At 35.2% G+C, this 141,783-nt stretch overlaps 14 protein-coding genes, 1 long non-coding RNA gene and 2 pseudogenes across 26 annotated transcripts; 6 read left to right on the top strand and 11 right to left on the bottom strand.

Annotated features, from left to right (window-relative positions):
* Window positions 1-1,027: 1,027 nt before the first annotated feature.
* On the top strand, window positions 1,028-4,643 carry LOC125586288. Of its 4 annotated transcripts, none has more exons than XM_048756221.1 (4): window positions 1,028-2,856; window positions 2,933-3,504; window positions 3,586-4,225; window positions 4,313-4,643. In XM_048756221.1, the coding sequence occupies exons 1-4, from the start codon at window positions 2,484-2,486 to the stop codon at window positions 4,402-4,404; spliced, it is 1,677 nt and encodes a 558-aa protein (XP_048612178.1). In that variant the 5' UTR covers window positions 1,028-2,483; the 3' UTR covers window positions 4,405-4,643. The 4 variants fall into 4 exon arrangements, with proteins under 4 accessions (XP_048612178.1, XP_048612176.1, XP_048612177.1 ...); XM_048756220.1 differs by having other exon boundaries at window positions 1,038-2,856; window positions 4,307-4,643; XM_048756222.1 differs by having other exon boundaries at window positions 1,044-1,797; window positions 2,683-2,856; window positions 3,586-4,643.
* Window positions 4,644-21,611: 16,968 nt separating this feature from the next.
* LOC106376474 (probable lysophospholipase BODYGUARD 2) lies at window positions 21,612-25,461 on the bottom strand. The gene is made up of 4 exons (XM_013816564.3): window positions 24,603-25,461; window positions 23,706-24,040; window positions 22,889-23,088; window positions 21,612-22,090 (listed from the first exon to the last, which is right to left on the bottom strand). The coding sequence occupies exons 1-4, from the start codon at window positions 25,159-25,161 to the stop codon at window positions 21,757-21,759; spliced, it is 1,428 nt and encodes a 475-aa protein (XP_013672018.2). The 5' UTR covers window positions 25,162-25,461; the 3' UTR covers window positions 21,612-21,756.
* Window positions 25,462-31,860: 6,399 nt separating this feature from the next.
* On the top strand, window positions 31,861-33,970 carry LOC125586120 (annotated as a pseudogene).
* A 5,626-nt stretch (window positions 33,971-39,596) lies between these two features.
* Window positions 39,597-42,602, bottom strand: LOC106376473 (DNA primase small subunit-like). Of its 2 annotated transcripts, none has more exons than XM_048756218.1 (15): window positions 42,379-42,602; window positions 42,228-42,278; window positions 41,963-42,138; window positions 41,802-41,879; window positions 41,587-41,698; window positions 41,331-41,415; window positions 41,191-41,242; window positions 41,046-41,107; window positions 40,847-40,962; window positions 40,629-40,750; window positions 40,420-40,546; window positions 40,262-40,335; window positions 40,122-40,176; window positions 39,960-40,039; window positions 39,597-39,833 (listed from the first exon to the last, which is right to left on the bottom strand). In XM_048756218.1, exons 1-15 carry the CDS (start codon window positions 42,491-42,493, stop codon window positions 39,771-39,773), a joined length of 1,368 nt encoding a protein of 455 aa, XP_048612175.1. In that variant the 5' UTR covers window positions 42,494-42,602; the 3' UTR covers window positions 39,597-39,770. The 2 variants fall into 2 exon arrangements, with proteins under 2 accessions (XP_048612175.1, XP_013672017.2); XM_013816563.3 differs by having other exon boundaries at window positions 42,376-42,597.
* Window positions 42,603-43,822: 1,220 nt separating this feature from the next.
* On the bottom strand, window positions 43,823-50,631 carry LOC106442768 (isoleucine--tRNA ligase, cytoplasmic). Its single transcript, XM_048756216.1, has 24 exons — window positions 50,036-50,631; window positions 49,383-49,955; window positions 48,977-49,090; window positions 48,750-48,847; window positions 48,429-48,507; window positions 48,160-48,318; window positions 47,966-48,055; window positions 47,742-47,875; window positions 47,332-47,491; window positions 47,119-47,202; window positions 46,815-47,024; window positions 46,586-46,711; window positions 46,359-46,496; window positions 46,178-46,281; window positions 46,013-46,076; window positions 45,651-45,739; window positions 45,426-45,567; window positions 45,278-45,341; window positions 45,094-45,161; window positions 44,821-44,943; window positions 44,597-44,662; window positions 44,386-44,497; window positions 44,208-44,299; window positions 43,823-44,120 (listed from the first exon to the last, which is right to left on the bottom strand). Exons 1-24 carry the CDS (start codon window positions 50,567-50,569, stop codon window positions 44,016-44,018), a joined length of 3,528 nt encoding a protein of 1,175 aa, XP_048612173.1. The 5' UTR covers window positions 50,570-50,631; the 3' UTR covers window positions 43,823-44,015.
* Window positions 50,632-52,363: 1,732 nt separating this feature from the next.
* LOC106440927 (probable GABA transporter 2) lies at window positions 52,364-54,951 on the bottom strand. The gene is made up of 7 exons (XM_013882705.3): window positions 54,676-54,951; window positions 54,370-54,600; window positions 53,791-53,888; window positions 53,510-53,696; window positions 53,279-53,409; window positions 52,960-53,196; window positions 52,364-52,853 (listed from the first exon to the last, which is right to left on the bottom strand). The coding sequence occupies exons 1-7, from the start codon at window positions 54,758-54,760 to the stop codon at window positions 52,464-52,466; spliced, it is 1,359 nt and encodes a 452-aa protein (XP_013738159.2). The 5' UTR covers window positions 54,761-54,951; the 3' UTR covers window positions 52,364-52,463.
* A 4,764-nt stretch (window positions 54,952-59,715) lies between these two features.
* LOC125586119 lies at window positions 59,716-60,432 on the bottom strand. The gene has a single exon (XM_048755933.1). It carries the CDS (start codon window positions 60,430-60,432, stop codon window positions 59,716-59,718), a length of 717 nt encoding a protein of 238 aa, XP_048611890.1.
* Window positions 60,433-60,478: 46 nt separating this feature from the next.
* On the bottom strand, window positions 60,479-67,108 carry LOC106440928 (COP1-interactive protein 1). Of its 7 annotated transcripts, none has more exons than XM_048756214.1 (6): window positions 66,838-67,040; window positions 66,514-66,575; window positions 66,328-66,388; window positions 65,339-65,554; window positions 60,843-65,242; window positions 60,479-60,760 (listed from the first exon to the last, which is right to left on the bottom strand). In XM_048756214.1, exons 4-5 carry the CDS (start codon window positions 65,430-65,432, stop codon window positions 60,870-60,872), a joined length of 4,467 nt encoding a protein of 1,488 aa, XP_048612171.1. In that variant the 5' UTR covers window positions 65,433-65,554; window positions 66,328-66,388; window positions 66,514-66,575; window positions 66,838-67,040; the 3' UTR covers window positions 60,479-60,760; window positions 60,843-60,869. The 7 variants fall into 7 exon arrangements, with proteins under 7 accessions (XP_048612171.1, XP_048612172.1, XP_048612170.1 ...); XM_048756215.1 differs by having other exon boundaries at window positions 65,339-65,550; XM_048756213.1 differs by lacking the exon at window positions 66,514-66,575 and having other exon boundaries at window positions 65,339-65,550; window positions 66,838-67,105.
* Window positions 67,109-70,209: 3,101 nt separating this feature from the next.
* LOC125586287 lies at window positions 70,210-71,461 on the top strand. The gene is made up of 2 exons (XM_048756211.1): window positions 70,210-70,329; window positions 70,579-71,461. Exon 2 carries the CDS (start codon window positions 70,602-70,604, stop codon window positions 71,190-71,192), a length of 591 nt encoding a protein of 196 aa, XP_048612168.1. The 5' UTR covers window positions 70,210-70,329; window positions 70,579-70,601; the 3' UTR covers window positions 71,193-71,461.
* Window positions 71,462-74,604: 3,143 nt separating this feature from the next.
* On the top strand, window positions 74,605-85,200 carry LOC106365115 (putative glucose-6-phosphate 1-epimerase). The gene is made up of 7 exons (XM_048755932.1): window positions 74,605-74,751; window positions 82,021-82,131; window positions 82,220-82,294; window positions 82,380-82,436; window positions 82,520-82,683; window positions 82,766-82,867; window positions 85,122-85,200. The coding sequence occupies exons 1-7, from the start codon at window positions 74,605-74,607 to the stop codon at window positions 85,183-85,185; spliced, it is 720 nt and encodes a 239-aa protein (XP_048611889.1). The 3' UTR covers window positions 85,186-85,200.
* A 4,287-nt stretch (window positions 85,201-89,487) lies between these two features.
* LOC106440929 (crooked neck-like protein 1) lies at window positions 89,488-92,860 on the bottom strand. Its single transcript, XM_048756210.1, has 7 exons — window positions 91,646-92,860; window positions 91,042-91,107; window positions 90,790-90,934; window positions 90,470-90,688; window positions 90,160-90,373; window positions 89,880-90,075; window positions 89,488-89,781 (listed from the first exon to the last, which is right to left on the bottom strand). Exons 1-7 carry the CDS (start codon window positions 92,800-92,802, stop codon window positions 89,658-89,660), a joined length of 2,121 nt encoding a protein of 706 aa, XP_048612167.1. The 5' UTR covers window positions 92,803-92,860; the 3' UTR covers window positions 89,488-89,657.
* Window positions 92,861-96,895: 4,035 nt separating this feature from the next.
* Window positions 96,896-98,442, bottom strand: LOC106444660 (annotated as a pseudogene).
* A 4,948-nt stretch (window positions 98,443-103,390) lies between these two features.
* Window positions 103,391-107,871, bottom strand: LOC125586286. The gene is made up of 2 exons (XR_007322795.1): window positions 104,077-107,871; window positions 103,391-103,689 (listed from the first exon to the last, which is right to left on the bottom strand). It is a non-coding gene; the product is annotated as an uncharacterized LOC125586286 (long non-coding RNA).
* Window positions 107,872-113,525: 5,654 nt separating this feature from the next.
* Window positions 113,526-116,037, bottom strand: LOC106440930 (CMP-sialic acid transporter 1). The gene is made up of 8 exons (XM_013882711.3): window positions 115,841-116,037; window positions 115,126-115,212; window positions 114,816-115,036; window positions 114,656-114,734; window positions 114,387-114,556; window positions 114,089-114,275; window positions 113,924-114,001; window positions 113,526-113,825 (listed from the first exon to the last, which is right to left on the bottom strand). Exons 1-8 carry the CDS (start codon window positions 115,895-115,897, stop codon window positions 113,682-113,684), a joined length of 1,023 nt encoding a protein of 340 aa, XP_013738165.1. The 5' UTR covers window positions 115,898-116,037; the 3' UTR covers window positions 113,526-113,681.
* Window positions 116,038-120,637: 4,600 nt separating this feature from the next.
* Window positions 120,638-125,067, bottom strand: LOC106440931 (disease resistance protein RML1A-like). Its single transcript, XM_013882712.3, has 4 exons — window positions 124,402-125,067; window positions 122,502-123,609; window positions 122,092-122,415; window positions 120,638-122,000 (listed from the first exon to the last, which is right to left on the bottom strand). Exons 1-4 carry the CDS (start codon window positions 124,866-124,868, stop codon window positions 120,717-120,719), a joined length of 3,183 nt encoding a protein of 1,060 aa, XP_013738166.1. The 5' UTR covers window positions 124,869-125,067; the 3' UTR covers window positions 120,638-120,716.
* Window positions 125,068-125,256: 189 nt separating this feature from the next.
* On the top strand, window positions 125,257-128,274 carry LOC106446316 (mitogen-activated protein kinase kinase kinase 13-like). 2 transcript variants are annotated; one of them, XM_048756209.1, is made up of 3 exons: window positions 125,257-125,449; window positions 125,522-127,770; window positions 127,864-128,274. In XM_048756209.1, the coding sequence occupies exons 2-3, from the start codon at window positions 125,835-125,837 to the stop codon at window positions 128,061-128,063; spliced, it is 2,136 nt and encodes a 711-aa protein (XP_048612166.1). In that variant the 5' UTR covers window positions 125,257-125,449; window positions 125,522-125,834; the 3' UTR covers window positions 128,064-128,274. The 2 variants fall into 2 exon arrangements, with proteins under 2 accessions (XP_048612166.1, XP_013743467.2); XM_013888013.3 differs by lacking the exon at window positions 125,257-125,449 and having other exon boundaries at window positions 125,484-127,770.
* A 10,520-nt stretch (window positions 128,275-138,794) lies between these two features.
* On the top strand, window positions 138,795-140,082 carry LOC106442773. Its single transcript, XM_013884419.2, has one exon. It carries the CDS (start codon window positions 138,795-138,797, stop codon window positions 139,944-139,946), a length of 1,152 nt encoding a protein of 383 aa, XP_013739873.1. The 3' UTR covers window positions 139,947-140,082.
* Window positions 140,083-141,783: the final 1,701 nt, after the last annotated feature.

Genomic DNA, 141,783 nt, shown 5'->3' with positions numbered 1-141,783 from the left:
TAACTAGTATAACTAGTATACTAGGATAACTAGGGTAACTTTGGTTTAACCCTTGGAAGTTACTCGGGTAACTAGTATTACTACGCCATGTACGGCTTCTTCATCATACTCAACTCCTCATGTCTTTCTCTTCCCATATATTGATCTCATCTCAACACTCCCCCTCAAGCTTAGCTTTGTGAAAGTCTAAGCTTGGATAGCCATGAGATCTTCCTCATTAAAAACCTCACCAAGGAAAAACCATTGGGGCAAAACATTGATGAGAGAAAAAGAGTAAAGACCTCATGACTTAGGGGATCAGCTCATTCTCTTCCCAAGATCTATGAGTCTCAATCTGATGTGGATGGACTTCATAGTCTTTTGTCTTGCTGCCTTGGTGAACACATCTGCCAACTAATCTTCACTTTTTGTATAACATGGCAAGATCACTCCCAAGACTATCATCTGCCTTACCTTGTGGCAATCTACTTCAATGTGCTTTGTCCTCTCATGAAACACTGAGTTTGTAGCAATGTGAATAGCCGCCTGATTGTCACAATGCATAGTCATTGGTGTTGCTTGCTCAATCTCCAAGTGCCTAAGAATCCCTTTGATCCATACCAACTCGTTGGTAAGCTTTAGCATAGCTCTATACTCAGCTTCAGCACTAGAGCATGATACAACCTTCTGCTTCTTACTCTTCCAAGTAACCATGTTTCCTCCAATGAAAGTGCAGTAGCCTGTTGTAGACCTTTTGTCTGCTCTATCACCTACCCAATCAGCATCACAATAACCCACAACTTCAGTGCTTTTATTGCAGCCCATCCATATACCAAGTCCTTGAGTTCCATTCAGGTACATGAGAACCCTCTCCACCATGCGCCAGTGATGCTCTTTTGGAGCTTGCATATGCTGGCTCACTTGATTCACAGCAAAACAAATGTCTGGCCTAGTGATGGTCAAGTATATCAGCTTCCCCACAAGCTTCCTATACAGCTTTGGATCATGGAACAACTTGATGTCTTCAATCTCCCCCTCACGTGTGTGAGAGACAAGGTTTCACTTCTTAGATTTAGGTTAGGTCAAGAGAGATGAATGAGAATCGTGGGCTGAATCCCGTAAATAAACTTGAAGAATGAATATGATTTTATTGATGAGTTGAAAGATGATGAATACAAAGGAATGTATCTTGAGATGATTGCTAAAGAATACGTAATGCTTTTAATCTAGTACAAAAGTTGATATATGGAAAAGAGATCCACTTTGTCTTTTATCTTCTCCATCTTTATATAGTCTAGGTTTCGTTGGCAACCCTTCAACTATTCTCCTAGATATTTGGCTTCAATTACGGAGCTCGCTTTAGGCTCCTCTTGACCGAGTCTCTTAAGGTGTTAGCTCACTTTCTGTCGTGACCTCTGCTATGATGTCTCCCAGGTCCAGTCGTCAGCTCGGCTTTCAGCTCCCTTTGTTATGATGGGCTTATCGCAACCCACATGCTAGCTCACGCTTATCGGTACCTCACCTGAGGGTCATATTCGGGTCCAACAGTTGCCCCCAGCTTCCGAATAAAATCCTTTGTCTCGGAAGCTAGAATCTAGCTATCGATCTTATCTTTTCGTTAAGATAATGATTAGTTCTTATCCTATTTAGATTCAGCTTACTCGATCTAACGGTCTTTATTACGTTTGGCAGAATCTATGGTTCAGATGGAGAGGGTTTGAAATGACTTTTCCGAATCTCGAGAGGTGATGGGATATAAAGCGGTGAACATTAACTGCTAGCCTTCCACTTTCTCCACGCCTCCGTTCGGTTTTCAAGGTAACTTCTCTCTCTTTATTTTACTGCGATTTTTTTTATCTTCCTCGTTACTTTTCTCTGCAAATTCTCTCCCAAACCTTGCAATCGATTTTCTCCTTAACCTTCCCATACTATGGATCATCCGAAAGAAGGTTCCGGGGAATCCGGGATGCCTCCCTCTGCTTCTGGAGCTAAACTACTGAAAGTTAAGCAAGAAATCGGAGCCAAGATGAGGAAGGGGAAAAAGACAGCCAGGGAGGCAATCGCGACCAGAGTTTCTAAACGGAAGAAGAAAGACGATTCTAGTGGGAGCAGTCCTCACTCGCCTTCGTTGCTGAAAAATCAAGACGTGGTTAACCTCATGGTTCAAGCTCTCGCCCAAAAGGAGCTTGGCCGTGCCTGTAATTCTGACGAAACCCCCGAGACCGCTCCGGAGGGTTGGTTCTGTTGCCATGAGAAGTACATCTCCAAGTCTCACTTGAGATTTCCTCTTCCGACCCTACTGCTTGATCTACTAGATCATTATCAGTTAGCCCTTTCCCAACTCTGTCCCTCGGTTATCCGGGTGATAAACGGCTTTATCACTAGGTCCAAAGAGGAGGGGGTTAGCGTCGGTCTTACCGAACTTATGAGCCTCTTTTCCCTGAAGGAAAGCGCCTCTAAGGAGGGTGGTACCGGGACCTACTACCTCCCTAGTCGTCCCAATCATGTTATCTTCAGATTCTCTAGTAGTGATGATGACTGGAGGAAGAAGTATTTTTACGTTAAAGTTGATCCTTCGACGGTTCCTGTGGGTCGGAACCTTAGGGTCACTTGGACTAATCCATCTGGTTAGGAATTCTAGGGATATTTTTTTTGTTTTATTCATTTATGGCCGAGTAACCTTTTGCTCTGATTTACTTGCAGAAATCGAAGATCCCCCGAAGCTCTCTACCAAGCTCACCAGGGCTCTATACCGCAAGTTGCAACAGAGTCCCTGTACCTGGGTGGCCTACACCACTTCTCGAATAAGTGCAGCCAGATTCCCAGATACCTACAACGCCTCTTTCCAAGATCCCATTCCTGCTGAGAACCTTGAGAGTGAGTTCTTGTCAGAACCTTTTCAATGATTTTATCGCTTTGAAGTTTTTAAACTTAAGGATTTCCATTGTTCCAGTTTCGGCAGGCGATTCGGTTGTATCGATCTCAACTGGTGCTAGTGCTTCGGGAACTGAAAAGTCTCAGCCAGGTGACATGACTCTGCGACCGTCATTCCGTTCTAGGGGTAACCCCTCTAAAGCTGCCAGTGCTTCTCGTGGAAGCGACAGGAACCAAGGAGGATCGTTCCTTATCTCAATGAAGGAAGTTTTGGACGACGGAGGATCCAAACCTGTTGTCGAGACTACTCCAACTGAGGTTGTAGCTCAGGATGCTGCTCCTCTCCCTGAGGTCCAGGTGCCGGAGGCTGACTACCAGGCTCCGAAGGGTACCTCTGAGATCGAGCCGTCGAGACACAAGAGGCCCAGGATCGATCAGGGCGGAGCTTCCATCCGTTCTTCTTCCTCGTCCTCTAGAGGAGGGACTGTTGGGTGGAGCTTTACCCATTCGAAGCCTGGGTCGATCCTGGATGACTCTTGGGGCCTAGCTGCGATAATGAGGCACCTGAAGAGCGTGGGATGTCCCCTTCCAGCGCTCAAGGACCTGACTAACCGAGATGAGTATCTCGATATTGCCCACTGTATGGGTCAGGTACGTGATCTCTATCTGTTATTTGTTTACATTCTTTGGAGACGATGATATATATATATATTTTCTTTGGATTTATTGCAGTTGGCTGGGGCTGTTAACAGGGCCCAGCTCAGGTTTGAGAATGCTCTGTGTGCTGCCCCCAATGCTGGTGAACTTGCTGAGGTTACCGAGATGGTTAAGGCAGCCAAAACCGATCTTGACCAAGCCCGGGTTCGAATTTCTGAACTCGAAGCCGAAGTGACGAGGCTAGGCTCGAAGGCCGATGCTCAGCAAGGAGAGATCGAGAGTCAAAAGCTCGATATCCAGGTGAAGAGCAGGAGGATCAATGATTTAGAGGCTGCTCGAAAGATAGCTGAGCATCAAGTACGTGAGCTCATTGCCTCATCCCGGGATAGCCAGAAGAACAAGGAAGCTGAAGTCAAGCTGGCTGTCAGGGAAGGGAAGAAAGAAGTCGCCGAAGCTTACGGCAAGATCCTGGTCTGTGTTAAGGAGAAGTTTGCTAGGAAGAAAGATGAGGTCGACGCTTTGGTGTACGCTCAGGAGCTCCAAGCTAATGCCGACCTCTTGAAGGATATGCTGAACAACAAGATCCAAAGCGTTGAAGAGGAGTACAACCAATTGGTGGCCTTATTACCAGAAGCGACAACTGCGTATGAGAAGGCTCAAGTCTCTGACTTCTCGGTCAGCAAGCTTCCTCTTCCCCAGATCTCGGAGAGTTCAGGTACTTTCGAGATTAACATGTTTAATCCATCCTTTTCTGGGGAGTATGGCTCTAATTTGGGTTTGATGGCTCCTGACTTAGCTCCAGTCGAGGCAGCAATAGGAGGTGACGGCAATGTGGTCGATGAGGGAGTTCCTGCCGGTGCTGGTGATCCGATTCAGGAAGAGAAGGAAGATTGAGAGCTACGGCTCTTTTAACTTTATGTTTTGTGTTTTTAAGACTTCGGCCTAAGGGCTTTGTTTCGTTATGTTTTGTGACTTAGTGCCTGAGGAGGCCTTTAAACCTTAACGCTTGCTGGATTTCAATAGCCTGGGGAGGTTTTTAAACCCTTTCTTATGTTTAAATCGTGGCTATTATTTCTGTTTTAAGTTTTTGAACTTAACCTCGTTTCATTTAATCATAGTGATTGCGAATCTCAGATGAGTTGTGTGCCGTCATCGTTGAGTCGGATTAGGACCTTTAGTCTTTATTTATGATAAGCATTTAGCTTAATGGATATTCGGTCGTGATAACCTTAAAGAGAAGTTCTTGATTTTAGCTCGGGGACCTGAGTCCGATTCGAAAGGTTCTGGGACCTGGTTGTTCAGGTTCGTAGGAACCTGGATTTAGATTCATAGGGACCTGAGTTAATTCGAAGGACTTCGAGGCCTTTGAAGTTTAACGGATGGAATTGAGGAATTTCAGGATTTTCCTGATTCTTTAGGATTTTAAGACCTTTCGATTTTGATAAGGGTTTCAAGACCTTTTGGTTTTGATTAGGATTTTAGGACCTTGCTGATTGTTAAGGATTTTAAGACCTTAGTTTATGTTAAGGATTTTAGGACCTGATTGTTAAGGATTTTAAGACCTTGGTTTATGTTAAGGATTTTAAGACCTTTGGGTGTATTAAGGATTTTAAGACCTTTGGGTGTATTAAGGATTTTAAGACCTTTGGGTGTATTAAGGATTTTAAGACCTTAGGTTCAGGTTTTTAGGGACCTGAATGTATTCGAGATTGTTGAGCTTAGGTCCCGATTTAGGGGGACCTAAATTTTCTTGGAGGGTTTTAAGACCTTTGATGTTTATGAAACTGAATCAATCGTTTTATTAATATCAGATATCAGAGAATACATGATTCAGATTATTTACACAGTAACTATTTTTAGGCTAAGTGTTCTTGGTAACACCTGCCCCTTTGGCTTAGGTGAGGAGGTTGGTGAGAAGAGGTTGGGGCTGCACTCATGACGGAGTTGCCTACGTACCCAGTCAAGGGATCAAGCCAAACGTAGTTCAGGGGTTTTAGGTACCTAATGATAGTATCTTTTGAGGTTCGTGGCATTCCACGATCGGATTTCAGGTACCCCGGTTCGTACCTTCTGGAGTTTGTAAACTCCGGGTCGTACTATGTGGATAATTCGGTAGGGTCCTTCCCAGTTGGTTCCTAACTTTCCAGCTCCCGGTTCCTTTGTTCCTTCGAACACTTTCCTAAGCACTAGGTCCCCTACGGCGAACTGTCGGGGCCTTACTTTGGAATTGTAGTGTCGTGCCATTGCTTGCTGATAATTTTGAATGCGAAGCAAGGCTTGGTCTCGTCTTTCCTCGATCAGGTCGAGGCTATCCATCAGGAGCTGGTTATTAGCTGCGGGATTTGAGGTGCAGAGCTCCCGTCTGAGGCTACCTGCGGTGGTTTCTGCTGGGACGACAGCTTCCATCCCGTAAGCTAAGGAGAAGGGAGTTTCCTCTGTAGCTTTTCGTGGGGTGGTTCGGCAGGCCCATAGTACTTCGGGTAGTTTTTCCGACCAAAGCTCCTTTTGGGCTCCTAGGCGTTTCTTGAGGTTTGCTAAAACTGATTTGTTGGCAGCCTCCGCCTGTCCGTTCCCTTGAGGTCGCCGAGGTGATGAGAAGGTGAGGCGGATGTTCCATTTATCGCAGAAACTTTTGAAGTCGTGGGATATGAACTGTCCTCCATTGTCGGTTACGATTTCGTATGGGACGCCATGCCTGCATACGATGTTTTTCCAAACAAATCCTTCGACCTCGAATCTGTTTATTTGTTGGAAAGCTTCAGCTTCAATCCATTTCGTGAAGTAGTCGGTTAGGACCAGGAGGTTTAGTAACTTCTTTCCTTTCCCTGAAGGTACTAATGGACCTATAATGTCCATAGACCACCTCATGAATGGGTAGGGAGCTGATATGTTAGACAGCTTTTCCGCTGGTTGGTGTATGATCGGTGCATGCCTTTGGCATTTGTCGCACGATGAGGAGTAGACCTCACAATCTGCGATAATGGTAGGCCAGAAGTAGCCTTGTCTTTTTATTCGGATGGCTAAGGCTCTGCCTCCGGAATGGTTTCCACAGGAACCGTCGTGCATTTCCTTCATGAGTTTCATAGCTACTAGGCCGTGAACGCATTTTAGGTAAGGTCCGGAGACACTTCGTTTGTGGAGGGCTGACTCGATTATACAGTATCTTGCTGCTAAGGCTTTGAGTTTTCGAGCCTCCCACTTGTTGGGTGGAATTTTTCCCTCTAGGATGTAATCCATGATCGGTATTCTCCAGTCTTCTCTCCCTACAACTTTGTTGTGAAGAGAGGAGGGAGATTCCTGTTCGGGACCTGGTGCCGTGGTGCCCCCGGAGATATTCGTTGGAGTAGGTTCTGGGTTCTGAGGAATATCTCCAATTTCCTCGTTATCCCCTGTGGTTTGTGTAGCGTTCCTAGATGCGTTTTTAAGAGCGGTGCGGCTTCTTGTTTGGACTTTATAGACAAGTGGCTCCGAGGTCTGGATGGTGCCTCCGGAGGTACTCGTAGAGTTAGGCTCTAGGGAGTCTGAACTTCGGTGAGTACCTTCACTTTTGTCGTTGTTTTCCGGGTTCTGGGTTGCTTTCCTGGAGGTGTGCTTTCTAAAGCTGCGTGTTCTAGTTTTCGGGAACCAGAATGTCGTGAAAACTTGGGTAGCTACCGTCGGGAGGCTGTTATCCTCTATTTTTTCCTTTGGTTTGCTATCCATCTCAGCCTTGGTAGCTATGTCGATACTTGGCTTCTCGATTCCTTCCACGGGTATAATTCGTTTTACGAGAGGGTCGGATGTGGAAGCTAATGCGGCGAGCGCGTCTGCTGAGGAGTTCTCCCCTCGTGGGATCCTCGTTAGCTCGAACTTGTCAAACTGCTTTGTGAGGTTTAGGACGACCTCGAGGTATGCCCCCATTCTTTCGTCCCTTGTTTCGTATTCCCCGTGAAACTGGCTAGCTACCAGCTGCGAGTCGCTGTAGGCGTTTAGCTCCCGAATTCCGAGGCTCAGGGCGAGCTTTAATCCAGCGATTAGTGCTTCGTACTCGGCCTCGTTGTTGGAAGCGTTAAATCCAAGTCTATAGGATTGTTCGATGGTTTCTCCGGCTGAGGAGGTTAGTCTTAAACCGACACCGGAGCCTTGCCTTGACGAGGCTCCGTCCACGTATAGGCTCCATTTCGGAACCTCTGTTTCCTGGTCTAGATGTTCGGATGCTAGCTCAATAACGAAATCGGCGAGGACCTGAGCTTTTGCTGCTGCTCGGGGTCTGTACTCGATGTCGTACTCGCTGAGCTCTATAGCCCATTTTGCTAATCGTCCGGATTGGCTAGGGCTATGCAGAATCGTCCGTAATGGTTGTGAGGTCATTACGATGATCGAGTGCGATTGGAAATAAGGTCGCAGCTTCCTGGCAGCTGTCACGACTGCTAGGGCTAGTTTTTCCATGGTGGGATATCTCGTCTCGGCGTCTATTAAGCTTTTGCTAGTATAATAGACAGGTCTCTGTTCGTTTTGTTCCTCTCGTACTAGCACTCCGCTGACTGCAGCTGCCGACACGGCGAGGTACAGGTACAGTGGTTCTCCTACTACAGGTTTGGATAGTATCGGAGGTTCCGAGAGGTAAGCCTTCAGCTGTTTGAAGGCTTCTTCGCACTTTTCATCCCATAAGAACTTCTTATTATTTTTCAGAAGTTTATAGAATGGAAGGCATTTATCGGTGGACCTGGAGATGAATCGATTTAGTGCTGCGATCCGTCCGGTCAATCTTTGTACCTCTCTGGTCGTTTTAGGTGATGGCATTTCCAGGAATGTCGCTATTTGTTTCGGGTTGGCTTCGATGCCTCTTTCGGTTACGAGGTAACCTAGGAATTCGCCGGAAGGTACTCCGAAGGTACACTTAGCTGGGTTTAGCTTCATGTCGTATTTGTTGAGGATTTCGAAACATTCTCTTAGATGGGAGATGTGGTCCTCCCCCTTTGAGGATTTGACTAACATGTCGTCGATGTAGACTTCCATGGTTTTTCCGAGTTGTCCAGCGAACATTTTATTTACTAACCTTTGATAGGTAGCTCCCGCGTTTTTCAAACCAAACGGCATGACCTTGTAACAATAGGTTCCTCGTTCAGTTATGAATGCGGTTTTCTCTTGATCCTCAGGATCCATCATAATCTGGTTATATCCTGAAAAGGCATCCATAAAGGACAAGAGCTGGTGTCCAGCCGTTGCTTCGACCAAACGATCGATATGAGGTAACGGGAAGCTGTCCTTAGGACAGGCTTTGTTTAAATCGGTGAAGTCTACACAGATTCTCCATTTCCCATTCTTCTTTTTTACTACCACTGGGTTAGCTAGCCAATCGGGGTATTGTACCTCTCGGATGGACCCGGCCTTTGTTAGTCGATCGACCTCGTCGTTGACAGCTTGGGCTTTTTCTAGACCTAGCTTACGACGTTTCTGTTTGATCGGTTTAAAAGTAGGGTCTACATTGAGCTTATGAGTGGTGACATTTGCATCTATGCCTTTCATGTCGCTGGTGGTCCATGCAAAGGTTTTGATATTCTGTTTTAGGAATTCGACGAGCTCCTTTTTGGTTTCGAGAGGTAGCTCGGATCCGATGCTCACCTGTTTCTCAGGATTTGAGTCGTCGATGCTAACTTTTTCGGTGAGGTTCTTAGGGGGACCTCGGATATTTCGTTGCATTTCGCGACTCTCCTGGATCTGTAATTGCTATTGGGGGGATTCTTTTATGATCTCGAATCCTCCCAGGTAACAGATCCTTGAAATCTTTTGGCTACCGTGTATGGTAGCTATTCCGTTGGTTGTTGGAAATTTCACGCATTGGTGATAAGTTGAAGCTACTGCTTTCATCTTATGAATCCAAGGCCTTCCGAGGATTGCGTGGAAAGGGGATGGTTTGTCGACAACTATGAAGTTGGTCATTTTCATGACTCCGCCAGCTATAATTGGGAGCTTAATTGTTCCCAATGAGGTGGCTGTTTCACCTGAGAAACCTACGAGGTTGGATTTCTGGTCGACAATTTCGTAGTCGTCTATTTCCATTCCCTTTAGTGCGTTGTAGAAAATAAGATCGACGGAGCTTCCGGTGTCGATCATGAGCTTAGGTACCTCGTACCCTGCTATATTTAATGTTATGACAAGGGCATCGTCGTGAGGTCTATCGAGGTCTAATGTCTCACTCTCCCAGAAAGAGATCTTAGTGTTAGACTCAGGCTTGGTCGGTTTGGACTGAGTGTTTGACACAGCTTTCCGTACGTGACTTTTAATAGAGTTAACGGAGTCTTGACACACATCGGACCCTCCAAGGATGTAATCGATCCTTGAGCCAGGGCTCGATTGGGGAGGTGGTTTACTCAAGAGGGCCTCGATTTGTAGGCTTTTTCCTTGTGGAAACTTTCCAAGGATCATATCGACTCTCTTTTTGGGAGCTGGGGGTGGTGAGTCTGTTTCTTTTTCAGGTGACCTCTCGCGTTTTGGAGAGCTATCTCTGGGACCTCTCTTCTGATAAGGTTGTGGCTTTTTGAGGTCCACATCTTTTATTTCTCCGGCTGCGAATTTAGCAGCCAGTTGTCGTTGGAGGTCCCAACATTCTTCGGTTGAATGTCCCTTTCGATCGTGGTAAGAGCAATGTTTGCTCTCGTCATAACCTTTGGACCAGGGGGCTTTAGCTGTCGCGGCGACAGGTTTTTCTTCCTTGTCTTCCTCGACTACGTAAGAATGTTCTCCCTGGGTCTGATTATTTCGGGAGCTACCTCTTTTGTGAGGTCCCTTTCCATCGGAGGCTTCGCCTTTCGGGTGACTCTGGGGTTTTCTGTGGAGCTTATCTAATGCTGCCATTTCCTCCTCCAAGGTAATGTATCTAGAGGCCTTATGGAGGGCGTCATCGATAGTTGGAGGGGGATTTAGCGTTAGCTCCGAGAAGAAACCTGATTTATACCAGAGACCTCTCCTAAGAGCCTCAATGGCTACCTGATCGTTGGGATTCGAGAGTTTAGTTCTTACTGCTCTGAACTTTTCGATGTAGACTCGCAGTGAGTCTCCCAGTCCTTGTCTGATCTTCCAGAGGTCAGCCTCAGACGCTTGTTTCAGGATGTGAGTTGAATATTGCTTCATAAAGGCGTTAGCCAATTGATCGAAACTGTCTATAGAGTTCGGCTCGAGGCTGGAGAACCATTCGAGAGCTGTTCCGATCAGGTTTTCGGCAAATGTTCTGCAATATCCTGCATCACACTCTTCCTTTGTGAAGTGAGCTTTAACGATAGCTAATCGGAAGGCTCTTAAATAGGCCTTTGGGTCTGCGTTCCCATCGTATTCAGGAATCTTAATTTTTCGAGTATCTCTTATGTAAGAGTTGGCAATTCTATCGGTGAACGGAGTTCCACGAGTCTCCTCAATTAAGCTCTCGATTTCGGGAGCTGAGCTCGTTACCTTGTGAACTTGAGCTCCCAATTTCTGGAGAGCTGCGTGGGTTCGCTCCATGTACCTGCGAATTGCGTCAGGTCCCTCGAAGGGAGGACATTTGGGTCATTATCAGATACTCGGCGAGCAGGTTCCTGGTGAGACCGAGCTCGGTCGTCTTCCCAGCTAGCTGGCGAAATAGGTCGCTCATTGGTCCTTAGGCTCCGAGCGAGGTTAGTGCGGAGAGCTGCAGGATCAGCATCCGTCCTTTGGTATTCGTCTGTGCTTGGGGTTGAAACCCTAGCTTGAAACACCGAAGCTGATGTTCTGCCCCCGGACGGTATGTTGGTTCCTGCTCCAGACCCGGAAGGAGGTGGCGGTGGAGGCAAACGGGTGCTCCCACCGGTGTTTCGATCAGGCATGGAGCTAGTTGTAGCTACATTGCTCCCCATGGTGCTGGTGATAGGAGGGGTAAACGCAGGAGCTGTCCTAGCGCGAGGCGTTTGGAAAGCAGGTTCCTGCCCTTCTGCACCTGGGCTATCAGGGGAGAAGTTCAGGCGCTCTCTAGGGAAGGAAGGGTCAGCTAACCGTTCATGGAAAGTGACTCCTCTTCCCTGGTGGACGGACGGTTGGGTCGTTGCGGATTGAGATCTGGTTATCTCTTCGAACTGTTGCTGCCGTTCGGCTAACTGTTGCACCGTTCGCTCGGTCTCTTGAGCTTTGTCCACTAACTGGAGCATCATCCGACGGATCTCAGAAAGCTGATCTTCCGTTTGGTTCGGAGCGGATTGATGCGATGGGTTATTGAGGGCTGAGGACCCAGAGTTGGTCCCTCCGGAGGCTCTCGGGTTATTTGCCCCCGGAGCAGTGCGATTCGGTGAGCTATTGCTCTGGTTCGATTGATCGGGGTTAGATGGATTCGTTCCGTCTAATGGATTCATCCTTTAAGCTTTAGAGAAAGGGATTCGATTATTTGTCCCCACAGACGGCGCCAATTGTGAGAGACAAGGTTTCACTTCTTAGATTTAGGTTAGGTCAAGAGAGATGAATGAGAATCGTGGGCTGAATCCCGTAAATAAACTTGAAGAATGAATATGATTTTATTGATGAGTTGAAAGATGATGAATACAAAGGAATGTATCTTGAGATGATTGCTAAAGAATACGTAATGCTTTTAATCTAGTACAAAAGTTGATATATGGAAAAGAGATCCACTTTGTCTTTTATCTTCTCCATCTTTATATAGTCTAGGTTTCGTTGGCAACCCTTCAACTATTCTCCTAGATATTTGGCTTCAATTACGGAGCTCGCTTTAGGCTCCTCTTGACCGAGTCTCTTATGGTGTTAGCTCACTTTCTGTCGTGACCTCTGCTATGATGTCTCCCAGGTCCAGTCGTCAGCTCGGCTTTCAGCTCCCTTTGTTATGATGGGCTTATCGCAACCCACATGCTAGCTCACGCTTATCGGTACCTCACCTGAGGGTCATATTCGGGTCCAACAACGTGGAACCTTGTACCCATCCTCCATGGGCATCTTGGCTGTTCTTCCTCCATACACACCAGCATCCTTCAAGAGATCCAATGCATACTTCCTTTGAGAGATAAACAACCCTTCCTTGGATCTGCACAACTCAATCCCAAGAAAGTACTTCATCTCTCCCAAATCCTTTATATCAAATACTGATTTCAGAAACTCCTTGGTGGCTCGGATTCCTTCCTTATCACTGCCTGTTATGATGATGTCATCCACATACACAAGCAAAACAATGATGCCTGAGGGAGTATTGAGAGTAAAGAGAGTAAAGAGAGTGTGATCAAGCTCGGACTTCCTGAAGCCTCTACCATTCAGTGTTGTACTTAGCTTATTGTATCATGCTCTAGGTGATTGTTTCAATCTATAGATGGCTTTCTTCAGTCTAAGAACATTTCCTGGCTTCACCATTCCTTCAAGACCCGGAGGTGGTAGCATATAGACTTCATCTTCTAGCTCTCCTTGGAGGAAAGCATTCTTCACATCCATTTGCCAAAGATCCCACCCAAGGTTGGTTGCAACTGATAGTATAATCCTAATGGTATGAAGCTTTGCAACAGGTGCAAAAGTATCAATGTAATCATCTCCATAGGTTTGTGTGAAACCTCTTGCTACCAGCCTTGTCTACGCCTATCAATCTTCCCATTAGGTAAATACTTGATGGTGAAGATCCACTTGCATGACACAGCTCTCTTCCCCTTAGGAAACTCACTCTCATACCATGTATCATTTCTAATCATGGCATCAGCCTCATCATTGACTGAATCCCTCCACTCTTGAATCAGCATTGCTTCTTCATAGCTTCTTGCCACATAGCTTTCATCTAAGCTTACCATAAAGGAGTAGTGCTCTTCCGGAAACTCAGCAAATGAGCACACAGCTTGCGAAGGATGTTCCACAGCCTGGGCATTGTATAACACTCTCGTGTTTACCCAGTTTCTCGTGTTTGCCCACTCGGAAGCATCCCTCCTTACCTGTGTGCTTCTTCTCAAAGGAACTTCGACTTGTTTCTCAACAGCTTCCTCTTGTATCTGGATTTCTTCTTCAGCTTCCTGACCTTCATTTTGAACTTCTCTTACTAATTCATTTGCACTTTGGACAAGAGAATCTGAGCCTTGATCTTCTAGACCTCCAGCTTCTTCTGAGCCTTGATCTTTTAACCCTTCAGCTTCAGATTCACTTCCCCCCTCATGTTCAAAGTGGGATGGTTCTTCAGCGGCCACTTGAGTAGGCTCTTCACGCCTGCTCTTATCCTGGGACACGCCAATACTGAGTTCTTCTAGTTTGTTTCTCAAACTAGCATCTCTATCTGATGGTTGAGAAAGTTCTTCAAGCTCCTCCCAATTCTTCTCTTCATAATACCCTTTATCTTCCATGAACTTCACATCCCTAGACACCAAGACTCTTCTAGCACTGGGATCAAAGCACTTGTATCCCTTTTGAGATGCGGAATATCCAATAAGCATAGCTTTGGTGCTCTTTGCTTCAAGTTTGTTTCTCATCTCTCCTGGCACCAGTACATAGCACACACACCCAAATGCCCTCAAGTGATCCAGAACTGGTCGAATCTTGTTGAGTACCTCAAATGGCGACTGATCCCCTAGGATTCTAGTTGGTATCATGTTGATCATATAGCAAGCAGTCATCACATCATCACTCCAAAATCTCTTAGGGACACTCTTGTGGAACATCATTGAACGGGCCACTTCCATGAGGTGTTTGTTCTTCCTTTCAGCAACTCCATTCTGTGTGGAGTGTAAGGACTGCTAGTCTGATGTAGAATCTCATGTTGAGCTAGGTGATCTTTGAATGCGTGGCCTATGTATTCCCCACCATTATCTGACCTGAAAATCTTAATCTTGGCATGATAATGGTTAGTAACATAGCTTTGAAATTTTTTAAATGCATCAAGAACTCTATCTTTTGTTTTAATGAGTGTTAACTAGATGTATTTGGATTTTTCATCAATGAATGTGACATAATACTTATAATCATCCCTAGATAAATACGGTGCAGTCCAAACATCAGAGTTAATCAAATCAAAGCAATTCTCATAAATAGTGGATGATCTTTGAAACACAGTCCTACAATGTTTGTCCAAAATACATGTCTCACAATCATTATTTTTAAACATGACACCTGGTAACATAATGCTTAAAGCCCTAACATGTGGATGTCCAAGTCTAGCATGCCACAATGCATCTTTTCTTAAGGAAGAAACATAACTAAATGAGAAGCAAGAACTAGAGATGAGACTAAGATCTTCAAGCATATAAAGGTCTCCCTTGGTTGCTCCTTGCCCAATCAACCTACTGCTCTTAATATCCTGAAACTTAACATCATCATGACTAAAAATAACATTGCATTGAAGATCAGTGGTGCATCTTTTGACAGATAAAAGATTAGAAGTAAACTCAGACATGAAAAATGCTTTAGAGTCCTTATCAAACAATTTCAGTTTACCAATTCCTCTAATAGGAATTCTATCTCCATTAGCAATCATAACATGCCCATGAGCCGGTTCTATGTCTTTAATCAGGTTATTATCACTAATCATATGATGAGATGCACCAGAATCAATGATCAAAGGTTTATGCATGTTTCTAGTAATCTCAGTCCTTGATGGTTCATTTTGTTTTATCAGGTTTCCTAGTAATCCTAACATCTTACTAGTTATACTCGGCTCACTAGTAGCAGTGTAAGCGCTTTTAAACATGTCTAGTAACTTATCAGTATTACTAGGATTACTAGCAGTAGTGTAAGAGCTTTTCAAAATGTCTAGTAACTTATCAGTAGTACTAGGCAATGTATGAGCAGCATATGAGTATCCAAGGGTGTTTCCGAGAGTGTTACCAGACACCTTAAGAGATTTGAAGAAGGCTTCAAGGTCAGCTCTCTTGAATACCTCCTGATCCATACTCTTTCCAATTAGTTGATGAGATGTCAAGGCTCTGCCTTCACTTTCACCCACCTTAGCGCCTGAGCTAGCTCCGGATGAACCAGCACCATTTGCTTCAGCAGAAAGATGAGCCTTTGCTTCCCTATCCCTGTTGGACGCACATGGCCTGAGGTGATGATGTAGGATCCAACACTCACTCTTCTTGTGACCGGTCCTCTTGCAATGCTCACAGCTTCCCTCATACTTTTCATACTTCCTTCCTGAGCTTCTGTATGCAACCTTGTTTGCTTGCATTCCTTCAGCTTGATGAGCCGTAGTGAGCTCACCCTTGCCTCCAAACAGGCCAAGAGATCCCTTCTCCTTCTGAAGTTGCGCGCATACTTCCTCCATGGATGGTAGGTTAGGTGATCTCAAGATGTGTTTGATGACATCCTTGTAGCAAGGATCCAATGTCATCAACAACCCAAACACTTGATCTTGTTCTCTTCTTTCCATAAGAGCTGCTTGATCAGTGGTGTTAGGTCTTAGACTTTCAAGTTCAGACCATAATGATCCAAACTTTCCCATGTGTTTGGTGAGCTCTCCTCCATCTTGCTTCATGGAGTTAATGGCTCTCTTCAGCTCAAACACATGACTGATGTTGGAGACGTTTTCAAACGTCTTTAAGAGGGTCTCCCACAAGTGTTTGGGAGTCTCACAGTAGCTGTAAGCTTCAAGAAGAGGGACATCAAGAGATCCTTGCAGCACGGAGAGCACCATCAAGTCTTCCAGCACCCACTTCTTTGCTTCAGCTTTGGTGAGAGTCTTTTCCTCTTCGCCTTCTTCAGTTTCGTTGGCCACTGGCTTCGGACCATCATCAGTGATGTGGCTCCACAGCCCTAGCCTTCCAATAACAGTCTTCACCAATCGAGACCACAAGAGGTAGTTTGAACCACCATTCAACGCAACCGGGACAGTAACTAGCTTGCTGAAGTTGTTTCCCTCCATCTTCTCTTGCTTGAACCAGAAATGACCAGAAAGCTTCAAACTTGCAACTCAGCTGAAGAACACACAGTACCAGACTTCAAGAACACACGAACTCAAAGCACAGAACCACATGACTCAACTTTATCACACAGCTTCACGGAACACTCAAGAACACAAGAGCTAGAGAAAGAAAGAAATGGAACGAGGTTTCTCAATACCAAAGACAACCTGGCTCTGATACCATATGATTTTAGAGAATAGAGTAGGTATTGAGAGATTAAAGGAAGATTAGAAAAGATTAATGGGAGATTTGTAGAGAGATTATGTGGTAATCATGTTTAAGAGTATTTAAGAATCATCATGAACAAGAGAGAGAGTCTAGAGAGATAATCTCAAACTTCTTAATTATTAATGTGATCATAGTTTACAATATATATGAGGAGGCAACACTAGGATGAGGGTTTTATAAAGAGGCACCATTACAAGAGATAAGGTTTGCTTTAATTCATACCATCCAATGAGCTTCTTCCTTGTGCATAAAGCTCCTTTTGCTTTATCCAGCTCTTCTCCAGCCTGTCACACGTGCCCCCTCTTCCCTTGCAATGGTCTAATGCCTTAGCAAAGGGAATATGGGTTCTCTTCTTCATCCAAAGTTACCCGGGTAACTAGTATAACTAGTATACTAGGATAACTAGGGTAACTTTAGTTTAACCCTTTGAAGTTACTCGGGTAACTAGTATTACTACGCCATGTACGGCCTCTTCATCATACTCAACTCCTCATGTCTTTCCCTTCCCATATATTGATCTCATCTCAACAAATCTGATCTCTTGTCTCTTGCTCGCTGAGCAGAACAATGAACTGTTGATGAGGAACAGTGAATTGTGACCTCCTGGAACAAACCCATTACCTGAGGCACATGCGACCGTAGAGGCTAAGAAAAAGTCGAACCATGTCTAGAGTGATAGCCAACACGGCCGTGGTCGTGGGAAATAGCATGGACGTGGTGGTCGAGGCCGAAACTCGTTTGGTCGAGGCCGAGGAAACTCATATGGTCGTGGCTCCTATGGAGGCCGTGGACATGGCCGAGGCCGTGGTACATCATTCAAGCCACAAAACTCGACCAAATCCGTGTGTCATGATGTGGTATGGATAATCATTGGGCTAAGACATGTAGGACTCCCAAACATCTCGTTGACCTCTACCAAGAGAGTTTGAAATGGAAGAATCCTGAAGCTCATATGACTTATCAAGATGGTGAAGAAGATTTCAATCATGAACAAGACGATCTTATAGAGTATGAAACGTCTGATTGTTTAAAAGATCAAAGTTGATTTCGGCCATCTATTGTTTTGTGTTCTTTGCTTTGTGTTTTCTATGTTTTGATTTCTTTGAACTTATTTTGAATCTTAATGAATGAAAGTTTTTATAAAGTCTTTAAAGTATCATTCTATCTTGTTTTGAAGAATTTCATAAGAGACAAAAGATATTTCATAAATCTAACTCTGAAAAATGCAAATATCAATACCATTGCGGGTATAGCCAGTCTCACAGAGGGCTACAGCCAGACTAACATCCTATTGCCTAAGGGTACGCATCTAGAGACATATGATGTACTGTATTCACCCAGCTCTAAGAGAATCCTATTGAGCTTTAAAGACATTCGAATGAATGGCTTTCATATTGAGACTAAGGGCGAAGGAAACAAAGAGTTCCTTCAGATCATAGAGATCGGGCAAGGCCATATTAAAGACTATACGTCTTGATAATGCTGGTGAGTTGACGTCCCAAGCATTTAATGATTAATGTATGTCCATGAGGGTAAGTGTGGAACACTCCGTGGCACATATACATACACAGAACGGCTTGACTGAATCATTCATAAAACGAATTCAGCTAATAGCTAGACCATTGCTTATGAGGTCTAAGCTTCCGGCCACAGCTTGGGGACACGCGGTCTTGCAAGCGGTCGAACTGATTCGTATAAGACCGTCTAGTGAACATAGATATTCTCCATCACAATTGCTTACGGGTCATGAGCCAGACATATCCCATCTTAAGACATTTGGATGTGTCGTCTATGTACCAATTGCACCACCACAGAGAACAAAGATGGGACCTCAAAGGAGGATGGGGATATATGTTGGATATGATTCTCCCGCGATTATAAAATACCTTGAGCCAACTACGGGTGATTTATTTAAGGCCAGGTATGCGGATTGTCACTTTGATTAATCCAAACATCCAACATTAGGGGAGATAGCAGTAAGCTGGTAAAAGAAATTACATGGAATCAAACATCCTTTATCTTGGCAAGATCTTCGGACTCAGGAATGTGATTTAGAAGTCCAAAAGATAATACATTTACAAAAGCTAGCTAATCAATTGCCAGATTCCTTTGCTGACCCGAAAAGAGTGACTAAGTCATATATACCAGCTGCTAATGCACCAATTCGAATTGATGTTCAAGAGGGACACAATCAAGTTGCTACAGAGTCCAGACAACGTTTGAAACGTGGTAGACCAATAGGTTCCAAAGATAAGAACCCTCAAAAAATTAAGAAAAGTGCAGAGAATGAAACCGAGGTTGTTAAAACCCTAGACACGACCGCGGCCATTCCTAAATCCTGAGACTTAGCCGCGGCCGATCCTAAAACCCTAATAGCGATCGCGGCCGATCATAAACTCTTAGATGCGGCCGGCCCTGATGTATCTAATCCTGATTCTTGGGACGCCAAGATTCCAGGTACTAAAGGCCCTGATAATAATGAGATCTCAATAAATTATGTCTTGTCTGGGATACAATGGAACAGAAAGAATGTCGATATTGATGATATATTTGCATACAAGGTAGCACTTGAACTTATGGATTTGAATGAGGATCATGAACTTATGGATTTGAATGAGGATCATGAACTCACGTCTATTTATGAGTGCACTCAACAATCAGATTGGATCAAATGGAAAGAAGCTATAAACGTGGAGTTAAACTCTTTAAAGAAGAGAGATGTCTTTGGACCAATAGTCCGGACACCATATGATGTTATACCAGTTGGATATAAGTGGGTCTTTGTGATAAAGAGAAACGAACATGGTGAGGTCGTTAGATATAAAGAACGGCTTGTTGCACAAGGATTCTCACAGAGACCAGGAATTGATTATGAGGAAACATATTCCCCTGTGGTGGATGCTACTACTTTTAGATTCCTGATAAGTCTGGTTATAAGAGAGAAATTAGACTTTCGGTTAATGGATGTTGTAACTGCATACTTATATGGTGCACTGGATAACGAGATTTATATGAAAGTACCAGAGGGTATAGAGTTGAAAAACAAATCGAGTACTCGAGAACAACACTGTATAAAGTTGAATAAGTCACTTTATGGATTGAAACAATCAGATCGAATGTGGTACAATAGACTAAGTGAGTACCTAGTGAAAGAGGGCTATAAGAATGACCCGATCAGTCCATGTATCTTTATAAAGAAATTCGAAAATAAAGGATTTGTGATCATAGCAGTGTATGTTGATGATCTGAATATTCTAGGAACCTCTGGAGAGATTTCCCAAACAGTTGAATATCATAAGAAAGAATTTGAGATGAAAGATCTAGGAAAAACAAAGTTTTGTTTTGGGTTACAGCTTGAGTACATTAGAGATGAAATCCTTGTGCATCAAATGGCATATACAGAGAAAGTACTCAAGAGATTCAATATGTCCGAGTCTCACCCATTGTCTAGCCCTATGGTCGTGAGGTCTCTCGGCCTGGACACTGATCTGTTCCATTCTAAGATGGACGATGAAGATGTCCTTGGTCCCGAAGTGTCATATCTCAGTGCCATAGGATCTTTAATTTATCTGGCCAGCCACACTCGGCCAGACATATGCTTTGCCGTGAACCTATTATCTAGGTTTAGCTCTTGTACGACCCAAATGCACTGGAACGGGATTAAACATATACTTCGTTACCTGCAAGGAACGAAAGACTTGAGTTTATTTTATACTAACCAAAACAAAGAAGGTTTAGTTGGCTTTACTGATGGAGGTTATCTTTCGGATCCACACAATGCTCGATCACAGACAGGCTATGTGTTTACACATGGTGGAACGGCCATATCATGGCGTTTCATGAAGCAGACGATCGCGGCCACATCTTCAAACCATTCGGAGATCTTAGCCATTCATGAGGCCAACCGCGAGTCTGTGTGGTTACGGTCCATGACCAACCACATCCGAGTTGATTGTGGGATGTCCGAAGGCAAGGACGCACCAACGATCATGTATGAGGACAATGCAGCTTGCATTGCTCAGCTCAAGGACGGCTACATCAAAGGAGACAAGACGAAGCACATATTGCCTAAGTTCTTCTTCACGCACGAGCTTCAGAAAGCCAGCGAGGTCCAAGTAGTCCAAGTGCGTTCCAGTGACAACTCAGCCGACCTGTTCACCAAATCACTTCTGACCTGCACATTCAGAAAGCTTACGCATCAGATTGGGATGCGTAGACTGAAAGACCTTCAGTGATGTTCAGAACAGGGGAGTAATACGTGTTGTACTTTTTTTCCTTCACCATGGTTTTGTCCCACTGAGTTTTCCTGGTAAGGTTTTAATGATGCAACATCTAAAGCGTATTACAACCTCTGTATGGTTATGGCATCCAAGGGAAAGTGTTATAAATCATATTGTGGATGTCCATAACCGGCCCATACTTAGAGAGAGAGAGAGTCGGCGGCCATGAGAGAGAGAGAGAAAAACTCTAGTTTCTCTTTTCCTTATAGATCTATGATTTGTACTATTTCCATATTTTAGTCTTTCCATATTTGTGTTTCTTTTTATCTCTCTTGTATTTCTCTATATATAAAGGGCTCCTTATATTTATGAATAATATAAAAATAAGAATATACAGATTCTATTCTCTAATTTCACAACAATACCAAATTAACATCCTAGGTAATAGCTATGAGATGAGTTTCACAACGCTAAAAGTATTAAATTTTAAAAGGAAAAACAAGAAGACCTTTTAACCTTATTACTACTAGCTAGGATCAAAAACACTTTATGAGTGACTCTTTGACATGTTGCAAAAAAACGCATAAAAAAATATATTGAATTTTATGGTTTCATATCTCTTCTAGATGCAAATATGTAATGCAAACTAATTCCCAGCACACATCTTTTATCACAGAATTCTTCTAACGTCGACAAAATAGACTATTCTATAACACGTAACCACATTTTACAATTTATTCTATCAATTTCAGCGTACGGCTGCGCACACTACTTAACTCTCCTTTGTTAGAAAAGGAAAAAAACAAAATTAGAGTCTTGACATTTCTTCTTCGAACAGACACAAACAAAACAAAATATTAACCAGCTATAAAATGAAAATATACTCTTTTGTTTACATGGTATTATATACTTCATAAAAAAAGTTTCAGTTTCATCATATATATTCACTTATTAGTAGTAGTGGATCTTTGCCAGATGAGCTCAAGCTCTCGAGCAAAGTCCTTTTGTCGGCCGACGACAATGGTGATGTGGTCTTTGTCGGGAATGACGTGTACAGTAGCACGTGGCACTTTGGTCTTGACGCTGTAGCTACACTCCACAGGAATGACCTCATCCTTGCCACCGTGAAATATGGTGACGTCACAGTCCACGTGGTCACGAACATGGTCGAGATACGACTCGAGCTTGCCTCCTGATCCGAAGATGATGTTGTGTAAAGTGTGCCACGACCCGTTGTGTATGTGACATAAAAATCCTTCTATCAAATACGTTCGCATCCTGCACAGGTAGAGGTAGTTTAATTTATCTTATTCAAATTTATAAATCTTTATTGTTTATGTATGTTTGACTATAGTATGTAAAACTATTTAAATTTATCATATACTATAATGATGCAGAATTCATCTTGATTGAGAATTTTAAATGAGCCAAAAAAATTAATACCAAACAGAATAGAACATCATCTGAATTTTCTAATTTTTATAGACCGGAACTAAATCTAGATTTTATAAGTTTAAATTCTTTTTAACTTAATATTTTTTGTATCTCATTTTATATGGTGCAGATTATACATTTTATAATATAAAATTCCAAAATTAATGTAAGTTAACGGGGCCAAATAATGGAGGAGACATGGTCGATATAAGTTGCTTTCTGTGTTAAAGACATTTTTCCTCTTTTTCTAATACATAAAGCTATTATTAGGTTGCATTCGCATTTCCTAATATGGTATCACATATTTTTATGTAATAACTACTAAAGTGAACCAATCAACATCTTATTTTTAGAAAATTTGTAAAACAATTTAGAAACGTCAATTTCAAGATATTGAATAAGAGTAGGAAACGAGTGGTTGATTCATTAAAACTTATAGACTTTTAGACATTTCGGTGTTCCCCTAATCTCATGCACCGTGAACTTCGGGTCAAATCTTGCTTACTTAAATTCAACAAAAGAATTTGTGGATGTAAACCTACGATCGATCGTCTGATTACTAAGGCCACGATTCTTTCTTCTTACATGTTTATTAGAATATATCAAAAACGCAAACGTACATAAATAATCTTATATATGTACCTGTTTAAGGTGAAGAGGCGAGTGAGGGAATCGACCAAGCGATGGCTTTTGCAGAGTACAAGGCAAACGGTGCGGCCAAGATGCTCGTACCAGCTAATCAGCGATGCACCAAACTGCATCGGTGGCCAAATGTTCTTAGGAGCCACTTTCCTCATCACGTATTGCGCCGGATTTACTCCCTTTGGCACCTTGTAAAATGGCTGCCAATATTATACGACTTCATTTAGTTTACCAAAATATTCATATATAATTACTGCCATAACTACGTTGAGAAAACAGAGTTTGTACTGAAAACGAAATCATACAAAACTGTTCATTTTTGGTTTGGTTGATACACTTTCTAAAACAGTAAAACCCAACTATGCACGGACAAAAAGGTGTATTTTTCTTTTTTGAAAAAAAAAGGTGTATATCACTCCTATTACCAAATTTTTGTAAGAAAAAAAATCATACAACACAAATTAAAAGTAGGTTCATCATCAATCTGGTTACTACATTTCTTAAACCGGGGATAAATTTATACACCGAACTGAAATCACCCGTATTCCGATTTTGGTTCTACTAATAGACTTATGTTTCCTTTTCTATTTTCAAGAAAGCTTTAGCTTAAATTCTCCCTTCCATATTTACTATAGACAGCTTTCCTTTAACGGCTTTACTATAGACAACTAAAACATGAAATACCTATTAAAATATTATGCCACAAATGAGAATGAACCTTACAAATATATAAAATGATATAAGACATTTCTAGTCATGATCCTTTGATTTCTAAAAATAGAGAATTGTTAAAAGTAAATATGTATAACTGACTTACCGGAGCCAAGAGAGTGAGGGACTTGATAGCTCCAGGGTGTTTAACGGTGAGGGCAAGAGCCAAAACACAGCCTAAAGAGTGAGCCACTATGTGAAACTTTTTGAGTTTATACTGAGCGATCACCGATTTCTCAATCATCTCTAAATGTTCTCTTAGTGTATACAACGAGTCGTTTGGCTTTGGACTTCTTCCATAACCCAAAAGATCGACTGCGATGAGCCTATAATTAGATTTAGCTGAATCAGAAAAGTTTGGGAAGAGAGTCTCGGTCCAAAAGGAGGATGATGATAAGAAGCCATGTATGAACAAAACGTTGTCTCTTGCCTTCTTATTATCTGCACATAAATATTCCCCAAAATTATTAAGAAAGCTTCTAGTGTATGGGTTGCTGACGACAATAATATTTATTTATTAGACTCAAAACAATTCAAAACCCTTCTATTATAACAAAAATACTAAACGACGATCAGTGTTATAATTCTTGTAAGTACTCTGTTTTCGTAAAATAGTCATATTAATTGATGTCTTAGTCAACAATTGTCTTTAACATTTGTTTTCTTTTAAATAAAGTTTTGCTTTCGAATTACAAAATATGTTTTTGTTTTCCCTAATTGACTTTATAGTAAACACTCAGTTACTTCTTGTTGTCTTGAGAAAACAACTAATATGCATTACGTAAAAACATCATTTAATATGAAATGAAGGAATTATGTTTGCTTCTTTTTTTAAAAAGTGTAAATGGTGATTTTATTGTCTTGAGCTCATGTTACTACTATTTTATAACAGCGAACCAACTTTCTTCTCGCAAGAATTTAAGGTAACCAAACATTCAATTTTCCTGAATGCGTAAAAATACAAATAGTTGTATGAATTTGGAAATAATGGATTTAATTTTACCTTTAGGTTGTTGAACTTTGACAAATAGAGAATCTTTGTTGGAAGGAGAAAGCCAAGAAGTGCAAAAGCTGCAATTACAATCTGACCATCTTGGTGTTGTCGGAGACTTCTCAACGACCGTAGAATTCAAAGTCATTAATCTCTTTTTGTTACCACTAGAAATCTTCTTCTTAGACTCATAATTATGATCACAAGATTCCACCACACTGCCTCTCATGATCACGCCTTTGTAATTAAAGCATTTCACGGAACTCACGAGCTTAGAGAGCCTCATTAGAAGCGAAGGACCACGTGAGTAAAGTGTGTCTGAGATCTCGTCGAAATGGATCTTAGTTCTTGTCATAGACACAACTTTTGAGTACTCTCCTCGTTCGGACACTATGATCTTCCTGGTCTTGGCTTGTGCCTCGAGTGGAGAAGAGCAATAACAGGGTTTCCATTCGGATTCGAAGAAGAAATCTAACGTCTTGTAAGTAAAACAAAGTAAGAAATCTAAAATGTCGAGTAAGAAGAAGACGAAGAGGCCTACGGTTTGGTTGAGCCACCGTGCAATGGCCATGATGTGGTGTGATGATGAAGAAATGGTTTTGATTTGAATCTGTGGATTTGTACGTGAGAGTGTTATATAAACTGATGAATGATGATTCGTGTGTGAGAGAGTGGGTAGTTTATAGGAGAGACAGATATACGAATTTATTGTTCATTTAACATAATTTGCTGTCCGAAGTGATTAAATTGGGTGGAGGTTGCATCCTTTTTGGGTGGGCAAACCCTAAATTGACTATTCTAATGTTCATTATAATTGTTCATAGTATTTTTATTACTTGTAATGTAAGATACTACTCCCTCTACTAATAATAACTATATTACTAGATTTTGACCCGCGCTTTAAAAGCGTGGGATAATTTTATCGTTGACAAAAAAATTATTTAAAGAAAACTATATTTTATGTACTTAATTTTAAAACAATTTTGTAACTGATTTTCAAATAAAGTTGTGAAAATGATTTATTTTAATTATAATTTCTAGAGAATCTAAGATGTTGAGTTTTGAAGAAAATATTTAAAATTTAGATAGGAAATTATTTTTGAAATATGAGAGATATGTTTTATTACTACGTTAAAAATTGAGTTTTTGATCTTAAATTTGTAAATAAGGTAAACTTTGTAATGCGGTTCATTGTTTAGGTTTGTGAAGTGTAATTTTAAGAAAAGGATTAGAAAAAAATTCTTACAGTTTTATATGTTATGTTCTCACATATATTAAATATTTTTACCATAAATTTTAATATTTTAGTTTTATATGTTATGTTCTAACATAAATTACTTGTACGTTTAATATATATTATGTTAATTTATAATATTTTATAGATATCATATATTTTGATATAATATTTCATAGATATAGTATGTTTATATATAATATTATATCGAAATCAAAATTTTTTGTAATCCGTTTAGTTAACCCGTTCCATATTAAATAATTTAAAACTGAAATGTGATAATCCATCGTTCAACCATGTCTCATATTTTTAAAGATTATATTTTAATCAAAGAAATGAAAAAAATGGAACATATATTTTTAAATTATATATGTGAGGATATATACCTGAAAAACACAACATATCTTATATTTAGATGATATATGCCATAACAAAATAGTAACTTGAATAAACTCTCCAAAATTTTGACGTAGATTTTTTTGATGAATAAGTCTAACCAGTTATGTTAAATGCACTACATAGTTCAAATTTGTAAATCCATTGTTTAATCATGGGGACGTTCAACGTTTTTCGTGATTTGTTAAAATATGATGTGAATATTTATTAAAAAAATATAAGAGTATGATGTTCAAAATATTTTTCATGATTCTCTAATCCAATTACCTAATATGATACCATCATCTATAGAGTGTTGCAGTTTCTGATGATATGTTGTTTTAAGAACTTCAGCTTCATCACTGCCTTCTACTTTTTCCGCATTATTTAATAGAAATAGAAAGAGTAAATAATAGTCGTGGATAATGAAATAAATTATACCAAATGTTTAATTAATTTTGGTAAGCTCAAATTAAAGAATGACTGCAATGTGATTTGTCTAAAAAATTTTATTTATGATTAAGTGAATATATAGTTGGCGAAAATAATTTAAAATATTCCAAAAATAAGAATGACATGACATTGTAAATATCTATATAAATTAAGGGCATAATCTTAATAGGGATTCTGCTTTAATAGTATTGATATATCTGTCTAGCTCTCTAATAATTATATTAAAAAAATCAATAATACTATTATAACTTAATTTAGTAATATCTTTGAAAATAGTTATATAACCAAATGTGAAATTTATTCAAGGCATTTCTGTATTAACATTTATTTTATTTGATAAATATACATATTATATATTTACTATTTTGTGAAAATCTATAAATATACTTGTTAATTTATCAATTTTTTTAAAATTTCCAATTTATGTGAAAGTAATCCACTTCCTATCATATAAAGTTTAAGAATTGATGTCTCCAATTTTGATACACTGTTAATATAAATATAAAAAATATATTTAAAACTAAGGTAAAAATTAATTCATTATTAAATATAAAACTATAAAATTAATTACTAGTTTTAAATATATTTTCATATTTTACTAAAATTTATACTAGTAGTTTGCAAATTATATATTTTTATATTTAGCATATTCATTTGTTAGTATTTTGGTGTTAGATTTTACTAGAAAATAGATTTAATAGTAGTTCCTAATAAACAGCCAGAATTAACAAAACATATAGAAAATATACTGAAATATATAAGTAAATAAAAGGAATAAATAGTAATAAAATTAATAAATTATTATTATAATTAATATAAGGAAATGTATAATTATGTAAACAAAATAAAAAACAATATGAAACTAATGAATAACAAAAATACCACATTCATAATATCACTTTTCATGTTTACACTAACCAATTTTACCCTCAGTTTTAATGAAAAGTAAAAAATATTTATGATTTTAGGGTTAACTAATCTGAAGGGTTTAGAGTTGAGGGGTTGGATATGATTTTTGAAATGTAAAATTTAGGATTTTAATAAATATATAAATAAATACTTAAACATATATAAATTTAAAAAAATAATTTCAAAAATAATTTTCAAAAGGAAATTTTGGAAAACAAAATCGAAAAAAAAAAATTCAAAAAAAAAATTTATAAAAAAGTTCAAATTTGGAAAAATATAATTCGAAAACATAATTATTTTATTTATTTATTTAAATATTTATTTATTATATATATAAAGAATAAGAATATAAGAGTTCTTTTTCATTTAATGAAGAAGATATTTTTGAAAATGTGTATTTAATGACGGTAAACATGAATACTAGCACAAAGAAAATGGTAAACATGAAAATTTTCCAAAATATATATACATACAATTTGTTTGCAAGTAGTATGATTTTGTTTTTATTTTGTTTAATTTTTTTCTTAAATCATAGAAATGAATTATAGATTTCAAATATACATGCACTCTAATCCAGTGTAAATATAATAGTTATTTGATAATCTGAACGATACGTAGAGTTATGATATAAGTAGTCATTGTATTATATACATGTATATTAATGCATTTCCAACTCTTATCTACGTTTTTCTATATTTTAAAAAGAAAATAGATGAACTTTATTATATAGGCTTTTCTTCCAATCTGTACCTATATAATATAATTTATTTATGTTTAGAATAAGTATAAAGAAATATTTTGTTTTACTTTTAGATATAGAGACAAAAAATAGCAATATTCTATATTTTCATATAAATATAAAAACTCTATTATAAAATCATATTTTAAAATAAAACTCATTTTTATAATATAATATTTCCATTTTACAGAAAAATATTGAGATGAATTGCAAATAGTATTTACTATCGTGGTCGATATGTCACATGTGCATTTAATAAACCTCTCATCATCATTGTGTTTGAATATTAGTCGGTCCAACAAAAAGACAACCCCATAGTTTCTTGTGTTATTATAGATTCATAATTTTTTTTTCTGACCGAAGATTCATGACTTTTTGTTATTAATCTGGGGAATTCCAAATTTATGCAAGGACCTATATTAATCCAGAATGGAAGGTGCAGTTCACAAATAGACTTTGTTTTTAGATATTCAAATGAGTTTTATAGATAGACTCATATCTACAAACCATATCTTAGATTACTTTTGAGATTTACAGTAAATTTGTGAAACTCCAAAGTCAATTACATATGCACTCAAGATAAATTAATCTTTTCGACCAAAAGAGATAAATTAATCTTTGTGTTAATCGACCAACAAATTAGGTAATACTGTACGTAGAAGAAACATGTGCTATCTTTTGAATAAGTCCTATACGTAAGCTAGAGGAATAGTTCAAAAGTTTCAACTACGTATCACCGAAATAGTATACATCTCTGTCCATTGGAAAAGATTCGACAAAGTTAAGAAAATGGAGATCACATATAACAATCTTTTCAAGTTTCATCTTCGCTCTTTTTCTTTTTCGGTTTCTTGTATGGGAAAAATTATTTTCTTAAGCCAAAAAATGATAACTATGTCATAGTAGACTAATCTCATATACTTTATGTTTCATTAGGCTAATTATTTTTAAAATGACAATAATGTCCTTAATTTCAATTATAAATTCAAAATTACAATTACCAAAACAATTGTTAAATATTAAAACAAAATAAATAATTAAAGTAATTAAAATAAAAGAAAACATTTAAATCCTCAAATAAAAAATGATTATTTTCTTCATTTTTCTGAAAAATCGTTTTTTCATATTTGGAAACTGAATATTTCTAAATATTTTCTTCATATATTTTCCGGAACTAATTATTTTTATTCGAAGAATACAGTAAATCTGTAAAACTCGGTTTTTACAGGTTTTTAGATTTATAGTAATGTGTAAATTTCGATTTCTATAGGTTTTAGATTTATAGTAATCTGTAGATTCCGATTTATACAGATTTTAAAGCGATAGGTTAAGTGCGAAATGTGTATTTTATATTTTTTTTGCTTGAATTGGTGACCACTAGAAGAATGGAAAAATGAACAAAATGAAAAATAAAATTTTATTTGAGGAATTGAAAGAAAAAAAGAATTTTTGTTCATTTTGTTCCTCGTAAAAAAAAAGATTTTTTTTTTGCTTCAATTGTTCATTTTGTTCCTTGGTCACCAATTAGAGTATTAAAGTACTATTATTTACGTAGATCATGTATTCTAAACATAGTAGATTCAATGAAAATAGTAGGTTTCATTTTCAACTTTGTAGAATGTCAATTCTACTTTATGTAAAACATAATCTGAAATTATGATTTAAACATTTTTTAGAACTGAAAAAAATACCACTAAGTTGATATAAGTTTTTCATTAATAATTATTATTTTTCCAATTCTTTTTAGTTTGTAAAACTAATTATTTAATTTATTTTCTATAATACTAAAAGACATTAGAGGCAAAAATGATACAAAATAAAAATTAGTCTAATGGAATATAGTTACCATTTTTGTCTAAAAAAAATTTCCCAAAAAAAATACTCTTTTTCAGTTTTCTTCTCTGGCTATCACACTTTCAAGCTTTACTCAAGTTTTCGCAAATTTCATATTTGGAGACTCATTGGTAGATGTTCACATTGTTAAAGCTGATTCTTTTAGCATCTCCAAAATACACTCTAAAACTATAAATATGAAATTTTTTGCCCTGCAAAAAGAAATTTTTCAAACTTCAAATTTAAAGTTCTAAGGAGTGAAACTCTATATTTGAAGTTTTACTATTCAAAACTTCAAATTTGAAAATTACACATCACATTTATAATTCTAAAATATTTTCTCGTTTATCGTTTTAATCCTTAAAAATATACTCAAAAATATTTCAATTTATTTTATAAGTTTAAATTTAAGAGATAAAATTAAATTAAATTTAAAATAAGATTTAAAATGCTTAAACTAGATTTAGACAATAACAATATACAAAAGAAAATTAACAAAAAAAAAAGCTTTTAAAAAATTACATGAAGACATAACTACTGTGCAAATTTAAATATTTCAACAACACTAATAGTCAGGTAAATTTGATCTAAAACCTCAAAAATCTCCAAAATATTATCCAAACAAATTTTGTGTAACCGAAGATGGTTGTTATTGTTATTTTTTTGTCTTTTTCGTACTATTCTTTCTTGTTCAAATCGACTGTATTCACGAGTATTAATATCATCAATAGAATTTAAGTCGTTTAGCAATATTTTATTTTTCTCCTTTGCTTTCTTTTTCATATCTTTTTTCATATATAATGTATTTGCAAGTATTAATATCACCCGTTTTCAATAATTTTTAGTTCGTAATATATAAATTAAAAATAAAAATAGTCATTTTTACTAGATGATCATATATGCATAAAAAAAATATTTTTTGTGAAATATTATAGTATTTTTCTTAAATGTAATATTAATTATGTTATTTCTATTTAGAATTTTATATTTTAATATTAATTTTACTAATTAATATTGTTGTAATATTTTTCTATATGTGCTGGTAAAGTTTTATGATTTTAAATTAATTATGACAAATATAAGGAATATAGTATAAAATATAAATAATTTTGAAGTTAATTTTGAAATTCTGATTTTGAAAAATAATATCTTTAAACTTCAAATATAAAATTTTGTAAATGGCATAGACTTCGGAGTTCTGACCACCTAATGGCCGACGCACCCGCAGATTCACTAATTTTTTTTGTCATCCCGCAGATTCACTATTGGTCGGACCATTTCTGATCTCGTAGGTCTGTCTGTTTATTCATGTAGTAATATTTTATATGTTATATGTGAAATTTATGATTTATTTATGTCCTATAAAAAAAGAAGGTAAATATTTTTTTAAAAAAATCATATCGCTTGTAAAATAAATAAATTAAGTAAATGCATTTTTATTTTACAAAAAGTTATATGTTTTAAATGAATTAAAGCAACATATATTTTGTTTTATTTTATACTTCTAGAAGTTAAATTGATTTTGTTCTGTATATGTCACCATTCTATCTTTTCTTTTTTGCTAACTGTATGTTAACTTTCTTTATTAATTAGTCTTACGTATAAATAATATAAACTTATAATAATAATATTTAAATTATATAACAAATACAATTTTTATTGTAAAACGACATTTATTGTGAAACCGGAGAAAATATTAAAAGTAGTTAGTAATTAATTAGATATAAATGCGCCTTGATGTAAAGGTTAGAGGGGGTGCTATTATACTATACAGCGATTCAGTTGAACAAGACCCTCGTAGCTTACAAAAGCACTTGGAAGTCAACGGTTGATAGATAAGTTGACTTATCGTATAGCATATAAAAGTCAGCATTGGGTTGGACCGACAGACTGAAAACAATGTTAATAAAAGAGTTTGTAACGTTGGAGAAGTCAAAATGCTAATTCCATAAATGCAACCAACATTCATTCATGGAGTTTGGCAATGAGTATTGATTTATTATTACTATATGCTTTTGAATTGGTCGTCTATTTACTCACTTAAATATTAGGTTTTGAAAGTTTGGATGCTGCTAATTAATCTGTATTCAAATGATACATAGAATCTCTGAAATTAAAACACAGGGATCAAATATGCACCAACTCCATTTCTCGAACCTTACACTGAGGCTAACACAATGGGATCAATATGCTTCTGGTTCGACTGGAATCATTGATGACACTGGACTTTTGATCGTAAGCTCACATATATAAAATGTCATTTTAAAATGTCTAACTATAATGAGTTACATAACAATGCAATATTATATGGAACAAGTAGGCTCCATTTATATAGCGAATAAAGATGTAATATTTATTAGAGATATAATGATGGTTGAGAACAACAAAACTTGTTTCTGACAGATCGGTAGGGTTCCGTTGAGAGAACAAGTGAGTTATTTTGAGAGAAGCATAGACTACATGGTAAGAATGATTGGTGAAAATGGTACGGAAGAGATGTTGAGGAAGGCAATGCTTACTATCACAATTGGGTCCAATGATATATTAAATTACTACATACAACCATCTATACCTTCCTTCTCTCAAGACAAGCTCCCCATTGATGCCTTACAAAACTCCATGGTCTTTCATTTAACCACACACTTTAAGGTATTAAATATAGTACTTTATGTAGATACATAATGCATGAAGTGTCAAGCAATTATTTTGGAATTATTGTATTTTGTTACCACTTAAGTACACTAGTTAACTGGCAGTGGAGTTAAATAAATAATTCAATCGTGTCAAAGCAAATTTTCACGTTTGCGTTACGTTTAAAGTACTTTTACTTGCAAAACCAGATGGAAGCGCACGATTGATTGTCTCTCAAATTAATTAGTGTCAAGTCCGTGTTTCTCATAGGCGTGGGACTTATTATCCGAGATCCGGATTCGATCCGAAATCCGCTCCGGATCCACTCCGAAAATAGGAAATCCGGGGTGCCCGGATCCAAATCCGGATAGTAAAATCTTGGATCCGTGCAAACCGAATCCGGATCCGGATATCTTAATTTTTAGGTCCGGATATCCGGATCCGGATCCGTATTTTTAAAATACATTAAATTTTTATATTTTATTAATATTTATATTTGATATATTAATATTTATACATGAATTAATCTTATAATATTATATTTTAGTTTTTACAATATTATAAACATATATAAATATATTTATAAATATTTAATTTATGTATTATATTAAAAAAAAATTGTATTTTTTGTTAAAAAAATTATTTTTATTTATTTTGACGGATCCGGATCCGGATCCGGATATCCGCGGATAATGGAATATCGAGACGGATATCCGAAACCCGGATATCCGGAAACCACGAATCCGGATCCGGATATTAAATCCACGGATCCGACGGATCCGGATCCGGATTCGGATACCCTAAATTTCCCGGATATCCGGATCCGTCCCAGGGCTAGTTTCTCAGCGTTTGCATTAACTAGGAGCTAGAAAGTTCGTGGGGCCACTCGGTTGCATGCCATTTGCTCGTGCCTTCAACTTAATTCCAACTGGCAAATGCTTTGACCAAGTCAACCAAATCCTTTGTGGCTATAACATGAAGCTTAGACTTTCTGGCAGGAGTTGACCATTAAAAAAAAAAACTCTCTCAGGGCATTGAATACTGAGTTAGGATATCAGAACACTACATTTGTCTACGCCAACTCTTACGACCTATTCATGAAACTAGTTTTAACAATTTGGTAATAATTTAGTTGTCTGGTACCCTATTGAAATGTTTTAGTTTGGTGTAGGGTTGGGCAAATAAACCGAACCCGAAAATCCGAACCGAACCCGATCCGATAAAAATGAATCCGAACCGATCCAAACCCGACATAAATACCGAATGGATCTTGTTTTTTGGTATTTTGGGTTATGTGTATTATCCGAACCGAACCCGGACCTAAATGGATATCCGATAGAACCCGAAACATTTAAAATCACAAAAAAAACTTCTACCAAATATGATCTTAATTCTTAATATGTATCCAAAATACTTTAAGATATTATTTAACTTCTAAAATAATTATCTATTACATGAAGGTTGATGGTGAAATATGGCGGTTGAAGCCTGAAGTTTTTAGATTTTGGTTTTGTTTTCGCTGAATAATGTTTCTCATTTCATGAGAACTTAGTTTTGTTTTATGATTTCATTTTTCTTGTTTTCTTTCTATCACTAACTATGTTTATCTTTCGTTTGATTTTTAATGACCACGTTTGATGTTTTTTTTCTTATTTTTGAATTGATTTTACTTATGTTTTGGCTATTAAAATATGTACATGTCATCTATTTTAAATCCAAAGAACCGATTTCATTTATGTTTTAGTTACAAAATAGGTACAAATCATGTATTTTTAAACCGAAGAACCGATTGGGACCTGAACCCGAAAGTATAATGGGTTATAATGGTTCTTTGAAGATTTACTAACCCTGACCCGAACCCGATAGAATCCGAACCAGTCCCGAACCGAACTTTTATATAACCCGAATGGAGCTGATTTTGATAAACCCAAAAAACCAAAACCCGAATGGATAAAACCAAAATCCGAATGGGATCCCGAACGTCCATGCTGTGATTTTGGAACCACCCTTTTACTTGCTTCAAGGTGAGGACTAGTCAAAAGGTGAGGAGTAGTCAAAGTTTGTCTTTTGGGACGCGTATCACCCAACCGAAGCTACCAAAGCACTTCTTGATGGGGACCAAACTGTGGCTACACCTTTAAACATTCGTTACCTTAACCATCTTTAATTATTAATGTAATCTTTAGTGTAATTCATATCCATATAAATATACTCAAATCACATGTTATGCCAGATTAATCACTTGCTAATAAAGGTATAATAATTTTCTTAAGAAACATAACAACAAGATGTATAGACTAGATTCTCAAGCTTAGTGAAGATCGTACATTACAAACTAAAACCAAACTGAAATAGAAACTTACACCTGAAGACTAATACATTCCGAGTCTTTAGGATCAAGTTAAAAATAAGTTTGTTGAGATAAGTATGGAGTCTTTAGGATTAAGTTAAATAAGTTTTTTAGATAAGTATGAACCTGCTGATTAGTAGGGAGAAGTCGGTTTTTATCATAAGGTCTATATAAGACCATCGTTGTATTACTCTGTTTCTTAACACAGAGCTTTTGGTTTAAGTCAATAGAGGCAGTATTCAGAAACGTTGTTCTCTCTTGATCCATCTTTAACAAGTGGTATCAGAGCTAACAATCTAAACCTGTGGTGAGAAGAAGAGATGAGTGAAAAAGAGTTAAGAATACCAAAGCTCGACGGAGACTACGAGCATTGGGCTATGCTCATGGAGAATCTGTTGAGGTCCAAAGAGTGGTGGGAGCTTGTAGAAACAGGCATGGTGCAGTTCGACAGAGATACCGTCCTGACCGAAGCACAACAGACAGAGCTTTCTGAACAGAAGCTTAAAGATTTGAAGGTGAAGAATTATCTCTTTGCGTCTATCGACAAGACGATACTGAAAACAATTGTGAAGAGGGAGACGTCTAAAGACATATGGGACTCTATGAAGAACAAGTACCAGGGGAACAAGAGAGTTCAAAGTTCGCAACTTCAGAGGTTGAGGAGAAACTTTGAAGTATTGGAGATGAAGGATGGAGACTCTATTACTGAATACTTCTCAAGAGTTATGATGGTATCAAACGACATGAGAAACCTAGGAGAGGACATACCTGATGCCAAGGTGGTTGAGAAGATACTTCGGACTCTGGTGGAGAAGTACACCTATGTGGTATGTGATATTGAAGAGTCGAAAGACATCACTGAGATGACTGTGGATGAGCTGCAGAGCTCGCTGCTCGTACACGAGCAAAACCTGAGCAAAAATTCGAGTGAAGAACAAGTGCTCAAGATGGAAGGAGGAAGAGGTCGTGGTGGATACTCTCAAGGAAGGAACTCCTACCGTGGTGGTAGAGGAGGAAGAGGCAGAGGCAGCACCAGCTTCAACAAAGACAACATCGAATGCTATAAATGCCACAAGATGGGTCACTTCAAAAATGAATGTCCCACATGGGAAAGGAATGCAAACTATGCAGAGTTGGAGGAGGACCTGCTTCTAATGGCGCAAAGTGATGAAATGAAACCAGAAGAAAGACACATTTGGTATCTTGACTCTGGATGCAGCAACCATATGAGCGGCATGAAGGAGTGGTTCATGGACTTTGATGGGAGCTATCAACATCAAGTCAAGCTTGGAGATGACAGGAAGATGCTAGTCGAAGGAAGAGGGAACGTGAGACTAGAGATTGATGGTATCTTCCAAGTCATAACCTCGGTATACTATGTACCAGGGCTCAAAAACAACCTGATGAGTGTCGGCCAGCTGCAGCAAAAGGGACTGAGAATTGTGATCGATGATGATGTGTGTGAAGTATGGCACAAGCAACAGAGGAGAATGATCATGAAGTCGACGATGTCCAGGAACATAATGTTCATCATACGCGCGAAAGAAGCAAGAGATGGCGTTGGAGAAGCACAAAATCTGATGACTGTCATCGGAGATGCAGAGGAGATTTGGCACTGCAGATTTGGACATCTCAGCCACGACAACCTGACAACAATGGCGGACAAAGACATGGTGCTAGGCTTACCAAAGCTTACGAGCAAAGGAAAAGTATGTGAGGTGTGTATGAAAGGGAAGCAAATTCGATCAAACATTCCCAAGCAGAGCAAGTGGAGAGCGAGTAGATGTCTGGAGCTGGTTCACACTGACATTTGCGGCCCTATAGCACCTACTTCAGCAAGCGGAAAGAGGTACATAATCAACTTTATAGATGATTATAGTCGCAAGTGTTGGACGTCTTTCTTAACAGAAAAAATCAGAGGCTTTTAAGTCATTCAAGGAGTTCAGAACAGCTGCTGAGAGAGAAAGTGGTGAGCTGCTGGTGTGTCTCAGGTCTGACAGAGGTGGTGAGTACAACTCAAGGGCGTTTCAGCAATATTGTGTAGACAATGGGATCAAGCGACAGCTTACAACTGCGTACACACCCCAACAGAACGGGGTGGCCGAAAGGAAAAATAGGAGCCTGATGAACATGGTGCGATGCATGTTATTTGGTATGAAAGTACCTATCAGATTCTGGACTGAAGCAACGCAGTACGCAGTACACATACTGAACCGGAGCCCCACGGTCATACTCAGAAACATCACACCATCTGAGAAGTGGAGCAATATGAAGCCATCAGTGGATCATTTACGCGTCTTTGGGTGCATTGCATATGCACACGTTCCATATGAAAGACGCGTGAAGTTAGATGAGAAGAGCATCAAATGTGTCATGTTTGGGGTTGGCAAAGAATCAAAGGGCTACCGCTTATATGATCCTAAGGAGAAGAAGATTTTGATCAGTAAAGACGTAAGATTTGATGAGGGAGAACGATGGGACTGGAAAGAGAACGAAGAAGATGAACAATTCATCGATGAAGGGGAGGAAACAACTCCAACAGAGATAGTACGAAACAATGGAGGAGAAAATGAGAATGGAGCTGAGGAAGGAGAAGGTAATCCACCAACACCACCAGCACCACCTCAAGATGAGAACGAAGATAACAATCCAGTGCAAGAAGAAGCAGAAGGGTCTGAGAGAACAAGAACTGGTAGAAGCAAGACAAGACCTGTGTGGATGAGAGACTATGAGATGGGTCTATTCATAGAAGAAGAAGAAGACTTGATGGCGCTAGTAACTGAGATGGGAGATCCGGAGAAATTTGAAGAAGCCGTGCATCACGAGAAGTGGAAGCAAGCGATGGAAGCTGAGATGAACTCGATAGAAGAAAATAATACTTGGGAGCTAGTGGAGTTGCCAGAAGATTCCAAGGTCATTGGTGTTAAATGGATATTTAAGACCAAGTTGAATGAAAAAGGAGAAGTTGACAAACACAAAGCGAGATTGGTGGCCAAGGGATTTCATCAAACTCAAGGTGTTGATTTCTATGAAGTGTTCGCCCCTGTTGCTAGATGGGATACAATCCGACTACTACTCAGTATTGCAGCTCAGAGAGGTTGGTGTGTGCATCAACTAGACGTGAAGAGTGCATTCCTACATGGTGAGCTCAAGGAAGATGTGTACGTTGAGCAACCTAAAGGTTTCGAGGTCAAGAATGAAGAAAGAAAGGTGTATAAGCTGAACAAGGCTCTGTATGGGCTAAGACAAGCTCCAAGGGCGTGGTACAGTAAGATCGAGGGATATTTTGAGAAGGAGGGGTTCAAGAAGTGTTACTGTGAACACACTCTCTTTGTGAAGGCTGAAGGAGACAATGTATTGATTGTAAGTGTGTATGTTGACGACGTGATTTACACAAGCAGTTCTATGATCATGCGAGAAGCGTTCAAGGCATCAATGAAGAAGGAGTTTGCAATGTCTGATCTAGGTAAGATGAAGTACTTTCTTGGCGTTGAAGTAACACAAGATAAGAAAGGGATCTTCATAAACCAAAGGAAGTATGCGAGCGAAGTGATGAAGAGGTTCGGCATGGAACAGTGTAACTCTGTCAGGAATCCAACAGTACAAGGCTGCAAGCTTACCAAAGAAGGAGCAGGTTCACAAGTTGATGCAACGCTGTACAAGCAGATAGTTGGGAGCCTGAGATATCTCACTGCTACACGACCTGACCTCATATATTCAGTCAATCTTGTGTGCAGGTACATGGAGAAACCAACCGAGCAACATCTTCTTGCTGTGAAGAGGATTCTGAGGTATGTTCAAGGAACAATGGAGTATGGGATACAATATCAGTCCGACAACAAGGAGGAACTGATGGGCTTTGTTGATAGTGATTACGCTGGAGATGAAGATGATAGAAAAAGCACTTCAGGGTATGTTTTCATGAACGGAGGAGGAGCAATCTCGTGGGCATCAAGGAAGCAACCTATAGTTACTCTATCAACAACTGAAGCCGAGTACGTTTCAGCTGCTGCAGGTGCGTGTCAAGCCGCATGGTTGAGAAATGTGTTGGAAGAGATTGGGTGTAAACAAGGGGAGAGGACAGTTCTATTTTGCGACAACAGTTCTACTATCAAGTTGTCTAAAAACCCTGTTTTTCATGGGAGAAGCAAACATATTCAAGTAAGGTTTCACTTCCTGCGTGAGCTGGTAAGTGATGAGATAATTGAGTTGGAGTATTGCTCTTCGCAAGATCAGTTGGCAGACGTAATGACCAAAGCTGTGAAGTTGGATGTGTTCGAGAAGTTGAGAGGATACATGGGAGTTGAAGTGAAGAGCAGTTAAACTGGAAGACAAGAGTGTTTTCAGTTTAGGGGAGGAATTGAAGACTAATACATTCCGAGTCTTTAGGATCAAGTTAAAAATAAGTTTGTTGAGATAAGTATGAAGTCTTTAGGATTAAGTTAAATAAGTTTTTTAGATAAGTATGAACCTGCTGATTAGTAGGGAGAAGTCGGTTTTTATCATAAGGTCTATATAAGACCATCGTTGTATTACTCTGTTTCTTAACACAGAGCTTTTGGTTTAAGTCAATAAAGGCAGTATTCAGAAACGTTGTTCTCTCTTGATCCATCTTTAACAAGACCAGACTGTAAACCACAAAATAATAACTCTCAGTTACCAGCTAAATGAATCCTTAGACTTGCCAATTTTGGTTTTGTATGAACTCTCTATTTCTTCCTGCACACATTTCATTAAACATATCACATCACTTTTCCAAGAGCCCTTTTACATATTTTTCATGTAATAAACGAATGGGGAGTTGTTACAAAAAAAAAAAAAAAAAACGAATGGGGAGTAATATACCTTGCATGATTTCAGTAAGGGTTCTAGGAATGAGGATCTGAAGAACTTGATTGATTTCGCAAGTAAACTTGTATCTGAATCTGGCAGGTGTTAAATACCAACTGATATTAGTAAAGGCCAATTTGAATCAAATCAACATTTACTGTGTATTTAAGAACGTACCTTCATCATCATCCACATCCATTCTTGAGCCTCCTGAGTTGATTTCTTCTATTAGCTGGAAAAAAATAGAGTATAATATAATCTTAAGGAACAATATCTTTGGGAAGAGCTAATTCAGATCCACAGTATATTATTTTTACCTGTGAAAGTGTTGGAACTGCCAATGGATCAAACTCATCGCAGTTGTTTGGATCGATAGGAACACATACACGACCTGAAAATTCACAAGACATTTATGAACATGACTCTGTATCTATTGGTGTGATTAATATTTATTCAAGAATCAACGGGAAGGGACCTGTTTTGGGATGGACACAGAAAGGTGCCTTAAGCAAATGGTTCATTTGTTTTGAGACCTCCAAATCAATTCGAGGATAGGTAAAGGTGAAGACGATTTCTTCAACGCACATACGCAGTGTTGGAGCCTGAACCAGATGGAAGATAATGAACAGATATGAGGGGGATTCAAGTTCATACAACTAAACAATTCACAACACTACTACAAACCTTGTGCTTCTTGGATTGGAGGGTGTTTTTAAGCTGCTCCCACCTTACAAGGCTAATGGCTTCTTCTGATAGAGATGATCTAGCTGAATTCTCCCACTTTCCTCTGAGCTCTGATTGAATATCTGTTATGAAGATGTACACCATTGTAAGTCACCAAAATAAGGTTAGGAGGACCACGTGTAAGCTGGAATAAAATACATCATCATCACTTTCCATACCTTCATCAGAAATCATCGCAAGTATCTTCTCATACTTGTCTTTGGTAGAGAATATGCTTTGAGTTGCTTGTAACTCACCCTCAAAGAAACCCTTGAGATAATCCACATACGATCTCCTGTAGAAAAATACAGATTAAATTAGTGGCAGAGGGATTGATTTTGAAATAAGAAAGGCAAAAGGTGATGGAGGAACACTTACGCAAGGAAAGGATGAAGAGAATAACCCATAAGAGCGACTTTTCTTGCATTGTTCTCATTTCCCTGTTGTCACACATAAACAGTGATTAAACTTCAGAGAATTTCACAAAACAAAACAAACCAGCAATTTAGCTCTTGAAGGCAACCTTATAAACACGGAAGTATTCAGCAACTGCTGACCTTTGTTCATTAGTCATCCTGCAGAATGCAGAAAGTGATTCATATCATAAACTTAGGAACTAGTGTTCAACAGTGTTAGTAGTGAGCGTTGAGTAATTGTTTTTACCTGCGAGCTTTAGGATCACAAACCCAACAGTGAACTCCACGACGTCCACTGAACACCCAGAGGATGTGTTTGAAACCGAAATCCTCTGCAAAAATTGGCAAGACTATAAGTGACTTCCTAAGATAAGACCAAACACTAGTTCCATCCACAACGTGCTTGACAATGTGAATAGGCTATTGTTGAACAGCATAGACAGAGTTAGAAACTAAGTCCCAAAGAAATGGTAGTTGAATGAAAGTAGTGGGGGCTGGGGTACCAGTGAGGGAAGTATGAATGACTTTGATAGCAACAGTAATCAAAGGCCAACATTTGGAGCAAACATCAGCTCCAGAGCAACAGTATCTAACATCGTCATAATCTGTTATATCCTGAAGAAAACAATATATATATTCAAGTCAAGACACACACTTAGGACTAATAATTGAAAAAAACAAAAGAAAATGTCTAAGATAAGAAAATGAAAAAACTGACAATATCAAAGACTAACTCCCTCTCCACTGGAGTAAACACATTGGTGCCAGTTTGTGAATAGGCATGCCTCTTATCCGGCTGCAAGAGAAAATAACGTAATGAGTAATCTAAAGCACACAGCTGATGAAGAAGAAGTTAGATTTTAAAAAAACGGGGCTCACGTCAACGCTATAGACGGCGCCAATATCAATCTTGTAAGGGAAATTGGATTTGATAGCGTCTTCCATGGATGAAGCATTTTTGAAGGACTTGTAGCGGAGATAAACGTCGTTCTCAAGGGTGAAAGAGAACTCTCTTCGACCAAAGTAGTACTCATCGCAACCAGGATGTTTCCCATCTATTATATATTTATTATTATCATTCAAGTAAGCGTGCGTGTGTGTGTAAGAGAAAGCAAACAAAAGAAAAACAAAAAAAAGTACATACCGTGTCCGTAAGAAAGCCATTTGTGAATATCACTGTAAGGAAACAGATTGCCTGCATTCAATAATTAAAGCCTAATTAAGAGATCTGACTTGCGAAGAGAAATCAAAAATGTTGTGATGAAAGAGAAAGAAAGAGAAAGGACTCTTGCCGCCGTAGTAAATTCGGAGGTAATTAACATTGAAGCATTCTTCTGGTTCCGGGTTGTTCATTTGTGCTGCGTCGATCATCTTTTCATCTTCTCTGCTTTCTATCTCTTCTCTTATCATCTTTCTTTCCCTCAAATATTAAATAAAAATAATCCAAATTTCAAAGTAGAGATTCACAGAAACAAAACAATCAAATGAACACAAAAAGGAGTTTAGATAATAACGATTTCGGATTTAAAAAAATTAAGAGAGAAACACAGTCGACGATTACGGAAACCTTTTTAGGGATTGTGGAAATGGCGGGAAAGAGGAGTCAATTAGGGTAAAATTAGGCGGGACAATTTATAACGGGCTTTTACTTATTTGGGCCCATTAATGTTTAGAATACAGCAAACTCTATAAATCTGATAAATTAATATATTTTTAGTCCCAAGTTAAATCAATATAAAATTTGATAAAATAATAAATTTCTAAAAAAACTCTGAAATAAATACATGGTACACTATTAATAATTTTTATATATTTTCTGTTTCAATATATAAGTAGCTTTAGTTAAAAGTGTTAATATCAAAAAAATTATAACTTTTTTAAACTAGCATTTAATAGATAAATTCAACCAATAATAAGAAATATGTATTATTAGATTACGCAATATTCAACTAATGCAAAAATTTCTTTGGATTATGTAACAAAAAAGTTTGGCTAAAACTATCTATATATTGAAAAAAGTTGTACGAGGTTTTGGTTTTGGTTTTCGTTCATGTAGATAGTTCAAATAACTGGTTTTGGTTCTTATTAGTTTTGTAAAATGCCACTATTTATTCGAGTATTCTTTTTAGAGAAAAAGACAAAAATAGCACTAAATCAAGTTTTTGTTTCCAAACTAGCACTCAAGGTCAAAAGTCACAAAAATAGCACTTAATGTTTTATCAAAAGTCACAAACTTAGGGTTTAGAGTTAAAGGGTGGAATTTAGTATTTAGGGTTTAGGGTTTAGGGTTTGAGTTTAGGGTTTAGGGTTTAAGGTTTAGGGTTTAAGGTTTAGAATTGAGAAATGAGGTTTTGGGGATAAGATTTCAAATTTTGAAAAATAAAAGAATTTAAATTTTCATAGGATAAACTTAGAAAGGTGCTATTTTGATCATTTTAGTTTTTGAGTGCCATTTTTGTGATATAAACTTAGAAAATTGTTATTTTAAAGATTTGCCCTTCGTTTTATAGAGTTTTATATTAGAAAAAACTTGGTAACCAAAAAAAAAAGGATAAAATCACAAAGAAATATTTGATTGGCGATGAACACGTTGGTGTATGGAAGAGAGCATGCATCTCCTTCCAGCCAGCCTGTACCGTTCTGCCTTCTGACCGTTAAAAGTGGTTGTATTGTTTCATCTCACTAGCAATGTTTCCTTTTTATCCAATACAGAAAAGAAAAAAAATTGTAAGAAAATCATGATGACAACAGTTTCTAGCATATTTATTTCTGTAGAAAGAAAATATCGAGAAATAATTTGTGCAATCGTCGTAAAACATTACTCTTAAGTAGTAAATGAGATCCGTTAAAAGCCAGGGTTGCTCTTAGCAACGAAGTACTAAAGACGTAAGAAAAAAAATAGATGGTGTGTGAAATAAAGGGGAGGGGGTCCTCAAGAGTTGGCTGTGCTCAACAAGTAGTCCCCGACTGTCAAATGAAGATGGTCTCCAAGGACCACAGTCACCACTGGCAGCTTCTCAATGCAGCTTACAGTTATCTGCACATACAACAACAAAAAAAAGGGTTTAGGCACACCACAAATCTTAGGGTTCATCCAAAGCTTTAGCTAACAACCAGCATTTACCTTGCCATTTCCTTCTTGGAATTCTGATTTCAAATTAGAATGGTCCCGAGATAACAAGTACGCTTGGAGCCCGCTTGCAAATTTCACATCTCCTGAAACCATATTAGATGCATTCCTTAAAACAGAGAAAGAGAGAGAATCAACAAGCATTTTTTATTATGATGAGATGGTGACTCACCTGAATACAAGGCAATAATAGCTTCTTCATTGAACTTCAAAGCTGGTCTAGCCAAGCTTATCTTAAAGGACAGCTTTGAAACATTTTGAAAACTCTCTTCAGATAATATCACCTACAAAATAACAGACACCAGATCATTCATTACGCTTCTGACTGGGGTAAAGCAAACGTAGCAGGCGTGGAAGGAGTGTTGATAATGATGATGACTTACTGCATGTGATGGCATCAACGTCGACAGAAGCAAAGACGAACCAATTGTATCCTTTATGTATTGTTCCTGCCCACACCCAAAAGCGAAAGATGAATGATAAGATATTCTCTTATAGCAATGCACTTGAAAGGTTCAAGTATATGAGTGTGTTTTCAAAAGGAAATCATCACATCGGATAGATAGAGCTTAAGTCAAGAAGAGAATTACAAAACAAACGCAGTTACCTGAGAGTTCATAACTTGTTGCAACGCAGATACATCTTTGTCCAATGATTCAATGTACACTTCCACAAAGTCTGTTGGTTCCAGACCTGACTTCTTCCTTAGTTTTTGGATCCTATTCACAATCTACATAACACAGGGAACGAATAGCTCATGAGCACAGCATCGGAAGAAAATGATAAGATACAGAAAATTACACACAAATTCTTATACGAAAATGTATTTTTACGGTTTCATCTAAACTGCCGTGCGGCATATTACGGAATATCTATTTACCTCGCGAGCAACACCTGCTTCATACAACGAATCATCTGCTCGTAGATCCAAAATCACCAAAACATCACCTGCATCATGAACGAAAGAAGATATTGCAAGTTATCATTAATCGTAGAGCACCCGTAGTCGATTAAAGATTCAAACAAAATTGACAATAGAGAAGGTAATCAGTTATGATCCGTACCATCTCCATTTGCATCAATCTCTGTCTCCTTCAAACCATCCGGGCGTTTGAAAACCCTGACAATCTGAACCAAAAGTGTCAGAATTTAGCTAGGTACAGCATATTCTTTATTTTCTAACCCACAAGAAAAAAACATAGGATGAGATACCTTGATATCTGTTAGCTCCAGCGTGTGTCCAGCAATAGTAACTTTCTCGGCCTCCTCGAATCTTAAGATATCTTGCTGAGACATTGCTTTAACTTCTTTGGCAACAAGTCCCATTGACTTTCCAAGCCGTTTTCCCAATGCACTATAGGGATGAACAAGTCAAATCGCTTTCTGCATTGAGTACAAAAGGTTAAAAGCCAAACGCGGGAAGAAAAGTTGACCAACCTGAAATCTGGTTCTGCTTTTAGAGACGCATACTTCAGAGTATCATTGCATGGCACTAGAGATCTTACATTAAGTTCTTCCAAGACATACTGCAAGGGAAAAACAAAATGAATGAGCTTATAGTATTGGTTCTTTGAATACCAAGTGAAACCGTATAGCTGTAGAGACATGTTTTTCTGATTTCAAACAACCTCGAAATTTTCTTGTAGATACTTAATAAAAAACTTCAAGAATGGTTCTTTGAATATCAAGTGAAACCGTATAGCTGTAGAGACATGTTTTTCTGATTTCACGAACAACCTCAAAATTTTCTTGTAGATACTTAATAAAAAACTTCAAGAAGATACACTAACACCACATACCTCTCTTAGTTTTCCAGTTATGTCATCCAAGAATTCTGCATCTGGATGAACTACAGTGATTTCCCTGATACAACAAGGATAATTATGTGTTACTTTTTTTTTGTTCAGTATAGGCTACCAAAACAGATGCTGCAAGCAAGAATAGTGATTAAGTACAAAGCTCACTTTAGAGGAGTTTTCAAGGGTAGCTTGTGACGCTCACGAATGTTCCGAGCAAGATCGATGATTGTCATCATCCTTGTAACACTTTGCTCAATCCTCTCATCTCTCTGTTAAAATATAAATAAGTAAATTCAGACAATTATTATGTTATCCCTGCGTATAGAGATATGGACTTCAGTATTACCGTTCCTTCCGCTTCAGGGAAACTGCAGTAATGAATGCTTTCCTCAGAACCTTCACATGCTTTCCGCAGATTCTGGTATAACGTCTCAGTGAAGAAAGGTGTAAAAGGGGTCATCACTTTGCAAGAAGTGAGGAGCACCTGAAAATCCAGACGATTATTAGTCATTACATTTGTTCAAATACTAGTCACCATGAAAACAATAATATTCCCACAACTATTTACTATACATTGTATAGGGTTGAAAGAGCAATGTGACAGTCATCTTCTCCTGTCCGGCCTTTTAGCCTCTTGCGGTTGAATCTAACATATATGTTAGTGAGATTGTCGAGGAACTTCAAGAGATAAGGAACAACCTGAAAAGGAAAAGAAAGATATGATAAATACCACGAGACAGTGATCGCTTGTTTTCTAGTACAAACACCACATCATGCTGAAAAAGACATGTAAATAGCTTACAGTGTAAAGCCGATATCCATCCATCTCCTGGCGGACAAAATGAACAAGACTCTGCGTAGCTGAGTGAATCCATTGATCGAGAACGTTTGATGAACGTAAAGTTGCTAGATCAGTAGGAACAAATGGTCCAGAGCCCTCAATCTCAAGTCTCTTCGCATTCTGAACAAGGAACCGATACGCATTGTACCATGGAAGAAATACATCTTTGACCTAGAGACCCCCAATACAGTGACCAAAACAGTTCAGAAAAACAATAGATCTACTCAAATAAGCAGCAACAAAATCAACAACCAAGATTACTCACAACACCAAGTACTCCTTCCTTTTTGAAGCGTAGTGGCTCAGCACGTACGACCGGAGAATTTATGATGTACAATCGCACAGCATCCTGTCAGCGTTCACGTAAAGTTACTTATTAATGACGTGTTCACAACTGCCAAGATTTCCATAACTAATAGAAAAAGAGAAATAAAAAACTGAAAACGCAGCATAAGAGCATATTACAGGGACAACTTACAGCTCCATACTCATCTATGACTTCCAAAGGAGGTGGATAGTTCCGTAATTTCTTACTCATCTTTTTACCATCCTCAGCAAGCACAAGGCCATTGCAAATCAGATTTCGAAATGCTGGCTTTCCAAATAGTGCAGTCGACAGCACCATAAGAGTATAAAACCTGTATATGCCAAACCAGCAGTTAAGATGTTATTAATTGCCTACTAAGCAGAAAAACAATATTGCTTTTTCAATACACTATCACATTTGCTACATACTGAATTAATAACACCTTCCATTAGCCTCGACTCATTACTTAATTTAAGTACAGTAACTGAGGATAGTTAAGATCTAGACCATCCAATACATTAAAGGGAGGGAGCAACCCCAGAGATATAGTAATAGATAATTTATATGCAACTTGAACATACCATCCACGAGTTTGATCAAGCCCTTCAGCCACAAAATGACCAGGGAAATTCTTCTCAAAAAGCTCCTTGTTTTCAAAAGGATAATGGATGTACGCGTAAGGCATTGACCCACTCTCAAACCAACAATCAAAAACCTGTACAGGTAATATAAGCATAAATGTGAGATAACACTCTAGATAACCAAGGATTATAGATAAAATGAAAGAACACGGGATCAATCTTACATCTTCTACACGATGGAGCACACCAAACTCAGGCCCACGACTGGATGGGATTGTAATGTGATCAATATGGTGACGATGCAGATCATAGACCTGAACCAAAAATCATCGGAAAAACAAAATGAGCACCAGGCCTTTTTGACAAGTAGTTGCAACAGAAAGATAGACAACCAAAATGCAAAATCAAAAGAAGAGACCTTGACACCAGAGAGCTTTTCAAGCTTCTCGACAGAATCCATGACAACAATTTCCTCACCATCATCACTGATCCATATCGGTAGAGGCGTGCCCCAAAATCTACTTCGGCTAACGGCCCAATCCCTTGCGTTTTCAAGCCAATTGTGAAAGCGTTTATCCTGAGTTGCAGGTCAATGAAAAAGAAGGTATCAGGAAAAATGTATTCACGTCATTCTCTAAAACTGCTATACTCGTAATATATTTAGAGTATTGATCTTTCTTCACTGACCTTCACATAATCAGGTACCCAGTGTGTCTGTTTATTGTTTTCTAACAATTGTTCCTTCAACAGCTCCACCCGCACAAACCTAACAGGACAAACACAAACAAACTTCAGCATCCTAACCACGCAAAAGAATGAAACAACAAGCTTCATATGATCTTTGCTAATTCTACGTGCCATAAAGATCTGATGTTCACTACTTACTGAAATAAATACAATATGGAAATGAAAACATGGAAATCAAGATAAAGTGCCTCACTGGAACTAGGACTGAATGATGCAACAACTAAAACCTTAGCTCAAGCTCATATTAAGCAAGAAGCATACCAACTGGGAACAGCTCTATATATGAGAGGAGTGTCTGATCGCCAGCAAAATGGATATGAGTGAACAAAGCTCCCCGTTTTAACAAGCCTGCCTTTGGCCTGAGATAACAAGAAATATTATTTGACAATAAGAAGCCGCCTAGAATTAACAATCCAATGGTCCAAAATGCACATAGATCCTCAGACACTTGAAAAAACATCCAGGCCTGGTTAGGCATCAATAATTACCTTCACGGCTTCAATTATATCCTTGTCTGCATCTTTGACATACCGGCCACTGAAATGGGTAATTCTCTCAGTGAACAACCCATCGTCATCAACAGCCACAACTAGATTCTCACCCTGAAAGAGAGTATCAAAACATATAGAACATTTACCATTATGAGATAAAGGGAGCTCAGTAGAATAGAGACGAGCATGGGTCCTTAAACATACTGTAATCCTAAACAAGAGAGAAAGAAACTACTAATGAGGATCTCTTCCGAAACAAATAAATAATACAGCGTAGTCCCTTGAACCCCAAATGTAAATCCCAGGAGTTACCAACCCAAAATCAAAGATCAACTAAACCCCAACTTTTCTAGTCATGTCAGACGTTAAGGGGTTGACAAGGATAATGTAGTCAAAACCTAACCTTTTTAATGATGTTGTTCTCGAGACAAACACGGTAATCGTCTTCACCAAAGGCAGGAGCACAGTGGACAATACCGGTACCACTGTCATCAGTGACATAACTATCTGCTACTACTCGGAAGGCCTCACTTGAGAAATCACTAAAGTACTCAAACAAAGGTTCATACTTCTTCCCAACCAGGGAAGCTCCATCAAACTTCTCCAAAACTTCATAAGAATCAGCTGCACTGTCAGGTTTAGCACCACCTTTGGCTTTAGGATTTGCTTTCTTTGTATCAGCACTAGCCTTGGGCTTATCAGCGGGAAGGGCTGACAGGCGAGATTCAGCAACCACGTAGACTTTCCCATTGTGCTTGTTCCGAACCTTGACATAAACAAACTTGGCATTGACACACAAAGCAAGATTGCTAGGAAGCGTCCACGGAGTAGTAGTCCATGCCACAAAAGCAGCATTATCTTGATCACCAATGACTGGGAACGTCACCATAATCTCAGGATCTGGAACGTCCTTGTAGTTCTGACCAGCTTCGAAATTGGATAACGGTGTCTTACAACCAGTACTATAAGGCATAACCTGCACCAAAAACATAAATCAATTCACCAGATTTCAATCAAAGCAGATAAAGAAACAAATGGAGGGAAAGCCAAACAAACCTTGAAGCCTTTGTAGACAAGATTCTTATCAAAAAGCTGAGCAAAGACCCACCAAACACTCTCCATAAAGGGCAGATCCATCGTCTTATAGTCGTTCCTGAAATCAATCCAACGCCCAGTCCTAGTAATCACCTTCTCCCACTCCTCCACGTAGCGAGTCACGATGCTCCTACACTCTTCGTTGTACTTATCAATCCCCATCTGAAGCACCTGATCTCTCCTCTTGATATCGAGCTTCTTGTCGATCTCGTTCTCTACGGGGAGGCCGTGACAGTCCCAGCCGAACCGACGCGTGACGTGGTGGCCGGTCATGGTCTGGTACCGCGTCACGATGTCCTTGATCGTACCGGCGAGGATGTGGCCGTAGTGAGGAAGACCGGTGGCGAAAGGAGGGCCGTCGTAGAAGATGTACTCGGGGAGGTTCTCGGTTCGTTTGAGCTGAGTCTTGAAGGCATCGATTTGAGTCCAGAAAGAGAGTACATTCTCTTCCTCGCGGGGAAATGAGAACTCCTTCCCTTCGCAGACTTCTTCCATGGCTAGAGAGAGAGAAATGGAGAAATTAGGGTTTCTGTGGGATTGACTCAACACAGACTATAACGGCGCAGGTGGGAGTGACGACTTTGATACATTTAACGGGCTGAGCTTATAACGTATATAGGGGCCTTTTAGGTTTCAATATGTTACCTCTCTTTTTTTTTTGGTGGCAATGTTAATTTACATAAGCTCAGAAAATGTTAGAAGAAAACTATTCTTCTTTTGCCATCTTTTCATTACACTTCCTTTGAAAATCGATGGTAACAATGTTTTTTTCTTTTTTTTAGAACATAAACTGTTAGATTGGGCTTTCGAACTCGGATTCGATGGTAACAATGTTAATTTAAATATGTGATAAAAATATTAAACTAATCATTCTAAATCATTTATAAATGTTTAAATAATTATTTATAAAATTTTATAAATTCAATCAAACTCTCTAAATATTACACTTTAAACAATAATCACTAAACTGTAAACCCAAATGTTAGAGTATTTTTCATGGTATTCAAATTACTTGTGTTTAAGCAATTTCTTTTGGTATAACTTTTTTCTAAATCTTGACTGAAAAATAAAATTACTTACAAAATTGACTATGCCAATCAAAATTTAGAATGATGTGTTCAGATTTTATAATTTATAACATTCAATATTAAAAACCCTCTTCACTTTTGATCAACTAAAAATTCAAAATTTTGTGAATAATTAATTTCTGTACTTATAAAAAATTAAAATTTTAGAAAAAATCAACAAAAAATTGTATCAGAAATTAAAAGTTAAGATTTATGATGCTTGATTAAAGTTTCACAAAATAAAGATTACATCGAGTTTTACGGTCTACAATTTAGAATGTATGAAATATTATACAGAATTTGAAAAAGTGTCTATAAAATTATTAACTTTCAAGAATTTTGAGAAGTTTACGTAAACATCACTTTCTCAGCAAGTGTGTGTTCATGGTTAAGTATTATGATAATCTTAACAATTTTGCTGTTCATCTATTTTATTATAATAGTTACAATATTTCTGACTATTTAATTTAGAATTTAATCTTTTCTAATATATGTTTTTTGTGGATGGTTTTCCTTACACAAATCTTTTTGGACTGGCTATTTTTGGTTGGAACTTAATTTTTAAATATTATCACCTCAATGCATATTAATGATATTATGCCTAAATTATTTAGTTACAATTTACACTGAAATCTATACTTTAGATTTCTCTTGCAGTATGGAAACCCCCTTTGTCAAACCATTGGACTAATGGTTCATTAATACTTTTACATCCAGAGGTCCAACAAATTCAAATTATACTGATTATAGAGTAAATGTTACAACAAAGATTTTAAGAATGGTGCAAGACGTATCATCAAACATGGATCTTATAGGACATGTTTGATGTGGCGCAATCAGACGTGTATTAAGTTAGTAAAATTGTTGATTGTCGTCAATGTAATATTTTTCATCGTCGTAATAGCATAATTAACGAGACGTTCAAAAACAAAGATTTCTCTTGCTATATGTCTCTAATGGATTAAGGGGTTTAGACTAATCAACTAAATTCATATTTATATGGTTTATTAATCTGCCAAGGGTCTCAGTAATAACATTACTAGCTTGGTGTTTGAGAATGATTAGTCTATTGTTTTTTTGGGATATTTATTTGCTCTTAGAGCAGATGCTAAGTAATTATCACAAACCAAACTAGAAAAAAAAAACCTCGAGATTGATTAGTGTTTACAACTTCCGTAAGAAAATTTAATATTTTTCAACTAAAAATCACCGCAAACCTCTGTTGGTCAACCTGGAAAAAACTCTTTAAGGACATTAACCCAAAAAAACATGTACACAAAAAGTGTGTCTATGTATCATCAATATACTCTATGATAAAGCATCTAATCAACAACATCACTACTAAACAACTTGAACTTATTAGCATCAAGAACAAGTTTCCTAACAGATGAGAAAGCTCCCATGAGTCCCGCACAAGTGAACACAACCATTATCGTCATGTTTATCCAATACGTGAAGCTCTTTTTCGTAGGCTTGTATGTCATGTTGTACAGAAGCATTGGCAGCACGAAATCGAGTGGGATAAACCCAATCGCACCTACCACCGCGTTTATATCCCCAAAGAAAGGCAGCATCGCTGCCATGAATCCACAAAACGCCATATATAGCGTTCTTAGAATCAAACGCGGCACCAGGTTGCGTCTCGAGAACATCCCTTTTGTTGTATCCGCCGATTTCTTCTCCATTATCTCATACGCAACTTGAGAATACACCTACCAAAAACCCCTCTAAACGTTAGCCACTCGTCTCACTGCAAGATGTGTTATCTTGCTATCCAAGTAACCTTCAACATGATCACTTGACTATTTTTAAACTTACAAGGCCAATGGCGAAGAGCTGAAGAAGAACAAAGATGACCGCTAGGCCAATGACGACAATAGGAGCCAGAGTCGGTCCTTGGTCAGGCATTAGGTTCTTGAGAATATTAGAGCTCGAACTATTACCAAATACCCAATAACCAGAAATTGCAGCCGAGTAAAACGTGAAGAAGATCACACTATAACACAACAATAGTCCTTTCAACATCTTCCCTGTAGCTGGTGGGGCAAGAGTTGCCTGCATTTGTATATACGAGTAACATAATTAAATCTCAAGCTCAGTAATGGATATGTTATGATTGTTTTTCAGCATATTTGACCTGTATTTCAGGCAAAATTCCATTTCCGAAAATAGCAGCAATGATCGAAATGGATGTGAAGGCACTAAAAACTCTCCCTGAGTCCGAAGGCTCTAGTGAATACTCACGTTTAGGAGCGTGTTTAGACAAGCCTTCAGAACCACCACAAAGCTATTTAGTCTCTAAATTTACCGTTAGTTGACGTTTTTTCGCTAAACTAATAATTATTAATAATAATAAAAATGACCGTACCTAGGTTGATACAAGCGGCAACAACGAGGAAGGTGTAGCCTAAGCTGAGAAGAAGAGAAACACAATTAATGTGTCTAAGAGAGTGAAAACTTGGGAGCTGTGACAGAACAACCATCACGGCTGTCACCATAGCAATGAACTCGTAGAGCTTCAAGGTTCCTTGTGGGAAAAGGCTCGAGTACATTATCTGTGTCACAAACAAAAATACATTTGATGGAACAATCTGGTCCGTACATGCATGTTTTAGTGGCCAGTAAGAAAAATTGTAATTTTATTTTTACTTCAAGGCATTGGCCTGCGAGTAGAATGGCGCCAATTCCGATTCCAGTGTTGATAGCTGTTTGAATGAAGATCACCACATAAAACATCCATCCTGATCCTGCACCACAATTCAATAACGGGTTCGAAAATTAAAATTGACCGGTTTAACAGAACCAATCAGTTACAAAACCGAAAAACTCCAGTCCAAAACCAAAGCTAAAACTAAATCAAATCGATGGATAAATATTAGTATAGCAGACAAACAAAATCAAGTTAAACGGACGAAACCTAAATAAAACTGATCAACTTTAAGAATCCATATACACTGTGTAATCGAAATTACTATATTAATTTAAACCGATCTATAAGCCTAAGAAGTTCTATCCAAACCAGAAACCGGTTATTAAAATTCAGTAAGCATCACTTCAATACAACCAAACCGGAAGCACGTGTGCGAGCAGGAAATCTAACAGACGAATAAGGTCAAAGTATCTACACTGAAACTCGATCCACCCTGATCCACCCTATACGGATTTACCCAAAAAAGGAAAACAAAAATATTAAAGAAATTTAATTCTGAGAAACGTTTTATTTTGTACCGAGAACGTCGGCGGCGAGTTCCCGGAATCGGATATGACGGCGGCCGGATTTTTCACAGTGATCAAGAACCTTGGACATGAGGTAGTAAGCATAGAAAGTGACGAGACCCATCGTCGTCAGGCACACAAACCCTAACCACCAGCCCAACCCCCTGAACGCGTACGGTAACGTCAACATCGTCGGTCCCACGATCGCCGTCGTTAGATGAAATCCGGCGTGCCACCACTCCCCTGAGATTACAAGAATCAATTTATTAATTTTTGGAGAAAAGTTTCAAAAATCGGATAAGCAGTTCAGTGAATTACCTTTTGATTGGAGGACGAAGAGAGCTCCCGCGTCGTTATCGAGCCGGGAAGAAGGAAAGATTTTGGATCTTGGAGGATCCGCCATTGATGATGGATTTTAGGTGGAAGAGAATAATGATTATGGAATTTTTATAAGAAAGTGATTCTTGGGGGTGAATGATGATAAACAACAACAACGTAGAAGTGGTAGTGCATTTTAGCTGGTGATAGTTTATACTAATTGCTAAACACAGGAGTATGTATGTATTTCGTTGGTTCTTTTTAAAGATAGAAAACAACCTGTCCGAGTGGGGAAATATGTCATAATATGCATTTCCCCCTTTACTCGGGATGTATGTAATAAAAGATTTGTTTCCGTATTGTTATCTCTTTTACTTATTTTGTTTATAATTATTAGGATTCCTTCTTTACTTTTCATATTTTCCACTTTATATTGTTAGTTTATACTTTTGGCTTATTGGTCAAGAATTTTAAAATTTTCACAGTTAAAGAGTTGAGTTTTTTTTAGAGGCTGATTGATGTAAGATTTATTGGTTAAGCATCATTTTTGTTAAGCAGGGTTGGTGCCTAATAAACTTAAGGTAGTCAATAGTTTTAAAAAATAGTTTCAAAAATAATTTTCGATTTTCAACAAGAAATTATGAAATAAAAAAATTTGAAAAAGAAATTTATAAAAAAGTTTGAATTTAAAAGAAAATTAAAATGCAAAAACATAAAAAAAAATTATTATCTATTATTTTTATTATTAATTTTATTAATTTTATTTTATTTAAATAATTATTTTTTATATATATAGAGAACAAATGTATAATAGTCTTTTGTCATTTATTTAAGAAAGTATTTTTGAAAATGTCTCACTAATGGTAGTAAACATGAATAATAGTACCAAAAAAATGGTAATATGAAAATTCCCCAATCTTTTAGGAAAATTGCCACATAATACCACTTTTCATATTTACACTTATCACTTTTACCCTCACTTTCAATGAAGGGTAGAAGACACTTATACCCCTAGGGTTAGGTTAACTAATTTAAACTTAGGGTTTAGAGTTGAAGGGCGGGATAAGGTTTTTGGAATATGAAATTTAGGATTCTAATAAATATATAAATAAATATTTAAAAAATATAATTTTTTAAAAAAAAATAGTTTCAAACATAATTTTCGATTTTCAAAAAGAAAATTTGAAAAAAAATAATAGTAAAAAAATTTCGAAAAGAAAAAATTGAAAAAGGTCGAATTTAAAAAAGTATAATTCGAAAACATAAAAAAAAAAAATATTTTATTTTATTTATTTATTTAAATAATAATTTATTATATATATAGAAAACAAGGGTATACGAGTCTTTTGCCACTTAGCAAAGAAGATATTTTTCAAAATATTTCTTTAGTGGTGGTAAAAATGAAAAGTGGTACCATGAAAGTGATAAACATGAAATTTCTCCAATCTTTTACCAATTAATAAAGAAAATATTTTTGAAAATATCTTTTTAGCGATGGTAAACATAAATAATAGTATCAAAAAAATGGTAAACACGAAAATACATCTATATTCTATTCTAAAAAAATAAAGCCACTAGAGAATCTACTTTAAGAAATTCATAGTAATACCATTTCATTAATTACTTAATATGAATATTTGATTATTTACATTAACCAATCAAAACAATATTAAGATATTTCTAAAATATCTTAATAATTTATAACTTTATTACTAATAAAACAATTTTAACTATAAATTTAAATTTTATTTTATTTATAAAAAAATCTATTGAGACAAAATCTTACTATAACTTTTAAAATTGCTTATAAATTATTGCATTAGTTTTTCAAAATTAGTAATATAATACTATTATAAATAAATATTAACGATAATTTTACTTTCAAATAATAATAAAATTATATGCTATTTTATAAATTTTATAATTACATTATATATTATATTAAAATAGAAGTAATATATGAATTAAATATAACAAAACTATATTAAAATAGTAGATTAACTTAGTTTATCTTAAAATATGCTTTCTTTTAAAAAAGTAAATAAATATCCAACAAGTTATCGTTGAATGCAGTATTTTTAATGAAAAAAAATTTGTTACATATGTTGAACTTTTATATTGACAACTATATATTATCTTTTTTATTTACTTTGAAATTCAAAACAATATATTGTCTAAAATGATTATATATAAAATATATAGCATCTAACTAAATTTTAGTATATATGTTATTTACAAAATATGCTATTAGAAAACTTTGAAATATTAATAATTCTTTAGAGATAATAATGACAAATCAATTTTAACTGTAAATTTCATGTTTATTTTCATCTATAACAAAATCTGTTATATTAAAATAAAAAAATATTATCAAAATATTCAAATATTTTTCTGTAAGATAATGCATTAATTTAGTAATAAAAATAATTCAAAAGTCATTTAATCTTCCAAATTCTAAAATAATTGTGTAATTTTCCATATTTCTCTTTACCAAATATATAATTTTAAAATTTATTATTCCTAACTCAAAATTTATTATTTCAAATTTTACAAAAGATAAAAGAATAGATGCTAAAGAATAATTTTTTGAAATACAAAACGGGAAAAACCAATTATGCTGTAAAAAATAAATAGTATAATATTTTGAAATCTTCATTTAGAAACAAAAAAAATCAGAAACCCTACTACCATAACATACACAAATATTCTATATCGATAAAATTTACTAAAATAATATGATAAATGATATTATGTATAAATTTACAAGAGTAATAGGGCTAGCTTACTTGGACAGTACAATATATTTACTTATAAAATTTTGCAGTATACTAAAATGATAAATGGTAAAGTATATTTTTAAAACATAAAATGGAAGTATAAGCTATCCTAAATAAATATAACTTAAAATATTGTACATTTTATAAATTTTTTAAATAATGATCCAACTTAAAATATCACACATGAAATGAAATTGCGACTTATATTTTAATAGAATAGATATTATAGTTTTTTTTGGTAACACCTATAATATTAAAGTTATATCACGTTTTTTCTCCTTGCGCTACTTCAGTAATCAAAGAAAGAGAGAACATCATGTCATGACATTTATTAAATTTTACAAAATTTATTTATCTTTCATTTTTATTATTCGAACCAAATATACTAAAATAATATCTAATATTCTATGTATATATTTTTAAGTAATAGTATATTTTAAAACCCAAAAAACTACTATCTATATTTTCATTAAAAAAAATTAATACAAAATAAATAATATAAACAAAAATAAAAAAATTAAAGAACACATTAAGAAAACTCACTAAATATAATTTATTCACCCAAAGGTCTAACAAAAATAAAAGATGTAAATCTTTAGAAATAAAAAGTATGGATGGATGGTTTAGTGATGGGGGGGGGGGGGGGGGGGGGGATTTAGTTTTGGGAAGTAATACGAGAGGGGTATATTGAAGTCAACACTTCTATTTTACTCATCCGTAAAAAGTACTAGATTCTGACCGTCCATTGAGCGGATATATTTTTTATTTTAATTTTTTTTTGAGAAATTTAATTTTTATATTTGCGTTATTTTTTGTAACCAGATTTGTGTATAATATTAATTTAATTTAACATGCAAAGTCTGTTGTTTGTTTCTGACAAAAAAATAATTTAATATAACTTTTGGTAACTATATTAAATATGTGAAGTTGCATAACTATACACTTGTGCCATATGCATTTAAGAAATTATTTTTAAACTATATTTCTAAAATTTGCAACATATTATATTTTCTTAATAGTTACCTAACATAATTAGTCAAGAATATTCGTACCAAAAAAAACGATTCAAAATCGATCCAAAAATCAAAGTATCATACTCCATTAGACCTGGCCTATATACTCGAACGGTTTTTAAAGTGTTATATCCGAAAACCAATATCAAATCCAACCCGCACCGAAAACCAAACAAATCTTTTGAAAAATGTTTGAAAAAAATAATTTTAAATATATTCTGTTATATATATATATATATATATATATATATATGGGTTGAAATGCTTTTATATTGATGTAAACATATTTAAATCATACATATGAACGGATTTGAATAGATTAATATAATATAAATATCATCTTCAAATATTTTAATATAAATTATATATACCATTATTATTAGGCTCGTGTAAAAACTGTCAAAAAGCAAAAAACAGTTTTAATATAATTAATGTTGATTTTAGAAGTAACATGTGGTTATTAAATCGCCCATTACTCAAAGAAATAGGGAGTTACCGGTTACGTCTTTTTTTTACAGCTAATAGTGAGTTACGGTTTTTTAACTTTAAAACCAGAATATTGTTGCATAAAATAATGAGTTATATTTCATTTTTGAAAGAATAAAACATGAGAATAGTTAGTTGGACTAAACATATATCAACTGGTCATGTTCATAATTTAATAGAATAGATATTGTTGCATAAAATAAGGAGTTATATTTCATTTTTGAAAGAATAAAACATGAGAATAGTTAGTTGGACTAAACATATATCAACTGGTCATGTTCATAATTTAATAGAATAGATATCACCAATAGGAACTTTTATTTATCACTTCAGTTTCTTAGCTATTTCTTTACTTTATAACTGTCAACTATTAATCACAACAAAAATATCTGTAAGCAATGATCTAACATATGAGAATTTACAAATTACAGATCAAGATCTTCCTTTAAGTACCAAAAATTATTTATGCTCAACTGTACCCCTTTCATATGATATAACATTTGTTCTACCAAGTACATAACATTTTGAAATCATAGTTCCACCAAGTACATATCATTAAAAGGGACCATAACTTGGAGATCAAGAAATGATTCAGATGATTCTAAGTGATGTGTATTATTATTATTATTATTATTATTATTATTATTATTATTATTATTATTATTTCGAAAGAATGTTAAATTAGTTCAAACAAAAAAGCCGTTTTACACTTTGTGTAACAGTGGTATATAAATTTTTATAGAATCAGGCTTAAGCTTCAGGAGCTATCTAGTTCCAAACCAAAGGGATAAACCACCCGTGTGCGCCTTATCACGAATGGAAGAGAGCCTGTTGTGAACGTTCTTGTCCACCATTTTGATTACATGTCCTGGTGTCATTGGTCCTTCTCCATGCTTACGTTGATTGCGTTCCCTCCATATAGCATACAAAGATGCTTGGAACACATATCTCACAATAAAAAGCTCTGTTTTGATCAAGCAGCGCATTGGTATAACTTGGTCCCATTGGCAGGTATAGCGCATAGCTAACAGGTTCTGGGTTAAACCTTTCCAAACCTCCTCTGAAAATTTGCATACGAAGAAAAGATGATCTCTTGACTCCATCAGATCATTGCAGAACACACAAAAGCTGGTGTGTTGAGTGTTCCATTGTTGAATCATGTCTCCTGTTGCAAGTCTGTTGAGCATTGCAAGCCAAGCTATGAAAGAGTATTTAGGTGTATTAAAAGCGAACCAGATCCCATTGCTCCAATTCATCTTTGCTCGAGGCACTCTTGTCAGTTTCCAAGTTTCCTTAGAGCTGAAAGTTGATTTGTATTTATCTCCTCTCCTCCACAACTTAATATCATCACGTTCCACCAGTCCTCTCTCCTTCATGGGCTCTATGTGATCCTCAAGCTCATTAAATATCTCCACCCTGTGCCTCCTTGGTCGATGCGTTCTGATGACTACATCAACTGTTGCTTCCAGTCGTATACCCATTATTTTTACAAAGAACAAAAATCAATTGTATTTAACAAATAACGAAGATTCAAAAACACTATACCGACAACATTGATTAATCGTTCTGTACAATCACACCCTCCAAAAATATAATATCAAAATCATTTGCAGGATGCCCATTATTCCCATTTAATTCCACCACCAAACTTTGCCCACAATATAACCCAATTTGACTTTATAACAACAGCAAAAACAAAATACAGGGGAGATGAATAATGCAATACAATCACACTAACACAACAGACACAAAAGTAGTCGACCAAAAATATCCTCTCAGCCAGGAGTTTTCCGGAAGTCCAGCTTCTTCCTGAATGAACAAAACACAAAACCTAAGAACCACATAATGCATTGTTTGCATTCATGCGAGGTAAGAAAGAAAAACAACGTACCATACTGTCTATGATGGGCGCTAGCTCTTAGGCTCGCTGCGACCGTCTTTGCCCTCGACCCACAACAGTCTTAGACAAAACCTCTTCAAGATATTCACAGCGACCTCTGTGGTGATCGATCCACACACATAACTGCCTTATTGCTTCTCTTTTCTCTTCTCCAAGTCCAACCAAAGTCTCCTTCATCCTCTCCTTCTCCTTTTCATCTTCTATTAATTTTTCTCCAAGCTTCTTTATTTCCTCTTCTTTCCTTTCCTTCTCCTTTTCATCTTCTCTTACTTTTTCTCCAAGCTTCTTTATTTCATCTTCTTTCCTCTCCTTCACCTTTTCATCTTCTCTTACCTTTTCTCCAAGTTTCTTTATCTCCTCGTCTTTCCTCTCTTTCTCCTTTTCATCTTCTCTTACTTTCTCTTCAAGCTTCTTTATTTCCTCTTCTTTCCTCTCCATCTCTTTCTTCATCTTCTCCTTCTCGTGATTCCTCTCTATCACCCAATTCGTAGCAGTCCACAGCAATTTAGATACCTCCATTACCGTTTTCTCGTACTTCCCCTGCTTCTCCGTGAATTTTCCCGACATTGATTGAAAGACATCTAGTGTTGTGTTCACTTTCTCTGCTATCTCTTTCATCATACCTCGATAAGTCTCATGAGTCACCGTGAGGCTTTTCTCAAGCACTGCTTGTTCCTCTAAGTGCTTAACTTCTTCTCTCCTGAAAGCTTCCTCTTTCTCTGCTAGCACCTGTTCGGTGACCCTCAGTTTCTGGTTCGATAAACGTAGCTTAACCTCGAGGTTACTGATCTTCTCCATGAGAGTTTCTATCTCTTCTCCTTTCATTTCCAGCTCGTTACGTAAACTCTCCATTGTCTCTTCATGACCTGCGATTGCAGAATCTCTAGATGTTATTTCGTTTCCTGTCTCCTCCAATAATCTTTGGGCTTCTTTGTGATCCTCCGTTAGCTTATTAAGTGCTTCCTCACGTTCTTTTAACAGTTCTTTGATCTGTCTGTGTTCATCTCCCAAGGTATTGTAAGCAGCTTCTTGCTCTACCAATGCTTTTTTGACATCGGTGATCTGATTAGACAAATCTGATTTCTCTTGCTTCTCTCTATCAAGCTCTGATTCGGTTTCACTCTTCTTCACCTGCAGAGATTCAAGTTCATGCTGCAGACTGTTGATCTGTTCTGTTAACGCCACTGTATCAGCAGAGGCTTTGTTTATCTTATCCTGCATTTGAAGGATCTCTTGTGTTTTAGTTCTTAGCTCCTCGTCAAGCTCACTTCTCTGTTTCTGTAGAGTCTCTATCTCAACTTCAAGACCCTTGATTTTCTCAGATAAACCATTTCTTTCTTCTAGAATATTATCATGATCTTTGACCTTGCTTGTGATCTCCTCTCTTAGATTTGTAATCTGACTCATATATTCAGAGATCTCCTCGGACTTCCTCTCAAGTTGGATCTCTAGTTCTGCTTTCTGGCTTTCAAGTGAGACCACTTTCTGGCCCAGATCATCGATCTCATCCTCCAAACCCTTAATCTGCATTGAGGCTTCATCGCCTTCGCTCTCCATTAGCTTCTCTGACTCTTCTTTTTGAGCAGACAGTGACTCTAGTCTAGCTCTTAGGCCGTCGATCTCAGCTGTCAAACTCTCAGTTGTGGAGGATGATTGCTTCTCCTTATCCTCAAGTTTTTGTGTTAAAGCAGAGAGTTCAGTTCCTCTCTCGGTCATTGTCTTCTCAAGTTCAGAGATTCTAGCAACCATTTCTCTATTTTGCGCTTCTAGTTGCTCAACTTCAGTGGTCTGTCCAGCAATTTCTGTCTCAAGATCTAGGGTACGGGCACGAACTGACTGTAGCTCCAACTCAAGGGTCGCTACTGTTGCTCCTAGTTCTTTTATCTGCAACTGTGATTTGCTTTCCTTCTCGGTCAGATGCAAAAGTTCTGCTTCTTTCTCAGCAAGCTGTTCTTTCAGTTTGCTAGACTCAACTGTGAGTTCCTGTAACGTTATCTGTACCCTTTCGAGCTCCCCTGAAGTATCTGAGATTTTAGTGGACATGGATTTGTTTTCTTCCTCTGCAATCTTCAGACTTTCATTCAGATCAGAAACCCTTTGTTCAGATGACTTCAGTTGCGCTTCTAAATCTCTTAGTTGAGTGGATGAATCTCTCTGATGATTCTCATGGATATCCCTCAAAATGAGAAGTTCCTTGTCTTTCTCACTGTGGCTCTCTTTTAACTGTCCAGACTCAGACATGAGTTCTTGTATGGTGTTCTCCACCTGCTTGATCTCATACGACATATCTGAAATTTGCTGAGATAACAGCTTCTTCTCCTCCTCAGCATTGTTCAGGCTCTGGTTCAAATCTTTATTTCGTTGCTCTGTTGATTCCACCAGAGTTTCTAATTCTTTCACTCGAGTTGATGAATCTCTCTTATGTGCCTCGTGTACCTCCAACAAAGTAGAAAGCTCACTCTCTTTTTGTATGTGTACATCTTTCGATTCTGCCAATTCAGCCATTAGTTCTTGTACCTTGATCTGTGCCTCCTCTAGCTTGTCTGTAGTTTCTAAGATCTTCGAGGACATGGACTTGCTTTCTTCCTCTGCAACATTCAGACTCGCACTCAACTCTGAGACCCGCTGTTCCGATGATTTCAGCTGAGCTTCTAACTCACTCGTGCGAGTGGATGATTCTCTCTGATGAGTCTCGTGGATGTCCCTCAAACCAGAAAATTCTCTTTCTTTCACACTGTGGCTCTCTTTCAACTGTTCAGACTCAGAAGTGAGTTCTTGTATGGTGTTCTGCGCCTCTTGAATCTGTTTGGAGATTTCTGATATTTTCTGAGATAACAGCTTTTTCTCTTCCTCTGCACTGTCCAAACTCTGTTTCATATCTGCAACCTGTTGCTCTGCTGAATCCACCACTGCTACTAATTCTTTCACTCGACTTGTTGAATCTCTCTGATGTGCCTCATGTACCTCCAACAAACTAGAAAGCTCATTCTCTTTCTCTTCATGTCGGTTTTTCAACTCTCCCAACTCAGCCATGAGTTCATGTATCGTCTTCTGCGCCTGTTCTAGCTTGTCTAGAGTTTTCACATTTTTCGAGGAGATGGCTTTGTTTTCTTCCTCTGCAGACTGCAGACTCGTATTCAAATCTGAGACCCGCTTCTCTGAGGATTCCAGCTGAGCTTCTAATTCACTCGTGCGAGTGGATGATTCTCTCTGATGAGTCTCATGGATGTCCCTCAAACCGAACATTTCTCTGTCTTTCACACTGTGGCTCTCTTTCAACGGTTCAGACTCAGACATGAGTTCTTTTATGGTGTTCTGCGCCTCTTGAATCTCGTGAGAGATTTCCGAGACTCTCTGGGAGAGCAGTTTCTTCTCTTCCTCTGCATTATTCAGGTTTTGGTTCAAATCTCCAATCATTTTCTCTGATGATTCTACTCGTGCTTCTAACTCTTTCACTTGGCTCGATGATTCTTTCTCATGGGTCTCGTGTAACTCCACCAAACTAGAATGCTCACTGTCTTTTGCCTTGTATTTTTCTTTCATCTCTCCCAGTTCGGAAGTTAGTTCTTGTATGGTGTTCTGTGCCTGTTGGATCTCACCTGAAATCTCTGAAACTTTCAAGGATAGAGATCTGTTCTCTTCCCCTGCACTATCCATTCCCCGGGTCAGATCCGAAACTCGCTTTTCTGATGCTTCTAGCTGCTGCTTGAAATTAGCAACTTCATCTTTGAGCTGATCACTCGTTGTTTTCCAGTCTTCTGCAACTTTTTCAGCTTCTTGGAATCTTTTGATACCATTGTCTATCTCAGTTTGCAGTTGATCTCTTTCCTTTTTCACATCTTCTAACGTCTGGCTCAGATCAGTTTCTGTTTTTCCCGCAGCTTCCAGTTTCTGATGTAGTTCTCTGTTATCACTCATAGCTGTTGTCTTTTCGCCCTCTAACTTCTCAGTTTCGAGTTTCAAATTTCTGATGATCTCTTCTGATTCTTTTAACTTCACCAAAGCTGCTTCGAGCTCAGAATCTACTGCTGCTTTTTCTTCAACGCTCGTTGCCAACTTTTTCTTCAGATCAGCAATTTCAAGATTAGCAGCTTCGGTTTGTCCATCTGTTACAGACTCTACATCTTTCCCTACTTTTCCGTTTCTCTTGGTCTTCTTCTTCGAAGAATCGTCAGAATCCGAGTCTGAGCTCGATGATGAAGAGCTTTCTCCTTTCCCGTGGACCTTTTTCTTAATCTCTCCTGTTAGATCATCGTACTTGCGATATAGAGTCTGGTAAGCGTTGTAGAATTCATTCACTAACTCTGAAACCACTTGTCTTTTAGACTTATCTTCGTCCATGTCTCCACTCTCAACCATTCCCAAGATTTTCTTCACCTTTTTATCCATTTCTGCATCAGATGATGAGAATACTTTTTTATTAAAACAAGAGCTACGGTTTTCTTTGGACATGTGAAACAAAAAACTTAGTGTAGTAGGAAAATTACCAGATTTAGTTCCTTTGAGCATTTCGCCTTTCTCATGATCAAAATGAGGCTCAAAGAAAGACTTCAATGTCTCTCTAAACCGATGCTTTCTCATATCTTCTTTTCTTCTGGATTTACTTCTTCAACCAAATATCATATATTGAGGCAACTCAACAATAAGAGGTTTTGAGAACCCAATATTCTTTCATCTGTGAAACTCCATCAAACACGACCTGTCTTTGGACAAAACACAAGAGAAACATATCAGAAGAAACGTTATGACTAGCAACACTAAAACTTACGTTCAAAATAAATGGCATTATTGATTATTTAATTAGAAAAAGAGGTACCATCCATTTCACATTCATGCTCGTTAATATATAATACTACTAAGTTAACTAACACATTACTAAACTAATAATAAATAATAAATTTGGCTTTCAGATCATAGGTTCGCATCTTGGTTTTCAGCAGAGAGATAATATAATAATAATAATAGAACACAGACAAGGTATACAGACAATAATGCAATTAGTGGGACCCTCAAAGAACATCGGTAGATCTCATAGATCCAAGCAAAGCCTTGCATCATTGTGTATTTCCTACCAAGTGATAAGGTGTTTATATAATCTACAGAAGATACAAAAAAATATGTAAATGCAAACGAATAAGAATTAAACAAGTTTGATTTAACGCTAATCCGTTATTAGTGTCAGGTATAAGTTGGTAACGCATGGTATTTGGTGAAACAAGAAATGTCATGTGGAGCCAGCTACGCAAGTTTGGAAAAGCACATACCTCTAGAAACGATAAAAAAAAGATAGCTATCATACTCAGAAAATGTGAGTTGTTACTTTTTGTTCTTATGTTACTACTCTTAACAAATGACATAAATAATAATAAAGTTTCAACTAAACCGATCTCGATCTGATCTAAATTTAGCATAATACAGAAAAAAATAGTACTGGTAAAAAGGGTAAATACAGGGAGAAGTTTGTAGATACTCTTACCCTTTTATCCCAAAACTTCTTTTGAGCTCTATCAGAATCAGCGATTCAACGGGGTTTTGGCCTGTATGGATAAGAGAAAAAGATTATGAGGAAAAGAGGATTCATAGCAGTTGATGGGAAGCTTAATGACAAATAGCTACTAACATCTAACACTATTTAATGATCTAACAACGGCCTTGATTTTACCTCTTATAAACTCTCTATCACTACTTTATTGAATAATCGGATGAACGAATAATGGATGAAAACTGCAAATAATCAGATGTGAGATGATCAAAACCTCAACGTGATCAACAGTTCGAAAAATAAAAAATCAAGGGAACAAGGAACTTGTGAATCTCACAGTAAAAAGCATCATCATCGACAAAGAAACAATATGTTCATGATCAGTTCATCTAACACTACGCAATCAAAAGCATAAACTAAATCCAGTGGAAGAATCAAACAAAGAAAGTAGTTGTCAAATAAAAAAAATCGCGGAGAAATCGAAGCAACCAAATCATTTCTAACCTGCAATCGAAGCTCCGGAGATGAGAAGAAAATCTCTCTCTCTCTAGGGGTCTCTCTCTGTGTGTTTCAACGATGACTAAATTACGAAATTGAAAATGGAAGCGAGGGAGAGAGGTTGAAGAAAAAAAAAAGGAAAAGTGATTTGGTTTTGGACTTATGTGTGGGGGAGAGAAGAGACCAATTATGAGCAGAGAAATTTTTTGTTTTCTTCAATTTTGAGAAGACGAATAAGAGAGAGAGAATCTTATTTTTCTTTTTCTTTTCTTTTTTTTGTTTGGGTGGAAAATCGGACTTCCACAAAGGCTCTTTTCATTATTGGATTATTACGCTTCTGCCACTTAAAGGCGATTTCTTTGCTTCTTCAAATTCTCGTCATCGCGGTCAAACTGTCATTTGACTGTTGTAGGTATTATTTACGCTTCTGCCACTTCTCTCTCTCTCTCTCTCTTTTTTTTTTTTCTCTCTGTGGGGGCATGCAATAGCAATGCATGTATAATGCGGTCATGTTGGATTAGCTCATGATTAACGCCTCGCCGCAAGCACATTTCCTGCCTTCTTTTGTTGTTGGAGAAATAAATATATGCAATCACTTTAATTTTCAAATCTATAGTATCTATTAATTCAGAGTCATATTTTTTAAATATCTTTTAGCAATTGTGTGTTATATTTCACTTTTCAAACTTATTCCAAATATTTTTCACTAAAGGTACATTTAATATAATCTATTAAAATAAAATCTTTTTTTGAGAAACTTTTAGTTGATGTGTTTATACAAGATATGCCACTGATTTTAATATTGATTTTTTTTTTTTTGAAGATCTTGGTATTCGGAGTCTCGAGAAGATCCGACCAGCGCCAATGACCGTCCACCGGAGCTTAGCCGGGAAGCCCGCCGAGGCATCCAGGAGGACTGGTGATCACCCCATTAAATCCCACCAGTGGCCACACGTTAGCATGCTTCTCCGTATTGGGCCCGAAGGTCCCTCAAGATAATCACCTCCCAGCAGCACTCGAACCCATGACTTCCTAGATTGAGTTTAATCACTGGACCACTAACACGTGGTTTAATAATTTTAATTTTAATTATTCATCAATAGTTATTTATTATAAAAATTCTTGGATCATATAAATAATAGCATATATTACCAATCTAATACATGCATAGACTATATTATATTTAAATCACATCTAACTATACCATAATATATGATATTAACATAAAATTATTTGATACAATAGTATATTATGTGTTACATACAAATATATTTAGTTATACCATAAAATAATACTAATATGTTTAAGTTATTATTTCTGAAATATACATTTAAATTATTTGATACAGTAGTATATTATATGTATTGAAACTTAACCTTTACAATACAGTTAAATAATGTTTAATTATCCACATCAAAAAATCTAACCATATGAATTCAAATATCCCAGAAAATGAGAAAATCCAATCCCAACCATTAACTAACTGTTTAGATTTTTAGCTATGAATTACAATGTATAGATCTAGTAACCATAGTTCTAACTGTCTGTCTTTATAGTCGAAGTGTAGAATAGTCGACCCTCTATTTAGGGTTTAGGAGTCTCTTTTATAGTTACCGTAGTCGAGAATTAGATTATATTTTTCCATATCTTGAAATATGGAAAATTTTAATTTTACCCGGAGGAAAGATAAGTAAAATTTAAATACTCAAATATTTTCTAAATCTGATTTTTTGTTGTATTTTCCAGTAGTTGATATACATAGTTTTATATTAAAACTAATTGATCTACTGATCCATGGTTTACCTCCGATCAATCCAATAATTATGTGATCCGTGAAGTAGTCCGGTCTAGTGTCCATATCAGGTTTAATGACATTGCTAAAACTAAACCTTTCATGTCTACATTAGGGGTGGACGTTAGGGTACCCATTCGGGTTCGGTTCGGATCTAATCGGGTTTTCGGGTTTAAAGATTTCAGCCACATTCGGGTGTTTCTAAATTTCAATTCGGGTTCGGTTCGGATCTTTGCGGGTTCGGTTCGGGTTCGGATAACCCATTTAAATTATTTTTAAAATTTTAATATTCATTATATGCTTAAAATTTCTCAAAATCAATAAATCAAAATAATATATTACATATAAATTTGTATAATATATGTCAAAATACCTAAAATTAACATATAAATTGGTTTGATTTAAATATTTGGATTGAAAATCAATAGATATTTCAAGCATTTTGGTGTTTTGAATATATTTTAGCTATTTTAGACATTTATTTTTGACTATTTATGTATATTTTTAAGTATTTTAGACAACTTTAAAGTATCTTATATATTTTGGATGTTTTTAATATATATTAAATCTAAAAATAAGTAATATATTTAGATATAATGATAATAAAATCATATAAATAAATAATTTTATTTTGATAGGTGTTTATGTTAATATATATATATATATATATATATATACATATATATATACTTCATATCGTTTAAATTTAATTATATATCATATACGATAGATAAGATTGATTGTTTTGATTTATTTATTCTAAAATGGTTGCGAATAAACAAGAGCGGCCATTTTATTTATATGTGCAAGCCAATTTATTACATAATAGTAATTGATTTCTTAGTTATTTAATATATAATTATTATTTTATTATTTCATATTATGCAAAAAAATATAAAATAAATATTTATTCAGCACAAAGCGCAGATCTTAATCTAAGTATGTATCTCTTTAATAATTTTGAATCTTAAACATTTTATAAATCTCAGACCAAAATAAAAGAAAGAAATGAGAATAAATTCAAAAATCAATATTTATATCGAGCAATAACCAAAATGACACAAAAAAGAGAAAAATATCGAAGATAGATAGGATTGGCACGTGAACGTAAACTTTTCATAACCATAATTAACTTTTAAATTGCTAAATCATGATATAAAACCGAGCTGACATAGTTTCATTGTAACCAAATAGTAGGCATGAGATTCTTCGACCTAAACGTTAGGTTTTTATGCGATAAATAATTTTTTGACCTAAAATATTTTTAAAAATGAGATCAGTTCATTAGTAAACAAATTATGTAATTAACAAAAAAAAATTTTAAAAATTTGTTTAAGGGCCAAATATATTAATTCGATCAATAATATAAATTTTTTTTCCATACGATATTTCTTAAATAATTTTCATATAAATTTACCAGTTTTAGCCCGAGGAGTATAAAAGATTTTAATTTGGATCTAATGCACTCTTCGATGGCTACCTGTTTCTTTTTTAGAAAAAAAAGAATTAGATGGACCGAATTGACCCAATAGGAGAAACACCAATGGCCCGGGTTGGGAAGAGACCTAATAAGCGTTATAGTTAATACTGCATAAATAGGAGCACCAAATATCGATCGGTAAATAAAGCAAGAAAAACATAAAACGAAAGAGGTACTTTTATCTCTTCTTGGTATCTCCTATTCTTGCTAGGGTTAACGAGGTCAGGTAACTGGAAATCTCTAAGGCACTTCTTGGACGCAATAACGCGATTTTGAGTTTTAGAATCTGACCCATTGTTGAAGATTTTCACAACTTAAAAGAGTTGGAATTTTGAGTTTCTTAGGGTTTAAAGGATTGTTCGTTTACATATTCTCTCTCGATTTGAAGATCTAGGGTTTGTTACTTAGGAGTTTAGGGTTTGTATGACTTAAGGTTTTAAGATTTGGTTCTTTTGTGAACGCTGAACTCGAGAAGGTTCTTGCGTTCATCTTGTAGGTATGGAGAAGCAAATTCCGGTTTTTGATGGAGACGACCATGAGATTTGGAGCATAAAGATGAGGACTCTTTTGATGGCCCGTGACCTGTGGGATGTTGTAGAGCGTGGAGTCTCTGTAGAGAAAAATCTGAAAACCAAGGACATGAAGGCTCTTCATATGCTGCAAATGTCGGTAACAGACTCTCTTTTTCTCCGGATAGCAAGAGCCACATCGTCAAAGCAAGCGTGGGAGATTCTTAAGGAAGAATTTGGAGAGACCGATGAGATTGTGAGTACGAAAGCGAGCAATCTTAGGACCAAGTTTAGAGGAATGATGATGGAGGAGGAGGAAACCTTTGTTGATTATACTAAAAAGTTGATGGAGGTTGTGAATCAGCTTAAGTTCTATGGGTCTGACACTTCTGATAAGGAAGTCATCCGTAAGATATATCGCAGCTTGCCCTCAAAGTTTGATAGTATGGTCAACTCCATGCGCGTTGAAAATTTTACACTCACTAGAGTTGTTTGCGTCCTGCGAGAGGTGGAATGCGACCACGATGACCATGTGAAGAGAGAAGCTTCGCACAACCACAACAAGAGAAGGAGGCAGTAGAGAGCTTTTTCAATGTATCTTTTTTTTTTGGTTGTTGAAAAACAATTTAGGAATTAAGTGTTGCTGCTTTGGAAAGTGAGATGTGTTTTCCTTTTGATGATGAAACAAAACACTCCCAAATTTTCTATTTTGGTAGTTTTTGTTGGCTCTTAGATATTACGATGTTGTCCTTGACTAATAAAATGTGTCCGTAGCACAGTGTTTGTTAGGATGAAGCATGAGAATTTAATTAAGAAAGAAAGAAACTGTCAGTGAGTTTAAACCAATGAGCATTGTAAGCAGAGTACTCTGGCGTCCTCCATGTGCGACATGTTTCTTCTTTTAATTTAAAATACAGGAGTTTAATCACAGAAAGAGAAGGGAGAAACCGAGAAATCGGTAAAAGAAACTCCGAGAAAATACAAAATGAAACAAAATTCAAGTTATTACATACAAACAAACATAGTAACAGAGTAGAGCAACGTAGTAACAATTCTTTTTAAAGAAACAACATGATCCTTTAATCAATGCTTTGAGAACAAAGTGGAATCTTGATCAATTCCTTGTATCACAAGAAATATTTCAGATTAAGTACCTAGAAGTGGCAAGATAATAAGGATGCAACATTAACATTTTTGTAACTGAGATTAAAAATTGTAAGAGATAAAACACAGAAAGAGCAGCAGCAAAAGCTAAAAGAAACTCTAGTCAGGGAAAGAAAAAAGACAACACAGAGAACAAGAAACAAAATCTTTTCACATGAGATGTAGTAAGTAAACAAAACGTCATGATCCTTTAGAATAAAAGTACAGTGAACAAAATTTGAAACCAGTTGTCTTCATCAAATCCTTTTTACCAGAGGAAAGCTTTCCAACTAATTAGCAGTTATCAAAAGGGATTAGGATGAAAACAACTAATTAGGCCCCGTTTTCGTATATTTTGGTCAAAGGGACGTCATTGGTTCAGTATCCACTCATCCCAGCTCAAGATATCCTCCCGAAAAAGTTAGAAATAATAACCGGAATTTAGACTCCGGATTGTCCACACTTTCTAAACCGGAAAACGCGAACCGAAATGTCTAATACCCAGAAGAACAAAAACAATAACAGTCTTATAAACCAAATGATGATCGACCATGGACCAGTCCGTACTGCAGGATCAGTCAGTACTGCAGGCCCAATCCGAGACATGATAAAGACAACCAGAGACTATGTGTTTATCTAGTATATATTTAATGTATATCTGTAACATAGTGTTTATCTTTATCCTTATCTTGTTAGGATAAACATGACCTTATGACGGTCTAATACCTTGTATATATATGGACCTTCTGGTCGACAGTAATAATAACAGAAGTATTTCCCCAACACTTCATTTACAACACGTTATCAGCACGGCATTGCTCTCATAAACCCTAACCCTAAAAACCAGAAATAAATCCGAGCAGTAAAAACCCTAATTCCCGACGAACTTCAAACAGCTCTATCCCTCAACTCCGGTGGATCCAGACGACGAGCCAGATACCAAATTAAAGCTCTCGACGAGACGAAGCCAACGCCGCTAACCCCGCATCAATCGGAGTTCGGACGCGCCCTCACGCTCAGCTACAATACATGCGGAAAATTTGTTCCAGAAACCAAAATCTCTCTCAACCATATACCAGTCTCCTATTCCAACAAGCAGCAACAAAAACAATAATTCCGAGCAATCCATCAGCTAACTAGGAAGATCTCTAACTGATAGACCAATCAACCCATCAAAAGTTTTCAGGTATCATCGAAAACTCATCTAAAACCCATAAAAGTATTAAATACCCCCATCCGCAGCCATGAAGCTATATTTAGCAACAAGTCTCTGCAAATAAAATAAAACCAGAAACCATAAACTCTTTAAAATCTCGAACCTGAACTTGTTTTGAACATGTTCTTAATCTGAAACTGATTTTAAAATTGTTTAAAACTTTTCCTGATGATAGTTTCACATTAGAACTGTTTAGGATTGAAAGTTAAACAATTTTTTTAAAATCAGACTGCTATATGTTGAAAGAAACCGACTGTTACTTGCTTAAACTTATCATTATTGTCCTGTTTAATATTTTTATCTGATCTGAATCAACTAGAACTGTTAAGGACTGCATGTTACATAATTTTTTTTGAAAATCTGATCATGGTTTCATAAATTAATCTGAGGTTTTACCTTCTGTTCTTGTTTGAGAAATTTGTTTTCCTGATGATTGATAACGACTAGAACTTGATTAGGATTGAAAAAATATTTTTTTTTAATATTTAAAATCGAAATATCAGAGATATATCTGAGAAAATATATTTATTTTTAAATCGAAAAGTATATAATAAATTGCTTGAATAAATCAAATCTTCCTGATTTATTTTTTTAAGTCACAATAATTTCTGATTTGATTATTTTTCGAAAAAAAAAAATAATAATAATAAGAAATATATGGTATATTTTTCAAAAACCCTAACCTGATTTCATGATTGAATTGGTTTTCTTGATTACATATTGTTTGCATACTAATATTGCATACTGAACATGAAATCTCGACTGTTAGGGATATAGATCATTCATATTTTTCAAGGAATCTGATCTGAACTGAAAAAAAAAATACTTATACTAAATGATCTGATCCAATGGGATGAAGAAAATATGGAACATTTTCCTGATCATCTAAGATAGAATCCCTAAAGGCCTTGAAACCTTGTGTTTGAAATAAGAGGACCTTAAATCTGAAAATACATTGATCCACACCTTAAACCGTATGGTTTTAAGAAAATGCATCGTTTAGAAATTTTTTTTCTTTTGGTCCGTGTGTGGCATTGATATGAAGCATGAAAAATTTCAAAAAGATTACTTGATTAAGACCTGTTTTGAATAATGATTTCAGACATCGAGTTTCATACCCTCAGATTACAAAGCCCTTGATCTCTCTGGAGATAATTATCTTGATTGGGCTATAAACACTTCAGCCGTCTTGAAGTCTAGAGGACTTGGGAAGTGCATCAAGTATGGCAATGACACCCTTGCGTGTGAAAGACACAGAGCCATAATGATTATGCGACACCATCTCTGTGAGGACCTAAGAGACGAGTTTGGATATGTTAATGATCCTCATAATCTCTGGTCATTTTTGAATTCTAGATTCTGTGAGCCATTGTTGCACGAATCCAAGAAAAAATGGTAAGCTCTAAGGTTCCAGGATTATGAATCCGTGGACAATTATCACTCTGATCTTATGAGAATCACCTATAGTCTTAGACTATGTGGTGAATTGGTAACAAACGAGGATTTGTTAAACAAAACTCGTGACACATTCCATTCAGAGGAAGTGTTGTTATCACATCAGGCCAAAGGTTTCACCACCTATTATGACATGTTCTCATATTTATTAGACATTGAGCAAAAGAAGCAGAAAAGGATGGATAACATCAGACGGTTTAATGACATCATGGAGATATATTATGAAGTACTAGACAGTGAGATGAAAATCTCTGAAGCTAATAAAGCCAGATTTGATAAGAAGAGATCTGAGGAGGATTCCGAGTGGACACTCATGGACCATGAGGTCGGATTATACATTGAATAATTTTCCGACATTCTGATTTTATGTTTTCATATCTGATTTGATTTATTTGTTATTCATTTATGTTATTGAAATAATAAAAACGATTTTGTTTTTATATATTATCTTGCTTGGTCTTGCTTGATGATTCTTGATTAAATAACAAATAAAACCTTAATAAAAGGATAATCAGTCCACTGATAGTTGATTTCATGCATGGTTTAATTTTACCTTGATTGTATAAGTTTAACTTTACCTTCCTGCAATCACATAAAATCAATTGTTGGGTGTAAACTAATGAGTCAGTTCACTGATAGATTGATTTCTCGCATAGATTTAACTTCATTTTAATTGTATAGGTTCAACTTTACCTTCCTACAATCACTTGAAATCAATTAATTGGTACTGACAATGGCAAAAGACACGACATTATTCAGACCCATTGAGTTATAAAGAAAAAAAAAATTTCAATGTTTTCTACATTGAACCAGTGAGCAAAGAAAATACTATTCCTTTCAGATTTTTGAAAAATCGCCTAAAAGCATTATGAATGCCTATACCCATATTTTCTACTGATTTATTCTATGCTAAGAATCAGTATGAAAGAGGCATAAAGTCATGGTAACCAGTATGGTTCACCACGAAATAAACACTTATGGCATGACCAGATTAGCCATCTTGATCCAAAACATGATGAAAAATTAATTAAGGCACAAAAGTGATCCCATAAAATCTCACAATGTGTTATAAGTACACAAAAGGGAAAATTACTAAAATAATTAAGGCTCCACTGTCCTAAGCACTACGAAATTATGAGTATGTTCATGAGGGGGAGAGAGGACTAAAACCCACAGTCCATGATCATATCATAAATTCGGATTCCATGGTTTACAACCATAATATACACGGCTGGAAAGCTTTAAAGCTCTCACTAATGGTACATCACCCACGTCCAGCCTAAAGCTTAAGGACATTATGTATATAAATATTGATTTACATCAGGCCATACATGTAAGCATAGACATTCCCACATCTGAATGATTAAGGGTCATAAACCAGACATATACACAAACCATCTTAGGAAAATACGAATATTCCACCACATATATGTGTGCCATTTAAGATGGAACCTCAGATGAGGATTGGGAATTTATATTAGATAAATAAGACTTCCTCCACGAAACTATAATGTATCTTGTGCCAAACATGGATGATTTAATCAAATGGCCAAGAACACAGATTACAAAAGATAGTAATCTGATTATCCAACTTTGAAAAAAAGAAAGTTATCAGGCTGATAAAGAGTAAAGAGTAAAAGAGAAATATAATGGTATCAACCATAGTTGTCTTGGCAAGATCCTCAGACCAAAGATTATGATCTAGACGTTCTAAAAGAATATGATCAAAAGATATAAAAGCTAGCAGAAATATATGCCAGACACACTGACCCGAAAAGAAAAAAATGACTATGTCATACCAGCTTAAGCACCACGAATTTGATGTCTAGGAGACCAATTCAGACAGAGAAATAGGTTGCGCAACCACACATCTAAGGTACCAGACCATGTAGTTTGGGACGCCAAACTGCAAGGTATAAAGGTCTTGGATAATAAGATCTCAAAATCTAATTAGATCATGTCTGGAACAGTATGAAACTAAAGATAAAGAGTGTTAACACCAAAGATGTATTTACATACATAAGAGCTCATAAAAGATTGTAGTACTTGGGATTTGAAGGATATAACCTGAGGATCATGAACCCACATAGAGTACTCATAAAACCTATATAGAGACATGGGGTGTTCAAAGAATTCAAAGTAATTATAAGACAGATGGGCGTAGTAACCATATACATACATAAAAGCCATCTAAGAAAGAAACCAGTGAATGGATCTTGTGAGATAAGAAATTTCGTGAGATTAAAGGACATGACTACATGGTATAGTGTGTCCATGTTCCTTCTAAATAACGTTCAAGTATAGCTTGATTACACAAGGATACTCACAAGGACCAAAAAACAATTTATAAAGAGATATGCTCCTATATGGTGGATGCTACTACAGAAAATCAAGTTTAATTTTGTCTGGATATTTACTAAAGAAATAATGGTGTAGTAAGCAGCAAATGGATCACTGGATAAAGGTATCAACGTACCATAGAAATATGAGAAAGAAATTCTCATAGAACAAGCTTTGTTCCTAAGTTGTTTATGGATTGTAATATACAGCAGCTGTAAGTAATATGAAAGACTAAGTATTTACTTAGTACAGTCAGTCCATACAGAAAATATTATAATTCCTTGCGATCATAATAAAGACTAACTGAGAGAAAAATGTTTAATGGTTCAAAGGTTCAATGATACAAGTTATCGATTGATTAAACAGGCTATGTTTTACATATGGAAAGTCTGTAGAAAAATCATAGCCGTGTGTGTGTGTGTGTCAGCACGCCTAAGTGAGAACCATAAACCAGAATAGTGACCAGAAGGATGTCTGGTCGTGGCTTAATGATTATAAGCATTGCTAAAGCAAGAAAAGATCGATAACTATGTACAAAGGACATGAGTGTATGACTGCAAATTCATTGTGTGATGAGTTTCATTGCAGCAAATAATTATTGATGGTATGACCTTAGACACTCATGATTATGAACGAATATAGACAAGGTCTATAGCTCAACATGGATCGACAAAAGAAAATAAAGAATGATTGGTTACAATGGATAAAGCCATTGGCACATACGAAGAGATATAAGTCCGAATGAACGAAAGATATGAAGTAAAGTTGTTCGTATGTGTTCTGGGTCTATGACTCAATATATATTGAATATCCACGTTTTGGGAAAGCCATATAACCAAAGAGAATCCGTGGGACATGAAAAAGGACCTGCAAGTAAAGTTTTATTGCAGATTATAAAGTCCATCCGAGCACCGTTTGAAGCACCATCAGTTCATCCAAGACTTACAAGTTCATTCAAGGAGAATCCAACTGATCATCTTCACCAAGTCATAGGCAACTTCAACGTTCAAGAAGACTCGGATACTAGATGGGAATGCGTCTGCTACAGTGATGCATTCATCTGGGGGAGTTCATGTGTTGTACTCTTTTTCCTGTCCTTGGTTTCCCATTTTGCCACATTGGTTTTGGAGATTTTCAGGAGAGGTTTTAATGAGGCAACATTAAGCATGCAACGAACCTGTACCGGATGTGTCGATCAAGGGGGAGTGTTATAAACCAAATGATGATCGACCATGGACCAGCCCGTACTGCAGGCTCAATCTAGGACATGATAAAGACAACCAGAGACTATGTGTTTATCTAGTATATATTCCATGTATATCTGTAACATAGTGTTTATCCTTATCCTTATCTTGTTAGGATAAACATGACCTTATGACGGTCTAATACCTTGTATATATATGGACCTTCTGGTCGACATTAATAATAACAGAAGTATTTCTCCAACACTTCATTTACAACAAACAGATGGGGTTTTCCTTTTTTTGCTAACAAAATAAAAAGCTAACTGCTAAATCATAAAGGAGGGTGTCGATGTACATAGAACTAAGAAAGAATACAAAACATCAACTCCCAGTTTTGATATAACTCAAAGACCCTTTACTTAATCGTAATCCTCCTCAGAATCAGCAAGCTTCTGCTTCTTCCACTTGTAAGCAGCTTAAAGAATTTTGAGATTCCTTGTCTGTGATTCTTCTGGGTATAGGTAATCAAAGTATTTTTCATACCTGCCAAAGATTTCAACAAAACGTATCATCGTTATTACGTCTCATTTTAATTATTTCTAAGACTTGATATGCACAAAACGAAATTAAGTTTTACGGCTGATATAAATTACTAAAACCAAATAGGCAACATTGATTGTATAATGACGAAAGAGGATTAGGTTTCCTGCTCTCGATTTTTTTAACTATTGACTTTCCATAAGTGATTTCATTTTCTACCTCTATAAAATTGTGTTTTCGTTCTCGTTTCTATTTCATTGATAGGAGTTTAGTTTCTTTCTTTTTTAACTTCTTCTATGAATTACGTAAGTGTCAATTTTAAAAGACAAACATTTGTAAAAATTATTTCCACTCTAGATACATATCTAAGAATAAAATTTTTGAAGAAAATCACCGGCAAACTCTATTAACAAGTTAGTGTTCAAACCTAATATATCAAGTTGTTATAGAATAGAATATAAGTGCAAACTCAAAATATAAATGTCTGTCTAGTTCGGATTAAAAATCATCTAATTCTAGAACAACAAAACAAATTACTTATTTTATTAGCCTACGCTTTTGAGGTTTGACTACTTAAAAGTATACAAATAAAACAAATATATATATATATATATATACATATATAAAACTTTACTATTCTGGTATATGTAAACTATTTATATACTAAGAACGGTTTGATTTATTAAATGATAAACCAGAAAACTTATAATAAGTAGCTCAAATCTCTCATTCTTACAATTATAATATCAAGAAAGGGTATTAGGAAGAAACAAATATTAGACTAATGATTAAATCTCTTATTCTTCGAACAAACTCAAAATGAGGTGATTGGAATCTTGTCATGATATTTTATTATAAAAATTTTAGGAATAAAAATCATGATTAAATTATTTAATCTGATTGAAATAATATATATATAGTGCTTCCAATATTAAAAATTACTTCTATTTGAAGAAGTGTGTTTCTTGGATTGTCAGGATCAAATAAGATATAAGAAACCACCTATTTAAAAAATAATTTGTATACATAAAAGTATATACGTTAGAGTAAGCACATTAATCAAAATCTATACCTTTTGTTAATTTACAATCAAGTTTTTGGTAAATAAATCAAAACAATCATTTTATTTACTTTTTATAGTATAAATTAAACTTTAGTGATATTGACATAGATACATAGCATATTTTAATATAAATATTTATTATTGACACTTCCTACTCATATGATTTTTTAACATTTGTATATTTGCTGTAATAAAGTTTAAATTGTTAATCACAAAAATTTTAATGTGAGATTTTTCAATACAAATTTCAAAATTAAAATATTAAGATCTCAATAATGTTTCACTGCAATTTGGAAATTAACTTATTTTTAAATTTTTATATAGTATATAATTTATTTCAAATGATATTAATATACATATATATAATATGAATATCTATTAATGAGACTTCATTTTCTTACGATTTATTAAGACTGGGCATTTTACCCGATATCCAAACCCGTATCTGAATCCGATTTGAAAATCCGAACTGAAGTAGCAAAATACCATAACGCTTATTGAATTCAGAGATGTTGGATATCCAAACCCAAACTGGTAATATCCAAACCCGAACGGGTAATATCCAAACCGGAATGGATATCCAAAGATAACCAAACATAAGTATACTTAACCCTATATTTCTAGTTTACTTCTCTCGTTTTATTCAAAATATTTGTATTAATAATGCACATTGCTCAAAATTAGATAATATACATATAATTATGTACAAAATCATTTGCTACTCACTTAAATTACATACTAAGCTCTTGTTTCTTGCATTAACAAAAGTTGCATCTAAAATTTCAAAACAACAACTAAATTAGTTTTTTTTTTATTTTAAAAGTTTTATCTCCAAATCTATTAATAGTTTAATATTTTAAAAATTAGAAAACAAGTTAATTAAAAAATATATTTTAAATATAAAATTTAAACAATGAATAATTTGTTTATTTTTCTTCAAAATTTAAATATACGAACCTGGCCCAAAATATCTGAAACCAAACATAAAATACCCGAACCCAACCCGAAGTGTAGAAATACCCGAACAGTTTCTATATCTTTATACTGAAATACCCAAAAATCCTAAATATCCGATACGAATCCGAACGGGTATCTGAACGCCCACCCCTACAATATATGATCATTGCTTGAACAAAAAAAAATCACAAAATTTTCAATGTGAGACCCTTGCCATTTTTAGTAATTTATAGTCATTTTTAAAGATTCAAAATATAACATATATGAAACAATCTAATTTTTTTTATTATATGCTTAATGTGTTTGTTTAATTTCTTTTAACAATATAAAATTAAACAAAAAAAAAGAGATGATACAAAAAATTGTTATCACATATGTATTATTCATAATCATTAATTGTGACATATATGCTAATCATATTAGGTAATTCCATAGCTTTTATTTAAGGATATAATTGAAAATATTCTTTTGTATACTATTAATCAATTTGATAATTACTTTAATAAAAAAACATAGTATATGTTTATATGAACCAACTTATTTTTTAAAAAATTCTAAGAATCATTTTCGTGACACGTGGCTAAGAAACATGTCGTAATGCTCTGTGATTAATATAGGGGATTAGTCATTTCTAAACTTGGAATTGAATAACATTTGAGTCATCATATTTAGATGTTTTCACTACTAGTTGATGACTACTTGTTTTTCTTATAGAAAAAAGAATTAGATGGGCTGAATTGATCCAATAGGGAAACTGGAAACACCATCAAAACTATACTAAAAGCAGGATATCAGGGTCTATGGAGGTGTCCACGTCGGACGGTAAAATCAGCCAATAAAAATGCTTTCGACTGCCATGTCACTACCGCTTTTGTCGACTGAAGAGAAAATGGGCTTTCGTTTGGTTTTAATAGTAGTTAACCATGGCCCATGAGAAGCTTACCTCTCCAACCCTAATCTTCTTCGACGTAGAGTCTGGCGTTTCCATTCCCTGCAATCTCCATTTCTTCTTTGTATTTATCACAACCAGTCTAGATCATTAAGGGAGATGTGTTCAATCTAAAATTTGAGGTGATTTGACTTTTAATGAGGTTTTTGATGATTTTAAGGAATTGCAGAGAATAAAATGATTTTTGTTAAACCACTCTAGAATATCACCTAAAACCATGAGATTTGAGTTTTATTTTTTTTTAACTAAGAAACTCCACCCAAACACTCTAAAATCACTTGAAAACTTGAAAACTCCACGACTTAAAATATTTTCAATAACAGTGGATTTCAGAGTACTTTATAAAATGTCAAGTTCAATAACACTGGATTTTAAATGAGTTTTTAAAATTCATGGTTCGATAATAGTGGATTTGTTATTTTGACACAAATCAGCTGAAACTCTCGATTGAAAACACCCCCCTAAATTCTGTTCTTCAATCCTTTCATAGTGGTTTCGTTCCACCTCCCATTGTTGCTCGTATTATTTAATACCGTGTAGAACGAAACCAAACATTTGTAGCAACAATGTTCTCACCAAAGTGGAGATGATAAAGCAACTTTTGAGATTACCAAAGATTGGAATGGCATTGACCAAGTCCTTCTCCGAAACCCTCACGGCGCTTCTTCAAAGGTTTCAACTTTCTTCTTCTTCTTCTTACCTCTCTCTCTCTCTCAAATTAGAGCCTTTCGTTAATATGTTGTGGGTTTTGATTTTGCAGATTAGTTTACATGGAGGACAAGTGATTTCGTGGAGGAATTACCAGGGCGAGGAGCTTCTTTTCACTAGCAACAAGGTATGTTAATTGTATAGACCATAACCCCATCAAAGAAGGAAGAATCATAAAGATCTGATTTTTAACAAAATGTGAAATTGTGTAGGCTATCTTCAAACACCCAAAATCAATGCGTAGAGGGATCCAGATTTGTTATCCTCAGGTAACTTTATCCTCAGATTTCTCATTGTTTGATTTGAACATTGTAATTGAGTTGTTTGTGTGTGTGTGTGTGTGTGTTTGAAGTTTGGAGATTGTGGATCACTGGATCAACATGGGTTTGCAAGGAACAAAATCTGGGTCATCGATGAGAACCCACCTCCTCTTGCCTCAAACGAGTCCTTTGGAAAATCATTTGTTGATCTTCTTCTCAAATCATCAGAAGAGGACTTAAAGCAATGGCCTCACAGGTTAGAAAGCATCATCATTTGCCTTTTATCTTCTTTCTCTTTACAGATACTAATGTATGTGTGTGTGTGTTTCCCTATGCAGTTTTAAGTTCCGTCTTAGGGTTTCACTTGCCATAGATGACGACTTAACATTGGTTTCTCGGGTTATAAACATCAATGGCAAGCCCTTTAGCTTCTCATTCGCGTAACGCAGTCTCTTTACGCAATAGCTTGCTCAGAGTAGAGACTTCTGTCATGATAATATTCTCTTGCCAAGAACATGCCTAGAGTCTCAGACACGCAATTCCCCTAGCGTGATGGATTTTTTCAACCCAAGGTAATTAGTAGTTAATATCATAGATACTGGAGATGTATTGAAAACCCCACGTGCTCAAATCTTTTTTGTGTTTTCTGTTTTGATTTTTAAACACACGGATCCTAGAAAAATGATTTGAAAAGCATTGTTTAGATGGGTTATGGAGATGTCCAGCAACAGAGCGACAACAACAGTTGTAAGAGAAGATTTAGAGCCAAACTCTCTAATGAAGCTTGAGTTTGTTAAGAAAATGTTATATTCTATTTTTATAACATGCATATTTACCCTGTTTTGCAGGTGATCCATTGGGCAAAAGAGGAAGAATAACCACACGCTCTTTGTTTAAAACTTGGGTTGACCACATTGTGAAGAGTCTCCACTTTTTTTGAACCGAGAAGTCTCAACTTTGATTGATAATTTTCCATGCTTAAATGATAGAAAAGAACGTGTCACTGCTAGACATAAGATATTTCTGCAGATTTTTTTTTGTTTTTTTGAACATCAGTTCTGCAGATTTTCTTGATTGCATAAAGATTATTTTCTGGTATGGGAGGTTACTTGCAGAAGAGGTTAAATTCTCATTTACTCATTGTCGGTAAAAGTAATAATGAAAGTCACTGGAAAATTTTTTTGAACAAAAAACAGTAAAAAAGATATGACTGAAATTCATGTTTTCTTTTCACACTCATAGCAGCCACTTATTGTCGAAGGAATAGAGAAACAAATATGTTAGTTTATTTTCCTGAAATTTATCAGATTTTTGTTAATAATGGGAAATTATTATGTTAAATGATAATGGATGGGTGTTTGGTTTGAGATAGAAGATAAACTGAGAGAATCTGTTTAGATTCATCCTACTCTCAACCATCTCTAATTTATAGAACTAGGTGCATAGTCCCCGCGCAAGCGCGGAGTCGGCTACATTATAGGTGTATTGTATAGTTTTGTTTACGGGATTTTATTGTTTTTTGTCTATAATGTGATTGATGAGACTTTGGATATTACATAGGTTGATGAGTTTGATATAAGAATGAACGACGAAGTCATATGTTGATATTTTTATATCTTATATGTTCAAAGTTGAGGGTGATGGAATTTGTTAGTGTTTACTTAGGTAGTTGTTTGTATATAAATCAAATAGTGCATGGAAAAAGATAATAAATTTGGATTTAAAATGTTAGGGTTTCAAAATAACTGGGCCTTGAATCTGTGGTTTAGTCTAATACTGAAAAAACTGTTAGGACTTCAACTCCTTTTTTTCTCTATGTCGGGAATGTGGGCACTAATTTTCCGATTCATGTAGGTAAAATTGTTTTTTAGTTTGTGAGATTGAAAACCGTAGATTGATTTTAAGCATGATTGATGAGAGGTTTACTTGCATCAGATTCGTCTGTCGTGGGTGTTGAGTTTCGTCGGCGTCAGATGTTAGACATGCAAGAGAGAATATCTGAATATGTTAATTTCGTGTTTTGTTTTTTCTTCTCTCGTGTTTTGTGGGTTCCACTCTTTGCTCAGGCTGTACAATAGATGAAGTCTGGCTAGGCCGTCTCACTTCTCTGAAGTATTCCCTTGATTAAGCTCCCACCAACATCTATCTTCTGATTCTGTCTTGAAGTCGAGGAGCTTCCAAAAAAATTAGCTTCCATCTGCTGTTCCGCTTGGAATGGAGAGTTCTGAAATGCCGCATAAAAAACATATTGGCAAATAATTAATGATTGTCAACAACTATCACTATACTAAATAGAAAATAAATCAAGGTTTTTTGTTCTGCACAAACTAAAATCTTATAACAGAGTTGTCACGGTCTTTTTTCAGGAGCAAGATTTTTTTCTTCCCAGAAACCATAGTCAATGCAATCCTTGGGAGAGAGCTATCCATGACAGAGGCTAAAGTTGCGTAGATGAAAAAATAGATCAGAAACACAGTAGATTTTTTCAGATAAGGAAAATATGGGATAAGTTGTTGACTAATTACCATTTTCAGTTGTTGGTATGTCATTCCACTTGAATTTGCCTGATTGTAATCTTGCTTGGAGCTGCCAAATATGCTATGTTTACCAATTTCTAGGTTTGTGTTCGCAATCACTTGGAGCACCTAGCAACCTCAAAACGATCGACTTTCACAATGGAATCTGCTTTCAAAGATGGCATGTAATGATTAGTATGTCTGACGGGAGTAAACCCATGAATCACGGAATCTGCAAATAGTATTATCCAACAAAGAATCAGGAAATAAATTAAAACTATTATGTTAAATAAGTGTGATAGATCGAATATTAACTTACCTTTTCATCGAGGAAAAGAACCGTTATTCCCACAAACTCCCTGTCTTTCTTGAAGTTCAGGGAATCCCATAAGCGGAGGAAGCCAAAGGCTATGTTCTGACTACTAAGACCAAGACGGATAGACTCGAAGGTTGAGTGACGGACGCCGGGACGCCGGTTTGACGAACTGGAGAGGCAGAGAGAAACATTTTCTAGAAGATGGTTAAAGCTAAGAGGAATCAATGAGTTTTGTGGAGATGCAGATGATCAAGCGATTTAAGATGGGGACATGAAGAGTTCACCGGTGAAAAAATAGATTACGAATATATACACGGCGCAACTCTGTAACTCAGACTTGTTTGAGACAATGATGAAAAGAACCCATATTAAACTACAACAGTTTACAATATAGGAAAACCATAATTGTTGCAAACTTAAGCTTTTTTCATATAACGTGATATCACACTTGTAGGTCCGACCCTCAGAGGATGCCGAAGAAGCAAGGGCTTCTGACCTTCATAAATATATATTAGGTTCGGCCATCAATGTACAAAGGTATCAGTTAGCTTAGTGGTATAAATGTTGGTGTTTATATTTCAATAATCCGGGTTCGAACCATGAGCTTGACACTTTTTTACACTTTTTAAAAATGGGACCCACAAAACGATGACGTGGCGCGCTGAGGAGTGAGCAAAAACTGATCTATTATAATATAGATTTGAGATGAATTTACGGTTTTCATTGTCTAATATGGGAGACGGAGAGTTCTTTTTTTTTGGTAATCTGGGAGACGGAGAGTTGGAGATTCTGAATGGAAAAAACATTCATTGTCAAATTAATTAATGAGGAATACGTTGAATGAATCCAAACGAAAATATGGACATGAACAAAGTAATGTTCATGATAATGGGAAATTATTATGTTAAATGATAATGGACGGGTCCTAACAAAGTAATAGCAAAATAAATTAGTATGTCTAATGCTTAGCATTTAACTTATGTTACACTGCTATTTTGGTATTATAACAAAGTACGTAATGGACACCACTTATACAATATCATCTACGTCCATAAATTTCTGACTCCTATATACTGATAAATCTATCTGATTTTCAATTACCTAAGACCAATGTTATAGTGCAACGATTATCGAAATAACATCAACAAATGAAAACTCCAAAAAAAAGGGTGAACACTCAAAAAAAGGTAAGAAAGATGTTACTGCAAAAAAAAGTGATTCATCTGCGACGATCACACAAATCTAATATTATCACTATAAAAGAAAATTTTGTATTCATGATATTAAGTAAAATCTAAGAATATTGTATTCATTTGAATATCTAAACCAACCGACTTGCACGGTCATAAAGTCAACATATATAGAACATATTAAATAAAATTTATACAAATTAGTATAGTTAAAACATATACAATTTACATATATAGAACCACATGAGGAGGAAATAAAGAGATTCCCAAATAAATCAAATAGAAAACACTGATGAAACATATTACTTTCGCTTCAACTTTTTAATTTATAAAATGATCGACAAAATGGCAGACCGCATAAAAATTAATACGGTTATGTTTTCATTAATCACATAAACACAAAGCCAAAAATATAATAGTTAAAATAGATTATCGATTAAAAAATATTTGACAAAAAATAACTAAAATCAAATATTTCAATATAAAAAAAATTTAAACGATAAACTTAAAATATATACACTTGCATAGTCTAACAAAAACATAATATAAAATAACCGGATAATAAACAGATATAACATAATGAAATTAGATAATTTAAAACAAACAAATTAAACTATTTATACCGACATAATAAAAATATAATTCAAAAAATTGATTTCACATTAAAAACTTAATCTATAACACAACTGTAAGTGCATCATTTGAGAATTGTTTTCTTCTAATTTATTTATCTATGAGATAGCTTAGATCTTTTCAGTTAAGATGATATAAACTACCGGCAAAAATAACACAAAATTTTCAAATTAATTATACAAAATTTTAAAATATAATATAATTTATTTTTTGTGCGACAAAATATAATATAATATAAAATGCAATAACTCACATATACATAAAATGATAAAAAATTTAAATAAATAAACCGCGTGAGAATCTCTAGTATCCATAATAGCCTGGGTTGGCAGACGTAATAAGCGTTTCAGTTAATACTTATAGGGAGCACCGAGATCGATCAGTAAAAGCAAGAAAAACATAAAACAAAAAAAGAAACTTTTATCTCTTCTTGGTATCTCCTATTCTTGCTAAGGTTTACGAGGTCAGGTAAATCTTTTTTTCCTTTTCTACCGAAACCAAATTCTAATTTGCTAAATCTTACCTCGTTTACTGGAAATCTCTAAGGTAACATTTTGGACGCACAAAAAAGAAGAAGCAATTTTCAGTTTTTGATCTCGAATCTGACCCATTGTTGAAGATTTTCAAAACTTAAAAAGAGTTGGACTTTTCGAGTTTCTTAGGGGTCAAAGGATTGTTCGTTTACATATTGTTTACTTAGGAGTTTAGGGTTTGTATGACTTAGGGTTTTAAGATTTGGTTACTCGAGAAAGTTCTTGCCTTCATCTTTGCAGGTATGGAGATGATGCAAATTCCTGTTTTTGATGGAGACGACCATGAGATTTGGAGCATAAAGATGAGGACTCTTTTGATGGCCCGTGACCTGTGGGATGTTGTAGAGCGTGGAGTCTCTGTAGAGAAAAATCTGAAAACCAAGGACATGACGGCTCTTCATATGCTGCAAATCTCGGTAACAGACTCTCTTTTTCTCCGGATAGCAAGAGCCACATACATCGTCAAAGCAAGCGTGGGAGATTCTTAAGGAAGAATTTGGAGAGACAAATGACATCCGAGATAGGAAAGCTAGCAATCTTAGGACCAAGTTTAGAGGAATGATGATGGAGAAGGAGGAAAGCGTTGTTGTTTATACTAAAAAGTTGATGGAAGTTGTGCATCAGCTTAAGTTCTATGGGTCTGACATTTCTGATGAGGACGTCATCCATAAGATATGTTGCAGCTTGACCTCAAGGTTTGATGGTATTGTAAGGTCCATGTGCGGTGGATATATGACACTCACTAACGTTGTTTGGTGCCTGCGAGCGTGGGAATTCGATACAGATGAGCGTGAGAAGAGAGAAGCTCCGCACAACCACAACAAGAGAAGGAGACAATAGAGAGCTTTTTCAAGCCATCTTTTATGCTGTTTCTGAAAAACAATTTAGGAAGTAAATGTTGCTACTTTGGAGAGTGAGATGTGTTTTATACTTTTGATGATGAAACAGAACACTCTCGAAATGTTCTATTTTGGTAGTTTTTCTTGGCTCTTAGATATTAAGATGTTGTCCTTGACTTATAAAATGTTCCTTAGCACAGTGTTTAAATGTCCTTGACTTATTATTAGAAAGTGTTGGTGAGTTTAATGGGTAAGCGATGCATCTTGGTGGAGCCGTTTAAGGTTCTATAGATTAAACAGCCAAGTCCTAATTGCATTTAAGCATAACTCAGATTAAGCCGGTCGGTACGAAGGGATTGTTAAAGAAAACAACCTAGAAGCGATGTAGGAAAAAAATGTTTTTTTAGTTTCTGAGTTTTTACTGGATTAAATGTATTTATTTAGCCATCATCAGTAAAAACAAATGTAGTAAAATGCTTTTAAGGGTGGGTGTAAATAAATTTCCTATAGCATTTTTCTGCCACCTGATTCTAACTGCGTTCTTGTGCATCTATTACATAGCATGTCTGTTAATCAGCCTTGTCCTCCACCAACAATTTCTTTGTATGGTTGCATTTCATCTCTCTTTGATCAATGATCATAACTACATACCTACAATTTCTTTGTATGGTTGCATTTCATCTTTCTTTGATCAATGATCAATTTCTTATCAAAACTATAAAATAAAATCAAAGCTATTAACCCCAAAAAATCATCTAAAACCTTATCTCAGGAAAAAAAAGACGCTCATGAAAGCTTTATAAGAATGGTAAAAAAAAGATTTACAACAACCGCAATCCCCAGCTTTAAACGCATTCCTCTTATCAAACAGAATTTTTGGTTAATATTGGATTAAGTATGTGTTTGTATTTTTTCCTAGTTTGACTTCGAGGGTGCATTTCTCTTCAAGTTTCACCACTCACAAACCCAGAAAATCAGAATAAAAACCGGAATTCAGACTCTGATTGTCCCATATTTTCTAAACCGGAAAACGTGAACCGAAAGGTCTAATACCAAAAAGAACAAAAACAATAACAGATTGTACTAACACAATAAAAAGATAACTCCTAAATCATAAAGGATGAGTGGCGATGTACAGTGAGAACTAAGAAAGAATACAAAACATCAACTCACAGTTTTGATATAACTCAAAAGAAACTTCAGTTAATCGTAATCCTCTTCAGAAGATGCAAGCTTCTGCTTCTTCCACTTGTAAGCAGCTTCAAGAATCTTAAGATTTGTTGTCTGTGATTCTTCTGGGTATAGATAATCAATGTATTCTTCATACCTGCCAAATATTCCAACAAAATGTTCACATTTAAGCCTTCGATTATCAAAATCCAAAGATATAAAAATTGAGAAATGATATATGTATGCAAAACGTACTCTGTAGAACCATCTTCTCTTGTGATCGGTTTTCTTTTCTTCAGCTTCTTCGGGAGCTTAGATTGTACAACACTCACATCCCCGAGATTACCAAAGTTGGTCTCCATGTTAAGCCAATCCTCTAAGAGTGTAGCTCTTTCTTCTTTCAACTCTGGTGCAGAGTCTTTGTAGTAGCTGTTGGCTCTCTCGAAAATCTCTGAGCAGAAGCAAAAAAAAACATTTAAAACATTACGCAAGGAATCATCAAAACTCATATAACAACAACATGTAGTTTTTTTACCTCTGGCGCGTCTGATGCACTCTTTCTTGCGTTCAGTAGCATCTATTTCTTCTTGGGGCTCCTCTTCCTCGTCTTCTTCTTGTTCTGCAGAAGAAGCTTCAAACTTTGCAAAACTAACCCACACCTTGTAATGCTTTGTGCGGTCCAAGAGTCGCTCATATAAAGCTCGTGTCCTCTCTAATTCTCCTTCTGCTATCTCAAAATCTATGTATGCCTGCCACACACAAATATAGAGTTTCAATGATCCAATCGATTCAAAAGTCTGATGAATACTTTACTTCTTTTAAATGTATTGGACTGAATATTTTACCTTCCATAGCAGTTCGGGCATGTCAAGAGCTGGCTGCGATATCGCCAGCTCAAAGATAGCTCTAGCTCGTTCAGTCTCAGCAAGAGACCTCTCTAGCTCGGCGTATTTGCTCCACGCATAGCAATTCTCTGGAGACCACTCAAGGTAACGCTCATAAAGCTTTCTACACCTATCTATGTTCCCCAGCTGGAGTTCAATCTCGATGTATTTCTTAAATATCTGTTAGCAGAATGAAAAAGATAACAAAATGTAAGTACACCATGTGTGTGATTAAATGAGAGCAAAGAAACATAGAACGTTGAAACATATTTCATGCTTACCTTATCTTTTGGAGCTTTCCCAATAGCGTTTCCTAATATCTGCCTAGCACCGGCGAGATTCAGTTGCCGGATTTCAAACTGAGCAGCAAGCAACCATATTTTCGCAAAGGAAAATTTGGAGTGGGGGAGAAGCTTGAGGCATTCTCTGTAACGTTTGGTAAGACGAATACAGACAGTCAGACTAAACTGCCAGAGTGAAACACAAATGAATGTAAACTTCACAAGTTTCAGAATAGGTAGGCTTTAGCGTACCTGTATACATCTCGTGTCCGCTCCACATCTTCAGTTTCAATCTCTTCATACAATGCATAGTTAATCCTACACCAATTAGTTACATCAGAGTGTCAGTGTTTCAGTAAATCTCAGAACTAAATATACTAATAAAAGACAAACAGACAACAATAGCTTTCCATAGTGACCTGAATGTGCTAGAAACTCGACAAAGATAATCAACATACGAACTAATATCTGCCTATGACAACCAAACACAAACAGTCCAGTTAAAGGAAACTAAACTTAATCTTCTTAAGCGTAGCATGAAGCCATGAAGTCATGAACCCATCATTACAACATTATTAACTAAATCGCACAACCAAATATGCTAAGAAAACAGAAACAACAATAGCTTTCGGCTTTCTACAGAATGCGAATTTCAATAGATTTAGAGACTATGGTGTGCTAAAACCTCAACGAAGATGATATGACTGAACTTAATCTTCTTATGCAAACCATGATCAAACTCTAACAACTCAGTTAAAGAAAATTAACTTCACCTTCTTATCCAAAGCATGGTCAACATAAGAAGGCTAGCTAAATCGATTCTGCAATATTACCAAAATCAGTAAACCAAACTCACCAGAGGTAGATGTATCTTTGCCAGTATCGTTTCTCTTCAGCAGGTGGAATATTAGCAATAGCCCTCTCATAGATCTCTCTAATCCTATCCTTATTCCCCACAGTTTCCTCAAGCCTAACGTAATCAAACCAAGAATCATAGTTCAAAGGGTTCTTCCTCACTTCATCTTCATACTGAAACCTCCTCTTCCCAACAATCGCATCCTCAATCCCTTCCTTATCACCATACTGTTTCTCAAACGCCACAAACTTCTTATACAAATCCTCAGCTCTCCCTTTAGGGATATGATCAAGCGCAAACTTGTAGATAAACCTAGCGCGCTCCGGCTCCTTGCAACGCTCCTCAAACTCAGCAAAAGCCACAAACAGCGTCTCAGCCTCCTCGTCGTCTGCAAGCTTCTCCGTGGCGCGTTCGTACACGTGCCTCGCGCGTGCGACTTCACCTCCCTTCATCTCAAACTTAGCGAATCGAATATAAGCAGACACTTTGGGATGGCAAAGCACGAACCTCTCGTATATAGATCTAGCGCGTTCGATTTCGTTATACCTAAGCTCGAATTTGATGAACGAGAGCCAGCCTTGCTGATCGGGAGACCACTGCATCCACCGCTCGAATATCTGCCTAGCTCCGGCGATGTTTCCGAGTATCTCCTCCATGTGGATGTACTTGTACCAGAGCTGGTCCACGCGCGGGAGGAGCGTGACGGCCCGGTCCCAGACGTTTCTCGCGCTGTTGACGAACTTGTTCTTCATCTCGAACTCGGCGTACTTGAGCCACAGCGTGTGGTTCCGGTAATCGCCCTCGATGGCGCGTTCCCACACGCTCCGGGCGCGCGCGTAGTCCTTCTGGGACTCCTCCCACTGGGCGTACTTCATCCAGACCTGAATGTTCCATCTCGCGCGGCGGATCTTGTCCTCGAACTCCTTGCGGCGGCGGAGGCGGTAGTCGGAGAGCTCGGTGGAGTCGGTGATTTTCTGCTTGGGAGGACGGATCTCGGCCTCTTGACGCTCTCGAGCTTCCCTTAGGATCTGTTCCGCGGTGATTTGAACCGGGGCTGGGGTCTTGTTCTTGACCCGGGTGGGGCGTGGGAGCTTGACTTCGGTGTCTTTCCGGGTCATGTACCCTAAGGTACGATCGGAATCTTTGCCCGAGGCCATCACCTCTCGCGATTTTGCCCTCTTTGTGTGGGGTTTGGGTGAAAGATAGGAAGAAAAGACGCACATGTTTGATTATATTGTATTGCTAATGGGCCATAAAAGTCCAGTGTATATCCTAATAGTGGCCCAATATACCAAACCTTCTTGTGCAATTGTTAGAAGTAAAATTGATTTTAAATATCGTCTTCGGGTCCAATTCGGAGTCAAATTCCAAGAATAAAAAAAGACCTAGCTCAGGCACATCGAGACGAGGAAACCTACTGGTACCTCAAAAGTCGAAATAATTGGTTAAGTTGTGGTGATAGCAATACTAAATTTTATCACGCCACAACTAAAGCGAGATTCTCTCGGAATAAAATCCATTCCGTTCATGACGTAAATGGTTTCGTATATAAGGGAGATGAGGCTATTGGTAGACATGCTGAATGTTTTTTCAAAGAAGTATATCGTGGAGGGAATACATCACTACTTCCTTCTGTTTTTAAAGACTTCAAGCCAACAGTGACAGCCGATATAAATGATGATATCATTAGGGATATTTCTAACGAAGAAATACATGCTGCAATTTGTCACATTGGTGCTGACAAAGCACCAACGGCTCGATTTTATCAACAATGCTGGAATATCGTAGGAGAAGCAATTTGTGCGGAAGTTAAAAGTTTTTTTGCAACAGGAAAATTATCACCAGGAATGTATGATACCAAAAAAATAAGTGTCTTCAAACACTGTCTGAATTTCGTCCAATCGCTCTCTGTAATGTCCTCTACAAAATCATAAGCAAGATTTTGGTTTTTCGGCTGAAATCTTCCCTCGACAAAATTGTCTCGGATTCACAAACAACTTTTATTCCAGGTCGATTAATCAATGATAATGTTATGATTGCCCATGAGCTTATGCATTCTCTTAAATCAAAGAAACGAGTGTCCCAGACTTATATGGCTGTTAAGACAGACATCACTAAAGCTTATGATCGTGTTGATTGGAATTTTCTCGAAGGTACCTTACGAGCATTTGGCTTTGCAGAAAAATGGATAACTTGGGTAATGGCTCTGGTCAGTACAGTTGAATATTCAGTGCTTATTAATGGTGTTCCTCAAGGACATATCATTCCACAGCGGGGGTTACGTCAAGGGGATCCATTATCTCCATTTCTATATATTCTCTGTGCTGATATTTTGAGTCATCTAATTGATGTTCAAGTTCGGCGTAAGAAAATAAATTGTATTAAAATCGGACAAGGAACTCCATTTGTTACTCATCTATTTTTTGCGGATGACTCTCTCTTTTTCTGCATTGCTAATCAAAAAAATTGCAAAGCTCTAAAAGAAGTGTTTGATATCTATGAAAAATGCTCTGGTCAAAAAATAAATCAAGACAAATCAGTAATAACTTTTGGTTCTAAGGTTCATGGTTCTAAACAAGACTCCTTGAAACACATTCTTGGAATTTCAAATCATGGTGGTGGTGGGAAGTATTTGGGTCTTCCAGAATAGTTTGGACGGAAAAAAAGAAATGTTTAGTACCGTTGTTCAACGTGTTAAACAGAGAACGTCTCATTGGAGTACTAAATTTCTTTCACCAGCTGGTAAAGAAGTTATGATCAAATCGGTTGCTGTATCAACCCCTATCTATTCTATGTCACATTTTAAACTCCCTGTGGCAACAACACAAGAGATAGATGCCATCTTAATGAGATTCTGGTGGGGTAAAAATGATCTTAAAGGTTTACCATGGGTGGCTTGGAAAAAATTACAGTATACGAAGAAAGAAGGAGGGCTTGGATTCAAAGATTTACCCAAATTTAATGATGCTTTGCTTGCCAAACAAGCATGGCGAATCTACTCAAAACCAAACTGTCTCTTTTCCAAACTTTATAGAGCCCGATATCTTAAAGGAAAACAACTTCTAGAAGGGAAAACATGTCCTAAGCAGTCATATGGATGGGCATCTTTGCTTGCTGGTATTGAGATTTTAAAGAAAGGATGTAGCTACATTGTGGGAGATGGCAAAGATATACGAGTTTTCAAAGATAACTGGTTACCTGTTATTCCACCTCAGCCTGCTTCTACAACAATGAATTGTGATTTACTTGTTAGTTATCTGATTACAACTTCACCTTACAAACATTGGAATCCGGTGGCGCTACAGTCCTATTTATGCGACGAGGACCAACATCTCGTAAGCCAGATATATTTAAGCCAAACAGAGAAAGAAGATAAGTTGATTTGGAGTCATACACGAGATGGAAACTATATGGTGTCTTCTGGGTATAAGGTTGTTAGGCATGCACCAAAGTTTTTGATTGAAGCTCCTCCGATTCCTTATGGTGATCCTATTCTAAAGGATAAGATTTGGAAATTAAATATAATGCCCAAACTTAACCATTTTGTTTGGCGTATTCTATCAAAGGCTATTGGAACAACTACACGACTAAATTCAAGAGGAATGAATTTAGATCCTATCTATCAGAGATGTGGATTGGCAGAAGAGACAATCGACCATTGTTTTTTCACGTGCCCAGATTCAATATGTATTTGGAGACTTTCAAATCTACCTTTTACGGCTCCATTATTAACAAATGATTCTATGGACAATAAAATCGGGTTTCTGCTCATATTCAAGGAGTACAATCTCTTTCGTTGTATCAACGGTTATTACCTTTTTGGTTACTATGGCGTATATGGAAAAAGAGGAATTTTCTTCTCTATAGGAAACAAATACTGCAACCAAATGTCACAGTGGACAATGCTTGCGCTGACATTAGAGAATGGATATCTCATTTATGTTCATCATCTCCTACAGTAAGCAATACAATCGCAGTTTCTTCTTTGCATGCCTTATCGTCCTGGAAACGTCCAGATCAAGGTTTTCTAAAATGTAATTACGATGCAGCATATGATATAAATTCGAACCAAGTTCGAGGTGCATGGATTATCCGGAACTGTTATGGTCATCCTTATATGTGGGGTTCGGCTAATTTGGGGTTCTTTAATTCCAGTTTAGTTTCAGAGACAATGGCTTTACTTGTGGCAATGCAGAATGTTTGGATAGGAGGATATAGCAATATGATCTTCGAAGGGGACTCAGAAATCTTGGTTAAAACGATCAATGATCAACTAACGAACTCAACCATTCATAATCTTCTTGAACAAATTACTAGCTTGAAGAATAAGCTTTCTACAACAACATTTACTTTTGTCAAACGTAATGGAAATCAAGCCGCCCATGAAATTGTTCGACATGGTCCAACAAATTCTATTTTTGAAAATTGTAAAGTTTATCCACCTAAGTGGTTAACTCCAACTTTGTATTCAGATATTATGCTTTCATATTAATAAAATTTAAGTTTGTCGAAAAAAAAAATTGATTTTAAATATTATTATTATTCAAGTAAAACTGATTTTAAATAAACAATTTTAAATAAACACTCAATTTTAAATATAATTTGATTTTAAATATTATTATTCAAGTAAAATATTATTATTCAAGTAAAATATTATTATTTGAGTAAAATTAATTTTAAATAAACACCCAAATTTCAAAATTTAAATAAACAATTTTAAACATTATTATTTTCAAAGAGTGATCAAGAGATTAAACAAGTTGTGTAGATGATGGATGACTGTAAAAGTGATGATGATGATGGTGATTGACTCTCTTTATTGACTCTCTCAATCTATAAATTGAAGTTGTTTAAATCACACAAACAAACTTCATGATTGAGCGGGATCTGGATATCCAGTGGTAGTGGACGGATTCTGGATACAAACACATTTTGAATTCGATTCTTATGCTGCAGAAACTAAGTCACATTGTTCTGCTCACCATGGCTACAGATCCGTTCGTATGAATATCCGGGAGAGGGCCTATCGTGGACTACACCTCTCCCACCTAGGAATTAAATCTAGTTCTTTAATAGACTTCGATTTAGCTTCTTTTTCTTCAAAAACTTCACGACTAAATCAATAGAAACAATGAATCACTCACCGAGTTTTAAAAATAAGATTTAACTTAAAACTCTTCTTTTAGAAAAACATAATGAACTTTATATTTCTTAGATGATTGAAAGGTGAATAATACAGTGGTCGCTTCTACGCTTATACAAGCTCTAGGAACAATGATAGCTAAATATCAAAAAGAAATAACATAAACTAAATGAAAGGAGTCAGCCTTAAATGGCTTTCTTATCCAAAATATTAAACGTGATGATTCTCTGGAGTCTTGAGAGTTTTGTGGAAAAGTATGATGTTTTGGGACGTCGAAGTTCATTGGAAATGTCTTTAGAAAGTGGCCGAAATAATATAGTTGTTGGTGTTTCCAAGTGTGAATGCATTCATAAATGGTAAGTTGACAAATGCGAGGATCCTCTTGTACTTGGTTCCTCTACTTTCTTTCCTTTACGGCTTGTGTAACTTGAACCCAACCACTTTAGGAACGAAGCTCTGCGAGGCTTTTCGTGGCTTCAGATCTTCGTACGTCAACAGGAACAGATGTGGAAACGTTGTCCCAAAGTAAGCTCCATCTATGTCTGTTTTTTTTTTTATGTTAAAGGACGGCAAAAACAAAGATTGCAGAAACAACACATCATAGTGTAAGAATATTTATTGAGAGAAAAGCAAAACCAGGCTATATACTCAATATTAAGCATTGTGTATATATATAAATGGGGATGTAACTGAAACAAGAAAAAAAGGATACTTGCTTGGTATTTTGATCTTGGGTAATACACGTCTTCACATTTGGGGCAGTATATCTTAATGGTGCTTGCTAGAGGGATATCAGATTGACCAATCGGTAAACAAGGCTGGCCACAACAATTAACTCTTGGACATCTTCCAAAGTCATAGTTTTTGTATTTGTCTAACTGCAAAATCAATTGGTGGATGTTCTACTGTGATTTGTTAAATAAATAAAAAAGAGAGAAAAGCTTCTTTACCATATATAGAAGCCAGCCCTTGGCTTGTTAATATGTAACGAGCATGAATCATCCCATATAGCATCTCTGCAGCTGACTCGACCAATTCATATTATTTCTCTGTAAACCTCTCACCTGTTACCCGTCAAGCCAAATCAACACTCAAGAAAAAAAACACATCAACACCATAGTAAGTAAGGGTAAGACGTACCATGAGTAAGATCAACATCCAAAATCAAATCAAGGGCATAGTCATAGTAGGGAACTTATGGATGAGTCCACACAAATTAAAGTTATCCTGAATGTAATAATCATCAATTTGGCAGAATAACTCGTTCCCACGTAGGTTGCAGAACCAAGATATCCATGAGGTGTCCTTTACATCAGAACCACTGATCCCAGATTCTTTGCTGTCTGTGTCTGATGCATCTACAGCTAATAATACCAAAAACAGAAGAAACGCCCAGAAATATCCAGAAGTTAACTCTATAAGAAAGAAACAAGGAGGAAAAAGTGAATCCCAAAAATGAAGAGACCAGAAGCAAACCCTAGGTACGGAAAGAAGGAATGGTTACCGTCAGAAAGTGAATCACGATTGATGTGGTCGTGCAATTGCATGAGGGAGTTCGATGCTCCATTGACAGTCTGAAACATCGGATGAAACGCCCCATTATCCAAACGATCGACTACCTCCGACTTCAATCCACTCTCCTTATACATGCTCCCGAAACGCTAGGGTTTCAACTAGTCTCGGGGTGGTAATTAGATTTGTAGAGAGAGATAGGAAGAGAAAGTAGAAACAAATAGTTCAGTGCAGAAAACACAAATGTAAAAAAAAAAAGAATGTATTAAAGGTGGACTTGAAGAATGAAGGTGATACTGAAAAACCAACATGTCACTTGGGCCGATAAAGGTGGTTTTAGTCAAAAACGTGCTGTAGAAAAGAATACGTTTCTAGGGTTTCTGCAAATGAGTAACTCAGACGAGGAGGAGACGATGGCAATCGCCCACTTGCAGTCTATACGCCAGCGGCGAAGACCGCTTCATTCAAAGCGGAGGGCTTCCAGGGATTCAGCGGCGAAGGGTAAGATGAATTCGACTTGGGACGACCAGGAGATGATTACCGAGGACGCCGGTAGCGGGGGAAGAAGATGGAGGAGGTGATGGTTTTGAAGAAGGCAGCGGCGAAGATGGGGGTAAAACAGATGTCATCGACGGCCTACTTGAGTGACTCAGAAGAGGAGGCGATGATTATGGCCCAAGAGCAATCTATTCGTTTCCTGAAGGAAGTCACAGACACAGACCTCGAGTAACTAACCCTAAATTCATTCATTCATTCATTTAATTTGTGTTGTTGATGCTATCAATCAATGTCTCCTAGGATTGAAGGCAGCCGGCGTCGAAAACCTCCTCATCTGGTGCGGAGGGATTCCAGGGATTCAAGGCTGTTGGCAGAGATGATGTGGTACAAACCGCAGAATAGATTGTTTATGGACAATGTTTGAACCGAGACTGTATAAACTAGTAAAGTGAAAAGGACGACATGTTTTATTAGATCAAGTGAACGCCCAGTCGTATTACAAGGAGGGGAAAACAAGGAAATGAACCGGCGAAAGCTGGTTTGCCGGAGAATACAAGTCGGCAAGAATAAGATGTAAAACCCTAGTTTCTAGCCGAAAGTAAGTGTTTGGTGATTTGCGGATTCCTTCATCGTTGTCTCTCCTCCTCCTTTTATAGACGTTCTTCTGTTGACCTAATCCGACTTGACCTAATGGGCCTTCTCGACGATTGGGCCGAGGTGTCGGGCCGCTGAACCGAGTCGTCGAGCCAAAGACTTATACGGTCGTTCGCTCTGCCGGCTAAAAATAGTCCGAAGTCGAGTCTACTACTGGCTCGCAAGTCGACGAGCCGAGCTCATTTGTTTTGATCATGTGTCAGGACAATCATCATGTGGACCTTTTAGGAGGGTCAGACCCATACCCAACAGACAAGGAGGAGTGAGAACGCGCCCACGAGAGAATTTTACTCTCTATCGATAGTTTAATGAAGGCCAAGGAGGAGGCCAGGGTTTCGTGAAGCACAAGTTTGGTGGCATGATGTATCTGTTCAGGCAGGACATTAGTTATGCTCTTTCCTTGAACAGGCAGGGCATCATTATCTGTTCTTCCTAGGAGGAGCTTAGCGTTTACAGACCATTTGTCTCCGTGGATGCCATGTGCTGTGATGATAGCTTGATCCTATACCTCTTTATAAATATTAAAAACAAATAGGCAAAGAAGTGTTACTGATGAAATAACGTAAAACTTGTGAATAATCAACTAATGCACACACCCTTGGAAGCCAGTACCACACACCGCCAAATACAAATAACAACAAAACTATAGCCAAGCAAAGTTACTATCCTCAAGTAACAAATCACAAATCGTTTGGGGTTCTAGGAGAAGCTCACAAATCACAGTTCATAACTACCTGAACTTTCAAACTCAGAAACAAAGATCCGACGGTTACTCTTTTCAAGTTTTGTTTTGGTTCATACTGAAACGGACTAGTCATTCCGCAGAGTTCAGTTGCATTTCACAAGCATACAAGCAACCACAAGAATCAAAGATTACTCTTTTTCAAACTCAAAAACAGATACGGTTACTCTTTAATCAGTTCTCACTGAGAGCAGGATTAATCGGCTGCTTAGACGGGGTGCTTAACAAAAAATTAATATAATAGTGGGTGGGACCCACATAAAAACTAAGCACCTGTGCTTATTCTGCTTAATTAAGTACCGGTGTTAGCCCTGTATCGCGAGTCCCACTGACACGTGGCAGCCAGCGATTGGTTCGTTTTTAATTTTTTTTTTTTAATCAGAGAAAAAACTAAAAAAAAAATAAAAATTAAGCACCCCAAATGGGGTGCTAGGATTAATGGTGGTCTGAAACGGACTTGTGATTCCGCAAATCAAATCTCTTATATAATAAAGCACAAGTCTATGACAAATCTTGACATGTGGCAAAAATATAAAAAAATCAAAAATTAATTGAATTTGTTTTCCTCATCTCCTACTTTTTCTCCGACTTCTAATCTTTAACTATAAAAAAACAACCGATTGAAATATTTTTTGTTATCTCCTATTTTCTGATTTCAACCATATAAATTATTGTAAAAAGTTATATAATGCAAGTAACATAAAGCATCATCACGTCACGGAAACTTAAAAACAAAATGATGTATTAACACCATATTCATAAAATCAAAAACTAATGAAGAACACTACACTAACACATAGATATATTTACATCTCGATTAGCGGAGATTTCATTTCACTTCATTTATAAAAGAAAATATCATATTATATGTTTATAATTAAACTACTCACGTGCATATATAACAAAATGACTAATTGTATTAGAATTTATTTGTAACCATCATCAGTATTTCTAAGCACAAAAAAGAAATACAAACTATTATAGAATAATTTAAATATAAATGAGACAAATTTGAAATGGAAGAATAACTGAAAAATTTCTTACGGTCATATTTATCCAAGCTTTCTTCAACATTAGATATTTTACCCACGTTCTTTTTTTTATCCAAAAACCTAAAGTCCCATTTTTTTCTCAACTAACCACTACCACACAACAAGGAATGGCTTTGATAAATCCCCTTTCATTTTAACCGTTTCATCTGCTATATATCTTTTAGTTTAACAGTTTTCTTATATTTTCTCTCCTTCTCTATCGTTTCATATATTTCTCATTTTTTTGAGTTTTCAGTGAAGCAAAAAAAGTAATACAAGTTTATGATATCTACGTATAATTAGCGTGATTCTTCTCTTCTTCTCAAATAAATAATCTCTTGACTCTTAGTGTATATTTTAGGTTGAATATCCCATTGGAATAGATTCCTATCTCTCAGCTTATTTTTTCAAAAAGAAGAACAAATTAGAGCTCTGCTATCCCGGGTTTAAGACTAATATCCCAAACATAAACATTAAGCTGCCCTTAGGATGGAAGTATTCTTTGTGGATGAGAAGGTACGTATATTCGAATTAAAGTTATAATTTCTAAAAAGTGTTGTAGATTAATGTCTGCATAATTTTAATTTGATAGAGAGATGAAGACTTAGGGAACTCGTGTGATAAGAGAAACCAGTGTGACTCACTTCTACTGTCTAGAAGAAGATATATCTTGATAAGACTAATTTTATGTGTTTTAGCTTTATAGAAATATGTTAGTTTAATTTGATGATAGAGAGATGAATACTATTTGCATGTTTTAGTTTTATTATTTATGTAAATAGTGTTACCAAATTTGTGGCTTTTTTAGAAGAAAAATGTTATAACAATGAAAATAAAGAAATGTAAAAGGTACAACAAAAATAAATAAAAGTAGGAGAAGCAAAAGACTAATGTAAATAATCTACAAAAATTAAAGTTGGAACTATAATTGTCTTTCCTTCAAATTTTTTTCATACTTAATGTATTTTTGTTTGGTTTTGGAAAATAGATTAATATTTTATATTTTTTCTTAGACATTTGTAAGATATAATCAGCAAACTTCTATTTTTTAATTTAAAACATCTTTCATTGTAAATATTTTAGTTCATATAAATAATGTCCGTGCATAGCACGGGAAATCATACTAGTTTCAGTTGCATTTCACAAGCATAAAAGCTAGTAGCCTATTAGTATATATATTATCTATAGTAATACAAGCAACCAGAAGAAACAAAGATTACTCTTTTTCAAACAAATAACAGACAGATCAAAAGGTTACTCTACGGAACAGGGCAAGGACTCACATATATGACGTCAGTTAACAATTCAATTCCATTTCAAAAGCAATCATGATCGATCAACAGTAACAATTAAATTCCATTTCACAATCAACTATGATCGATCAATAGCATAATATTCCAAATCTAAAAACTATTACTAGCTACTTCAAGATATCTTAGAAAAGGATTCTTCTAACCACTTACAGAAAATGTTATGCAGATGTGAAGGGGTCTCATTTTATCATATGAATCAAATCCACATCTCTCTCTCGCTCTCTCTCAAATAAAACAAGAATCAAAATATTGGATAATAAACATCATTATATTAATTATACACAAACAGAACAGGATAATTAAACACAATTAAGCACACAAAGAAAGAAAAAAATACAAGTGAACACACATTATCAAGCGCATTTGATTGTTTACTTATCAAAAAGAAAACATTATTAAGCGCACAAAGATATAACCAACAAGGGTCATATCAATATTATTAATTCAGGATCATTCCTATCTTTTAACCCTACCCATACCTGGAATATTACTTTTTTTGCCACTGAACCTTCCTTTTTTAAAAAACCAACTTTTACATAATTGTATCGTATTATACAATTCAAATATATCACACAGTTACGTGATGTCCGTTTAAAAAACAGTTTTTTTTTTCTAATTGCCTTTTTCATTTTTATAAAAAGAACGTGGTTGGTTTCTTACCCACTATATTTCCACGATTTTCTACTACCAAATAAGCAGAAATAACAAAAAACGCTGTTTTTCCTTGCATTGTGAAATTGTTCAAGTTCATAAAATTAAAAAAAAAATTAAAAAATGTGAAATTTGTCATGTTCTTTACGTCAAACTTTTTTAATACAATATAATTAAAAAAATGTGAAATTGCTCAAGTTCTTTACGTCACCATATGATTCAGTGAATTTTCCACATCATTGTAGGAAAATATTATAACCCAGATTATAAATACAAACACTACAATTTCCTAAATAATAATTAAATAAAAAACCCCATGATTTCTGAAAAGATAGAACATAAATACTTTTCTGAGTATTTTATTCCTTTAATCACGTAACATCACCACTACTATATTTCCGGAAAAATCTCCACACCTTCCATCTTTACAGAAACTGCACTTATAAATATTGCAGTCTACGCATAACTCCACCACACCTTCAATCTTTACAGAAACTGCACTGCAATTATGGAACTCAGCTTTGTCAATCAAGTTCGTCCGTACAGAACTTCCTGGCGTCTACAAGTTAAGGTCCTTCATACTTGGAAGCAGTTCACACCTCTTTCAGGAGAAACCTTGAAATCGTTTTCTCTGATGCATATGTACGTCTCTAAACTTTCTTATGATTCTTTCTGTTATTTTGTTCTCACTATTCGTAACTACATCTAAATGGCAAACACCTTTCTAAATCATGTTCTCTTATTTATTGTTGCGGAAACAAATGATTCCTAAATACATCTATATTTTAAATTTTTATCTAATCCGTTTATTCTTATTATATTGAAGGGTAACAAGATTCATGCATCATGTAAGAAGACATACTTTGATCGTTTGGAGAAAAAAGTACCTGTTGGTGCTTGGAGAAACATTGACAATTTCTTGGTGACTAATAATGGCGGTAGTTACAAGACTACAAATCACCAATACAAGATTGTCTTCATTCCCACCACTGACATTACTCCTTCAACACTGCAAGAGGAAAAAATGTTCCTTAGTTTGGTTGACTTTGAAAGCATTCAAAGTGGAAAACTTGATACAACCAACTTAATTGGTTAGTTTAATACATTCATACAAATTTTTACTTCTATATTTTTCTAAAGTGTTTTACGAATCTTACATATGATGTGTACAATATCAGATGTTATTGGACAAGTGTTTGAGTTGGGAGATCTGGAAACTGTGTAGTGTCACGGTAAAGAAAGAAAGAAAATCGAGTTCAGCTTGAGAGACATCAAGTAATATATTAATTTATGTATTTCTTATATCATATATTTTTTAAGCTATTAATATATGTTTTCAACAGTGATCAAAAGATACCTTGCTGCCTTTGGGGAAAGTTTGCTGAAGCAATACACAGTTTCAGCCAACAATCTGAAGAAGAAATTGTTGTATGCCTAATACGTTTTGCTAAAATCGGGACCTATCGAAGTAATCTCATATCATTTTCTTTTTATATAAAATAATACAGTGTTTATTATTTTTCTTGAATAAGAGCGTTACTGATTTTTTATTACTATTGATAATATGCAGACCAGGTTCAGATATCCAATGCGTTTGATGCATCTCAGGTCGTTTTCAACCCACCAATAAAGGAGACAGATGAGTTTTTGAAAAGGTTTTGATAACAGATTAATAAATTAGATAAAGCTCAAGGAATATTATGACGAATCTATGTTAATTTATGTTTTTACAGGGTTGAACCGTCCAATGCTTTGACAACATTTCAATCTGAAAAAGATAAAATTGAGAGGGAATTAAGACGTGATAAGTGGTTGCTTTTCCCTCAGAAAGACATTGCAGAGCTTCTTGCATCATCTCAGGTTATATTTATCGATTCAATATATGTTATAGTAGTGATTTATTTGTCAAACACTAATTTGTATATATTATAAATGTAGATTGGGCAATGCAGAATCATTAGCACAATCTATGCAATTGATAAGGATTGGGGATGGTACTTTTTCGGATGCAATGCTTGCCTGGGAAAAAAGGTTCTTCCGTTTTCAACTTCAGTGAAAACAGTCAACGGAAAAGAGACTAAATCTCATGTTTGGTGGTGTGAAGGTTGCAACCATAAAGTTACAGATGTCTCCCCAAAGTAAGTTTACTTTACAAAACACAGTTTATGAATAGTCAAAAAATTTGCATACGTAATTTGATTATGTTTATTATATTATGTAGGTTCAAGATTCATGTGAAGGTTAAGGATGGTACTGGAGAAGCTACCCTCATGTTATTGGACTGGACTGCACAAGGAATTGTGCCTGAGACTGCTCTCAACCTTCTCGATGGTTCATTTGATGAGGTATACTCTATTTCATAAACTATTAATTATAACTACATTTATTTTACAGATGCAAGTAATTTATTATGTAACTCTACATTCATTATACAGCTAGAAGATATTGATTCATTTCCTGAAGCTATTACTTCTTTGGTTGGTAAAACTTTCATGTTTGGAGTTTTCATTGAGAAAGACAATCATACAAGCAAAAGTGGGAGTTTTAAGGTTGGTAAAGTATGGAGTGAACTAAGTATGCTATTGACTGCTGGTGTCACAGAATCGGGTACTCCATCTGAAACTAAAACTACAAATTATAGTGGTGAACAGGTATCTTTTGTCTTATTCATATATAAAATTTTAATTTTAATTTAAGGACCGCAACTATTTGATAACTGAGTTTATATTGTAGGGTTCATTTCTACTGATGGGAAGTGAAGTCAACGAGGACTCTGTAACAACGCCATCATCTAAACGCAATGAAATTGCCATAACCAACGACCCAACTGAACTCACTTCGTCATCAAAGAAACATTGCACCAGAGTGTTTGTGAAAAAAAGAAAAAGGTCTCAAGCAGCAGTGAAACTCGAACAAAAGTGGCTAAGGAAGTGTGGAATTGTGCTTTGTGTTTGTCGTTTTCTGTTTTTATGTTTTCATTATGATTTATGTTTGTCGTTTTCTGTTTCCAGTAAGTTTGTTGTTTTCTGTTTCCAGTAAGTTTGTTCTTTGCAAGTGTTTGGTTTTATTTGAACTTTGATTACCAATGCAGTGTTATTTACGTCTTTTTATGTCTGCTTAAAAACTCTAAAAATATTGTAAGACTAAAGTCTAAACTAACGTTTATAGTTAAACCTTAATAACATAATAATTAAAATAAAAATAATAATAATAAATTAATAATAAAAAATTAATAATAAAAAAATTAAACCTCAATATTTATCCCGTACCGCGGCGGGTTAGTCATCTAGCGAGTTATGTATGACTTAAAATAACTCCAACACAAGCGAATTGTTTTATCTGAGTTTTCTTTTAAACAAGAACAAAGTATCAACCAGCTACACAGATATACGAACTGTTAATGGAGTTTTGTATCCTACCTTTGAAGATGCTTATAATGCTTTTTTTTATTTGAACTACAATTTTATCTTTAGAGAGTTTTCAATTTCTCAGTTATTTAGCTCCTTATGTAGCTCCTATATTCGATTATATTCATGCTTACGTATTGATAGATTCAAAACTATTTTATAATGTGTATATCTTTTAATTATTAAATTTATTAATTATATTATATATACATGTGTAAAACATCTGATGTATATATCTCACAAATGCACAGTTATGCAATTTGACATATGTAATATAGTTATCAAAAATTATATTAAAGTAACATTTAACACAAATATGATTAAAACAACACAAACATAAAATTAAAATTAAAAATAAAATAAAACAAAAATATACCCGCCCAGAATCTAGTCACACAGTTAAAACACAAGACACGGATGATCACTTCCGAATATTAATTTGTTTTCCTTCTCACTGATGATCGCTTCCACTTCCACTTGTGCCAGCGTTCTGACCTGATCCCCTTTGGTACACTCATCTCGTTGTTGACGTTCTTCCTCTCCCTCCTCCTCAAGAGCGGCTCCGGTCTCAGTCAAATACATTTGCCATGCAGCTGGTGGCATAAATGCCAAGAATTGGCTGAAGACTCGATCCACAATAGCTTGGTAAATCCTCATATGTGTTACATAATTTATAACTTCCTCCCTTGTCATGAACGTACCGAAGGCACCGTACAATGAAGCATTTGCCTATTGGAGGGTTGTTGGATGACTCCTTCAGAAATATCAACTACCAATGTTGAGACCGCAGTTCGGAGTGCCGGCACTCCTCCACTCCGAACTGCGGTCTCAACATTGGTAGTTGGTATTTCTGAAGGAGTCATCCAACAACCCTCCAATAGGAAAATGCTTTGAACTGTATGCCTCAGGTACGTACTTATAGATCTTATCGAGGAATCAGTGTGAATACTCGTGAGATATTGCAAAAGAATTATGAAGAAGTTTCAACACTCTGATCATCTTATTATATAAGGGAATTTTTTTGGGTTTAAATTGGTTTTATTTGTAGTATCCGGTTCAACAAAACCAATACTTTCACTCCACTCGAAAAGTCAATTAATTTATATGTGATGTTTTGAATTTCACTTTGGATACTTCATCCTTTTTTTTTTAATTTTACTTTTGTTTCATGTAGAAGAAAGAGTTCATATTTTTTTTAAAAAATATTGTATTTATTGCTTCACTAAATAATCAAAATCGCAGGATATTTATGTATTAGAAATGGACCCAAAATAAGAAAAAAAACGACTATAGTACATATCATGGTCATCAATACGCATGGGCATTTATCCGGATACAAAACTCCGAATCAGAACCGACCAGAAAATACCTAACACGAAACCAAACCAAAAATTTGTAAGTACTTAATTAGGTCTAAAATTTCTTTACCCCAAAAACCGGAACCAAAAAGAAACGATCCGAGTCGACCCGAATCTTTATTCTGACTGAATAGACCTAATCCAATAAGAACTGATTCATGTGTTCTATTTTCTATATTAAAGTTTATGATTTAGTTGAAATGTCTTCTTGTTAGCAATCTTCATTATATTTTGTAACTATTTTTAGGTAATATGAAACTTCTTATATATTAAAACAAAATTCATAACTTTGATTCATGTGTGATTTTTTAAAAGATAGACCTAATGGACATATTCTTAGAAAGTCGTGTTAAATTTAATCTCTAATCTTATATATCATTTAAATTTTGGGCTTACCAGAAATTTTTATTGGGCTATCAATAATTGGATTTAAACAATAAATAATCCATTGTATTTATAGATAGTATAAATTAAATAGATATAATTTAATGTTGTAATACTATACCTCCATATGTTAATTATTTGAATAATTATCGATGTTAACTTTTAAAATTATAAAGATTTTTTTAAATAACAAAAATTATATTATCTAACAATGATTAATCTTTACTACCTTAAACCAGTGAAAAAAAATTTTAAACTATATAGTTTATTTTAAAAATTAAACAAAAACTAAATGTTTAATTATTTACTCGATAATATAAATCTATGAAGCAAAAAGTTTTTTTTTTTTTAAAACTTTCTAAATTTGTGAAATGTTACAATATTTTAGAATATGACAATAAAATAATATTTTACTAATCTTTATATATATAGTTACGATTTTAATAATCCGAAAAAAATATATATATATAAGAAGATATTTGTATACATGTGAAAGTTTGAAACAATCTATTCAATGAAAAAAATATACTGTTAACTTATTATGTTTTAAAAATTTGACACACATATATATATATATATATATATATATATATATATATTATAATATATACCAATTTAGAATTGAAAATAAAATGTTTATATAAAAATAAATGAAAATAAAAATCTGCGCGGTTACGCGGGTCGAGATCTAATTGAATGTTAAATTTAGAGTGTAAAAATGTTTAATTTAAATTATTAATAGTTTATGTTTAATTATTTTGCAAAATGTTAGATAGAATGACAGATTTTGGTTAAATTTTGATGGAATTGGTATTTCAAATTTTTCAGTTCCTAAATATCTAAACTCCACCCGAGTCGGCTACGGATCCAAAAATTATACGTAGTTTAACTATGGACCCGAACATATCTGGATCCGAAATAAACTGACCTGAACCCGAACCAAATCTTCCAAATACGTACCGAGTTAGATTCAAATATCTAGGACCCTAAGTATTCAGTCCCGAAAGGAACCAACGACACGAAGACCTGAAGGCCTAAGTCTAGTCTTTAACGTCTAACTTAACTTAGAGTAACACGACATAAGTAATGTATTAATACCCACACTAGTTTTATTAATATTAATTGAATCATGTTTTGGGTACATAAAAGTGTAGGATTTGTAATATCATTATGCATATCACTCCCATATGTTAAAAGAAAACTTTAAAATTGATATTTGTACAGTTACTATATACCGACCACTCACCGCCGCTTACTACTACTAAAGCATTAATCACGTTGCATTCTGCAACCACAATAAAGCTCACACTTGATTGTTTTTTTCCTTTCTGTTTTGATGAAGAGGTTCCCTTTCCTACATTAATACCTCTGACATGGAGCTGTGTTGCCTTACTTCTGAGAAAGTTACATTCACACCATGGCAACACATGTTCATTATTGTTTCTGGCAGTGCAACTTGGCGTGGTCCAGTCTCTTTTGAAAGGACCAAACAAATAAAGAATTTATCAAACAAAATATACAACATACAGATGTGCATACTACACATGCAACGTGAAAAAAACAAATTTAAAGATTAGTAAATGATCGAACGTCGCCATAAAAACTTTATTATCAAGGCATTCATAGCCATCAATGTGATAGAGACTATTAATCCTCTTCTCAAACATCTCCAGTTTTTCTAATCTCTGATGAGTTTTGTCAATTTAATATTGTTGTAACTAACAAAATCTAATTATGGTTCTAATCACACCCACTTACCCACATTCCCCAAAACTACAAAAACACGACAATATTTGAAGACTTTTATGGCTCACGTAAAGAAACATCTTCAAGTTGGTGTATGGAAGATTATTGAGGAATTCTCACTTGCATCAGCAACCGGGAAGTACAGACTACAAGCCATAAATACAAGCTTGAAATCACCAACAATACTTCAGTCACAGATTCATCTCTCAAACTTGACGATAATAAAATCAGTTGCAAAAAAAAAAAAAAAACTTGACGATAATTTTTTTTTTATCATTAACACCGTTTGAAACTATTATTAGTGGAAGCCTGAATTCAATTTTTTTAGTTTGTAATAGATTTATAGTGTTTTTTTAAATTATATTGATTTGCTAATCTTTAATATTTGGTAATTATAGATGTTACTTGGTGAAGCCATTGATATTGGAGATCTTCAAATTTCAAGCATTTGGTAAAGAAATACTTCAGCTATCTTAAGCCTTTTTTAAAAAAAAAAACTTCAGCTATCTTTAAGAGACAAAAAAATAATTCTAAATCCCTATCCATTTTGATGTTGTATAGCGTTATAAAAATCTATCTTTTTATTACTGTGTATTGATATTCAAGTGATCAATTTGTGCCATGTTGTCTATGTTGCAGTTATAAAAAGTTCGAAGAAGAGTTCATCACTTTGGTGAGGTTTTTTAAAATAAATGTTTACAAAGGTAAAAGTATTTAAAATGAGCCAATGGAGTTGGGCTAGGTACTTAAGGGAAAACCCAATACGGTAATTTGCAGTTCGATTTGCATTGGCCACCGGTGATTAAAAAATATCAGTATCGCCGGAGTCCATAGAATAATCGGTTGGTTTTGGCAGCCGGAAACTATGGTTAATTAGAAAAAAAGTATTTTGAATGCTAGTTATAATTTATTTAAGCTAAATAATTAATTCGGTAGATGATTTCTTTATATTTGCAGGGCAATTGCAAATATCAAATGCATTTGAGCTAATCCAATATGACCATAAACCCTCAAGGATCTGACGTTAAAGAGTTTCTCAAACTTTAAGTTAATAAACCGTGTATTGCAAATGTTGTTTCTTAAATAAGTGAAACTGATTTTCATCATGTGAAAATAGTACAGACCTAATAATTTGAATTTTTTTAAGAAATGCAAAACAGACCTCTGGAGGCATTGTCCAAAAAGATCAATATCAGAAGACAGAAATCATGATGGCTAATGAGGTATTTTTAAATATTTGATATACATATATCTTTTTCACCTTTCAAACTTCCTAAGTAGAATCTTATGTCTATATATTGAGAAATGCATTCTTAAGACAACCATTTGTGGACTAGACAATGATTGGGCTTGGTATTATTTGGGTTGTGATTATTTGAAGTAGGGGTGGGCGTTCGGGTATCCATTCGGGTTCGGTTCGGATCTAATCGGGTTTCGCGTTTAAAGATTTCAGCTCCATTCGGGTATTTCTAAATTCCGGTTCGAGTTCGGTTCGGATCTTTGCGGGTTTGGTTCGGGTTCGGATAACCCATTTAAATTATTTTTAAAATTTTAATATTCATTATATGCTTAAAATTTCTCAAAATCTATAAAACAAAATAATATATTACATATAAATTTGTATAATATATGTCAAAATACCTAAAATTAACATATAAATGAGTTTGATTTGAATATTTGGATTGAAAATCAATAGGTATTTCAAGCATTTTGGTGTTTTGAATATATTTTAGCTATTTTAGACATTTACTTTTGACTATTTATGTATATTTTCTAGTATTTTAGACAACTTAAAAGTATATTATATATTTTGGATGTTTTTAATATATATTAAATCTAAAAATAGGTAATATATTTAGGTATATAAATCTATTTCGGTTACATTGGGTACCCGAGATACTTCGGTACGGGTCGGGTTCGGTTTCGGTTCTTTACATACCAAAATTTTGAACCCGTTCGGATATTTAATCAATTTCGGTTTGGGTTTGGTACTACATTTTCGGATCGGGTTCGGTTCGGTTCTTCGGATCCGGGTTTTTTGCCAAGCCCTAATTTGAAGTGACAAGAAGGTTACTGAAATAACAAGGAAAAAATAGATTTCAAATGATTCTGTCGAACCTTTGTCGAGTCGTGATTATTGATATTCTAAGACCATCTCCGATATATTCTCCTATTTTTCTCTCTATAATAAAGAAACTCTATAGTAAAAGTGAGTTATTCTCCAATGTATTTCTCTTTTTTCTTCTTCTAAAAAAAAATATTCTTACGAGATTCTTTTTCTATTTTACAATTAACATCTTTTACTTATAATTGTTAAAAATTAATCCATTCATTGTAATTTTTGTTTTGTTTTTTTTTCAAAAAAATGCAATATTGTTTAAACTAACCATTTTACTAGAAAAATACATGATACAAAATATAATAATTTAAAATAGACATTATCTAAATATCAATATTACTATATTTTCCTATAAATGATTAATTTATGCATTCCGAAATGAGAAATGACTCTTTTTCAAAGTTGTTGGAGCATGTTGTATTAATTAATATTTAGGTTAAATTTAAATATGTTATCAATATGAAAAATCTAGCTATGTGAAAAATTTCATAATTAAATTTTAATTTTCATTTTAGCTACATATAAAAATAAATATCATTTGTTAAATAATTTTTTATTTTTAGATAAAATAACAATATTGCTTATTTATGTTATTTATAATTGTGAAAATTTAAGAATTATTATGTAAAAAAAAACTGTGTTGTTATATGTAAAAAAGAAATTGTATTTCTGCATAGACATATATTTTAATTATAATTATAAAAAACTAAAAAACTAATGTGTAAATAAAAAAGTTCATCTCTATTGTAAAAGAATGTTGTTATTTTTTGCTTTAAACATAAAAGAGAAAAATAGCAATCTCTTAAGATAAAAATAGAAGTGGATTAGATTAGATTTTACTTTATTATAGCATATATAAACAAATAGTATAGAGTTTGAAATGCTCTAATGTCACTGATGTTACTCCAAAAAAATAGTATTTAGTAACTTAAACATCTCCTTAAACATCAGCAACGGCTCTAAGCGAAGGAAACAAACAAACTTCCAAGCACAACACAACCCGATTCACCCAACACCTTAAAAAGCCGCCGACCTAGTAACAGTCGACACAGGACTTCTGTGCTATCCTGTCCTCCGGTCTCGTAGAGTTCATCAAATTTTATATTTTTAATAATATCTTTTGTTTAGCCGGTTTCAAACTTTTTGGTTAACATTAACCGATCAAAACCATAGTTTATAGATAATTAAAATTTTAGTAATTATTTCGGAGATAAATAAGGCTACAATTTTAAATTCAAAGGAATCTTGCATGAAATCATAGTTTATCGGAAATCTGATGATGATATAAAATAGTTAAAAACTATTCACAGACAAATAGATAATAACACCATAAAAGTAAATTTTAACCGTGCTGTTATAGTAAGATCATTGTTTCAAAAGTAGTCATTTACCAAGAAGGTGAAGCTAGACGAACATCATTTACTAAAACGTAAAATTATAAGACCATCTTGATAGATGGTCCATTGTTTTGTAATAAATCAAGAATCTGTCTTTTCTTCTACGATAACTTGCTTTAAGGTTTTGGGATGTGCTTCGTTTGTGACGGGCAAGTCTACCAGTGTTTGTGGAGGAGCAAAGTACATGTGAAGCGACATGATGCATATGATTATACCCAAGAAAAGCTGCATTGTTTGATTTAAGTCAAAGAAAGACACAACAATTAGGCAAAACACATTATACGTGAAGGAAGATATGAGATATAAATCATATACAAACGAACCTGGACCGTTGGTTTGAAGCTGAAGAGGTATATGGATGCTACCATAGTAAGTAGCATCGCCATTGAAGTAGAATAAACCTAGTAGAAGAAAATGTGGAAGTGAGTTGTTTAAGAAGTGTCTATTTGACTTAACTCTTATGCTCGATACAAGTTTTGATATTTCACCTTGACGATATTGTCTGCGTACTTCATTAACCACGAGACGAGTAAGCCGGTGGATCCGAGATTCAGAACTACCAACCAAGTGGTGATGCTATAGCCATCAAAGATACGTTGCCACCAAGGACCCTTTTCAAACCCGAGTCTGAAATCATCTGCTATAAGCCGAGCAACATTGAAAAGTGAACCAAACCTGGTAAACGTAGAGAAAGAATATTACAATTTTCCAATGAAGAAGAGCCTTGTAAGCCAAATAACGTGAGGGATGAGAAAGTGTTGATGTGAAGAAGAAAGAGATACCTACGTATACAACTGCAAGTTTTGCCAGTATAAGCTGTCATTGTTTCTCTTCATCAGAAACTCTGTGTAGATTCCGGCTAATGCGGACAAACCAGCTGAGAGAATGCCCAACAAATAGCCTTGTATAGGTGCTGTGAATAGGGAATCACATGAAGCTTCTCCACAACCCTTAACCTGAAACAACAAAGACAAACTGAATAGTTGAAATCATTCTGAACTAAAACAGCTAAGATGAGCAATATGTTGAGAAGCATAATGAGTATGCAGCAACACCTGGCTGGTGGTAGTTCCAACAGCTAAAAGACCAATAGCCATCCACTGAAGGTTTGATAATTTTCTCTTCAAAAACAACCTACAAATTATAATTTTTCTTACTCCAGAGAGAGGGAACATATAATCAATTTATTTAGAGAGCTTGAAAGAAAAGGGATACCTGAAGAGAATGGCAGTGGTGACGATCTTGAGATTACCCATGATCTGATAAGTGGATGTGTCCACATAAGTGAGTGTAGCAAACTGGACATTGTTATGGATGAGATAGATAATAGAAGGAATAACAAATAAGCGCACACTCCTCCAATCTGTAGTAATCTTCGCAGTTGCTAAGGAGGATGTCCGCGTCTCTCTCCAGAGAAACAAACCAGAAATGATCAGCTGCACGGCAAAATAAAACTGAGAAGCTAAGTAAGAGATGCAAGGAGAAATGGGCTGAGCATAACGAGAAGAAGAAGAAAAAAAGGAACCTTGAAGACTTCAGCAAGAAAGGGAACAGTAGCGTAATCGTAGTTATAACCTCCTTCATCACTTTGAGATAGAGTTGTTAGAATTCCCTGAGGCATAAATAAGGTTTACAAATTGAGAGAGGAGGACAAATTAAGCATCTGATTTCGAATCTGTCCAGCTAATACTGTTCAAAATCTAAGCACGGAACATTAATAAAGAAGAAGAAGGAAGGATGATGATGAAGAACAGACAACAAATTCTTATCCAGCTATACAGATGAAGCAATCATTTTTTTTTTCTCTATAACAAGCATTAAGTGTTACGTTCACAGTGTAAAATATAATGAAATATCGCATCTCGCGATCCAATGGTTGGGAATGGCATTAACAAGCTTTAAAACCCCGAGATGATTCGATTTGGCGACAATTATCACCAAGCTCAACTACTAATAGATCCGCGGAGATTCCAAAATCAATACATAAATCGAAAACGAATCTCAAATTCTAATAGTGCCACAAAGTACCAATGAGTACAACACATTCTCACTGAACCAATCAATTCATGGAAGGTGATCTTAAACAAATCCGTGTTCAATCAACAACAGAGATACAATCAAATGTACACTCGTATAGATTTTGTCGACCAGCAGTATAGCTTAGTTACAGATCAGCCAGATTCAAATCATAAATAGCGACACGCAAAAAACAAAAATTTAGGGAACGAACAAATTGGAACCTGGGAGCTAGTAAGAATAGTGAGAAGTAGTGCGACAAAGTACCACGGAGTACCCATTCCTCTCTCTCTCTCTCTTCTTCTTCTTCACTTGTTCACCGCTGAGAGCTCTCTCACTTTTGGTAGCTCTTTCTTCATTCTCTTCGCATCGCTTCTTTTCTTTTCCCCCATTAAATTTTCTTTCTCGCCATCAAAGTTAAACTACGTCGCTTGGATATTTAGGATTTTAGGCCCGACTATTATCAAATGTTTGGGCCTTGTTAATATCCAAAAGGCTTTTCATTTTTCTCCTCCACACCCAGCCTACCACCGTCGTTGCAATTCTTATAAAAAAAATGCAGTTCATAATCTTCTTATTTCTTTTTCAATTTTCATAGTAGAAAAAATTATTTCCAGATAGTAACACAATATATATATATATATATGAGAATTATCTTATTTTTAAAGATATTTTTCTTTCCATTTTGAGAATTTATCTTTATACAATTTTTACATAATTAATATTAAATTTAAAATTAGTTTATATCTAAATTCTTTTAACTTTTATTGTAGAAAATATTATTTTCAAATAACAACACAATATATATAAATATATATGTGAATTATATTTTTAATATGTTTTTATTTTGACAAATTTATCATATTAATTTAATGATCTAATATAAGATATAAATCTAATGTTATTATTTATTAACATAAAATTCGTTTATAATTATATAATAATTTATATATAATACTTTATTAAGGTAATATTGGCATTAACCATCTCAATTTTTTAAAATTTATAATAAAAACAATTATAAGAATTATCTTATATATACTTTTAAAGAGATATGCTTTTATTTTTGACAATTTAATTATATTAATTTATAATCAATTATCTAATGTAACAGATAAATTTAATATTATTAATACAAATTTTGGTTTTAATATAAAAAATTATTAAAGGTAATATTGATGTGCACGTAGAGGTGTTCAATCCGGATATTGGTTCGGTTTCTGTATTGGTTTTTTCGGTATTTCGGTTTTTAAAAAATAACTACCATATTAAAACTATATTTACTTTGGTTTGGTTCGGTTTATATACCGTCGATTTTCAGTTTATTCAGTTTTATACCGAAATACCATAAATAAATATATATATATATATGTATCATTTATAGTATTTATGAATTTTACTTTATATGATTAGATATCGGCTTTAACATAACATGAAGATATCGGTTTTAAATAGACTATATTTTTACTATTTAAAATAATTAGTAAACATATTAAGTTAATAATAATAGTTTTTACAGAATAAAAATAAGAAAAAATAGTAATTCATAATATTACAAATAACTAAATATTATCCATTTGTCAACAAAAGAGTAAAAAATATGTTTTGTTAATTTGATAAAAATGAAAAGAATCATTTTTAACTTAAAATATAATATAAAATTACTAAAATCAACAATATAAGTATGACGATCATATCAATAAAATAAATTAGGTATATATTATTCATTATATTATATAATTTACATATAATTATACTAATATATTTTAACTGATCGGTTTATATATCAAACCATATCCATATACCGCAGTTTCTTAAAAATAACATTCATTCGGTATTACCAAATCCAAACCACTTTTTCTATTTCAGTTCGGTTTGGTTTTACCAGATTTAACACCTCTATGTGCAGGTCTCAGGCTCTAGGAATTTCTATATATTCATCAAAAGGTTTGAGTAATGAACTAGTAAAAATATGCAATCTCTCATTTCCAGATGATAACTTTCCACTTACTATCACAACCCTCACTACAAGCAGAGTCAGGCACAGAATGGAGTTTCTGCCTTTTTCATCTTCCTATTCTTCCCTAGACCAAGCTTCCTAAGTAAACCCCAAAGACCTGTGTGTTTACTGCTTTCCAAATTATCAACTTGAGAGACCTCCACAGCTTTCACCTTATTTGTTTGGTTGCTAATGTTGCCTACAGCTTCAGGTTCACAGTTTCCATCAATATCATGGTCATATGTCCGGTCGTTTTTGTTGTCTCCGGTTTCAAATCAGGGATTCTCCTTGAAGATCCGTACACCACACTCCCTAATTGTGTGGTTATCTGAGCTGGTGAATTGAAAAATCATCTCGCTTGTATCCACATCCACTTCAGGGCAGCTTTTTTTTCTTTGGTGTGACAATTTATCACCAATTATAAAGAGATGAGGTGTTCGAATTTGAGGAGACTGGCCTGGATTTATTTTAGTCAGATAGTTGACTTGGTTAATGATGACACCTTCTTTGCTTCTTATATAACAATCTACACTAGAAAATGTGTTGTCTTTGATTGAATCAAGCCGAACGCAAGCCTTAAATCTTGAGTAGGCAGTGCAGAAATTCCCTGGAGAGATGGTTATGTAGTTTGATCTAGCTTTGTGAGTGAACTCCGCGGGGACTTGTATACCGGGTGAGCATACATATTCGGCAAACCTACTATCTATAATTTCTCTTCTTGCTTCCTCATCAAGTCTCCAACAGTCACGAAACATGAGTTCTCTGATTGAATCTGAATCTCGTAAAAGCATTGAGAATTCCACTCTCTCAAGAGAAACACAACCGTTTGCATGCAAGAACTTGAGATAACTGGGGAGACCCTCCACTGATATGAGTTCTGTACAGTTTTCGATGATAAGAGTTTGTAACCGATGGAGACCGCTGACGTAATCTGGAATCCTCTCTATATCACTGCCGCTTAGGTCTATCTTGCTTAAACTTTGTGGAACATGAGTTGTGAATCTCGTGAGCTCTCTTCCAACAACATTAGGCCTTTGTTTTGTACAGTTTTCGTTGATAAAAGCGTGTGGCCTCACGTAAGCTGGTATCCTCTCCATATTACTTTTGCTTAGGTCTTCATAATTCCATACACTTTCTGGAACATGGGGTAATCTCTTGAAGTCTCTGTTGCGGTTTCGACCAACAAATGATGAACTTCCGATCCAAAGATTATTGATGTTCCTAGTAATATCTGGAAAACTTCTCAATACTGAGGTACACATCAGGTTACGATACTGTGAGTGTCGGTTGGAACAACCAATAGATTTTTGCAACCCCACATCCTCACCGTTGTTTTTTTTTCCACGGATAGACCCTCTCTCCGGGTATTCAAATGGACCCTAAAGCATATGCCCATATCCGTGTTAGGTGACCAGGATAATTGTGACTTAGTTTTGTGCAGCAGGTGGATCGAACCTGCCCTCACCGTTGTTAGTTTGTATGGTTCACAATAGAGGAAGGAAACTTCACCAGGTTCGTGCATTGGATAAATGTCAGCGTCTCGAGATTAGTAGCTCTAGAAAGATTTGGGATCTCTTTAAACTTGAAACAAAAGTTCAAATTCACCTTCCTCAGATTTACAAGGGGCTGCAAGTCAAACACTACAACAAATGATAAATTATCATACATCAGGTTGAATCATAAGAAACATATTTAAGTATATCGTCAAATACCAACCTGGATTCCTCCCCATAGCTTCTCGATTTTGCCAGATGCCATATTGAGCTTGATGAGAAATTCAGGCCGAAATGATAAAAACAAAAGAATATTTTTGAGAAAAATGTTTGAGAGAAGCTTTATGTGAGATAAAACTAGGGCTGGGCAAAAAACCCGGATCCGAAGAACCGAACCGAACCCGATTCGAAAAAGTAGTACCAAACCCGAACCGAAATTGATTAAATATCCGAACGGATTCAAAATTTTGGTATGTAAAGAACCAAAACCGAATCCTACCCGAACCGAAGTATCTCGGGTACCCAATGTAACCGAAATAGATTTATATACTTAAATATATTACCTATTTTTAGATTTAATATATATTAAAAACATCCAAAATATATAATATACTTTTAAGTTGTCTAAAATACTTGAAAATATACATAAATAGTCAAAAGTAAATGTCTAAAATAGCTAAAATATATTTAAAACACCAAAATGCTTGAAATATCTATTGATTTTCAATCCAAATATTCAAATCAAACTCATTTATATGTTAATTTTAGGTATTTTGACATATATTATACAAATTTATATATAATATATTATTTTGTTTTATAGATTTTGAAAAATTTTAAGCATATAATGAATATTAAAATTTTAAAAATAATTTAAATGGGTTATCCGAACCCGAACCGAACCCGCAAAGATCCGAACCAAACCCGAACCGAAATTTAGAAATACCCGAATGGGGCTGAAATCTTTAAACCCGAAAACCCGAAATCCGATTAGATCCGAACCGAACCCGAATGGGTACCCGAACGCCCACCCCTAGATAAAACTAGGCATGCGAGTTTGGGTAGTTCAGATAGTTCAGTTCAGGTAGTTGCGGTTCGATCAAAATCTTGCCGAACTGAACTGGAGAAAAGTTCAGATCAGTAAACGGGTAGTTTAGTTTTAAATTTTTTACTAAAGCTAATTGAAATTTTTTATTTGAATTATATTTCAACTAAAAATTTGGTCAAATTCGGATAATTTCGGTTAGTTCGGGTAATTCAGTTCGATTTTTGTTAATTCTGTTTGAAACAGTTCTTTTTTAAAAAAACTGAACTAACCTAAAACCGAATTGAAAACTAAAGTTTTTTAATAAACTTGCTGAATTATACCGAACTTGTAACCTAACTAACCAAAAATTTTGGTTAGGTTCGATTCAAAACTGTGTGGCTGGATAAAACAATCTTAGAAAGCCTGAGTTATTTTATTAGATTACTGAAGAAGATACTTGTAAGTTCTCTGTTCTTAAATTTTTTGTGAGAAATTTTTAGAAGATATCTAACAAGAAAAGTTTTTGAATGAAGATTTTGTGTTCAAAGTTCATACTATAAATTTCTATACATCTCACAATTTCAAATCTTCCTTAAACCAAACTTCTTAAGGAAAGTGGAACTCCATCGACCTGTGTGTTTGGTGATTTCAACTTGAGAGGCCTCCACAGCTGCAGCTTTATCTGCTGTTTGGTACCTAATGTTGCTTTTAGCTTCAGGTTCACAGTCTCCATCATTATCGTGGTCTCCGATTTTATAGCAGAACCGTTCAGTGATATTAGGTTTCTTGACTTCCTCCTCCCAGAGCCGTACACCACACTCAATAATTTTGTGGTTGTCTGAGCAGTTGAATTCAAAGAGAATCTCGCTTGTATTCACATCCACTTCAGGGCTTTTATTTTGTTGGCGTGACAAGTCACCACCAAGTACAAAGAGATGCCGGTTTCCAGCTTGAAGAGACTCGCCTGAACTCAATTTCGTCACATAGTTGACTTGGTTAATGAGGACACCTTCTTTGTTTCTTAGATAACAAGTTACATTCACAAGTGCGTTGGCCTTGATTGGTGATAGCAGGAAGCAAACCTGAAATCTTGAAGAAGCAGTGGAAAAGTTCCCCGGAGAGATGGTTATGGAGTTTGCTGCAGCTTTGTGAGTGAACTCAGCGGGGACTTGTTTACCTGGTAAGCATACATACTCGGAATACCTTCGATTTAAGATTACTCTTCTTGCTTCTTTATCGAGTCTTAAGCAATTATGGAACATGAGTTCCCTGATTGAATCTGAATCTTGTAGTAACATTGACAATTCGACTCTCTCAAGTGAAACACAATTGTTTGCTTGTAGGGACTTGAGGGAACTGGGGAGATTCTCCACGGACATGAGTTTTCTACAGTTTTCGACGATAAGAGTTTGTAACCGATGGAGACCGCTGACATAGTCTGGAATCCTCTCTATGCCACTATCGCTTAGGTCTAGCTTCCTCACACTTTCTGGAAGATGTGTTAATCTCTTGGGTTCTCTGCCAACTACATCAAGCATTTGGCCATGACAACGACGACCAACGAATGATGGACCAACCCAAAAATTCTCGATTTTCCTAGTAATATCTGGAAAAGTTCTCATTCGTGAGGAATATCTCCCAAGAGATGTTGAGCTTGTGTTGGTTGGAACAACTTGTAGCTTATTGCAACCCCACATCCTCACCGTTTTTAGTTTGTATAGATTCATAATAGACGACGGAAACTTCATCAAACTCGTGCATTGGATGAATGTCAGAGTCTCAAGATTAGTAGCTCTGGAAAGATTTGGTATCTCTTTCAAGTTGGAACAAAAGTTCAGATTTACCTTCTTCAGGTTTACAAGGGGCTGCATGTCAAAAACACCACAACAAATGAGAAAATATCATACATAAGGTTGAACCATCAGAAACATTTTCAGGTATATATCAAATACCAACCTGGATTCCTCCCCATAGCTTCTCAAATTTGCTTGATGGCATGTTGAGCTCGATGAGAAATTCAGGCCGAAATGTTGGAGGAAGACTTGTTCCTGGGTATGAATTCCAATGTAATAACCTTAGACGAGGTAGAAACTCCATGTCTTCTAGACGAGGTAGATAATCCATGCCCTCTAGTGTGCACAAGCTTACATTTTCATTGGAATGGCCCATGTAAACTCTTAAAAATTGGAGATTACACATTCTTTCAAAGGCTCTACGACTTATAAACAACTCCTCGGTCTTGGGCATATCAAAAGATATGCCCACGACAGATTCAGTACCCTGACATGTATCAAAAAGGAAAAATTAATGAAATTGTTATCAAAATAGGCAAATATGTATCCAGCAATATATAGGTAAGAACTTACTGTTCCATTTGCCAGTACATTGAGAATGTCTTGAGCTTCTACTAGAAATTGACGTTTCCCCGGCTCATTAGACTGTTTTACAACTTCCAGTCTACCGAATTGTTGGAGTAGATAATGCATCACTATCTTCCCATCAGTAGAAACATACACTAGAGATTTATCCGCTAGGATCTTCAACCCATTTCTGACATCCAAATTACTGTCAGAGAGCATGGTCGCCACATGGTCAGCATCCTCATTGTTGAAGAAGCATGCTATGTGGAGAAATATAGCTTGGTGTTTCTTCGACAATTTGTCATATCCCACTCTTAGTACGTCCTCAATTTTGCTATCAAGACTATTTTCAAGCCCAGATAACTGAAGCTCCCACTCGGATTTGGTCTCACCACGCAAAGATGAACCTACAACACAAAGGCCTAACGGGAGATTACCGCAAATCTTTGCTGCTTTCTTTGCAAGCTTTTCAAAACCAGCTTGTGGGGAAGTTTTTTTGAAAGCAGATAGGCAGAAGATTTCAAGAGCTTCTTCTTCGTATGGAAAATCAACAGTGTAGATAACATTAATACCATGTGCCTTCAAAATCTTTTTATCCTCTGTAGTAACAATGATCCGACTTCCGGAACCAAACCAGTTAGGCTCGTTAGCCAAAACCACTAATTGCTCTAGATCATCTACACCATCAAGAACTATAAGCACTTTTTGGTCTTGCAGCCATTCTTTTACTGCACCTAAATGCCGTATCTTCATATCTTTTTGGTTCAAAATCTTGGACAGAAATTCGCTTTGCAAACACAACTTGGAATCATAGTCATCAACACCCCTTATGCTCCTCTTAAGACCTCCCTCGAGGTTACCCATAAAACAACTAAGTAGGAAATTGCTAGAGAGTTTGTTGTATAAAGCTCTAGCAATGGTGGTCTTACCAATTCCCGCAGGACCCCAAACTCCAATCATCTTCACTTCATCGCACTCTAGGCACAACAAAGAGTCTAATTTCATTAAGTGAGATTCCATTCCAACCATGCCCTCAAAATCTCTTGAGAGTGTGAGATTAAGTTTTTTGGAAACATCTGCGGCAATCTTTCCGACCATCTCCCCTTCATCGTCCCTAATAAATCACAGAAACAAAATTCTTGTTGGCGGGTTTTAATCATATATTTTCATGCCAATTTTGAAAAACCATTTTGCTCACAAAGATCAAAGCATTCTAATTCAAACCCAGAGCTGTGCTTAGAGGCTTTTGAAAAAGACATTTGCCTAGGCTCCCAAGTTTTGTAGAAATTTCAGAGCCCCTAATTACAAAAAATATTTTTACATGGTAGTGAACATATGATCTTAATCAGATTTTTACTTTTATTTGATTTTTAATTGGACTTCTGTTTAAAATAACTATGTTTGTGATTATTTTTTGCTATATTTTAAATAAAACTATAAAGATTCTACTTCTAAAAACCGTAAATATTTGATCCACATTGGTTTTCTTTTTATATGCTACGAGTTAGATTTATTTTATATATTTATGAGAATTTGATAAAAATTATAATATTTTGAATATATTGTTTATTATAGTTAATTTAAATACTAAGATTTACCTTTTTGACAACTACCAACATTTCAATCAAAAATTTGTATATTTGTATTTATATTACAAATTCATACTTTTTAATCATGATTTAAAAATTTTAGTTTATAAAATTTTGGTGAAGAAAATTTAGAAAACATTTAGGTAATAATTCAGAACTTTTGAGTGTTATATATATATTAAAAATATTTTATATAATTTGAATTTAAATAGAACTATTATTAAAAAAATATCATGTAACATGTATTTTTGAACTCGCCTTGGGCCTCCAAAAAACTTTGCACGGCGTAAACCGAAAGAAGAAAAGAGAAGACAAACCAGTTAAGATAGTGTTCTCCGGCTATTTCTGCAACATTAGTCAAAGCCTTGGTCCATCTGTGCTTCACTTCCTCTGTTTTTCCTTGACAAGTTGTTTCGAAAGCACTTCCAAAATTGCCGCTCTGTTTTCGAACATCAGACGGGTCAACGTCATAAAAGATAGTCATCACAACCTGGCCTTGATCTTCTTTACACTTCAAGATTTCCACCAGCTCATCTAAGCACCATCCCGATGAAGCATAGTTCTTGGAGAGCACAACGATGGAGACCCTCGATTCTCTAATCGCTTGTACGAGATCAAGTCCGATCGTGTGGCCTCTTTCGATCTCCTGATCTTTAAATGACACAATCCCCTTCCTCTCAAATTCTCTGTGTAAATGACTGAGAAATGGTCGACGAACATCTTGGCCATGGAAGCTAGGGAAGACATGGTATCTCCTTGGGTAACTCAGAGCAGAAGAAGCCATAATACTTGCAAAGATTTCTGGAGAAGACTAATTGATGGAAAATGCGTAGGGGAGAAGAGAAACCTGAGAGTGAGAGAGATATCAAATGCTGATTAGTAAACTTTTCTTTTAAAGTCTTTGTATAATCGTGGAGTCGTGCGTGGACACGACACTTCCTCATAGACGTCGACGACCTATATATTAAGTTAATGTATAAAAAAACACAATAATCCAAAGTAGGTGACAGCTAATCAATATTCATATACTAATCAGTGCTTAATAATCTAGCAGACGTGGTGGATGTTTACACAACGTGAAGGCCACAACGTAACGGGAACGCATCATATCTTGGACTGCCGAGAACACCCTAACATCTTTTCAACGATCAACAGTACAAACGTGCCAAACAATAAGAACATTTCCTAAATATTCCTGCAATTTTAATCTTTCTTAATTTCCTGGGAAACCGCTACAGAAAGAAAACAATCAGGGATTTTCTTAGCAGACGTGAAGAAAAATTAGGGGAAAATAATCTCCCTTTAGATATCTTCGGTTGCTTCAATTTCTCCTTCTCCGTGTGAATAGAGTTTGTTTTTCAAAAGGTGAGTATAACATTTTATCAAAATCTTATAAACTGTTGGTTTTCCTTTTTGAGATTGTTTTTGGATGATCAGGTCGAAAATTGTCCTGATGATTCGTTTCCTGTATGATGTGATTATGTATGCTTGATTAATGGATCCTTGAACATTAAAGGAACGTCATTTCAGGTTTAGTCCCAAAACCCTTGTACTTTTTATCTGTATATCTCAATGTTCATTGGTCTCATTTTGTTCTTAACTGCTGTATAAATGTGTAATGTAATTCAAATTCTTAACATTTTTTCTGATAGTTTTTCTACAGCGTTCAAAAATCTCAAGCCTATTTTCCTGTTGGGGTTTTGGGATTAAAAAGGAGATTTGAGGATTTAATCACAACAACATTTGTCGAATGGAACAGTTCAGACAAATTGGCGAAGTTCTTGGAAGTCTAAATGCTCTTATGGTATTACAAGACGATATCTTGATCAACCAAAGACAATGTTGTCTGCTGTTAGAGATCTTCAGCTTAGCTTTCACCACGGTCTCCGAAGAGATCAGACAGAATCTAAAACTGGAAGAGAAGCACACCAAATGGAAAGCCCTTGAACATCCCTTGAGAGAGCTTTACAGAGTGTTTAAAGAAGGAGAGTTATACGTCAAGCATTGCATGGACAATAGTGACTGGTGGGGCAAAGTCATCAATCTTCATCAGAACAAAGATTGCGTCGAGTTTCACATACACAACTTGTTCTGTTATTTCCCAGCCGTTGTTGAAGCGATCGAGGCTGCGGGAGAAATCTCGGGCCTCGACCCTTCTGAGATGGAGAGAAGGAGAGTTGTGATCTCGAGAAAGTACGATAGAGAGTGGAATGATCCTAAGCTGTTTCAATGGAGGTTTGGGAAACAGTATCTTGTTCCAAAGGATGTCTGCAGCCGGTTCGAGAATTCGTGGAGAGAAGACAGATGGAAACTAGTGGAGGCATTGCAAGAGAAGAGGAAATCAAACACCGACGAGATCGGAAAGACGGAGAAGCGTTTAGCTGATCTGCTTTTGAAGAAGCTAATCGGTTTGGAGCAGTTTAACGGTAAACTGTTTCCGAGTTCGATACTTCTCGGCTCAAAGGATTACCAGGTGAAAAGGAGGTTAGATGGAGACGGACATTACAAGGAGATTCAATGGTTTGGTGATAGTTTTGTTGTGAGACACCTCTTCAGCGATCTTGAGCCGTTGAGTTCAGAGATTTCATCTCTTTTAGCACTTTGTCATTCGAATATACATCAGTACCTGTGTGGATTCTATGACGAAGAGAGGAAAGAATGTTTTTTGGTTATGGAGTTGATGCACAAAGATTTGCAGAGCTACATGAAGGAGAATTGTGGACCGAGAAGAAGGTATCTCTTCTCCGTTTCCGTGGTGGTTGATATCATGATGCAGATAGCGAGAGGGATGGAGTATCTCCATGGGAATGATATCTTCCATGGAGATTTAAACCCGACGAATATTCTCTTGAAAGAGAGATGTTACACCGAAGGTTATTTCCACGTGAAAATCTCAGGTTTCGGTTTATCTTCGGTCAAATCTCAGTCTTCTTCTTCCTCGAGAGCAAGCACTCATGATCCTGTGATATGGTATGCACCTGAAGTTCTAGCGGAGATGGAACAAGGCACAAAAACTCCGAAATCGAAGCTGACGCATAAAGCCGATGTGTATAGTTTTGCGATGGTTTGTTTTGAGCTGATAACAGGTAAAGTACCTTTTGAAGATAGTCATCTCCAAGGTGAGCAAATGGCTATCAACATTAGAATGGGAGAGAGACCTCTCTTCCCTTTCCCTTCACCAAAGTACCTCGTTTGTCTGATCAAACGGTGTTGGCACTCGGAACCGAGCCAGCGTCCGAACTTCTCTTCCATCTGCCGGATACTACGTTACATCAAGAAGTTCCTAGTTGTGAATCCGGACCATGGTCACCCTCAGATTCAAACTCCACTAGTTGACTGTTGGGATTTGGAAGCAAGGTACTTGAGAAAGTTCCCAGGTGAGTTAGGGTCCCACGTGGCGTCGGTGACTCAAATTCCTTTCCAGCTGTACTCATACCGGGTTTTGGAAAGAGAGAAGATGAATCCAACAAACTCAAAAGAAAGCAGTAGTACAGAGGCAAGCGAATCAGAAGTTGAAGATCCTTCACCTAATGCAGGGATAATAAGAGATACAAAGTCTTTGTGTTTAGATACAATATCTGAATACTCAGATACAAGATCAGTCTACTCAGAAGCTCCCATCAAAAAGGTCTCAGCTTCAAAGAACAGTGAAGAATTGGTCAAGCTAAGAAAAAGTCCAAGCTTAGGTTAGTGTTTCCACCTCTCTGTTTTTTCAACTATGTAGTTAAGTTGATCGATAAATGATAACACTAGATTTCTCTTAAAAATCATCAACGCAGGGTCGTCAACAAAGTTGAGATCAACCGGAACTTCGCCGGTAAAAGCAAGATCATCACCAAAAGCATTACCCTTGAGTTCATTTGGAAGGAGCATAAAAACGAGGAAGGATAGTCGATTGCCTTTGAGTCCAATGAGTCCACTAAGTCCAAGGAGACGTAGACTACAAACTGGTCATGCTTCTGACTCGGAGCTTCCTTAGCTTTTTCATCTAAACCAGATCATTAAGATGTTTAATGAAGACTCTTTTTTTAGTCATCATTTCATGGATTCAGACGTGAGAAACACACAAAAAAGAAGAAAAAAGGAGGTAAGGATCTTTAGAACACTTTTTTTGTCAGTTAGTTTAGAAGTTCTCTTTGGGATTCTGTCTTCAAGAGTATTGATTTCATCATCTTTTTGCTAGCTATTGCAAGTTGCTTTTTGGAGTTTGGTATAAAAATCAAGAACTTAAATGGTTTTTGAGTTCAATGGCATACTATTGTTGTAATGGATTTTTCTAAACATAGTACAGCTTCACTATACAAAAATCAAGATCTTAAATGGTTTTTGGTAGCTAATGTTATAATGGTTGTTCTTTTATGTGCATAACATAATTTGATCAGCTTTGGTAAGAGATTAAAATCAATTTATTCTATTTTCTTGTTTCTTTAAACATTCAAGGCACGTAGTATTTCGAGTTTTTAGAATACTTTTTATTTTAGTGTTTGGTAAAAAGCACTTTATTTAAGAAAATGTCAAAATGGTTTCTATAAACATTATACTGTTTGACATTTTACCAATTGGAATCTTGTTTTTGGACTTTGTTATTCTATGAGAAAAAATTTCCATTTATTAATGGGAATTTTTTGAAATTTCATTAATTAATATTAGATACTCTTAATTATAATAATACAGTCTTATTTAATATACATGATATGATGTCTTACATGCAAATAATATACGAATTTATATATAATTTAAATATAATAATTTATTTAGTGTTGATTTTACCAATAGATTACAATGCTTCAATTTAGTAGCTATGACTCAGCATCGGGTCCAATCGAATTTTATTTTTGTTTTTGGAGACCTGAAATTTAAATTCATACGAACTTTTAAATTTCAGTTTAAATTAGTTCATGTTTTTTTCAGCTTCGGTTCAGATATAGTAATACATCGCAAATCCGGTTAAATCCTTTTTAGGGCTTTTTGCAGAATTGACCTATAACTTAAAGTCAAACACAAAATTAACCTCTTTTTTTTTTGAAAATTGGTTTTGCCCTATTCACCCCACAAGTTCATATAATTTACGAAAATGCCATCAATTTTTTTTTTCTTTTTTTTTTCGAAAATGACATTTTTACTCTCTCACCCTCATCATCTTCAAGTAATTATAAGATTGCCATTGTCATCAATACCACAACCACCATGAACAACCAATTTGAAGCTCTTAATGCTCCCAAAATCGATTTACCCTTCTTCTTTTTCCATTCTTGTGAACTAAACACAACATATCTCTCACTTTCTCTCCACAATGAGCTAAAAAAACCCAAGATTTTGATTCTAAATTTTTTATGGTTCATAGAGTCATAGAAGCTAACGATTCTGGGTGGGTTACTTTCGTTTGTGATTCTGTGTGCTTGGAGAAGCCTTATGTATGCTAAGGAACTTATCTCACTAATTTAAAGTATGACATCGAGTTTTTTTCCAGATCTGTTCGTCAGACGACTTACTTGGGAAGTCGTCTGAGGAAGTCGTCTGGCTGTAGACAACTTACCTGGAAGTCATCTGGTCAACGCAGAGGTTATTTTTGCAATTGACTTTGAAATCTGTAACCTGAAACGACTGAAAGTTAAGTCGTCTGTTTTTGTTTGGTTTCAAAAAAATTTCCAAAGAACCTAGACGACTTACATTTCAGTCGTCATAGGTTAGTTTTGCATTTGACTGGATAATTTCAGAAGTTTGACTTCCCCAGACGACTTACATTTCAGTCGTCTGGCGAAAATTAAAATAATAATATTTTTTTAAAAGTAGACGACTTACAGTTAAGTCGTCATAGGTTAGTTTTGCAATTGAAAAAAAAACTTCAAAATTTAATTATACACAGATGACTTATACTTCAGTCGTCCACGAGACGACTTACTTGTAAGTCGTCCAGGATTTTTTCTGAGATTCTGGTCAAACCTCGTAAATCCTGGACGACTTACATTTCAGTCGTCTCGTGGACGACTGAATTATAAGTCGTCTGTATATAATTAAATCTTGAAGTTTTTTTTTTCAATTGCAAAACTAACCTATGACGACTTAACTGTAAGTCGTCTACTTTTAAAAAAATATTATTATTTTAATTTTCACTAGACGACTAAAATGTAAGTCGTCCAGAAAAGTCAAACTTCTGAAATTATCCAGTCAAATGCAAAACTAACCTATGACGACTGAAATGTAAGTCGTCTAGCTTTTTTGGAGTTTTTTTTAGCCAAACAATAGTAGACGACTTATTTTTCAGTCGTCCGAAATAACAGATTTCAAAGTCAATTGCAAAAATAACCTCTGTGTTGACCAGACGACGTATAGTTTAGTCGTCTGGACAACTTAGATTGAAGTCGTCCGCGTCTTCTCCGCTAGTTTTTAAGTCTTCTACGTTAGTTTTTGAATAACTTGTATTTTTAAGAGTGATAAGTAACTTCAAGATATGTAAAACTCATATTTACAAAATATGTTCTCTCCCTTAGTTTTACTAAATTTGACTAAGTTTTTCAACGCAAACTTATAATAAAATATGATATGCTTTGACTAGTTACTATTGTTTGTTTCCATCTCTTAAGTATTATTGTTATAGACAATAATGATGACTATTGTTATGAGTTGGAAGAAGGGTTAAAATACTTCTTAAAATGTTGTATCAATATAAAGGTACCAACATTCTTGTTTATTAAGATGAGAAAAAGGCCATTGGAGTTTATTATTGCATATGAGAGATCCAAAGATAAGAAAAAGGCTACTGAAGTCTATTATTTCATTGATTTGTAAATGTGTAAACACATTGTTAGCACATTTAATACATCTTGGAAAACATTATTACTGATTTTACAAAAAAATCACAACTAAAAGAGTAGACATGCAATTCACAAAACAGACCACAAACAAAACTATTATAGATCATTCCTCTACAAAGACAAGCTTGGAGTCCACTTGAGTAGACAAGACCACACGACTTTTAAGAAGTCCAGACGACTTCTAAGAAGTCCAGACGACTTCCAAGAAGTTCAGACGACTTTGTCAGAAGACTTTTAGGAAGTTCAGACGACTTCCAGACGACTTTACAGGAAGTCCAGACGACTTTACAGGAAGTCCAGACGACTTTACAGGAAGTCTAGACGACTTTACAGGAAGTCCAGACGACTTTGTCAGAAGACTTCCAAGAAGTCCAGACGACTTCCAGACGACTTCCAGACGACTTCCAGACGACTAACAGGTAAGTCGTCCCAGAAGTCTTCCAGATCTGAAAAACCTGCATATTAAATCCAGATCTGAAAAACCTGCATATCCAAAAACGTTAATATGGCTTAAAAACAGAAAAAATGAGTGAAAGATTAGATAAATCTACCTTTACAGAACACACAAAAATACATATCTAAAAATAATAGATCTACCTTTAAATTAGTGGAAGATGAGTACCATCTAATTAAAAACCTGCAAAAAGATAGATTAATAAGAAAGACATGAGACAAAACTGGAAAATTCATATAAAGTTTGGTGTTTTCAAGTCAAAGAGATTAGAGTGGGTTTGGAGAGTTTTAGTTTGGGAAAAAAGTAAGAACTTTATACAACAAGAAGTTCCCAAATGAAGAAAAATCAGACATAAGAACTTACCAAAACGCTCAGATCTATTATGAAAGGGAGACTTCGTCAGAAGACTTCCATGAAGTTCAGACGACTTCCTGGAAGTCCAGACGACTTCCTGGAAGTCCAGACGACTTCCTGGAAGTCCAGACGACTTCCTGGAAGTCCAGACGACTTCCTGGAAGTCCAGACGACTTCCTGGAAGTCCAGACGACTTTGTCAGAAGACTTCCAAGAAGTCCAGACGACTTCCAGACGACTAACAGGTAAGTCGTCCAAGAAGTCTTCCAGATCTGAAAAACCTGCATATCAAATCCAGATCTGAAAAACCTGCATATCCAAAAACGTTCAAATGACTTAAAAATAGAGAAAATGAGTGGAAGATTAGATAAATCTACATTTATAGAACACACAAAAATACGTATCTAAAATTAATAGATTTACCTTTAAATTAATGGAAGATGAGTACCATTTGATTAAAAACCTGTAAAAGAGATAGATTAGTAAGAAATACATGAGACAAAACTGAAAAATTCATATAAAGTTTGGTGTTTTCAAGTCAAAGAGATTAGAGAGAGGTTGGAGAGTTTTAGAATGATGAACATTACATTTTTGTTGCAGCCATTTGAGAGGAGGAGAGAGAATGTGTAAATTTTTCTGTATATAGGGAGACAAAAAATCCAATTAGATTAAATATATTTTTTACTCAGACGACTTCCTGGACGACTTACATTTCAGTCGTCTGGTGAAGAAATTAAAACAGACGACTTACATGTAAGTCGTCCAGAAGAGTTTAATATTTTTAGCGGGAAATTAAATATTTTTAGCGGGAAACTAAAATAGAAGACTTTCCAGACGACTTACAAGTAAGTCGTCTGGTTTAAATTATTTAAGCGGGAAAATAATTTTTAAAAAAAATTTTAGGCGGGAATATTTGGACGACTTACATGTAAGTCATCTGTTTTAATTTCTTCACCAGACGACTGAAATGTAAGTCGTCCGAGTAAATTATTCAACAGACGACTAAAATATACGTCGTCCGAGTAAATTATTCAACAGACGACTGAAATATAAGTCGTCCACACCCTAAACATAACCCCTAAACTTAATTATCTAATTAAAGACTTCATAAAATCAAATCAAACTTGAAAAGTGTTTACTATACACATAAATAAACACATATAGGTGAAAACTAATTTTTGAAAAAAACATTTTAGTTTTCCAAAATCTAACCCTAACAATACATACAATACTACAACACATGTTTGCCAAACTCCTAAACCAAAGTATTTCATGATTCACTACTTCCACTCATCTATCTTCAAAACAAATCAATTTTATCATATCTTAATTTATATCACTTAAAACTGTTTATAATTACTTGATTTTTATTTTTCATGCATCAAAATATTTTTTTACATGATTTATAAATTATTTTTAAAATAAACTGGTACCAGACGACTTAAACTTCAGTCGTCCAGACGACTTCCAACATCTCAGACGACTCAGACGATTTACTGGGGCTATATTCGTAAAAATGGCTTCTATTTTTTTGTTTGGTCACAAGGGGTTGAGCTGTAATTTCACTAGGCTTTTAGGTTAGTTTTGCATTTGATTCAAGTTTGGGTATAGGTTTGGGATTAAAATCAAGTTGTGGGTTAGTTTTGGCAAAAACCCCTCCTTTTTATTCGGATTCGATTCTAATTCATATTTTTTATTTTTTATTCTAATTCAGATTTTTTTTATTTAGATATTTATTTGTGCTTCGAAAATACAAATTTAAGTTCTTGAAAAACTTAACAAAAACTTGATAGTAAGATTAAGAAGTGGTTGTTAGGAGGAAACACATAAACTAATTTAAATTAGCAATTAACAACTCTGTAAATGTAGAAAATATTATTTAAAATGACATAAAATAATATTTTTCAAACTTCAGAAAAATCCTAACCAAATTTCAAATGCAATTGTTAAAATATAGACACCTTAATATTTAACCAAATATCAAAAAAATACATTAGGCTGAGTATTTCAATTATAACTATTTATTTCAGGTATTTATTTTGATCTTTTTGTATTCAAGATTGAGTTTAAGTTTGGTAATTTCATAAGTTTAAGAATTTTTTTGGATTTTTTTGACATGGGTTCAGATTTAGACGAAACCAAAAAAAATCTAAAACAGCCTAAAACAAAACCCATTCAGATATGTATGTAGAATTTTTAAGTTCGTTTTTTTTGTCGACCTCTAAAATTTATAAGACTGACTTGTCGTTTTATCAAAAACTAAAAAGAAATAAAACTAAAGTTAAATTAAAACACCAATAAATGGAAACGCTATTCGTTCTTCCCTTTTCCTTGGGAAATCGCTATAAGGAAAAGGAAACCTTTCACCCCAAGTCTCCTTGTCCTTTACAATTTATGATCTTTTGGTTGGCAACAAACCAGTTTTACCTTTATATATCAACATTCAGAGCTATGTTAAAATATAAACAAAAGTTTAGAAGGAGACAAACAGAAACTAATTAAAATCAGCAACTGTTAACTCTATAAATGTAGAAAATATTACTTTAACTGAAAGATTAAACATTATTTTCAAATTTTAGAAAAAAAAAACTTATTCAAAACAAAATTTCAAATGCAATTGTTAAAATATAAAAATCTCGATATTTAACTAAATACAAAAAATATACATTACGCTGGGTATTTGAGTTATAATTATGTATTTATTTTGATCTTTCTATATTTGAGATTGAGTGTGAGTTTGGTATGAAGTTTTATAGATTTCTGAATTTTTGGGATAAACGACATATTACCACAACAGAAGTATCATATAGTAACAATGTCACATAATCTTTCAACTTCGATCTAGTTCTACATATTAGAAGTACTAAAACTTATTTCTCCCCAGTCAGAAAGATCGAAACTCATATTCCTATAAATGAATGTTTGACTTGGTTTAAATGGTTTGAACGTAAACCGATACCAAGTTAGTATGTTTTGGACCGAATTAAAAACCCGGGCCAACATGAGATCCAAATACAAACCCGACCTAACTTCCCAATAGACTTTGGTAAATTTTTTAAATCAGATTGTGTCGATTCAACTACGTTAGCCATTGGTTAAGTTTCAAATTTTTGAATAGTAAACCGATCTAAATCGGATTGTGTGGATTTTAATTCATACTTAATATATTATGGAGATACGGGTTTTGATCTTTCGGACTGGGGAGAAATAGGTTTTAATACTTTTAATATGTGGAATCAGGTCGAAGTTGAAAAATTGTGTGGAACTGTTACTATATGATACTTCTGGTGTGGAAATATGTCGTTTACCCGAATTTTTTGGGGTTCTTTAGATAATCGTTGAGATTTAGATAAAACTAAAAACCTAAAATACAGTGGAACAAAACTCATTCACATATTTATGTAGAATTTTTAAGTTCATTTTTGTCTACCTCTATCTATGAATATGTTCCCAAAATTTATAAGATTGGCCGACTTGTCGTTAGAGATGTCAAACAGGTTTACCCATCCCGTCCTGTCCCATACCGCGGCGGGTTAGTCATCGAGGGTGTCACAGCGGGCCTGTCCCGCGCGGGCTGCGGTCCTCAGAATGCCGGCCCAAACCCATACCGCATAACATATAGGCATTCGCGGACCGTCCCGCGGGATGCCTCTTTATCAAACCGCCTACTACAGCTTCCTTCATGAATGCTCAAGTGGAAGAGTTGTGTAAGAGAGTTGAAGAGAGCTCATTAAGCTTCACTAAAGCCTTATCAAAATCAATGCCATAAAGCTCTGTTTGTGCTTGCGTTCTTGAGTTAAAAGTCTTTTTTGTTATCAGCATAAGATTTTTTAAGTTTGAATCTGATTGAGTTGTTGTCTTTGTAATAACTTGGCCAATTGTTGTATGTTTTCATCAAACTATCTCTCTTTGTAATTCTTTGGTTTCAAAAAAAAAAAATCGTGAATCACTTTATCAATTATACAAGTGACATGATATACAACTAACTTTCCTCCTAAACAACATCATTGTAACCAAATTTAATTTAAGAAAAACACCATTGCAGAGTACTGAAAACAAAACCAATCAACTTAAACAAGAAATCTCACATTGTAATAAAGCAATTCATAGTTCTGTGTAATAAAAAGAGAAAACCAAATCAAAACACCACCAGAGCTCGAATCGTCATCTCTGGAGCTGGAGTCGTCATCGCCGGATCTCGAATCATCATCACCGGAGCTCGAATCATCATCGCCGGAACTCCCTATGTTTTCTGGGGGAAAAATCACAAGAATCGCTTTCTTCTCACTCTATCTCTCGTTTTTTCAGGTAAAATAAGAAATAAAAAAATGCGGGTCCATGTAATCCCGCATGACCCGTTTCGGCCTATCCCGCAAAAAGCCCAGTCCCGCAAAGACCCGTCCCGCTAGGCCGCAAATTTACGGACCTAGAAAACCTCGTACCAATACCGTCTCGCGACAGTCTTTTACGGGTCAGGCCCACGGTCCAAGTCCATGATTGCCATCTCTACTTGTCGTTTTTTTTAAATCTTAAAAGAAATAAAACTAATCCCCTATATATTAATTGAGAAGCATTTGAAAAATTAGAACCTTAATTTTGTATTAATTAAAAAAAACCTCAAATCCTAGGTGGCACTCTAAATGCCTTTTAAATTTCATTTCAAAGAATTCTAGAGCATCTAATATAAAATATAGTTTAGTCTAATGGTGTTACATTATTCCATAATTATATAACACTAGAGAACATTATATTAACCTAAAATATAGGAAGTGTGTATTCTTTCCTTAAATAAAAGTTAAGGAATTACCTAATATGATTTACATATATATGGCAATTAATGATTATGAATAATAAAGATTTGATAACAATTTTTGCATCATTCTTCATTTTTGTTTAAATTTGTATTATTAAAAAATTAAACAATCACATTAACCATATAATAAAAAAATTAGATTTTTTTCTTATATGTTATATTTTGAAATTTTTAAAATGACTTTAATATTACAAAAATGAGGAAACCTTATATGTTATATTTTTTGTTTAAAAACGACTTTAAAATACAAAAATGAGGACATCTTATATGGTATATTTTTCTTATATGTTAGAATTTTCTTATATGTTATATTTTGATTTTTTTTAAAACGACTTTAAATTACAAAAATGTAAGTTTTCCTTAAGTATACGAGTAAAAACATTAAAATGACATGTATCAATTCGATAGTTGATTTGAAAGCATTCAAAACCATATGGAAGATAAAAGTCAAAATAACTTAACCGTGGAAACAATACTGTTCACTTTTTTTAAGAATGTGATCGATGGAAAAAATAAGGTTTTTATGTCATAATTTGTTTAATGTCCACTAGACAACATTATCTTAACCTAAAATGTAAGAAGTGTGTATTCTTTCCTTAAATAAAAGCTACAAAATTACCTAATATGATTTACATATATATGACAATTAATGATTATTAATAATAAAGATTTGATAATAATTTTTGCATCCTTTTTCATTTTTGTTTAATCTTATATTATTAAAAAATAAACAATCACATTAACCATATAATAAAAAAATTAGATTTTTTCTTATATGTTATATTTTGAATTTTTTAAAATGACTTTAAATTACAAAAATGAGGAAACCTTATATGTTATTTTTTTTTAAAACGACTTTAAAATACAAAAATGAGAACACTTTATATGTTATATTTTTCTTATATGTTAGATTTTTTCTTATATGTTATATTTTGAATTTTTTAAAACGACTTTAAATTACAAAAATGTAAGTTTTCCTTAAGTATACGACTAAAAACATTAAAATGACATATATCAGTTTGATGGTTGATTTGAAAGCTTTCAAAACCATATGTAAGATAAAAGTCAAAATCATTTAACTGTGAAAACAATACTGTTCACTTTTTCAAGAATGTGTTCGAGGGAAAAAATAAGGTTTTTATGTCATAATTTGTGTAATGTACACTAGAGAACATTATATTAACCTAAAATATAAGAAGTGTGTATTCTTTCCCTAAATAAAAGCTACGAAATTACCTAATATGATTTACATATATATGACAATTAATGATTATAAATAATAAAGATTTGATAACAATTTTTGCATCCTTCTTCATTTTGTTTAATTTTATATTATTAAAAAAATAAACAATCACATTAACCATATAATAAAAAAATTAGATTTTTCTTATATGTTATATTTTGAATTTTTTAAAATGACTTTAAATTACAAAAATGAGGAAACCTTATATGTTATATTTTTTTTTAAAAACGACTTTAAAATACAAAAATAAGGACACCTTATATGTTATATTTTTCTTATATGTTAGATTTTTTCTTATATGTTATATTTTGAATTTTTTTAAATGACTTTAAATTACAAAAATGTAAGTTTTCCTTAAGTATACGACTAAAAATATTAAAATGACATGTATCAATTCGATGGTTGATTTGAAAGCTTTCAAAACAATATGGAAGATAAAAGTCAAAATAATTCAACTGTGAAAACAATACTGTTCACTTTTTTCAAGAATGTATTCGATGGAAAAAATAAGATTTTTATGTCATAATTTGTTTAATGTTCAATCCGATAAACTCATGATGTATTAATTATAGTTTTGTTCCATTATTTATAATAAAAATTGATCCGATCCATCGGAAAGAAATTATATAATAACAACAAAAAATATTTTATATATATAAATAAAATGATCAAATATATAAAAAAAACTATTAATAATATATACAAATAAATTCACACTGCGCAAGGCTCATGTCTTATCGTTGAAATTAAAACACCAATAAATGGAAAAGATATTCGTTCTTCCCGTTTTTTGGGAAATCGCAATTCGGAAAAGGAAACCTTTTATACCAAGTCTCCTTGTCCTTTACAATTTATTATCTTTTGGTTGGCAACAAACCAGTTTAACCTCGCTCTCTATATATATTCAGAGGCTCAGAGCTATGGGAGCATAATAAATCACACTTTTATCACCTCTTATACACGAATCTTTTTCTCTGCTCCGATCGTTCCAAAAATAATTAATTTCTAAGATTTTTCTTTTCAAAGGTGCCGATGATGAACGAAGACTTGATCCTAGATATCATGTCCTGCTGTCCTGCAACGGAGATTTCAAAATTCCGCCTACTAAACAAAGCATGCAACAAACGATCTTATGAGTTCTACTTCATCAATCACCATCTCCACAAAACCAACTCTGTTTTAGGCTATTTTATTCAAGATCATAAAAAGCATCGCCCAGGATTTGTTGTCTTCGGTGGTGCCTACGAAGAAGCTCCTGAAAACCCCAGAATCTCTCTCGAGTATCTTTCTTCCAGAGGTGTAAAGATCGAAGCGTGTGATGCACGTCATGGAGTTTTGTTATGTGTTGAAGATAAATTTAAAGGAGAGAGAAGAATACCCGATTACATTGTTTGTAAACCGACTACAAAACAATACCGGATCATACCAAACCCGAAGAGCCGGTATTTTACTATTGTAACTGGTTTGATGGTGATTCAATCGAATCCGTTTCGATATAAGATCGTTAGGGTTTCTGAACCACTACCGTGGGAAAGAAGGAAGACTAGTGAGGGTTTCTATAATCTCAACTGTGAGGTTTTTGATTCTGATACTTACGCGTGGAAGCGACTGAATGATTTAGAACTACCAAGTGGCGAGTTTTTCCGGAGTTCAGAAAAACCAGAATCATCGTACGGTTTGTTGCATTGGTTAACTGGGAAAAATAATGTGATTCAGTTTTGTATGCAAACCGAAACTTGGTCTTTCTTTCCATTGCCGGAAGATGAAATAGGCGACGGTTCTTCTCTAGACTTGGTCAGCTACGAAGGAAAGTTAGCTGTACTTTGTTCGAATTCGAATTCGAGAGGAGGATATGATTTATGGGCTTTAGACAACAGTTCAGGAAAATCGTGGGCTAATGTAAAAGATGTGCAAGTTACAGATTTAGAAGACAAATATGCAAAACCCCTATGGTTTCTGAGTAACGACGTCATATTAGTGGCAGGTTTCGTTCGCCTTGGTCTCTACAACACGAGCAGCAACAAGTTTCAGTATTTGCATAAGACGACGACTCAAGAATGCTTGCCTTACTATTTGCCTAGAGATGTTTGTTTCCCTTTTTATTCCGATTTTGAAAGAATTTGTCTACATGAAGATCACACTGGAAGATCAAAGACAAAACCAAAGATGAAAGAAAATTATTAGTTATGTAAAATTCCATCTTATTCCAAAACATATTAAATTGTTGTCACATGGTTCTATATCTTCTTTTTTTTCATCTCTCTTTGGTTAAGTGTCAACATTCTACTATCTATTAGTACAATATTGTACACTTCAAATCCAACAAACCTGAATAATTTAGTTTTGGTTTCCTTCCTAAAATATCTCGTACTAATCATAGTTAGATATTCTTTATTTTTTTATATACTAGACATTATTTATCTAAATTTTCAATATAGATTTTGATTGCATTCACAATAATCCTCTTCTAAAACCAAATACCACACAAACCCTTAGCCTCCAACCTCCTCTGAAACATGACACATATCTTAAGCAGACTTTGGAAGACTTATGGGAAATCACTTCCTCGAAGTTTTCTAGCGTATTATATTTTAGAAGACTTCCGAGAAGACTTCCCATAAGTCTTCCAAAATCTGCTGCAGATATGAAAACATGTATATCAAATCCAGATCTAAAAAACCTGTATATAAAAAAGCGTTCAAATGACTTAAAAACAGATCTAAAATTAATAGATCTACCTTTATAGAACACACAAAAATACATATCTAAAATTAATAGATCTACCTTTAAATGAGTGGAAGATGAGAACCATGTGATGAAAAACCTGCAAAACAAGATAACCTAGTTAGAAAAACATGAGACAAAAAAAATTGATATAAAGTTTGGTGTTTATAAATTTAAAGAGATTAGAGAGAGGTTGGAGAGTTTTATAATGAGGAACATAACATTTTTGTTGCACCCATTTGAGAGAATGAGAGAAAATCTGTAATTTTTTCTTTATATATGGAGACAAAAATTCCAATAAGTTTAAATATTTTCGATCCACAAGACTTTCAAGTAAGTTTTCTAATAGAAGAATTCCTAGACGACTTACTTGTAAGTAGCCCAGAAGACTTTAATATTTTTAGCGGGAAACTAAAATATTTTTAGTGGGAGTTAGAAGTCTTTCAAGTAAGTTTTCTAATAGAATGAGGAACATAACATTTTTGTTGCACCCATTTGAGAGGAGAAGAGAAAATGTGTAATTTTTTCTTTATATATGGAGACAAAAATTCAAATAAGGTTAAATATTTTCGATCCAGAAGACTTTCAAGTAAGTTGTCTAATAGAAGAATTCCTAGACGACTTACTTGTAAGTCGCCCGGAAGTCTTCTAATCGCCAGACATCTTACCTGTTAGTCGTCTAGACCCTAAACTAAATTAACTAACTAAACACTTTCATAAAATAACATTAAACTTAAAAAGTGTTTACTATACATAGAAATAAACACATATATGTAAAATTTTAATTTTTCAAAAAAACATTTAAACTTTCCAAAATCAAACTCTAAGAATACATACAATACTACAACATATGTTGTCAAACCTTAAGCCAAAGAATATCATAATTAACTACTTTCACTCATCTATGTTGAAAACTATTCAATTTTATTATATCTTAATTTATATCACTTAAAACTGTTTATAATTTACATGGTTTTAATTTTTCACTTGTCAAAATATTTGTTAAAAAATCTATAAATTATTTTTAAGATCAACTATACCAGAAGACTTCCATGTACGTCGTCTAGACGACGTACATTATTTCAAAAGACTCAGAAGACTTTCCGGGGCTATATTCGTAAAAATGAGTTCTGTTTTTTTGTTTGGTCATAAAGGGTTGGCTGTAATTTCACAAGGCTTTTGGGTTACTTTTGCATTTGATTCAAGTTTGGGTATACTTTTGCAATCAAAATCAAGTTTTGAGTCATATTTGGCAAATTTCCCATGATTATATGTAAAAGATTAGGGAATATGAACT

This window comes from Brassica napus, chromosome C4, assembly GCF_020379485.1.
Source record: "Brassica napus cultivar Da-Ae chromosome C4, Da-Ae, whole genome shotgun sequence".
Classification (NCBI taxonomy): Eukaryota; Viridiplantae; Streptophyta; class Magnoliopsida; order Brassicales; family Brassicaceae; genus Brassica; species Brassica napus.
Note: the sequence above shows the minus strand (reverse complement) of the source record. Positions and strands in the feature narration are given on the sequence as shown.

What these genes read in the sequence shown, in the direction of transcription:
- LOC125586288 (XM_048756219.1), top strand. Translation starts at nt 2,484, where the DNA reads ATGTTATCTTCAGATTCTCTAGTAGTGATGATGACTGGAGGAAGAAGT. An exon ending in TCCTGCTGAGAACCTTGAGA is followed by an intron (nt 2,857 to 2,932) that starts GTGAGTTCTTGT and finishes CCATTGTTCCAG; the next exon opens with TTTCGGCAGGCGATTCGGTT. An exon ending in TTGCCCACTGTATGGGTCAG is followed by an intron (nt 3,505 to 3,585) that starts GTACGTGATCTC and finishes GATTTATTGCAG; the next exon opens with TTGGCTGGGGCTGTTAACAG.
- LOC106376474 (XM_013816564.3), bottom strand. Translation starts at nt 25,161, where the DNA reads ATGGCCATTGCACGGTGGCTCAACCAAACCGTAGGCCTCTTCGTCTTC. An exon ending in CCCTCACTCTCTTGGCTCCG is followed by an intron (nt 23,089 to 23,705) that starts GTAAGTCAGTTA and finishes TAATATTGGCAG; the next exon opens with CCATTTTACAAGGTGCCAAA. An exon ending in CGCCTCTTCACCTTAAACAG is followed by an intron (nt 22,091 to 22,888) that starts GTACATATATAA and finishes CTACCTGTGCAG; the next exon opens with GATGCGAACGTATTTGATAG.
- LOC106376473 (XM_013816563.3), bottom strand. Translation starts at nt 42,493, where the DNA reads ATGATAAGAGAAGAGATAGAAAGCAGAGAAGATGAAAAGATGATCGAC. An exon ending in TGCGATGATTTCTGATGAAG is followed by an intron (nt 40,751 to 40,846) that starts GTATGGAAAGTG and finishes TCTTCATAACAG; the next exon opens with ATATTCAATCAGAGCTCAGA. An exon ending in GGATGTGGATGATGATGAAG is followed by an intron (nt 40,040 to 40,121) that starts GTACGTTCTTAA and finishes AACACCTGCCAG; the next exon opens with ATTCAGATACAAGTTTACTT.
- LOC106442768 (XM_048756216.1), bottom strand. Translation starts at nt 50,569, where the DNA reads ATGGAAGAAGTCTGCGAAGGGAAGGAGTTCTCATTTCCCCGCGAGGAA. An exon ending in AAAGCAGAACCAGATTTCAG is followed by an intron (nt 45,568 to 45,650) that starts GTTGGTCAACTT and finishes TCATCCCTATAG; the next exon opens with TGCATTGGGAAAACGGCTTG. An exon ending in AACAAGTTATGAACTCTCAG is followed by an intron (nt 44,663 to 44,820) that starts GTAACTGCGTTT and finishes GGGTGTGGGCAG; the next exon opens with GAACAATACATAAAGGATAC.
- LOC106440927 (XM_013882705.3), bottom strand. Translation starts at nt 54,760, where the DNA reads ATGGCGGATCCTCCAAGATCCAAAATCTTTCCTTCTTCCCGGCTCGAT. An exon ending in TCGCAGGCCAATGCCTTGAA is followed by an intron (nt 53,697 to 53,790) that starts GTAAAAATAAAA and finishes TTTGTGACACAG; the next exon opens with ATAATGTACTCGAGCCTTTT. An exon ending in AGCTCTTCGCCATTGGCCTT is followed by an intron (nt 52,854 to 52,959) that starts GTAAGTTTAAAA and finishes GGTTTTTGGTAG; the next exon opens with GTGTATTCTCAAGTTGCGTA.
- LOC125586119 (XM_048755933.1), bottom strand. Translation starts at nt 60,432, where the DNA reads ATGGGTATACGACTGGAAGCAACAGTTGATGTAGTCATCAGAACGCAT.
- LOC106440928 (XM_013882707.3), bottom strand. Translation starts at nt 65,432, where the DNA reads ATGAGAAAGCATCGGTTTAGAGAGACATTGAAGTCTTTCTTTGAGCCT. An exon ending in GCTCAAAGGAACTAAATCTG is followed by an intron (nt 65,243 to 65,338) that starts GTAATTTTCCTA and finishes CATCTGATGCAG; the next exon opens with AAATGGATAAAAAGGTGAAG.
- LOC125586287 (XM_048756211.1), top strand. Translation starts at nt 70,602, where the DNA reads ATGGAGAAGCAAATTCCGGTTTTTGATGGAGACGACCATGAGATTTGG.
- LOC106365115 (XM_048755932.1), top strand. Translation starts at nt 74,605, where the DNA reads ATGGATAACATCAGACGGTTTAATGACATCATGGAGATATATTATGAA. An exon ending in CTCACGGCGCTTCTTCAAAG is followed by an intron (nt 82,132 to 82,219) that starts GTTTCAACTTTC and finishes TTGATTTTGCAG; the next exon opens with ATTAGTTTACATGGAGGACA. An exon ending in TTCTTTTCACTAGCAACAAG is followed by an intron (nt 82,295 to 82,379) that starts GTATGTTAATTG and finishes GAAATTGTGTAG; the next exon opens with GCTATCTTCAAACACCCAAA.
- LOC106440929 (XM_048756210.1), bottom strand. Translation starts at nt 92,802, where the DNA reads ATGGCCTCGGGCAAAGATTCCGATCGTACCTTAGGGTACATGACCCGG. An exon ending in GGAAAGCTCCAAAAGATAAG is followed by an intron (nt 90,689 to 90,789) that starts GTAAGCATGAAA and finishes TTCTGCTAACAG; the next exon opens with ATATTTAAGAAATACATCGA. An exon ending in GTGCATCAGACGCGCCAGAG is followed by an intron (nt 90,076 to 90,159) that starts GTAAAAAAACTA and finishes GCTTCTGCTCAG; the next exon opens with AGATTTTCGAGAGAGCCAAC.
- LOC106440930 (XM_013882711.3), bottom strand. Translation starts at nt 115,897, where the DNA reads ATGGGTACTCCGTGGTACTTTGTCGCACTACTTCTCACTATTCTTACT. An exon ending in CAAAACTTGCAGTTGTATAC is followed by an intron (nt 114,276 to 114,386) that starts GTAGGTATCTCT and finishes TACGTTTACCAG; the next exon opens with GTTTGGTTCACTTTTCAATG. An exon ending in GCTTCAAACCAACGGTCCAG is followed by an intron (nt 113,826 to 113,923) that starts GTTCGTTTGTAT and finishes CAAACAATGCAG; the next exon opens with CTTTTCTTGGGTATAATCAT.
- LOC106440931 (XM_013882712.3), bottom strand. Translation starts at nt 124,868, where the DNA reads ATGGCTTCTTCTGCTCTGAGTTACCCAAGGAGATACCATGTCTTCCCT. An exon ending in ATGTACTGGCAAATGGAACA is followed by an intron (nt 122,416 to 122,501) that starts GTAAGTTCTTAC and finishes GATACATGTCAG; the next exon opens with GGTACTGAATCTGTCGTGGG. An exon ending in AGCTATGGGGAGGAATCCAG is followed by an intron (nt 122,001 to 122,091) that starts GTTGGTATTTGA and finishes TTTGACATGCAG; the next exon opens with CCCCTTGTAAACCTGAAGAA.
- LOC106446316 (XM_048756209.1), top strand. Translation starts at nt 125,835, where the DNA reads ATGGAACAGTTCAGACAAATTGGCGAAGTTCTTGGAAGTCTAAATGCT. An exon ending in AAGAAAAAGTCCAAGCTTAG is followed by an intron (nt 127,771 to 127,863) that starts GTTAGTGTTTCC and finishes TCATCAACGCAG; the next exon opens with GGTCGTCAACAAAGTTGAGA.
- LOC106442773 (XM_013884419.2), top strand. Translation starts at nt 138,795, where the DNA reads ATGATGAACGAAGACTTGATCCTAGATATCATGTCCTGCTGTCCTGCA.